The following is a 104,466-nucleotide window of genomic DNA, read 5'->3' as shown; positions in this document are numbered from 1 at the left end:
AAAGAAAGAAAGAAAGAAAGAAAGAAAGAAAGAAAGAAAGAAAGAAAAAGAAAGAAAGAAAGAAAGAAAGAAAAAAAGAAAGAAAAAACGAACTCAGGAGCCAGCTGAAGGGAGTCCCACTGACTACATTTGGGATAATTTGCAAATTAGCTAAATAATGATAGTAACACGTTATAACCCATTGACTAAAACATGAATCCATTGTACTTATTGTTATAAACAATGCACAGAAAATTTGACAATAGGATATATACATAGTCTCAGAGTTCCTCCCTAAAAATATTTATTAATTACAAAGGAAAAAATACTAACTTTACAGAGAGAAACTTAACAGACACCACCTCATTCAAATGATCAAAATTAACATCACCCGTATCTGGATAAATAAAAATCATGTCCCATCTGATAGGATACAGTGAGAGAATTCAGCACCAATTCAGTGGTATTCCTGCCAAAGAGGCATAATCTAAATTGAACCATGAGGAAATATCAGACAAACCCATATATATATATATATATATCCATCAGGATATTATATATAATAACTGACCACGGAAGTCAAGAAAAGACTGGAACTGTTGCAGACTGAAGATAAATAAGAAGACAATGACAACTAAATACAGCATGTAATCTTGACTGGATCTTTTTGCTATAGAGATACTGTCAGGACAACTGGCAAACCTTAATGAGGTCTGAGTCGTCCACGGCAATAATGTTGATTTTATTATTTTGACGATTGCGTTATGATTATGAGGGAAATACAAAACAAAGCATATGTCAGCAATTTATGCTCAAATGGGTCCAGGGCAGGGTGGACTTCTTTATAGGGTCAGAGTTCTTTATACCCAACAACTTTTTCGTAAGTTACAGATTGCTTAAAATAAAGCAAGAAACCATAATACATAAAAAATAACTGGCCCATGTTCTTCAAAAAGTGTCTATGTTACAAAAAGGCAAAGAAAATTTGATGAACTCTTTCCAGCTAATGGAGACTAATAATAACTCAAAAACTAAATACAACAAGTGATACTGGATTAGATCCTGGACCAGAAAAAAATAATAAAGGACATAACTGACACAAGTGGCAAATTTTGAATAAAATCTGAAGATTATATAATAGCATGTTAAATGTCCTGATTTTGATCATTGCGCTATGGTCATGCAGATGAAGGACATCCTTCTTTGGGAATATAAGGGGACATGGTGTTTGCCACTTAACAATAATTTTCTAAATATATAGGGAAAGAGAATGATAAAGTAAATGTAGCTAAGAAATGGGTTTACTGGAGTTCTCTGTACTATTCTTGTACCTTTTCCATAAATTTAAAAGTATTTAAAACTAAAGTTTTTCAAAATAATGTTTAAAAAACAAGATGAGGGGCGCCTGGGTGGCTCAGGTCAGTAAGCGTCTGCCTTCGGCTCAGGTCATGATCCCAGGGTCCTGGGGCCTTCGGCTCAGGTCATGATCCCAGGGTCCTGGGGCCTTCGGCTCAGGTCATGATCCCAGGGTCCTGGGATCGAGCCCCGCATCGGGCTCCCTGCTCAGCAGGAAGCCTGCTTCTCCCTCTCCCACTCCCCCTGCTTGTGTTCCCTCTCTTGCTGTGTCTCTTTCTGTGAAATAAATAAATAAAATCTTTACAAAAATAAAAAAATAAAATAAATAAAAAACAAGATGAAATCTAGAACCCAATGCACATGAATGAAAAGCACATGCACAAAAAATAATGCATATTTTGTGAGAAAGTATAACAACAAAGACATACACACCAAACACAACTCAGTGGTTCCTTATTGGGGGGGCAGGGTGGGGAGGAAAATGGGAGCGTGTGGCTAAAGAGAACAAATAAAACAATTTTTTAAAGACTGGAGTGGGGGTGTCTAGAGGAACAAAAGCCAAATTTCTGACTTCAAACTTCCGAAGAAAAGGTGGGATGAGAAAGGAGGCAAGCATGAAGAAGGGAGAGGGGAAACATCATACAAACACACGCTGTTTTGTGTTTTATCTTTATGTTTTGGCATTGTTGGAATTGTTTTGTGATATAAAATATATTCATGTATTATTTATGTAATATTTAAAACAGAGGAAAAATGGAACATCCATATAATGTTATCTAGAGAAGCTATTAAAACTGAGATAGAGGAGTGCCCTAGTGGCTCAGTCTGTTAAGCATCTGCCTTCTGCTGGGGTTATGATCCCAGGGGTCCTGGGCTCGAGCCTGGCATGGGGCTCCCCACTCCGCAGGGAGTCTGCTTCTCCCTCTCCTTTGCCCTCTCCCCTCTCGTGCCCTCCCTCAAATAAATAAAATATTTTTTTTAAAAAAACTGAGATAGAGCTACGTCCACTGATATGTAAGAATGTCATGGCCTATTTTTAAACTTTTTTTTTCAATGGCAATTTGCAGAGTAGCAGGAATAGTATAAACCATTGATGAAAAACATATAGTATGCACATGCAACATTGTAACTATCAGCTATGCTACTTATGGAGGGAGGATTAAGGAGAAGGACTTACATACATTTCAGCCTGGTTATTTTACAATGAGCTTGTGTTAACATAATTTTTAACCACATAATGCATGAATATATTCTCATTTTTGAAAAAAATCAAGTAATATAGGTATGGTTTTAAGATACATATCACTGTAGCTAAGGTAAGGAATTGTTTCTTAAGGGACAATTGGTATTTTTTTAAAGGAAATGTAAATTCCTTTTTAACAAAACACTACTTAAAACAACGATTATGTAATTATACCTCTATTAATATAGCAACAGTTTAAAATAGTGCATACGCCCAATGAGGAGGTCGTCAGTTTCCAATTCCGTTGAATGGAAGGTGAGAGTCTCACCTTGCCCGACTTTCCCACACATGCTGGACACTCCCGCAAAGTATAAGTCACAAAGTGCCCCTCCAAATCCACAAAGCCCTCCAGCTACCCAACCTGTGCACAGGAAGGTCCCTACATTGCTCCCTAGGTTTCTACCTGACAAACTCCTGCCTGAGGCTGTCAGGGCATCACCTCCACTGGAAAGTCTTACCTTTCTCCAGGCAGGAGAAGGAATCCCCAGTCCTCCTCTACCCCAGCTTCACCATTCCACCCAACCATCCGCATACCCTCCCCACCTTCACCACGTTTCCATTGTCTCATCTTCCCTCTACCTAGAGGGCTCATCACTTTGCGCAATAACTCTCGCTTGGGGGACCTGTCTTAGCGGAGGCTTAGGGTGTGGGGAAAATGCTTTAAGGCAATTTGGCACCGTATTAAGAGCAATGAAAATGTCCCTATTCTGTTGACCTAGTAAGGATCCTAATGAAATAATCCTCCCCAAAGGAGAAAACTATCTATTTGAGGATTTTGGTTTGAGCATCATTTTAATGTTGAAAAACTGGACATGCCGGAACATTTAACAATTGAATGGTAAAAGTAAATTACCAGAAACAGAATATCTCTTGACCATTGAAAATTACCTATGAGGACCATAGCACAGGGCAAATATTTAGTTGAGACGTCGAGTAGAAAATGCAAAATATAAAACTGCATGTTCACCATGACTAAAACGATGCAAATTAAATGTGCAGTGAAAAGAAGAGTGTGTTCTTCTTCTTCTTCTTCTTCTTCTTCTTCTTCTTCTTCTTCTTCTTCTTCTTCTTCTTCTTCTTTAAGAAAGAAGGTGATGAATTTAGGTTTGGACACTGGGATTCTTTTTTTTCCTTCTTTCAATTCTATTATTACTGTTCTAACTGTATGACTAGTATGCAGAGGCTGGACGCGGCGTTAAAAGGAGTCTCAACATTGTCTATACGATTTAAAAACAGAGGTATTTTCAGCAAGAGGACTGCATTTCTAATGGAGGGATTCCGGCACCTTGGCCGGCCAGTGGGGGCTGGGGGCCGGGAAAAGGACTCCGAGGGTCTTTTAGAACAAAGCCACGACCACCAAGTGCACCTGGAAGAATCGGTACGAAAAGGACCCCTCGCCCACTAGCCAGCCACTCCGCACCCGCGACTCGGGTCAAGCTGAGCAGAGCCGATTGCCCGTTGGTTGAGGGCATGTATTTCTCCAGCGATCCGTCCCTTTAGACTACCTTCTCCATTAGCAACCTGCACGTTCCCACTGAGACCAGCCGGCCTGCTGACCAAACCTTAAGGAATTGAGAGAAATTGGCAGAAAGGAGGATCACTCTCTGCGGAGACCCCGCGGCGCTTTGTTTGGGTCGCGCGCAGCCTCCCCGCTTCCGGCCCCGCCCCTTGCCACTCTCCCGCCCCTTGTCCCTGACCCCAGCTCTAGCTCCTGGGCTCCGCACACCCAGCTCACACAGCTTCTATCCCCCCTCCCCGGCCTCCTCCTTCCCACTCTCTTTCCCTTTCTGCCATCACCTCCCCGCCCCCCAACACACACACACACACACATACACTCACACCTCTCCCCCATCAGGACCTCCAGCACTGCCTTCACCACCACCATCTTCCCAAGAATTTGCAATTTTTGCCCCAGACGAACGGACTCTAAAGAAGGGGTCTCTGCGGAAAATGAGTAGGACCCAATCCCGAGGGGGCGACTTTCGTGGAGATCAGGACGCCGGCCTGAGCATCTCGGCTCCATCACTCCAGACGGCGCCGCCGTCGCTCCTAGGGAAGGGAAGGTGAAAGGCCGAGGCTGGGGAAGGGAGAGGCAGATCCCGGGAGAAGGAATGACCGAGTGTGAGGACACTAGAGATGGCGATCAGAGTGCGGCCGCCTCCATTAGGGACGTTGAGCGCTATCCGTCGTCTATCCATCCGTTTATTGGGATTTGGGGATCATCTATCAAGGCTAGGATTTCAGAGTGGAGAGCCCAATTCGCATCCCTCGATATCCCCAAGTTTGTTCTCCATGAGTGTCAGGGGGAGGTGGGAGAGAACGAGCTCAAGGAATATATCAATACATTCTTATTCTCCTAAAAAAACGTCAGGTCAGGGGCTCCAAACTGACACACATTCCGCCAACCCTACTTCTTTCGGGGAAGAGCTAGCTCTCTCAGCTGTCCGTCCAGCTCTCCCTCCATACACGTACAAGACTCAGAAACGTGTAAAGTGTGGCTCGTGATTATTTTTACACAAAGGGTGTGACATTCCGCGATTGTCCCCCAGCGGAGGCCGCAGATGTGTGCCAAGGGAAGGGAGAGAGACGAGTTCTTGGCAAAAAATTCCTTTGCACCGTTTGGTGCAGTCTGTTGAACTATATGTTTGCCTAAGAGGTATTTTACCTTGCCAGAAAGAAAATATATATATATATATTAAAAATAAAAGGAAATGGGATTAAAATCTAGAAAATAGGTAAACCCCGTTTCTCAGACACACAGGCGCACGGACGCGCATCGGGAGCTCGGGCATATTTGCTCTTTAGTCTTTGACATTGCCTCGGACTCATCTCTGGGCTCACTTCGCCGGCCCTCATTTCGTGTGGCCAAGGCCCAGAATCCGGAGGTGTCCTAGTCCCGCGGACGCGGGAACCTGCCCTCCAGAGCCTGCCAAGGCCATCCACGCGCTCGGAACTCAGGCTTCTGCGTCCAGCCTCCCCGAGATCGCAATCCCCCCGCTGCCGTCCCCACGTCCGGCCCGCCATACCAAGGACCTTGACCTCGCGCGGACCTCGTCGCCTCCTTTAGCTCTCCCTGACCTGCTTTTGAACCCGCTAATCCTGTCCGAACTCTCGCCCCGCGGCGATCCTTCGCCGCGGCCCGGCGCGCTAATTCCCACTGACCCCGCCGCCCCGCCGCCTCTCTCCACTCTCCAAGCTTTGAAGGGCGGTGAGGGCTTCCGCGAGGGCTTCGGCCTCGGAGTACGGTGCGAAGCGGTGCGAGTTAGGCTCGCCCTTGCTCCAACCCACATTCAAGCCCTCGGACCAAAACAAGCAGTCTCTGTTGCAAACCTTCTCTCCTTTTTCTTTGCTTTCTCTTGTTTCCCCTTAGTTTAATTCTTTTCTTTAAGAAACCTATCAGATACACAGAGATAAAAATTTTAGGTAACATACTGAACTGGCGAGGCTGTGGGGAAGCGGACACTTTCGCAAGAGGCTTGCAAGCAACCAAGGCGCAGAAAGGGTAAGTAAGCAGGAGTCGGACTACCGCGGACGGAGCAAGCGCCCAGCGCGAGCGAAGGCGGGAAAGGCCGGAGGAAGAACAGAGGGACAGTGTGACCTCATTCCTGTTTTTAGGTTGGGGCGGGTATGTCTAAGATAGGGCAAGAATTTGGGGCTTCTGGGATGGGGCTGAGGATCTGGAGAGACACCTGCTTGTTATTTTATAATCTTTTGTGCTGGTTAGAGGTTTTTTGTTGTTGTTGTTTTCCCCTTACAGGAATGTTTTCCTTTAAAAAAAGTTAAAACTGTTAAAAGTTAATGAAATTAGTGCACAACATACACACTTATGAACAAAAGCTCACACACACGCGCATGCAAGCGCGCACACAGCCAAGGCAAGGGGCTGCATGTTTGTTTGGGATGTTTTGTTTGTATGTTTGTTTTGCCTTTTTTTTTTTTTTTGACAACTAAACAGGAGAAATTGTGTTCCCCTTCTTGGATTTTCCTTTATTACAGAGCCACTATGGCTGCCCGAAAGCACCTCTTTAACGGGAGTTATTTTCAGAGGCCATTTTCTAGTCACCAAAACAAACCTGTGTTTAGTCACTGGCTGGTCTGTGCATCTCCGCAAACCATCAACCAGGGGGAGTGACCCCTCAAGATCAACTTCAGAGGTCCCCTGCCATGACTCCACTTTGGGTTTCACTCTCCAAGGGAAGGTTAGCCATCTCCAATAATGTAGGCTCCCCGACTGTGGGGATTTAGGTCTGTTCGGTTCAAAAATGTCCCCTAGTGCCTGGCATTCTATCCAGAAATAGTAGCAGCTCAGTAAATATTTGTTGGAGGAGGGATATTCCAAAGAGTGTGCAGCAGCTCCTAGAGAATCATTCCCAGTGGATATAAATTCTTAGCAATATGCCGGGGGCGGGGGGAAGGTAATGGGACAGGTGCCCTAACGGACTATCTGGAGGGGGCCTTGGCTAGCGGTCAGGGTGTTCCCAACATTCCAACAAAGGCCCAACAGTCGTCCAGCGTATGCTCAGATGCTCTAATCTGGACCTGCCTGACCCAGAGAGCAAGAAAGCTTTGGGTGGAGAGGTAAGGGAGTCCCCAAAACCAGGATAACTGCTGAAGGGGTACCAGGCATCATGCTTCCTCAGCTTCCCTTTCCCCAGGGTAGCCTGGAACCCACCCTCAGGTGATGCTGATGGCAAACGATCTCTTCTTGGGACAAGGTTCAAGACTAGTGTGTTAAATAAATAAATAAATGAATAAATAAATAAATAAAGACAGACTAGTGTGTTCCCTGGGTGCTGCGACTTGGGACTGGGGTGGTTGGTGACCCTGAACGTGCAGCGTGGCCCCAAGCATAGCAAAGACAAAAAGGAACCATGTCCACACGGTAAGTCACTATGGGCAAGCTCCCTGAGGCACAAAGTAGGGGAGGAACAAATGAGCAGCTGTCCTAGATGGAGGCCTTGAAACAAAACACCTCTTCAGACTTATTCTAACAACACTTAAAAGATTGTTTTCCTAGATTCATTTGAATTACAACAACCCACAAATTCAAAGGTGTGAAAGGATATAAAAGCCACCGTTGCTGGCCTCCAGGCTGCTCCCCAAAGGTAGCCTAAGGAGCCACTCCTGCTTTTTCCGGGCCAGGCCTGGTGCTAAATGCCTGGGGAAGGAGGGGGAGGGTGCCAGGACACCACCTGCGGTGGTGCCAGACACCCCTGCCTCCAGGCTGTGGGACTCAGATCCTTCTGGGGCTCACATTGCCGTTCCTTCCTTACCTGAGCCATGGACCTGGGCCTTGGGAAGGGCTGTGGGCTGGCTGGGGTTCCCCAACAGGGAAGAGAAAAATCTAGCTTGATGGCAGAGGCAAGAGTGGTTCTTTAAACACTGAACGCTCAGTAGTGTCCTTGCCATTGGTTGACTGAAAGCGAGGTTCAAGTCCAGGTTGCACAGCCCACTGTCTTCTCTGAGCTCAAGGTTTGCTTTTGAGAAATACGAGGTTGGATGAGAACAGCAGATTTGCTATCTCCAGGCCTTGGCGGTGAGATGTGTTTCTCCAGCACCCCCATCCTGACTCTACCTAGGCAGCTGGGGTTGAGGGCCCGGAATCTGGGCTCCCAACCCCCAGGTCAGACAACCTCCCCCTGTCTCTTTGGGCATGGCTAACCTCTTCGTTCTTTCATCCATCCAGAAGGAAGGGAAAGGGGGACGAACTCCTGCTACCTATGCTCTCTGGCTCTAAGCCTTAAGTGATAAAAGCTTACATTTTCTTCCCTCCAGCACCCACTGAGTGCCAGGTACCAGACAAAGTGCTCTACACAGATTAACTTACCCCTCATAACAACTCCAGGAGTTTGGTACTAACATTATCCCCGTTTAATGGATGAGGACCCTGAGGCACAGGGAGGTTAAACAACCTATTAGCAACCAGGTAGTGGTAGAACCAGGATTCTAACCCAACCTAGTTAAGAGTCAAAGCTCTGAATCTTTACTACAGAGCCTAGAATTCCTACAAGCCTCCCAGTCTTGCCATCCCCTCCTTACTGGACAGGAATGGAAAGGAAGCTTCTGGAAGGTGACCCATTAGCTTGGGACATACAGCCAGTGCATAGCCCATCCCTGAGCCTCACTATGCTCCTCCTACTGCTCCCAGAAAACTTCCTACCTCTTCTGAGCTGCCAGTGGAATACCTCGAGCCAGGGGTGTACCCATACTCTCACACGGGTAAGGTAGAAACCACCCAAATGTCTATCAATAATGAATGGATAAACAAATATGGTATAACCATACAATGGAATGTTATTCAGCCGTAAAAGGAATAAAGGACTCATATATGCTATAATACGAAAGAACCTTGAAACATCATGCTAAGCGAAAGAAGCCAGACACAAAGGTCAATTATTAGATGATTCCATTTATATGAAAAATCTAGGATAGGCAAATCCATAGAAACAAAGTAGTTGGTGGTTGCTTAGGGCTGGGGGTGGGGGCGGTGGTAGAAAGTTGGAGTGATAGCTAAAGGGTACAGGTTTCCTTTTGAGGTAATGAAAATGTCCTAAAATTCACCGTGGTGACAGTTGGACTGTACATCTGGATATAAACTCTGTATTTGAGTATATCTGTGAAAATACTGAAAACTATTGAATTGTACAGTGTGTGAACTGTATGATATTTAAGTTATATCTCAATTAAGCCGTTACTAAAACAACAAAAACAAAGCAACTCATAGTAAAGTCAGCCACAGTCAACTCAGCTTCTGCTCTTTGAGAGTCTGCACCCTCACCCTCCAGGTTTCTTCTGGTCTCTGGAGAGGCCACAGCTCCCCCTGAAGCTGTCAAGGCACCGTGTCACTCAATCTGAAAGTCCCCACCCCAGCCACCACGTAGTGCCAGCCTGGGGGAGTCCAGTGTGTGAGTTTGGGGGGAGCCCAGTTCTCAGAGTGAAGTGAGAGACAAGGGAAGAGATTTTTGCCTTAGCAGTGCCCTGGATTCCCACACTTGGGGTTGAAGCCATACAAACTAGGTATGTGACCTCGGTCCACTTCCTTCTCTGCAGAAGGGAGCAACCAAGTCCCACCCTAAGGCGTGTCCTGACTTATTCATGATAGTATTAGTGTTGCACATTTTGGGGCATTTAGCCCTGTATCTCTCACTAGAAGACAAATAACATGCCAATTGATTTAGAGAATGATCCAGATAAAATCAGAGTGTGGTAGGAGTGAGTGAATTTTGTTTGTTAAGAAAGAAGGAAACATTTTTAGAAGATATTCTCAAGTCTCAAGTTTTTTTGGTGGTTTAAACTCCGCACCTGGTGGGGATGGTAATTTCCGAAGAAAGATGAGTAAAAGTGGGTGCTTCTGCCCCGACAAGGAGAAGGCTGATGGAAAGTGGGGGAATTTGGGAGAGGGGAGGGAGAGAAAGAGCTATGGAGGCTGAGGGGCTGGGTGGGCAAGACCACACCAGGGAAGGGAGGAAACCTGGAGAACCAGAGGTGAAAGGAGGCAGAAGGAGGGTGAAGTCGCAAATCATCAGAGAAGGGGCAAGGAAGAAAATCCACAAAGCACTACCAGGGAAGAGGACTAGGAAGCCAAGAAAGCTTTGGGGGAAATCTGTCTAGAGGAAAGCAGAGGAGATCAGCAAATCAGGAATCCACCCCCACCACCACCAAGCCCCTGTCTTAGAACCTGAGGACACCCATTCCTGTGCTAGTGGCTGACTCTACCTCCCACCCTGCCAAGCCAGTCACCTCCTCTCTCACCCTTGGGTGGCCTCTCCTCAAGAGAATCCCTGAGTCCTGTGGGTGGGGGGGAGCTTTTCAGATCAGGTTGGACACCTGCGGGGGTTAGGTCCAGCTGTATCCTGGCCAGGCCTGTTCACCCTCTGTCATCCTCCTACCCTCAAATTGCCCCCACCTTCCAGACCTCTGCTGGCTTCCATCCCCCCCCCAAAGTCCTGACTGAAATAACCATTTCTCATTCCCTGGATTACTGCATACAGACCACCCAAGACCTTTGCTCCTGGCTTTCATCCAGCAGTGTCTGCTTCCCCTACCCTCAGCCCAATGCAGGGGTTCCCAGCCAGGCTTCTCCTGGAAGCCTTTCAAATATCAAGAATGCACTGGGGATCTGCTTTGAAGTCATTGGACCTGAACTGAAGCCATTTGGTCTGCAGCCCAGCACTATGATTTTTTTCTAAGTTATCCAGGTGATTTAATAGTGGCAAGTTGAGAAATCCTTTGCCTCCTCCCTTAAGCCTTCCTGGCACTGGTCCAAGGCCAGAGTCAAGGCTGCTGGCTGGGATCCCTGACTACGCAGAAGAGGGGACAAAGCAAAGCAGGGGAGTGTTGCCTTGAGAGGCAAAGTAGTGGGGCAGGAGCTGGGCCTTCTCCACCTCACCCTGCACCAGCCCATCCCAGCCCAGCTAACTTGGGTTCTCTGCCTTCCCACAGAGGCAACCTCCACCCTCTTGTTGGGCACCTCTAGGGTCCAGAGGGTCTGCTCCCTGCAGAATCCTCAGACGGCAACAATGGCATCCAGCACAGACAGGCCTCGGGCATCTTGTGTTCCTGAAATGAGTCAGTAACTGAGTGCAGTGTCTGAGCCTGCAGGCAGCTAGCTATCTAAGAGGAGCCTACACCCCGGAACTTGAGGAGCCTCACTGTGCCCGAGCACTTCTCCCACCAACCCCAGGAAAGCATGTCTCACCAAGAGAGCAGCCCTCCTTGGGTTGCAGCATTGCTACTCTTCGCAGAAATTAATACATTTTATTGTTTTTTTACAAAAATAGCAATGTTCGTTGTAAAAAAAAAAAAAACTTCCAACAGCACCCCATCTACTTTTAAAATGTCAATTCCTTCCTACCAGAGAGTGGGACATGGGGTCCCTCTCCAATGTGCCAGTACAGAAGTCTGGCTCCCAGGCACGTGGGGGTGGGGTATAGGCAGTGTCGGGGAAGGAAGTGATGCACAGATTTTTTCTGCCACCTAGGTCTTGTGCTCCCCAGCTGATTCTTCAAGGAGTGTCCTTCCCTATTCGCCAAATCCCTAGCTCCCTTCAACTGCATCAGAATTCCCTATCCCAGGAATAACAGCTGGGGCCAGAAGAATGTCACCCAGGATCTCCCAGGGACCTCTGTGTAGGACCCCAAAACCAGCAAGAAGAATGATGGACAGAAGACTCAAACAAAAAGGGGGTGAGGCAGGGCAGAGGAACCCAGACCTCCTGAGCCTCTAGGCCTCAGGGAAAGGACTGGGGAGAAGCACCAGCTGAGAGAGGGGAGCGGGGAGGTAGAGAGGCGGAGGAGAAGTGGAGGAAGGAAGCCAGCTGGGGAAGGCACCTGAAGAGGCTGCAAGCTTGGCCCAGGCACCAGAAGGAGCAGGGCTGAGCTGAGCTCAGAGGTCCAGGTCTGGAGAGCAGCCTGAAGTGCTTGCCTGAGCACCCTAGGAATACAGAACAAGGAAGAATAACCAGATACAGGATGGGGCTCCGACTTTCCAGGTTCTGAGCACCAAAGGGGATGCTGAAGCTCCTGCCAGAGCTGCAGGATCACTGTGAGTAGAGGACCCAAGGGCTTGGCTTTGAGATACAGGGAGCTCCTGGGGGAACCTGAACTCCAACTCCCACCCAACCATAGGCACACCTTGGCTCCCCTAGAACCCAGGACAGGTGACACACTTCTGATCCTAGAGGGCCTGCTGCCCAGCAGGGTGGGGGTAGGGACACTCTTTACCCATACAAGTGGTGGTGGGGGGACCTAGCTTTCAGAAGGACAGAGGCTCAACAAGTCAGTCTCACTTGCTGAGTCGCTAGAAGGCCTGGTGAAGGTGGACGGAGGGAGCCTGGAGGGTCCCCGGAGAAAGACTGGATCAAGCCCACACCAGGAGAAAAATCAGCAAGAATTAGAGATGGCAGTTAAGCAAGATGCTAAGCAAGGTGAGACTAGAGGGACGACAGTCTTCTTTCCCCAACTCAGGCCATTTTGGAGAAATCCTCTGGAGACCAATGCTAAGGAGCATCTGAAGAGGGCTGGGTTGGTGGAGCGCTTTCCTGACTGGCCGTCTCCCCTCTCCTACAGCTGAGCAGAGGACATGGACCACCATGTGGCCAGGGAGCTCCTTGTGGCAGAGCATCATGGGACTCCAGCCCAGGACAGAGCAGCTCACTGTAACCAGATCTGCTCATCCTGCAAAGCCGAAGCCCACTAATTCCCTGGGACTGGCTGAGGCCAGGACAGAGACTGATGGCAGGGATGGAACCTGGGCTGTGAGCTGTGGAGGCTCTGTGGGACCCAAAAAGGGCCAGATCAACACCTGGGGTTTGTCTGCACTGGAGCCCTGGCAGGGTCAAGCCACAGGGAAAGCAGTTTAGGCCATGGCCCTGCCCCTGTCAGCTGGAACTCCCTTCCCCTCTCCCCCATACACATCCCTCCCATTAAGGTTCCTGAATCACTTTACAAGGTTGTGTAGAAAGACACAAGATTTTCCACGTTCCTAGGATCTTGACCCGGTTGAGATGACAGTGAGACAGCGAGTGTAGACTGGCAGTGAGAGCATATGGCATAGGACACACAGGTCATCAGTTCACTGCTGAGTGAGGAATCCCAGGTCACAGTGAGTTTGTGCCAGGCGGGCTCAACACCTGGAGCTCCGCATGTCCTGCTTAGCCTGGGCCAAGGATCTCCCAGAACCAAACGGCATCCCAACATGTGAGCGTGCACACACACTCAGCAAGGCCAACTCTGCACACCCCTGCCACGTGGCCATTCCTGGCTACAGGGGCACCCAGCTTTCCTCACCCAGCAAGCTCAGGAGATAGAACTGCAGGACAAGGTCTCCAGAGAGGAAAGGATATGTGTGGGAGTCCAGTGGCGGGGCACAATCCACCTTCTGGGCTAGGCACTGGGCTGCCCAGGAGCCGGGATGGCCTGGCAGGCATCTTGGCTGGGCCAGAGCCCGGATCGGAGAGTAGATCCAGCACTGCCTCCCCCCAACGCACACACACATCCACACACGCACGGGACACACTCTCCGCCTCAGCGCTCAGAAGCCCTCAGTTCCTCACTGGATAGGCGCCGGCAGGATCTCTCGGCCAGGGCCCCATCTCCAGGCCTGGGGAGCTGAAAGAGCCCGACGCCCCCAGGACGCCAAATCCCACCCCATAAAGAGGGAACGGGAGGAAAAAATAAATAAATAAAGGGCGGGAGAAAGAGGAACGGTGGGACCTCCCAAGAATTAACCCTCCTTCCTTGCTCCCTGCGGAGCTGCCCGAAGCTAGGGGAGGGGAGGCGGCCGCAACTGCTTGGATCCTGGCTCCGCGGGATTCTGCCTCTCCCTGCAGACCCGCCCCGATCCCCCGGGAGGGTGCGGGCGCCCAGAAGCCCATCTGTGGACCTCGGAAAAGTTCCCGGACAGAGACCCGGAGTTATTGGCACTGAGAGACGTTATCTGTGGAATGAAAATTGAAAGGGGGAAAACAAAACCCGGCAGGATTCAGCAGGGGCTGTTCCAATTTTCTTTGAACAGAAACTGGGGCCGCGCCTATGGCCGGCAGAAAAGCGAGGGCTTGGGGGCCGGGAAGGTTGGAGCCTAGTTTTTACTTTCTGCTTCTTACATGAATAATAAAAATAAGTAAACTTGAAAGAGTCAGAGAGGAGAAAGACTGAAATGCAGAGCGAAGGCGACCAGCGTCCGACTGGGCAGGGGTGGAGGGCGCCCTGGCCCATGTGGGGGTCACTGAAGAGTTCTGCCGCCCCTCCCGCGCGCGCCGCCTGGGTCCTTCCAACCGAGCTCCGACCTGCGGGTTCGCACTGCCCAGGTCCTCCTGTAAGTACAAACTTCCTTCCCCCCAGAGCCCCAGGGGCCACCAACCGTCAGCACGCAGAGCTGGTCCACGCTGCTCTCCCCTCTGCACACCCTGTCCAGCACCCCCACACCGTTCTGCGCTCCCCTGCCTTACCCAAAGTACCTAGTGGCCAAGTTTCTTTCTTTACTATCTTCCTTTCTGTTAGTACTGATCAGCAGTCCTCCTCCCCTGCACCCTTTACCCTCCCCTCTTCCTACCTCTCAAACCCTTCACCAAGGCACTGTTAGTCACCCAGTTACGCAATTGGGGCGTCCAGCCCACCTCGCCTTCTGCTGGAGACATTGGGGTTGGACAGAAGCACACGCACACTGGACACACGCGAAGGCACCGACACACGCACAGTCACATAACGGCTCGCGGAGTCATGGAGGCTGCATCAGCCACACACTCAGCCGCGCCACAGCCGCTTACCCCGGCACGTCCCTGGGCCCTGCCCCCGAAGACACTCATTCAGATCCCCGGACAGACCAGAGCACCCTCGCTCACCCGAGCCTGCCGGCCGGAAAAGGAAGCAAAGTCTATAATGACGGCGCTTTATCGGAGGGGTCACCCGCCCACCCGCACACACACACCTTGTACACACATCTTCGCTGAGGTCTGTCAGTCTCTCTTCGAGCCCCTTTCTGAGTCAAACGAAGGGAACGAAGGGCCTGTCCTGTCCTGGTGCTGTCAAAGGAGAAGCTAGAGTCGGGCGAGCACCGGCTCCTTAGAAAGTGCTGGGGACCGGGACGCCTCGGAAGGCCGAGCGCTCTGCCCAGAGCCCCCCGCCGCTTGGCTTCCCAGCGCAGCCGGCTTCTAGCCGCGCTCACCTCCGCGCTTCGCTTCTCCCGCCCCAGGGCTGGGGTAGGGGGCAGCTCCACGGCGGCATCGGGTGGGTGGCACAAGGAAACGCCCACCTGCTACCCCGGTCTGAGGAGGCGGGCCCCGCGTGAGGGCCTCGGAGCCGCGGGGGAACCCGGCGTTCACTGCCTACCAGTCTCGGCCTCACTCGACCCTCTTGGTTCCTGGCCCCGGCTGTCTGTCTGCACGTGTTTTCTCGGCCCCGGCGAGTGCGGGTCACTCCGTCAGTCCCCTGGCCTCACTCAGGCTCATTGACCACATTCCAGGCCTTGCTCTCCCAGGAGCGCCAGGACCGGCCTGCGGTCGGTGTTCGTGAGTGTGGGTGGAGGTATGAGTCTGGGGGCGGGGTGGAGCACTGAACCCCAGGCCCGAGTCCCTGCCTCCAGCCCCCGACCCCGCCAAGCGCCGAGCAAGGCCAACCTCCTTTCTGCTTGGTCTCTCTAGGGTCGCCTTTCTGGAGCACTATGGTTATTGATCCCGCTGAAAGAGCCAGAGCGCGGAGCCGGCGCTTCCCCGGGGACGAAGGGAGTGGGGAGGAGAGTAGGCGAGGGTTAGGAGGGAGGGAGTTGATAAACTTTAGGGGAGGACGTAGGACAGCACCTCAGGGCCGCTCCAGGCTCCCTCTGCCGAGCTGCGTGTGGGGCTAGACTAGGGGTAGAGGAGTGGGGCCACCCTCCCACCCGCCCCGCGCAGCTACCTCCGAAGTTGCTGGGAGTCGGAGAACCACGACTCCCGCCCAATCAGCAGGGATTGGTGGAGCAGCCGGGCGGGGGCGGGGGCGGGGCCGGAGGAGGAGGAGTTGGGCGGGGGGCACGAGGGGCGGGGAGCCGCGGGCTGGGCTAGCGTAGGCTGGCCAGGCGGTGGCGAAGGCGGCGGTGGCAGCCGGCATGGGCGATGGGGGCGCCGAGCGCGACCGCGGACCCGCACGCCGGGAGGCGCGCGGCGGGCGCGGCGGGGACAGAGGCGGAGCGGAGGACTCGGGTGCTGATGCTGGCCTCCGCAGCCCAAGGGAGATTGCAGGGACCTCTGCTTCTAGCCCCGAGGGCTCCAGGGAGAGCGGCGCCGACAGCGACGGCCACCCCGGGCTCGGTGAGGCAGACCACTACCGCCGCATCCTGGTGCGAGGTAAGCGGACAGCTCGCGGCGCTGGCCCACCGGACCCCCACCCTACCCCTTCTGCTGCCTCCACCGCCCAATTCATATACTCAACCAGTCAGTCATCACTCAGTCATTCATTCAGCAAATACTATTCTGAGCGTCTATTGTGTGCTGAACCTTGAGCTGAGTGCAGGGGACAAAGCGGCGAATGGGACCAAAGAGATCCCCGTGTCACTGCCTTACAGTTCTCAGCCTCTTGGGCCGGCCGCTCACCCTAGGCCCATCCCAGCCGGTTACGGTGGCGAGGGCATAGACGCGAGTGCGGGATGCCGAGAGCCAGTCCCCGCCCCACGTCCCTAACGGCGGGTGCGGAGAAAAGCGTCACGAGCGCTCGGCGGGGTCAGGACGAGGAGGGACCAGCGTCCGGAACCACGGGAGGAAAAGGCCGGCGCTTCCCCGCCGCCTGGCCAGCCTCGTTTCCCATTCCCAGCGACGCAGACCGCACCGGCTGCTCCCGGGAGAGGGCACCGCGACACGGAGGGCGGCGTGCGCGGCGCTTGCCGGCCTGGGCTTCGCTCTTTCGGCTCCAACTTCCTCGCGGCGCCTGGGCCCAGCCGGCTCTCGGTGCGGCCTTCTCGCGGCCTGGCCTGTCGCGGCTCTCCCTTTCTCCCTCGCCCTTCGCCCTCCTCTCTTCTTTCCTGGCCTTTTCTCTCTGCCGAGCTCTCCTCAGTCCCTTTTTCGTGCCAGCGCTTCTGGAGTGCGCCCGCGTACCCAGCTCTGCCTGGCCTCCTCGCTGCGAGGCTGAGACTTCCCCGACCCCCAAAGCCAGCCTCACGCGAAGCTTTAGACTCAGCTTTCGCCGGATCCGGGCCTCGCCCAGAGAGATGGGAGGAGAAAGGGGATTCCGGGGGTCTCGCCGTTAGCCGGTCCCTGGGAGCCTGAGGTCTGGAGCGCCGGCACCCGCAGACCGAGCAACCAGGAGAGGCCACACGCGGGTAACAGCCCCCGCCCCCCCCCCCCCCCCCCCCCCCCCCCCGGCCTCCTTCTCCAACTCCCTGGCCCGGCTTCCTCCCGCTGCCCTTTTATTGCCTCTGCTTCCTGAGCGCCGTCATACAAGCCGCGAGGCTTTAGGAGTCCAACGGCCAGAGCTGATTTTCCCCGCCACCACGGCCTGGGGAAGGGTAACCAGCTTCACGCTGGCCCCAGGACACTCCAGCACCAGGATCCCAACTTTGTCTGATCTGACCTAGGCCACCCACACACAGACAGGGACAGGTTGGCCTGGTTTCGTACAGCCTCCCCCACAGCAGCTGGGTTTGGGTGGCTCTGGGAATGGGGCACAGGGCCAGTGTTGAGCATTGAGGCAGCCCAATGTAAAGTCGACTGATGACTGTCTTGGACACAGACTCAAGGACCCTGGTCTTCTGGAAACACTCCTGGTGTCAGGTGTGGTCACCTAAAGATGGGGCATTAAATGCTGTTCTGAGGGCCGGCTTGGGTCAGGCAGTTACAGGACTGTGTATGAGGATGGTCCCTACCCAGCAGCAATTCCAGCAGGTGTGTGGACCTGTTGGGCACCTGGGATTAAATTAGATCCCTTCTCGTAGACTGTAGGGTGTCCTGAATACAGGGTGTCAGCAGCTAGCTTGGAGTTCCATTGAGAAAATCTGCAGGGCTTCCAGAAATGAAGAAATCATCTCCTTAAGCCCACACTCCCAGATTAAGACTCTCAAGTCCCTGCCTGTGACACTCACCACCTCAAGCCCCATCTGTGGGTATTTGTGAGTTCTGGACAATTGTGAGTTTTATGCCCACCTATCATCCCTTCCACTCTACTAATTCTGCATGTAGAATAAATAAATTCTGTGTACAGATGGCCAGTTTAAGAACTCCCAGGTGTAGACTCAAAGAAGGTCGGAGGGACGTAGCATGGAGGCCTCCTGTGCTAGGAGCAACCCACAGCTGGACAGAGTTGGGCAACCCCCCCAACACACACACACTGTATGTGGGGCAGCTTGTGTGCATGGTCAGGAGATATACTTTTATAAATGCATGTATGCACATACAGCAATGTCATTATATTTGTACAATAAAATCGAAATACAGCATGGAGGGTGTATTTACACACCTAAAAGGAATGAAAGGTAAACAAGGCCCTCATAAATCCCTCTGCCCTTTCTCATTTAATGAAAAAGAGGTTATTTCAGGCCTGAGATACCTGGCATGTCATTTAGCCCTAATTCCTCCTAGCCAGGGTCACCTGTGTCACTCTTGGCCCCACCAGGGCTCAGGGTAGAGGCTCTGACAGATGAAAGTCCTGGCACTGGTCAAGGGAAGTCTGTAGTGCCTTGGCCTCAGGATGAATGTCCTCCAGTGTGCTTTAAGCAGAGAGTCCATTTTGCCCTTGACCTCCCAGGACACATCCTCTCAAAGTACTTTTGGAGCAAATCATAAAAAGGTGGAAGGGAGGTGTTTGCCATCGCAGACTGTTAGGTTGCTGTTGGGGTGAGAATTCTGGAAAAGAACCCCACTTCCTCTGGGTCTTTGCACTTCTTTCTATTTCTTTTCCACACTGATCTGTTGGGGGGAGTTCCAAGGCACAGCGGAATAGAAGGAAACTGTGTGTACTGGAATTAAATGAATTTGGTTTGGAATACCGGCCCTTTAAATTTGAGCCAGTTTCTTTGCCCCTCTGTGCCTCAGTTTCCTCATTATACACAGAAACCCACAGCTATCACTTTGAAAGTCAGTGCTAAAGGTCAGAGGTGATGTCTATAAAATTGCAAACACCCAGCAGTATCTCCAAAAATATTCTGTTGAATGAAAGGGGCGCGCTCTGAGGTGACCCACAAACCACTCAGGGAATGGGCCTCCTTCCTCAGAAGCTTCTCCCAGCTCAGCTCACACCCCTGTAGGGGACTTGGTGTCTTTTTGCTTTGGCAAAATGCTGCCCCTGAGTTGGGAAGTGAGCAGCCAAGGGGTTGAGAGCCGGCTGTGGAAAGGAGGATTAGTGCCACCTTGCAGACCACGAGGTGTGGCCTTCCCCAATCCCCTTGAGGAACCCTCACTCCACCAATCGCTCAAGTTTCCTGCTCCCTCTGCGAAATGCGGGTCAGGGAGCCAGGGAGGCCGACCTTGCTGCATCCCCACCTCAAAATGGAGGCCGCTTCAGGCCGCACATGGATGCAAACAACTCGGCAAGGATGACAGGCGTGTGTGCACAACAGGCATGCCCGCACAGCCCTCAGCGTACCCAGCCACGCTTCTACTGGACCAGACTGCCGCGTAGGCCACTGCACACCTCTGCGTGCGCAACCCATTGGTCAGTGAGGAGCACGGATGGGGGATCCTTTTGTTTTGTATTTGGAAAGGGTGCGCAAACCAGGAGCCCGAGGCAGATGGACAGACCGCCTCCCAGCCGTGGCTCTGACCGCACAGTGCAGACCAGATGCCATGGCCTTTTCGGTGGAGCCGGGATGCCAGCAGTTAGAAGACGTGGACCAACTTTGACCCAAAACTTCCAGCAACCTCACAATCTGTGCTCACACCCGCGCACTCAAATGCGCCTGTGTGATTCCCAGATTAATCCGGATGCAAATTCAACAGCCCTTCTGGATAGAGCCGGCAGGGTCGTCCGCTAGCATCACCCACTTTTATGAACAGTGCTCAGCGCCGCTACCTGCTCATCCCAAGTGGTCCCTTACACCTCTGGGTGTCAAAACCCCGTTCTGGCTGCATCCTCTGTCCTCAACCCAGTGTGAGCACCTTGGACCCGGTGAAACAGGATCAGGGCTGCCCCCAGAGCGCTCCCCTGCTGTGAAAACTGAGGAGTTCCCCTCCTCATTTCCACACTTCTGTTTCTGGGTGAACAACTGGCCCCCACACCACCAGTCACTGGCTGAGATGCTTTCACCTGGGAACCTGATGGATGCACCTGGTGGCTAAGGACATAAGAAAACCCAGGAAGACCAGGGCCTCTGGCTCCTTCTGGCAATTCTTGCTTTGGATGTGGGTGTGGGGAAGGGAGGCATTGAATTTAGTGGGGGCAGTGCTGGTGTGGTCCAGAAGAGGGAAACTCTGAACGCTTACAGAGGGCACAACAGCATACAACCAGGCAGGGCCCTGGCTGCCAGACTCATCCAAAGACGCTGGGCAAGGGGCCAAGGCTTCTGGGGCTTGAGCTGAGAGCGGCCTGGAGGGGAACAGACTCCCCCCTCCAGCAGCCAGATCTGGGCTCAGCTTCACTTTGAATCTGCTCACTTTCTACTTGGATTTACAGAAGCCCCTGGACATACAGCAGCTCAGCCCTGACCTTGCAGGCCCCACCCTACAAATCGCAGCAGCTCCGCAAGGGCACACCTGCCCACTTGCCCAGCGGGCATTTTGGCAAGGGCGAAGACGGGGCAGATCATTGTATCTAAATAAACACCGGATTTTGAGTCCCAGCTCTTGGGCCTTCTGTGGACCTCAGGACCCTAGCCTCCAGGAAAGTATGTTAATAGATGCAGTTACCCAGGACCAGGCCCCAGGCAGCAGCTGAAAGGTTTGAATGGTTCATGCAGGGGACCGCACTTTGGAATTTTGGTTTTATTTTAATTTTTAGTTTGGGGGCTTGTGCAGATGTATTAGGTTTCTTTTTTTATTTGCCTGGGATTGTTTTGTTTTCTGTTTACTATGTTTTTCCTTTTGCTTTGTTTTGGCAGAAGGACCCACATTCTCATTAAGGGTCTGGACTGGGTGCCATCCTTTTGGTCTTTATTTTTCCCTTTATATACATGCGCCCTCCCCCACCCTAACACCCACACGGAAGCAGCCCCCGCAACCAAATGTGTCGTCTCGTTGATGTGTCTTGCGTGCACTGTTTGCATTTTCAGGGAACTATGCAAGGCTCCTTGTGTTCTCGTGCTATTTTTGTTGTTCTGGGCCATAGCTTGGGTTCCAGTGCCTGTGGCCCCACTGCTGCGTCTCCCGCGTGTGCGCCGCAATCACGTGCAAACACACACACACACACACACACACACACACACACACACGCCTGCAGAGTCAGAGCTTCTAGGTGCTTCCCTACCTCCTCCACCTCCAAGCCCCTCTACCCTGGGCAAGGAGGCTGGGACTGTGCGTGAGTACTTGCCCTGGAGGGGAGGGAGGGGATCATGGGTGTGTTTGTCCTTGGGCTGATACAGGTCAAGGGATGGCTCCGGTTTGGGGCATTGGCCCATTGTGCACCATATGTAGGGAGAGAGAGCCTTTAGGGGTCCTGTTAGCTCTGGGCCATTTTCTCGATTACCCCTGACTGAGGTTGGGGCCATACTGGCCCCGAGATCCCTCCCTATATTTCTTTGACTTGCATGGGGGGGCCACAGGAAGCATATTAATTATTCTTCTATTTCCTGTTTGCTTAATATAAAATAAAGATTGGTTTGGGGCGCCTGGGTGAGGCAGTTGGTTAAGCATCCCACTCTTGGTTTCCACTCAGGTCGTCATCTTAGGGTCATGAGATTGAGACGAGCTTTGGGCTCCCGACTCAGTGCAGAGTCCGCCTGATACTCTGTCTCCCTCTCCCTCTCTCTAAAAATAAATAAATAAATCTTTAAAAAAATAAAAGATTGGCTTTATTCCTCATAAAGTCGGTAGCGGGTTGCACAGCAGTGTATCCCGCCGAGTTCCCTACCCCAGTTTGAGAAATTCTGATAGAGGACACCGAGGCTGAGTGGGCCTGCCTAGGAATCCCTGGGAGCTGGGTGGTCTAGGCGTCTGCTTCGTCCCCCACAGCATCCAGGAGGGGGTTTGGACGGCCTGAGGGTGCCAGGGCGGCATCGAACAATGCTGATAGAAGTGGCAGCCGCCAGACCGGATCTGGTCCACAAAGCAGATGAGTGGACATGGATGTGGGAAAGCCAGGACCTCGAACGCAGCCGGGGCTGGGGAGGGGTGGGGGGTCAGCTGTTAGGTGCTAGTTGGGGCCCACAAAGGCCTCTCGAACCATTTCTCTCTCCCACGTTCTCCTGCGATCTTGCCCTTCACTTGTTGATTCTTTACACAAACGTCAGTCAATACCTACTAAGTGCCAGGAGCTGCTAGCGCTCAGCTTCCCAAACAAGAGACTGTCTCGGCCACTGGGAAGTGCGGGGTTCCCGACCCGCCCCCACGGGGAAGCGAGGCCTGCGCTAAATTCAAGCGAGGCAGGTGCCTGGAGCCCGGGTCCTGATGCCGCGCCAGGACCACGGAAGAGGTCCCCCCGCCCGCCAAATCCACGATCTCCCCAGATGTGTTCTTAGCGCACAGTACACAGTCAATATTTGTCGAGTGAATGAAAGGAGACAAAACTGTCAACGTCGCGTATTTCATTAGGAAGAAGACTGCAACGCCCTTCCCCGGGAACAACGTTCGTTCTGAGATGACATCCTCATTTTTTGACGTTACAATACTGTTCTTTCTATGAAATGGTGATGGTGCCAGAGCACAAGATAATTGTTAAAACATAAGATTGCCAATGCCATATTTTTGGAATTTTGTGGAGCCCTGTACTTTGGGAACCACCGAAATAGAAAACTTGGAAAACCTCAAATGTTTCTTTGACTCGTAGCTGGGTCCCCCGGGCCAGCTGGGGAGGCCGCCTAGAGGCCGGTCCCGGTTGGAGCAGGAGGTCGTGCGAGGCGCAGGGCGGTGAGGTCGGTAGTGAGTCTCCCGCCCCTCTGCGGCTGTTAGCGTGAGGTTCCGCCCGCAAAGCCTGCCAGGGGGTGCGGAAGAAACAGCAATAGCTAAATCCGCGCCCCTCCTTCGCGCTCAGTTCACAGGCCTCCAGCCATCCGCTGGAGCTTAAAATCACTGGGTGACCAAAGCCTGTGTTTGCTCCATGTATTGCTCCTGCTACCGCGCACCGCGTGGACTGGTGCGGCTGCGGGCAGCCAGGGCCACGCTCGCACCGTAGACAGAAGATTGAATTTCAAAAAGCCCTCCGGGCTCAACGTAAACCAAACCAAACCAAACCCGAAGCGGTAGAAGGCTCCCCCAGATGGCCACGGTGCCCCGTTTCGGGTGTGTTCTTCCAGGAGATTTTCCCACTCTCGCGTACAAAAGTTAGGAAAAGCCGAATCCTATTACAGAAGCTGTTTTGCAACTTCCCTTTTAAACACATTTAATCCGCAGGGGTCATCTTTTCGGGTCAACCATTTCGCGCTGTTCCGCGACGGAACCGAAAGTATCCCTTCGGTTGGGGAAAGCCCGAATTCTCCCAACCTCTGGAGGGATGTCCCGGTTGTTTTTCTCTAATGGAAACACTGTGGAATAAACTCCCAAGGCACGGGTCTTTGCGCACTTGAGTGTTTCCGTGAGATAAATTCCTAGCAGTGCAATTGCTGTTTCAAAAGGTTTACACACACGACAGTTTTTAAAAACGTGTTTTGTTTAATTCGAAAATAGTAATTAGCTCCTATGATTCGAACTTCAAAACGTTGTGTTGTTGTTTTACGTTCACAGTGAAAAATCTCTCCCATCCCTACCCTCCGTCTTCCAGTTCCCACCCAGCTCCAAGGCAGCCATTTTTTTACTTTCTAGTTTCTCCTTCCAAAACAGTTTCATGCTTATGCAAATCAGGACCGCTATATTATTTTTTCTTGCTTTTATTTATTTATTTATTTACTCATATTGGTGACATCTCTGTATATTTTTCAGCACCTTGCTGTTTTTTACCAGTATATTTGGGGATGTAAAGAATTTCTTTTTAGTTTTTTCACAGATGCATAGTATTCCATTTCTATGGACTAGGTGGACCATAATGTATGTTGTATAATCCATGTCCTATTGGTGGACATTTAGCTTTTTTCTTATATGTTGCTATTATATACAATGATGCAATAAGTAAACTCCTTCTTGGTCATTTCCACGTGTGTAGGTATATGTCAGGGAAGTTCCTAAAAGCAGGTTACCCCACCCACCCCTGTCCCAGCCTCAGTAGGTAGTGATGCCTGAAAGTGCTTGTATCTCCAAATCTTGCCATCACGGTTTGTACCGTATATCCTGATAGATATTGTCAAATTGTTCTTTGCAATTTATACCCTCATATTGTCATCTTGTTCTTTGTAGTTTATAACCTCATCTTTTCCCTCCGCCCATAATGGGCATTACATATCTTTTTTATCTTTGTCAATGGTATAGGTGATAAATAGTACCTCATTGGCATTCTCATTTTATTTCATTTATTATTAGTGTAGTTAACTATCTTTTCATATTTATTGGCCAGTATATTTCTTCTGGTGTTATCTATTAACTCATTTCCTTTGACCATTTTGAATTTTCAAATATTCCTTTCCTTACTGATTTGTAGAAACTCAGCATTAAGGATAGTAGCTCATTGCTTTCAATATGTGTTGCAGTTTTTTTAAGCTTATTATTTCCTCCTAATTTGTTTCTGATGTCTTTTATTTTCTGATGTATAAAATAACTTTCCAATTACAAAACCAACCATGCTGTTTTGCTATATCATGTATAAATTGAAACTTCTTCGAGCGCTTGGGTGGCTCAGTTGGTTAAGCGACTGCCCTCAGCTCAGGCCATGATCCTGGAGTCCCAGGATCGAGTCCCACATCTGGCTCCCCACTCAGCGGGGTGTCTGCTTCTCCCTCTGACCCTACCCCCTCTCATGCTCTCTCTCTCTCTCATTCTCTGTCTCAAATAAATAAATAAATAAAATCTTTAAAAAAAAATAAATTGAAACTTCTTCATTTTTTCCCCCCATAAAGCATGTACACTCCCAGGATGTAACCTCCCAAACTTTCTCTACTAATTGAAAAATATAAATATATAAGTTATATATTACAAGAGTGGGAATTTTTTTGCAAAATTTTTTCCATTTTATAAACATTTGTCGACATCTTGCTGTCTAGAACCGATTTGTTCTTTGTAACAGCTGCATGGTATTCCATTCTGCAGATATAATTAATTTAACCAGTCCCCTATTGATGGATATTTAGGTTGGTTCTACTTTTCCACCACTACAAACAATGCATCAGTGAGCTTCTTTGTATCCCAGTTGGCACAGATGGTTTTTTAAAGTCTCATTTATGAGACAATCTGAAAAATGTGGAAACATGTAGGACTTTTTTATATTAAGGAATGACTGGTAATGATTTTGGTTGTTACAGTAGTACTGTGGTTGTTTTTTTAAAGGAGGTCTTTTTTAGAGATACATATAGAAATATTTCTGGATGAAATGATATGATGTCTGAGATTTACTTAAAATTATGAGGATAGAGAAGAAACAGGATTGTTCCTGAATCTGTAATTGTTGCAGTTGGGGGATAGGTATATCAGAGCTTATTACACTATTCTCTCCAATTTTGTATATGTTTGAAATAATAATAAAAATTTTAAAAATAATAAGCATTATTTCACATATATCATATTAAAATTGTGATAGATATTTCCAAATTTCACGCCAAAAATGTATACTCCCAGCAATTGTGTATAAAAGTGCCATTTTCCTCATCCTTCCAACCTAGGTATACTGAATCTTTTAGAGGTCTTTTCAAGTGAAAAAAATATATTATTTTTATTAGCATTTTTAATTACTAGTGAGCCTATATTCATATACTTATTCTTCATTTTAATTTCCTCTTCTGTGACTTTTTAATTCATGTGCTTAGCTATTTCTGTATTGGTTTATTATTTTCTTATAGTTGTGAATGCTATTTTTATACCAAAGAAGTAATCCCTTTTTCTGTGACATGTGTTGCAAATATGCCCAAATCTTTTTCTTTTTTAAAAATTCGCTGTGAGGTTAAAAAAAAATTTTTTTTTTTTTTTTGCTGTGAGGTTTTTTTTTCTGAACTCAAATTTAAATTGTAATCATATCTAATGGTCATTTGTCTTGGGGCTTTTAGTTCCCTGTTAGAAAGTTCTCCTCCAACCAAATATAAAACTCAATTTTGTTACATAGTCTTTGCAACAAACCAAACAAAAATGTACACAAGGTAAGATTAGGGAAAGTTTTTCCTCCCTCATGCTTCCACTCCTGAACAGTGAACAGAAGAGAGGTGTTCATCCTGCAGACTTGATCCTATGTGGGCACAAGTACACACAGACACACACACACAGACACACGCACACACACACGAGTGTAGTCTTAGTCTTACTTTTTGTTCTTTATAAAAATAGGTTTGTACATACTTGCTGTTTTTATATAGTAGTATATAAGGGACATCCATCCAGGTCAGTATAGAGAGATGTACTTCATTCTTGTTAACGTCCACATAAAAGCCAAAGGCATGACTAATACTGTGATTTTATTAACAATATTTCCAGTGATAAACATTGAACTTTTTCCTTTATTTTTCTCTTACAAACTATGCCACAGTGAGTCTGTCTTTATCAAAGTGTATCAATATTTCTCTGGAGTAGAAACCTCTATCAGATTTCTAGGACAATGGAATTATGCACTTTTTAATTTAGCTAGGCATTGTGAAATTGTCCTCTACAAATATTCTTAACAACGGAGTTTGAGAGAACCTATATTTTCCCTCATTTTTGCCAGCACATTTTCTCCAGGCTGATAGATAAAATATGGCATCTGGAAAAAGAAAAAAACGATTTCATTTGCTGTTCTAACTTTGATTTTCTCTGATTCCCTTTGAGCTTGAGTATTTTTTCATAGTTATTAGACACTTGCATTTCTACTTCTCTGAATAACCCTTTCATAAATTTGCTCAGTTTCCCACTGCTTGACTTTACTCATCTCAGTCTCTAGAGGCTGTTTGTACCAGATATTAGGACTCTGCTATGCATGTATTATGAATATTTTCTCCTAATCTGTTGTTTGTCTTTTAACTGTCTCTCATCCTGCAAAAGTTTTTATTTCTAGGTACTCAAATCTGTCATTTATTTTCCTTTTAAAAAATTGTGTATGTTTTTCTTCAATTTTCGGAGCTTATTTTTATATGAAAAATGTTCATCTATCTTGTGTTTATTTTTGCACACAGTGTGACATAAATTACTTTATTCCAAATAATGAGCTAATTGTCCAAAAGCCAGGTCTTTAATAATCCTATCTTTCCTCCCGCTAATTTGAAATGTCTTCTTTATAGAAATCCTCAAATATGCATAGATTTGCTTCCAGACTCTTGTGCCAGCATCATACCATTTAGTTGCTGTAGATTTGTAATATGTTCTGCTGGGTGGTAATACAAGCAGTTTCTCCTCTTCTTTCACATTGTTTCTTCACTATTCTTCCATTTTCAACTTTCCCAATCAACTTGATGATGAATTTTCCATAAGGCATTTTTTATAATAATCACATTGTAGATTAGGCAGGAAGGGCCTTGTCACACATAAAAATCAGCACATTACCAGCTTGTTGTGCAAAGGAACTACCCGGGTGCTAGGAGATGGGATCAGGTAGGGCTTTGCGGGAGTCTAATGGGAGAGGGACCAGGAGTGGGTAATATTTCGTCCTAGAGGTCAGGGGCATTGGCTAACCATTATCAGACAGGAATGACCACCTCTCCCAAGGCAAAGGCTCCTGGGACAGAATCACCCTCTCCCATCCCCCTAGGGCTCACCCCTCTTTGAGGAGACCAGAAAGGCAGCAAGCCTCAGGAGTCATTCCCTTTAGACTCATGCATTTTCACCCTAACGAGTCCCTACCCACAAGGAGGCCCTGGAATTAAAGCTGTCCCTCCTTCCAGGTGCTTCCCCCAAACTCTACCCAGAAAAGGAATAATTCAGGGAAGGGTGCTCTGTCCAGGGGGCTAGGTTTTGCTTCCAAGACAACCCCAAATCTTTGAGTTTTAACAAGACACAACTGTATTTCTCACTCACATTGTAAGTCCATCACAAGTGGGCACAGGCTCAGCTTGGTACTCTGAGATCCAGGCTGATGACAGTCCATTTTGACTCCTGCTTCCAGGCCATCCCAGTGAGAGGAAAGGGGTGTGGCAAATTATGAGTGTTCCTCTGAAGGTGACCTCACCTTTTCTTTTTGGCTAAAGTAAGTCATACGGTTATATCTAATCTCAAAGTGTAGAAAATTAGTGCAACCCTACCATGTGCTTGGGAGCGGTTGGAAACACGTGAACAGCATTCACGATTTATCCACTAACTTAACTTTGATGAGTGGCCTTCTCTATTATAGCTAAAATAGCAACCACGCGCACACACACACACACACACACACGCTGTGGTTATTGGGTTTCGGTTATGTGGAGAGGGTCAGTAATATCCCTTTATCTTGTTTTATAGTCCTCCCAGCATTTGTCATTACATACATATTCATTTTTAAAATTTATTATTTTTGGGGTGCCTGGGTGGCTCAGTTGGTTAAGCGACTGCCTTCGGCTCAGGTCACGATCCCGGAGTCCTGGGATCGAGTCCCACATCGGGCTCCCGGCTCAGTGGGGAGTCTGCTTCTCCCTCTGACCCTCTCCCCTCTCGTGCTGTTTCTCTCTCTCTCTCTCAAATAAATAAATAAATAAAATGTATTATTTTTCTCTGTCCACGGTACAAGATCTAAGGAAACAAAGACCTTGTTTATTTTGCTCATTTCTATATCTCCAGACCCTGGAATAGTATTTGGCACATAGTAGGTGGTCATTAAATAGATGTTGAATGGTTGAATAAGCATAGTTGTTTCATTTACATGAGTGGGATATTACTGCATAGAATAACGATTCTATAGCTTTCTTTCACTTAATGTCAGTTCATGTAGATACTTTGTCATTCTTTGAAATTGCTGCACTCTATTTTGTAGTATGATTTGTTCAGCCATTTCTCTTGTGGGGAACCTTGAGGTTGCTTTCAAAATTTCAAAATTTCAATATTTTGAACAATGCTGCAGCAAACACCCTTATATATGCTCTGGATCACATGAGTGTATGCTTTTCTGGATAAATATATACTAAAATAAAATTGCTAGGGCAAAAGTTATGTGCGTCTTTAATCTTGACAAGTGCAGCCTTAAAAGGTGGTGACAGTTTACAGTCCCACCAACACTGAATGGGAGTGTGGCATCCCCTACAGTTCATCACTGATTTATTAACCATTCATTAATGTCTTTCCAGTCCTATGGGAGATAAATGATTTTCCGTTGTGTGAATTTGCATCACCCTGATTTCTGTGAAGCTGTGCTCATTTTTCTTATGTTTATTGGTCATTTGACATCTTTTTCTGTAAATGCCCCAGATAAATTACTTGACCATTTTTTTCTACTAGACTATTTCCTTTTAAAAATCATTTATTATTGCATTATATATAACTTCTTTACCATTTCAAAAAGTTTTTTCTTAAATTTTCTTTTAATTTTACCTTGATCTCGGTCCTTTTGTCCTACAAAAGGCGTTAGCTTTAATATAGTCAGATATATCCTTTGTCTTTCCTTTACAGCTCTAGTTTTATATCTTGCTCTTCCCAAGCTCAGGATTATAAAAATTTCATCCTATATTTCCTTTTAGTATTTTTATCATTTTATAGTCTACGATTTTCTCTCTAATCCATTTGAAAATTATTGTCATTTATGATGAAAGATAGGAATTTAACTTAATTTTATTCCAAATAGATAGTTTATGGTCACCCATCTCCTTAACTCCATTTATTGACTAGACCAACCTTTTTCCATTTAGAATGCTCCCGTTATAAACTCTACCACTATGTATACGTGGGTCTTCTTGTGCACTCTTGATTCTACGGTTCAGTCATTTGAATATCATCTTCACCATTTCTGTTATATTTATGTTCTGTTTACTTAATATTTTAGCATAATACATTTTAAGATTAAAGATTGAATACCAACTTCTGCCTTATCCTAAGCACATAAAATCATAGGTTTAAATTTTTTTCTAGTAAACATTAAAATAAGTACATAACTTTCAAAATGACAAATGTTTATTTATGTACCATTTAAAATCACCTTACAAATCACAAGTGGAATGTGGAGGCATTTTGGGGAAATGCTACTGTATTTTTCACATCGATGGATTCGTCCTCATCGTGGACAAAACCTCATTGCAGCTTCATGGCATGTTTTGTTGCTGTTGTTAATGTCTTATTTTGAAATAATTTTTGACAACAAGAAGTTGTAAAAATAGTACAAAGAGGTTCTGACAGAGAGGTCCTATGTATCCATCACCCACCTTCTCCCAAAAGTGACATTTTACATATCTATAAAACATTATCAATTAGTTTTGGTTTGTTTTGAGATTTTATTTACTTATTTTTCAGAGAGAGAGAGCACATGCAGGGAGAGCGGCAGACAGAGGGAGAAGTAGACTCCCCGCTGAGCAAGGGGTCTGATGTGGGACTCGATCCGAGGACCCTGGGCTGATGACCTGAGCCGAAGGCAGACTTTAACGGACTCAGCCACCCAGGTGTCCCTCTATAAGACATTATCAAAAGCAGGAAACTGACATCAGTACAATATAATCGACTAGACTACAGACCTTCCTCGAATTTCACCCATTTTTATATGCACTCATTTTTTTGTCTTTATATATAGTTCTATGATACTTTACCACATTTATAGATCTGTATATCCACCACCACAAATCGAGAACTGTTCTGTCACCATCAAGGAACTTCCTTATGCTACCCCTTGATAGTCAAACCCTCCCTTACCTAACCTCTGGCAACCATGGATCTGTTCTCTTCTATAACTTTGTCATTGTGATCATTGTTATATAATCTTGGGGGCCGACTTTGGTAGAATTCCCTGGAGATTCAACCAAATTGTCATATCTGTCAATAGTCATTCCTTTTTATTGCTTATATCCCATGGTATAGCTCTACCCCAGTTTGCTTAACCACTTACCCATTGATGGACATTCGGCTTGTTTCCATGTGGGAGCTATTATAAATAAAGCACCTGTGAACATTCATGTACAGGTTTTGCCGTACAGGTTTTGTCATGAACCTAAGATTTTGTTTCTCTCGGATGAAGGCCTAGGAGCGTGGTCGCTGGGTTCTATGGTTAAGTGTACGTTTAACCCTTTAAGAGACCACCAGGTCATTTTCCAGAGTGGCTGCGCCATATACATTCCCACTGGCAGTGTATGAGAGATCGAGTTTCTCTGCATCCTCACCAGCCTTTGAAACTCTCAGTATTTTTTATTTTAGCTATTCTAATATGTGTCTCTTGTGGTTTTAACTTGCCTTCCCCAATGGCTAGCGATGTTAAATATCTTTTCCTATGCTTATTTTTGTGGCATGTTTTGATATCTGGCGGGCAAGTTGCCTTTCTTATACGATTCCTGCCTTCCCTGAACCTAGGAAGAGCTGACCTTGTCTGTACCCTGAGGCAGGAATGCTTGTCTCAGCTCTTCTACAAAGAGGAAAGGACGGGGGACATGTGTGATTTGACCCCAGTGGTCGGGAACCCAGGTTCAGTTGGTCTCCAGGAGGCTCACTGAGGAGATGTGAAGCTGCTATCACCACATATGACAGACACCCCCCTTCTTCCAGTCTACACCCCCCAAAACACTTTTAATAAAATCAAGGCCTTTAGGGGCACCTGGGTGGCTCAGTCGTTAAGCGTCTGCCTTCGGCTCAGGTCAGGGTCCCAGGGTCCTGGGATCGAGCCCCGCAACGGGCTCCCTGCTCCGCGGGAAGCCTGCTTCTCCCTCTCCCACTCCCCCTGCTTGTGTTCCCTCTCTCGGATCTCTCTCTGTCAAATAAATAAATAAATGAAATCTTAAAAAAAAAATCACGGCCTTTAGAGATGGAGCCACTTGGGTGTTGTGAGGAAGTTCTGAGATGGATCTTGCAACTGGAAATAATAGGACCTGAGCAAAGGGAACCCAGTCAATGGGGTTGCAAATACTACCTCCCCACCTTTTCGGAATGTAGAAGTTATCAGACAGGGAAAGCTTGAGTTGTCCCAAAAGGCCTGTGGTTCCCACCACCACCTCAAGCGCAGGGCCCATGTCCATCTGATGAGCTCTGCCCAGCCCCCTCACAAGACACACCTAGTGAGGGGAAGACCACCTCTGAGAGTGACTGTATTCCCTGACCCAGACCCAGCTTCTCCCCAGGATCAACTGAGCACTTCCAAGGGCAGGGCCAGACCTGCGAGCCAGGAGCCTACAAGGAGCTAACACATACCCTGGAGGAGGAAATGTGAGCGGGCCCTGGCAGGAGCCAGGAAGAACCATCTCATAAACCCTATGGTGGAGGATTCAGAGGGACAGGGGTCAGGGTCACCCTCTACAGCAGGGATTGTAAAAGCAGAATCCACAGTGGTGAGGCTCACAGGAGTCCCCCGACAGATGGCACATCCCAAATGCAGGTCCTTTCCTCTGCCTTCCAGGGCACTGAGGAACCTGTCCAGAAGATTCCATTTTTTTATACCCATGACCCAAGTTCTCTTCATTATAACCTATCCATTGAATCATTAAGTATTACCAAAAGATGGTATTCATAAAGTAAAGTGAGGTTGTTTATAGACTTGATGGAACACTGTCAGTGTGGCCTTGGGTGAGTTACTTAAAATGTGTTCCTTCACTTCCCTATCTGTAGAATGGGACTAATAATAATCCAGCTTCACTGAGACATCGGGAGGGTTCGAGTGCTGAAAACAGTACCTGACCCAGAGCAAACACAGCAGAGGTGTCAGCTTTTATTATGCCTAAAACATGAGCAGCCCTGCCATACGCTTCTAGAGGGTGAACATGGATCATCTCTGCCCCTATAGTTAAAGCTGATGTATATACAGAAGCCCCCCCTCCAATTCATATTTTACTTTTGCGAACATTTTGTTGTTGTTTCTCAGTTCTTTGAGTGGGAATATCCGGTGAATGTAGGCTGCAAGGTTTTCAACCTCTCTTAAGTAGGCTTCAAAATCCTGGAGACTCTATGCATGGATGGTATTGGGGTAGGACCCAGGAGGGTGGTCCTATTGCTCAGAACTAGGTACATGGGGAGTGGTAGAAATCTCCCCTCTGGGAGGCACCCCAGCAGCTTGATTGGTGGCAGTGGTCCTTGGGCTCTTTCCTGGGTATCCCAGCCCCCCAGGCTGCCCTCCCCCCCACAACTAGCTAGCCTCTTTGCGGACCCCAGGAGAGTCTGTGGACTGAGTGCTCACCCATGCGTGCACACCTGTCCACAGGGTTCAGGACCTGGCTCTGGACATCTCCTCCTTACCTAGTAAGTAAGTAAGTAAGTAAGCCTTACCTGACTGATCAGACCCAATTCTAACCCATCCTCTCCTCTGTACTTGAGGACTTGGTATATCTCTTTCCATTTGTCCTTTTACTCTGCTGAGGGAACAGAATCCAGGCTGTGTCAGAGCGAATCCTTTCTGCCCAGACTATGGCAGTGGACTTGAAATTTGTAATGAGGCCCATTCACATATATATGCCGAATAGATACAACGTACTGCATTGAGTGATTAAGGAAGCTAGGCCCAGAGAGGGTAAGCTACTTGTCAGAGGTCACAGAGCCAGACCCAGGCCCAAAGAGCTCCTCATTAGATCACACTGCCTCTTGTGAAGATGATTGTTGGTGGCCTAACTCCTTACCTAGTGAACTAACCGGCCTCTTTTCATGGCCCCTGCAGATGCCAAAGGGACCATCCGGGAGATCATCCTGCCTAAGGGTCTGGACCTGGACCGGCCCAAGAGGACCCGCACATCCTTCACGGCCGAGCAGCTCTACCACCTGGAAATGGAGTTCCAGCGCTGTCAGTACGTGGTGGGCCGGGAGCGCACCGAGCTGGCCCGCCAGCTGAACCTCTCTGAGACCCAGGTAAGCCGGTAGGGCCAGGCTGCTCCACCCCTGCCCTGCAGCCTGGGGACTTTGTGGGGTATGAGGCCTGTGGGCTGCTACAGGGAGACCCAGCTTTGGAGGTCAGACATGCGTTAGGGAAAAGCTTAGAGGAAAACCAGAGCAGTAAATATAGGGCGGACAAGAGAGCGCTGGTGTAGGCCAACAGGGGGCCTTGCTAAGGCATCAGGCACTTTGGAGTGGAATATGGGAAATGGCCAGAGAAATAGGAAGGAGGGGCGTCTAGGATGCAGGCAGTGATCAGGGGGATGTTGGTGCAGGAGGGACCCTGCAGTAAAGGATGGGGAGGGGTTGGCTTGCCAGGAGCAAAGATTCCAGGGAAGAGAAGAAACATTACAGAATTGGGTTGAGGACTTCTCATTTCCCCATTCTGGGCCTTTCCCCACCCTCCATACATTCCCTCCATACATACCCTTGATCCCACTGTGCCTCAGAAGTTCTTGCTGGAGGGAAGGAGTCTGAACACCCCCTTTGCCCAGGAAGGGCTTAGCATTTTAACAACAATAATCTTAACCCAGGGCGCCTGGGTGGCTCAGTTGGTTGGGCGACTGCCTTCGGCTCAGGTCATGATCCTGGAGTCCCGGGATCGAGTCCCGCATCGGGCTCCCTGCTCGGCGGGGAGTCTGCTTCTCCCTCTGACCCTATCCCCTCTCGTGCGCTCTCTCTCTCTCATTCTCTCTCTCAAATAAATAAATAAAATCTTAAAAAAAATAAATAAATAAGCTTAACCCAAAGGAAAATCATTTGCACTCTGTGTGAATGGAGGCATTTCCAGCTGGTAGCAGAGATGCAGGATAACAATAGTGATAATTAGACCACCTAGTACTCAGTGTGCCCAGGAGCTGCTCTGAGGGCTCCGCATATGGTAATTCACCAATGCCTCCCAGCAACTCAGTGATGTAGCTCCCTGTATTATCCCATTTTACAGAGGAGGAGAGGGAGGTTATGCCCAAGGTCATACAGCTAATAAGCTCCAGAGCTAGGACTTGGGCAAGCAGTCTGGCATCTTCATGCTACCTATAAACCGGCAGCCATCCTGGAGCTTTTAAAGACTGACTCGGGGACCCTTAGTTGAGCAAGAGCTCTGGTAGGTTAATGTCCTATATGAGGGAGCTCAGTCACTAAGTGTATGACAACGACCAAAGCAGGACTTACAGCGGGAAGAGGCGAAGGAGAGGAGGGAGGAGGCAGATAGTCTGGAAGGGGGCGCTTCCTGGGGAAGGCGCGGGTGGATACGGGAGGCCCCGCGGTGCCTGGCACCCCTGCAGCGACGTCAGCTGTGGCTGAGGTCCTGCGGGCCTGGGCCATCTCCGCCTGGACCTCTTTTCCTGCTGCTGCCAGTTGCTGAGTCCCCAGAGCAACCCTGCAGATAGCCGGGGGCCAGCAGAGGCCCTCGCTGCAGCTAGGCTCGGTCCGGAGGCTGGAAAGCCGGGCTCTGCCAGACAGAGGGCTGCAGTGGCTGGGCCAGGCCAGAGCTCCTAGGGGGAAAGTCAGGCCTAGAGTCACCCCTCGATACCTGCCCCTCCCTATCCTAACTGCCCTCTGCCTGGCCTAGTTTTGCCCGCACACTCTACCCTAAAGCTCTGCTCTCCAAGGGCACCTCAGATGCCCAGGCTCCTTCTCGGTCGTCATCCTTCCCCTGCCCTGCCTCCTAGACACCCTACGTGTACCTGCCCTTGATGGTCAAGGCCAAACCCCTCCTCTTCCAGGAAGACTTCCATAAGACCTCATTCCAAGAGACCCTTCCACATGGCTTGGTAAAGTGTGTGTGTATATGTGCGCGCGCGCGCGCGTGTGCGTGTGTGTGTGTGTGTGTGCGTGTGTGTGTGTGTGTGTGTGTGTGTGTGTGTGGCGTGATGGGCCCCAGCTAGCACCCACTTCCCAAGGACAAGAATGTGTTTGAAAGCCACATCTCCTTTTCAGGTCTCCTTGGGGAGCTTAGCACACAACTGGGCAAACAGAGACCCCTCCGTGAATCCTCAACTTACTGACTCTTGCTTACCCCGTCCTTTCTCTCTCCCCAGCCCCAGGTCTTGCAGATAGTATAAGGCACAGTTAACCTTTACGGAGACCTTCCTCTGTACCAGGCTCTAAGTACTTGACGTGGCCTAAATCATGTAGTCCTCACCAAGACCTTGTGGGAGGGGAGTGAGGTTTTTCTTCCGACCACACTTCTGACACCCAGTGTGTGGTGTTTCCCAACACCAACAGCAACCAATTCTCCCATTCTCTCTCACCAGCTGGGTGTCAAACTAGTCAATGCAGTTCTGATGCCAACTCCTGCAGTGAGCACAGATGATGCAGTGTAAGGCTCAGTCCCACAGGACAGTCTCCCATCAGGTGCCAGGTGCAAGTCCCCGGGGGCCACCTGTACTTCTGACTGGCCAGCTCTAAAATCGGGGGCTCCCACGTCTCCCTCCTCAGGTTTGGCAATGTGTTGGAATGACTCGCAGAACTCAGGAAAACACTTTCCTTTCATTTACAGGTTTATTATAAAGGATAGAACTCAGAAATAGCCCAGTTTGGTGGCAGGGGAGATAGAGCCAGATGGAAGAGATGCATAGAGCAAGATGCTGGGGTGGGGGTGTTCGAGGAGCTTCTATACCGTTTCTGGGTGTGCCACCCCCCTAGGTCACGTGCTCATCAACCCAGAAGCTCTCTGAATCCTACTGTTGAAGAGTTTTTATAAGCCAGCCCCATCCCCTCCCAGGAGGGCAGGGGTGGGGGCTCCAAACCTCTAATCACAGGTTGTAGTCTTTCTGGGACCAGTGCTCCTGAAACTGTGCAAGGCCCACTGAGTCACCTTGTTAGCATCAACTAATGTGTGGCTTAAAGGGGCCTGTTATCAATGACAAAAGACACTCCTATCACTCAAGGAATTCCAAGGGTTTTAGGGGCTCTGTATCAAGAACCAGGGACAAAGGTCAAATACGTACACTTTTTAAATACCAGAATAGGCCTTTATTATTTCTGCTTTTAAAGAGAGGGAAACTGAGGCACAAAGCAATTAAATAACATGCTCAAAATTTAAGGCAGGCATATTTGGGGCACCTGGTTGGCTCAGTCAGTGGAGAACGCAACTCTTGATCTCGGGGTCATAAGTTCAATGCCCACACTGGGTATAGAGACTATTTAAAAATAAAATATTTTAGGGTGCCTGGGTGGCTCAGATGGTTGGGCGTCTGCCTTCGGCTCAGGTCATGATCCCAGAGTCCTGGGATTGAGTCCCGCATCGGGCTCCTTGCTCAGCAGGGAGTCTGCTTCTCCCTCTCCCTCTGCTTCTCCCCCTGCTTGTTCTCTCTCTGTCTCTCTTGCAAGTGAATAAAAAAAAAATAAATAAATAAATAAATAAAATAAAATAAAAAATATTTTAGGGGCAACTGGGTGGCTCAGTTCGTTAGCATCGGCTCTTGATCTCATCTCAGGTCTTGACCTCAGGGTCATGAGTTTAAGCCCAGCGTGGAGCCTACTTAAGAAAAAAAAAATCTTTAAAAAAAATAAAAATCAAGCAGGCACATTCATTAGCTCATCTAATCTATAAAAAGATGGTTTTATGGGTAATACTATCCCCATTTCGGGAAACTCAGAGAGGTTAGTAACTTGCCCTAGGATATATAGCTAAAATTCGGTGGAATTCTCTGTATATTCACGCATACCTCTGTTCAAAATTATTACTGAATGCCTACTATGTACCAGGAGATACACAGTATCTTCTGAGGTCTTTGAGGAGATGAACGACAGTGGGCTGAGGTGTGAATGACGGGGAAGAGTCAGCCAGAGGAAGAGCCGGAAGAAGAGGGGTCAAGACTCAGGGTAACTGTGAAGACCTGGAGGTGAGAACTAGCATAGAATGTTCTGGAAGTGTCCGAAGGCCAGTGTGGCTAGAGTTGGAGGGTAATGGGGAAGGTAGGTGGGGCAGAGCAGATAGTGTCTAGAGGCCACGGCGAGGTGTTGAGGGGAGGACTGCTGGCATTTTACAGAGGTCACTCTGACATCTGGAGAATGGGGACGAGAGAACGAGGTGGGGCCACTGCCGTGTTGTCTCAGACTCTGAGTGATAGTGGAGGAAAGAAGTGAACTGATCTGAGACGTATTCTAATTTGGAGAACCTGTTAGGACTTGTTCATCATGAATTATGTGCACAGGGCAAGGGAGAGAAGTGGCTGGGGCTGGAACAGGTGTATGGTGAAAAATGGTCACTGATGCCACGTCAACAGGTTGAGAAAGCTGGGGAGGAGCAGGACAGTGGGAGAAGAATCTAGAGTTTTGTTCTGGATCAGTTCAGTTTGAGATCCAAGGGGAGATGTCAGGAAGAGTTTTCTCTGGGGGTTGGTGTCTCTCTGCTTTACCTAAGGGTCTTGGTGTGGGCTCTTCTGGGGGAAAGGATAAGAGACTCCTTCAAGTGTGCGCAAATGACAGATGGACTCCAAAGGGACAAAACAGGAGGCACAGTCTGGTGGAAATCCAAGAACAGGAATCATGGTATAGCCAGGCCTAGTAGAGAGCGGAAGCTGAAGGTCATTTTGGACCCGAGGACTTCAGTGCCACGTGCAGCCCTCCCCTCTGGCGCTCCCCTGACTATGCCCCCCCTGCTCTCCAAGCAATTGCCTCTGTCCACTTCTCTTCCTCCTGCCAACCAGCATCTTTACCCCCTTTCTGGATATCAGGAGGGTCCTAATTCAGGCAGAGAGAATGTGGGCTCACTCAGGGCCCATTCTCATTCCCTATCTCTTCCTTAACCTCTGTGTGCCCAGTTCAGTTGTCTGCACTTTGAATGAGAACCCCCTTACAGGACCTGGTGGGCAGAACAGTGAAGCCTTCCCTCCCCACCACCTACAGAGTTCTGCAGGCTGCAGTGTTCTTCAGAGGTAGGGACAGCGAACCAGGCAGAACACAACTGACCTCTGGCCCTGGCCTTGCCGAGACCCCACGGCTAGAGAGCAGGAAGGGGTCTCAGAACCATCAGAATCACCCCCACCCCCCGTCCCGCTAGAGTGGCATGTGCTCTCCCCCACATCAAAGAACTAGGGCAGCCCCACAGCCCAGTTCTCCCTGGGCTTAGGAACCCCCGACACACCTTGTCGCCACGCTTTGCTTCACGGAGAATGTGTAGCACTTGGTTAAACCCGTGTTTCTCAAAGTATGGTCTGCAGACCACCTTTATGGAGAACCCCTGAGGTTCTCATTAAAATACAGATCCCTGACTCAGATGCCATGCTCGGCCCACAGTTTCCAAGTCAGAATTTCTAGGGAAGACCTGACAACCTGTGTTTTTCAGCTGATGTGGTACCACCCTACTGGAAAGACTTCAGCGTCTGCCAGACATTTTACTAAATCCACTAGTATTAGCTCATTGAGTTATCACAGCAAATTTATGAGGAAGCATTATTACAATCCCATTTTACAGATAAAGAAACAGAGGCACAGAGAGTTTAAGTAACTTGCCCCATGCCGTTCTCACTAATCAAGGAGGGAACTGGAATTGAATCCAGGTCTGCCTGACCCCAGGATCTTCTTCACTATCTTGTTTGCTGCTTCTACCAAAACATTTACTGTCTTGTAACACTTGCTGACCTGTCCACCTCCCCCACTGCTGGTGTCTGAGAACCAAATGGGTGCAGATAAAGTTTTAGGTATTCCTGTTTTCTCAGCACCTGGCAATGCTGACAGGGACGGGATGCTTGCTGTTTATGTGTTGTATGAATGAATGACTAGAGGCAGAGCAGGAAACAAGAAACATGGCTGTGGAGAAAGGGAAGGCGGGAGGCTGGCTCCAGGACTCCCCTCACTCGGCTGACCTGGGGGACTTTTTCAAGGCCGGGGCCCCAGGCTCTAGGCTGAAAACAAACTGCCAAGTCCCAATACTGACTTGTTCACCACTTAGCTTGGATAAGAGCAGCTCTGGCTCTTCGACAATTACCTCAGCCCCATACCCATCACCTCTGCCCCAGATGACTTCGTCCAGAACAGCAGGGTAGGTGGTACCTTCCAGGTTACAAAAACCAGGGCCATCCCAGATACGCAAGTACCGTTCATAGGAATGTGCCCACAGTCTCAGGAAGCAGCCTCTTGAAGATTAATGCCATTTCCAAATCCACAGTGAGGCTTGGGTTGTAACACAACCATGAGCCCACAGAGGGGGATAGATGATCTCGCAGAAAACACCTCCCTAGTCTTGGCAGCCAGCTGGAAACCATGCCCCTCCCCTGGTATGTGGCTCCCAGTGTGGCCCAGCAAGGGATGAGGGCGTGAAGGCGCCAAGCACTCACTGAGCTCCAGAGGAGCCAGGAGAGGGAGGACGCAAGATGGCAGCCTGCAGGGAGACCGACCGCAGCAGGGCACCAAGAAGGCAAGGGGGGGCCAGCGCCCCAGGAAGTATGCTTCTGCACAGGACCCGGGCCTATCCAGTATGCAACCGAATTGGGCCTTAAAGGACCTGTACCCAGACTGAACCCTGAGAGAGGGTGGCCCCTGTGGTGGAATCGAAAGCTTCCTGGAAGAAAGCGGGGGGGGTGGTGAGCCCAGAGGCTCTGAGCCTGTCTCTTACTTGTTTGCTGAGCCTTATAAATTTGCCCTTTAGGCACCATGGGACTGATGATAGGAAGTACACGGGCAGGGTGACTCTCCCCCACCTTTGCAGCTCCAGGACCTTCTACCACAGTTCACACGTTAGAATCATACCCAGAAATATTTTAAAAATATGGACGCCTAGGCCCCACCCCGTAGAGATTTTGATCTAGTGAGCTGGGATGGGGCATGGGCATCAGGCTTTAGAAGAAAATGACTCCAGATAATCTCAAAGTGCAGCCCAGATTGACAACCCCCGATGGGGCCCATAAGGGACCGAGAAATGGGCATGCCAGACCCTAGCCCCTGCCTCCCTTACCCGCCTCCCCAGGAGACTCCCCCACCCAGGGCCAGCCCACATGTCCCTCTCCCTGCTGCCCCTGCGGGACAAGACCCCCTGTAAAATCTTTGTCAGTCCTTATGGATCATATTCTTTTTTTTTCTTCAAGATTTTATTTATTTATTTATCTATCTATCTATCTATCTATCTATCTATCTATCTATCTATCTATTTATTTATTTATGAGAGACAGAGAAGAGAGAGAGAGAGGCAGAGGGAGAAGCAGACTCCCAAGGAGCGGGGAGCCCGATGCGGGACTCGGTCCCAAGACCCTGGGATCATGACCTGAGCCAAAGGCAGCCACTTAACCGACTGAGCCCCCCAGGTGCACTATGGATCACATTCTTGTTACTGCCACTCCCTTTGTTGCTGGGAGTGGGTCAGTGCCACCCTCCCCCTAGACCCTCAGCTTCCCCAGGACAGGAATCCTGACTTCTGGGTCTGTCCTTCCCCTGGAGTTCAGAGCCAGGAGCTCACAGGAGGGTGGGCCAGGCACCATGCGGAGCCAACTACATGGACTTCCTTACCTGATCCCTGCAACCGTCCAGGTTTTTTTGTCCCCATTTTTGAGATGAGAAACTGAGGCTGGCGTGGTCTTGGGCTGGTGCCTAGGGCCTACAAGGGTGGCTGCTAACAGGGCCGAGAAGCCAGGGGGCTTCCCAGCAGGGGAGAGGAATCCAGCGACACACAGAGCCACTTCCCCCGAGGGTCTGGTGGGACGCGTTCCTGGAGTTCTCCAGGGAGTGACAAACTTAGAAAGGTTTTCTTCTTTCCAGTCACCTCCTTCAACCATATTTGGTCGAGTGCCCGTTGGCCTTCCCTTACTGGTACCTCCTTCAAACGTCACCTCTTCAGAGAGGCTGTTTGCCCCCCAGGAGTAAGCTAGTCCCCTCTGCTCCCTCTCCCCGCTTTTTTCCAAACTAGTGTCTCTCCAGGTGGTGTTCTCGGGCTGGTATCCCCCGCAGATTGCTATCTGTCCAGGACCGCTTAAGTGCAGAAATGGAGAGTACGTGTAATTCGTTTTAACTGTATTTGACAAAAACATTGGTCTGTGACAGACTGGAAACTTTAAAAAGTGGTTCCTCAGCACGAATAATTTGAGAGACACTGCTTGAAGCCCTTCTTGCCCCTTGCCAGTCGCGACTGTTCTCATTTGCCCTCTTCATCCGGCCCCCCCCCAACGCTGTCCCCTCCACGCCAAAGATTTGCTCTGCTTTCCTCACTGCTGATTCCCCACGTCGAGGGCAGCACCCAGCAGGTAGTAGGCACTCAGCACACATCCGCTGAACGAATGATTGAGCGAATGAATGAATCAATCAATCTCAAGTAGATCCCATTACCTTCTGGTTACCTTCCGTCATTGAAACTCAATCCAGTCCAATTTAAAACACCAAACTCATGTCTGTTTCAAATCTCTTCCTCCCCTTCCCCACTCAGAACAGGGCTGACTCACTGTTGAGGGCGCTGGAGGGGTGGTTGCTCCTAGGAGGTGGGGTCCTGAGGCATCGCCCTAGGGAGCCCTCATCCTCACCCAGGCAGCCCTCCCACTCCTGCCTCCTCGTCCTTGTCTCCGGGCTCCTTCACAGGAGCCACAGGAGTGGCTGGCCTGCCTTACACTGTCCCAAAGCTGGAGGCCACCAGCAAGCCTTCCCTGTCCTTTATCTTTGTGTGCCCTGCACTCTGCGGCACCCGCCTTGTCCTGCGGGCACACACTGTCCCAGCCAGCTGCCAGCCTCCTGAAACCTCCAGGCCAGAAGCAAGCCCAGCCTCTGTACTCCTGGGACACAAATCTGGGCGCAGTAGTGCTGGGTTTGACAAGTGTTCCAGCTGGGGAGTGACGTCAGACTCTCCTCTCAGGCCTTTCTAGTCCTTACACATGATTCTTCCAGAGCCTGCTCCCGGCCCTCCGTGAAGGGGGCACCCTCTCCTTCTCACAGTGGGGAGGAAGTCCCGGCACCAGGAGGGCTGACCACTGAGCTTCCCTCCCAGCCTCCGGTTTCTTCTATAGACCAGGACAGGGCTTGGAGCACCAGGTGCTGGGTGGTGGTAGAGGCTGGTCCTGCCTCCTCTCATAGACCTGGGAAAAGAGGCTCTCTCTGCCCTTTTGTTGGTGGCTTCACTTAAGATGTGGAGGACTTGGCACCTCTTTGTCCAGGTTTGAGAGTGTGGCCCTTGGAAGCCCCCCTCAACATCCTGCCGTATGCTGTCACACGTGGTGTCACGTTAAGAAACTTGGCAGCCTTTGTAGGGCATGAGGTGAGAGGTGGCTGCTGAAAGGTTCAAACAGATGGGGACAGAAAGCTCACTTCAGAGGCAGTGTGGGGGTCAAGACCAGGAGCCGTAGGATGGTCCTCGCACCGGGCAGGGGCGGCTGCCCGAGGCCCCATGCTTTAGAGGGCTTTGGCCCTTTTCGGGCCATGCCCCTCTCTATGGGGTGAGCACTCCGCGAGGCCGAGGGTGCTGTCCACCAGGAGTCTGTGTCTGCCTTCTAGATCACACCCCATGTCCATGAGCTGGAGGGCAGGGTCCCTTATTGGCTCACCCAGAGCAGGCTGGTGTGGGAAGGCCTTAATGACGCTCTGAATGCTCTTCTTCCCCCTTTCGCTCCACCCTTGCTCCCCCACTCCCCACTCCCTTACCCTCCATGTCCTCCCTCTCCTTTTCTCCTCCCATCTACCCCCACTTTGCTTTGCCCTGCCTGACACCCCGCCCCACCCTCTGCCCCAAGGTGAAGGTCTGGTTCCAGAACCGCCGCACCAAGCAGAAGAAAGACCAGAGCAGAGACCTGGAGAAGCGGGCGTCGTCCTCGGCCTCCGAGGCCTTTGCCACCTCCAACATCCTGCGGCTGCTGGAGCAGGGCCGCCTGCTGTCCGTGCCCAGGGCCCCCAGCCTTCTGGCGCTGACCCCTGGCCCGCTGGGCCCGCCTGCCGGCCACAGGGGCACCTCACCGGGTGACCCCAGGAACTCCTCTCCGTGCCTCAACCCAGTGACCTCGGCCTCGGCCTCCCCGCCGCTGCCACCCCCGCGGCCAGCCCTTCGCTTTTCCGCTGCCGCGCTCCTGGACCTGCCTGCCTGCTATGAACTCGGCTCCTCGGCCTTCGAGCCCTACAGCAGGAGACCAGGCAGCCCTGGCGGTGGCAAGAAAGCCAACGTGTAAGCCTCCACCCCCGTGACACTGAGTCCCCAAGCACCGCACGCCCCCGCCTGCCCTGCCCCGTGGACCGCCCGGAGCCGGCTCGCGGAGCGCAGGGACCAGCGCACGCCGGCCCGGCCGCCCCCCAGCTCAGAGACTGTCCACCGCAAGGCCTTGGTCCCACAGCTTGTGTGTGTGAGTGCAGTGTGCGTGTGTGTGCCGCTCACGGAAATAAAAGGAAAACAATGACAAGAAGGGAAACAAGAGTCCCCACAGCACCACCACGGCTCTCAACCCCCTCTCTCCTCCTCACTGGGAAGGAGGACGCGCTGAGCCTGGGGCGCTCTCCCGGGGCCGGGCGGAAACGAGAGCCAAGCACGTTCACAGTTGCGGGGTGGGGATCGGGGTTCCACACGTGTGGGGGCTGACAGGCACCTGACTCCTACTCCCAATTAGAGCTTCCGCCTGCGCGTTGCAAAGCCCGTGGTGGCAACATTGATGCTTTTGTTGGTTAAACATTGCTCTTTGCAAGCTCCTCTTTGAAACAAAAATATTCCAGAGGTAGAAATGTTAAATCCTTCAAGAGGGGTAAACAATGAAAGGTCAGATCAGGATCCAGAGAGCCAGAGCGGGTAAATCCAGGCAAGATCCCACACGCCTTAGAAAGCACACCGGTCGCGATCACCACCCCACGAAGCACTTTTTAAAAAGTGTTCTGTTTTTGTCTTTTTGTTCAAGTAAGATGCTTGTATTTAACTTTTTGTTGGGCCACGACTGTGGATTTATAGCAGGTTGCAAAGAAACTGTAGAGAAATGCTTGTACCCTCCACCCAGTGTCCCCCTTGCATTTTCCAACACCAAAGCAGAAAGTGGACATGGGTACCGTGTGTGCATGGTTCCCTGTCATTTTATCACCCATGTGAGATCTGTGCACCCGCCACACTGCAGTCAAGGTGCAGTTCTGCCAGTTACCACAAAACTCTCCCCTTCATCGTCACCCCCCCCCCCCCCCCCCCCCCGAGACTTCTTTGAAAGAATGGAAATCCTGAAAGTGGGACCGGGGACCGGAAATGGGTCCTTAGGCCAGAGGTTGGAGGTGAGGTTTCAACTCTCTGGGGAAGAAAAGACAAGCACGTCCACTCCAGTCTGCTCCGGGAAAGACATATTTGGTTTCAGACTGGCTGTCCTGAGTCACCCAGACAGGGCTTCCCCATACAGTTGTGCTTCCTCCCCTCCCTCTGTGCTGGCAGTGTCATTTGGCAAGGTGCTTGGAAATGCCCGGACATCCTGAGTCTGGAATGAAACATGGGGATGACCTGGGCAGACCTTGGCTTCAGTGGGTCGAGCCACACCTAGTGCCCACCTTGCCTTGTCCAGCAGACCTGTGCCCCATGACTCCTTTAGCCACTTGACACAAGGAGGGTTCCTCCATTTATACTTTCTGCTCCGAGCTGAAAACTGCCAGGGCAGACCTGCTGCATGACACCCTAGAGGTAAAATATAAAAAGGTAAGACAGGGTCCTAGGATTGGATGGAGGGAGACCTGCCCTGGTTCCCGGGAAGCTCTCAGTATTATGAGATCGAAAGGCTTAAAGAGACCCAAGTATAATGGAGGAGACATAAGCTCAGCTCTCTGGGGGCTCAGAGTCTAGGGGCAGTGACAAGAGACAATGCTCCAAAAGGGCATGACAAAGGGAAGACACCAGATGTGTGGTGAATCCAGAGTGCTGGAGGATGCAGGGAAGGCTTCCTGTGGGAGGTGGCCCTGAAGCTGGCAGAAGAATGATCCTCTATAGATATTCAAAAAAAGATGATGATGGAATGGTGCGGGGGAAGAAGTAGCCAGGTATGATCAGGGCAAGGGGTGCAGGGTGAGGGCAGGTCAGGGGAGACAGTGAGGAAGCGACAGTGAAGAGAGGGCAGCCTGCCAGAAAGTGCATGTGGTACAGAGACCAGGAAGAGATGTGGTCTGGAGCAAGGGGCTGTGAGAGCACCTGAAGTTCTAGGGGGAAGAGCTGAGTTCATACCGGCTGCAAGCTGGGGGCAAACGAAAAGCCAAATTCAGAGGTTAGAGGGCCAGCCTTACCCCTGCACACCTCTCCTCCCCTCTGCTGCTGCGGCACGTGGCTTAGGGCCCCTCCCAGATCTGGAAGAGCTCCAGGACACGGTTTCCATGTTTATAGTCAACAGGGAGGAGGGGAGTGGCGAGGGGAGGGGTGGCCACCGAGGCGGTCTGATCAGCTCCCTCCAGCTCCGGCCTGGCCTGAAGAGTTTGCGCTAGCCACCAGCAGGCTCAGGTCCTCAGCTCCCAGCCTGCCGCCTTGCCATGGCCACAAGGGTAGACAGTAGGCCCAGGGGGCTCCCCGGCAGTGGCTGTGACCTAGGCACAGCCCGGGAACACATGCAAGCGGTCACCCGAAACTACATCACCCACCCCCGTGTCAGTGAGTACAGTCCCCGCAGTGGGTGAGGGTGGGGGCTGCTGGGTGGCTCGGCTTCTTAGGCTCAGGGAAAGAGGAGGCTCTGAGGCTGAGGAAGATCTAGGGGGCTCTTGGTCCAGCAGAGTGAGGCAATGGACTGCCCAGACAAGGGGCCACCTCTGCAGATGGGGGGATGGGGTCCCTAGCCCAGGCTATCCCAAAGGAGAAGGCAGGGGAGTTCCTTGCGGGAACCTCTCGGTCATCACCCTTACCCAGCCCTGAGACCCCAAGTCCAGAGAGAGCTCCCCACTGCCCCAAGGGTGTGTGTTTGTGATACATGCTCTGTGTGAATGTGTGTGTGTGTTGGGGGTGTGTGTGCGTGTGCGCCAGAACACTCAGCACGAGGAAATGTATGATCAGGTGTTCTCAGGGAATGCGTGCGGCAAGGTGGACCATGTATGCATTCTCAGGATGGGGACAGACACGCCACTGTGTCATGTCAATGGGTACATGTCATGTGTGCCTTTGGGGGAAGGTGTCTGTGTGTATAACCCAGGGGAAGGAGCGTGCCTGGTTATGTGCGTGCTTCCACCTTCACTTGGGTGAGGATAGGTGTAAATATGCGTGTGACAGCTTGCAAGTGTATATGATCAGAGGGAGGAAATGTGTAACGTACCTCAGGGTGAGCGTGTGGTTCCGTGCACGCGCATGCGTGCTCATGGGGAGAATGTGGGTATGTGGTCAGGTGATGTCATATGTCTGTGTCTGTACAGCTGGGGGCAGGGGGAGTGCCTGGCACGGGGAGAATTCAGAATTCAGAGGGGGCCATCCTGAGGTGTGTCCAGATATCTGGGGCACAGAAACCAGTAAGGCTCTGAGGACCAAAGGGAGTACCCCCTCCATCTCTCCTTGCCAAGGTCATTCTCCAATTCTCGAATTCTCAGGCAGCCCAGCTCACTGGACTAAACCGGCCTGGCCAGCACCGGCCAAGCAGAGCCAGAGGCTCCTAACAGGGCATGTGTGGAGAGAAGCTGGCCTAGCACAGCCACCCCGCCCTCCCCCTTCGTTCGGTTGTTACCCAGACCGTAGGGGGAGGAGCCACCTGACGGGGCAGCCCAGAGAGCCGGGTCTGCATTGAATGGGGCTGGCATCCGCCCAGAACGGACCTAGTGCAAAGTGGGCAGGCCCGGGGTGCAGAGGAACAGAGCAGGGGGTGTGAGGCACCTCCAGAGGCCTGAGGCAGGCACTGAGGGGTGGAGCACATTCCAGCTGAGGAGGAACTGAATGGGACCAGATTTAGCAAGGAGGCCCTGCAGGCCCTTGCGATGGAGGCATGGGGGAAGCGCTGAGGCCCAGATCCTCCCCTGGGGCAAAGCAGGGGTCATGAAGGCCCAGAAATACCCTGTGACTGGGCCCCCACTTGGGCCCAGAGCCCAGGCCTGGTGGAGATCTGAGCCCACCCTGGCAGGCTCTTCCCCCCCACCCCCTGCCGAGTGCCCTCCCCAGGACCCTGCCAGGTACCACCTCACCCCAGGGCCCCCTCCAGCCGGTTGCCTCCAGCCAGCACCTTATTTAGAGTCAACAAGCCCTGGTACAGGGAAACACCCAGGAGATGTGACCCAGGCTGGAACCCAGGGGTGGCAGCGCCCTCATGTCTGCCTCTGTGTCACCTCATGGGGCCCTCACCCTTGGTGAATGTGTCACACCCAACAGCTGACCCCGAGACAAGGTTCCGCAGAGGGGGAGCCCCTCCACCCCTGACTCTTCTCCGCACCTGCATTAAAGATGTTCCTGCAGTGACAAAGGCTACCGCCTTTGCTGCACACCAGTGCCCTCATAGGGTCCCCCCAGGGGCCAGCCTCCCCAACCCAGGAGCAGATCGGATTCCTCAGTGTGCTTCGGCACCCACAGCTTTCTCTGGTTCCCACCCCCTCCCTCCTCTGGGGGCCCTGAGGGGTTTCCTCCCTGAGGGGTGAGGATGGGGGTGGTGGGAGAGTGTGCAAAACTAGAGCTGCGCCCTCAGGTCAGGAGAGGCAGGACTCCTGTGTCTCTCTCTGCCTGTCTCCCCCAGCCTGGCCTCCAACTGGAGGACTCTATGGACTCTACGGATTTCTGGGCAGGAGAACTTTAAGCAGAGACAGAAAGCCTAGGAGGAGAGCTGGGGGACCAGAGGGCAGGGATGGGGCAACGGGCTGCCAGCCCCCCCAGGGCTTCCTCAGCCGTGGGTGGGGTGAGTCCAACAGAAGTTCTCCTGGAGGAGGAGGTGGACCAACAGGCCTGAGGCCTTAAGGGTGATTTCACTGCAGTGGCTGAGGGAATAAGCCAGAAAGGGGGGGGCAGGGTAGAATAGCATGGGGGTGAATCCCAGCAATATCTGCCCTGGTTAAGGGACCCGGCTGCCTCCCTCAGAGCTAGAGCTCTTTCCCCATGGGAAGGACATGGCATGGCGCTTTAACTGTTGTGTGGGGCAGAAGGTGCTTGGGGGGGTTGGGGAGGCAGTAGGGGGAGGGGGGCAGGGTGCAGCGGGAGCAAAGGTTGGACCGACAGGCTGTCAGCCGGGCTGGAGGGGCAGAGCCAGGTCAGATCACCCAGGGGCTGGAATGCCAAACCCCCAGCTTTGCTGCCTGCCTTGGTTTCCACCACCGAAAGGCCAGAGAGTTCCACCCAGCAGGTCTTGGGCTGATTCTAAGAAGCCTCGGCCCTCCCTCCCCTAATCCGTCAGGAGGGGATCAGGGAGGAGGTGGGGGACCTGCTGGCCCCTGGCTTGCCCCCACCTCTGCCTCACGCCTGGGCGGCCTGCACAGTCCTCTCCCAGGACGCTGCAGGTGTGGCTGGGCAGGCCCTAATTAGTGGGCTTCCAGGAGCCCCGCTGAGCCTTTGACAGGGGAAGGCAGCGGGGAGATGGGGGCAGGGAGGGGCGCCAGGCCTGCAGCCCTAAGTGCAACCCTGAGTGTCAGCTAGGACAATGGAGAAGGGGAGGGGGCAGAGCAGAGGGAGGGAGTGTCTGCAAAGTCTCAGGAAGGCCTATTGAGGGAGTGCCCCTCAGAGGTCTTCTGGGCCAGCCGCCTGCCTCCAGCATGACCCTGCCCCCCTTCACCTCACCAGGGTTGACCAGTAGGTCCCAAGGCTGGGGGAGTGCCACAGGATGCTGACTGACTTGTGGTGTGCCCCAGGAGAAATCAGCCAACTTCTGGGCCTCAGTTGGCCACTGCATGCGATGGACACAATCAGTTGGGGGTGGGTACACACAAAAAGCCTGGCTTCCCGACAAGGACACCTTTGTTGCTCAGCCACCACCTTGGCTGTGTCCAAACTGGACAGCCTTGAAGAAAAGATGTTCTCTAGTCTTACTGGGGAGACACAGAGCTCTGGTCTGAGTGGGGGAGACATAATCCAGCTCATTAAGGACCACAGCCTGGGGAAGACACCTCTAGGGTGCCCGCCTGGGGGCTGTGGGACTTCAGAGGGGAGCAGAGTCAGGGGGCTGCAGGACTCAGTCAAGGGCAGGGCGTTGAAGGATATGAAAAGCCAGATGCTGAACAGAAACAGCCAGAGTGGATTATCTGCAGTGAAGGGCCCAGGCTATGGAGTGACGGACTCATTTAGAAAGCCCAAGAGAGAGAGCCAGGCCTGTGCCTCTGGAAACCCAGAAAGCCGACTTACGGCTGAGGCTGGTGGGATGGGCTGGGGGCTCACAGACCGAGGGCCCTGCCGCAGGCAGCATTCCTCCTGGCCTCTGGGCTGCCCCCAGCTGCTCACCACTGCTCCCCCCACCTCAGGTGCCCTCCCCAAGGTAGCGCTGTGGGGATTTCCACAGGTTTCCCAGAAAGAAGCTGTGAAATGGGGGAAGCCCGCTGTGAAGAAAGGGAGGAAGGTGAAAGACTTGACTGACTCTGAGGCAGAATTGGAAAGAGTTCCCTGGGGCTTTGTGGACCTTGAGCCCCATTCCCTACCCCCCCCCCAGCCCTTTTGGCCAGTCTGGTATTTTCTCTATAGGGCCAGCAAGAGGCCAGCTCTTCCCAGGGCTTTTTAAAATGAGGCTCTGTTCCACTGTGCCTGGTCCCTTGGGGTGGCCTAGAGAGAAGCCAGAGTGGAGAACGCCAGGAGAGGGTGGAAGGTGAGCAAAGGAAGTCAGCAGTGGAGCGAACTTGCCAGAAAGTGGGCTGTGAAGGGCAGCAGCTGTGCAAGGACTGGGGCTGAGGGAATGGTTTTTGAGATGGGAGATACCAGGGGCGCCTGGGTGGCTCGGTGGTTAAGGGTCTGCCTTCGGCTCAGGTCATGATCCCAGGGTCCTGGGATCGAGCCCCCACATGGGGCTCCCTGCTCGGTGGGGGAGCCTGCTTCTCCCTCTCCCACTCCCCCTGCTTGTGTTCCCTCTCTCACTGTGTCTCTCTCTATCAAATAACTAAAATCTTAAAAAACAAAACAAGATGGGAGCCACCAGAGCTTGCTTGATGGGAGGGCCAACAGAGGGGGCCGCTGGCTCTCTGCCCCAGACAGCAGTCATCTCTGGGGACGGACCCCGGGGCAGGAAAGGTTGGCCTAAGAGGGAAGGTTGGATAGATACCTCCTCCCGTCCTCTGAAGGAAGCTGAAGGAGTTCCCTGCTCCAGGTCCAAGCCCAAAAGGACGAGTCTTCTCGTGCTCCTTGTTCTTGAGTTTTCCTAGCCGTCCGTAAGCTCAGAAGAGCCTTGTAAACATCCCCACAAGGATCGCCTTGCCCAGTCGGTCTTCCTAGCCCAAGGCCCAGGAAAAGGAACATAGATCGGATGAGGGGTTTGACCACTGAGCCCCAGAATGGGGAAGACGTGAGCTGGGGGCGTTTGGTTTTTCTTCGTGTGGGGTGACTTGGCACCAGGCTTGCACGGAAGCATGAGGGCAAGTGGCTGAGATCCCAGCCCCAGCTCTGCCACAAGCATGCTGGGTGATCCTGGGCTAGCTTTTTCACCCCCATTCTCCTCCGCTTTTGAAAAGAGGGTTAGACCACTCTCCCCTCTGATGTTCTTCCAACCTGAGTGATCCGGTGACCTTACAGACACTCTGACCATCCTGCCTTGTCAGGGCGCCTCATCTCAGCTGTCCCACTGGTGCTTCCCAGGGACCCCAGGAAGAGCTGTATATCCCAGGGTCATGGTCTCCCAGCTAGCCTCCAGCAGAACCAAGATAGGCTTCCTGTCTGCCAGTCCATGGCTTTCCTGTTGGGGTTCCCCAACACTGGAGTTAGAGGCTGTCTGTAAGCTGAGCTCATTTCTCCATTTGTGGGTCTCTCCAGCGACTAGGACTAGGGCATTCTTCTCCCTCCTTCCTTGTCACTCTTTCCCCTCCCCCCACAGGCACTACAGGGAGCCCAGGTTGTCCAGGATCCCCCTTGGCAAGGCCTCATGACAAGGCAGGGACCCTGGCTGGTTTTTCTCACCAGTGCCTGCCCCCCCCCCCGACAGGCGCACATGCTCACAGACACAGTGCTCAGTCAGTGTCGAGTGACCGCGGAGGGCCACAGAGGGAGGGCAGTTCTCTCCTCATCTCTAGCTGGGGGCCAGAAGCTTTTGGAAAATGTTGTGGGTCTGAGAGGAGGGAGTGGGTAAGATGCGGGCTGAGGCCAGAGGGGAAGAGGGGAAACAGCCTCAAGATAAGAAAGACTTCTTCGTGGCTGAGGGGGAGGAGAGGACTCTGAGGGGCCTCTGCCCTCACCCTGGCCCTCCTCCAGCCTCCTGCAGGTGTCCAAGCCAGCAGGGGGCCCTGCGGGCAGGGGCATGACCCTTACAGCAATGGTGGCTGGCCCTGTCACAGCTAATGACCCTGACAGCCCAGACTGGGAAGGGGGTGGGGGTGGTGCTTACAGGGAGGGAAAGCAGAGGATGCCTCTGTGTGCGTGTGCGTGTGCGTGTGCGGGCGCGTGCGTGTGTGTCTGGGTGTGTGTCTGGGTGTGAGACCCTCACCTACCTCCACCCCTCCCCCAGCCTACAGGACTGTGTGCAGCGTCAATGGGCCCCTGGTGGTGCTGGACCAGGTCAAGGTAAGATTTCCACTTCCTCCCAGAGCTCCCCAGCCCCTGTGCAGGATTTCTTCTAAATTGCCCTGTTCCTAGCTGTCTCCCAAGGGCCCACCCATCCCTTGTAATTCCGTCACCCATCCCCACGTTCTTCCTCCCCAGCTGTCTCCCCAGCCACCCCCGGTTTCCCTTCCTGCATTTTCAGTGCCCCCCCCCACTCCCGCTCTGGGCCTTCAGGGACCCACACCTACCACCAAGGACCTGGGGGATCTAGGCTATTGTGCCTCTTCATCAGTGGGATGGTTGTATTGAACTTGCTTACACGGCTGGACTCTTCCATCAGCTGCTTCTTTTCAAAGGAAGGGAAGGCAGAAGAGCAACACCAGCTAACTCTTCTCCAGAGCTCCAGGTTTTCAGAGGCTTTTGGAAAATCTCAGCCTGGGAACCAGCAGCATGGGTGGGAAGTAAAGAGGGCCTCCCAGAAAGAAATGGGACGTGGGCTCATTTGTGTCCCCTGGGGAACCGCAGGACCATGGCAGAGACTGATAGCATTTTGAGTCTGGGGTTGGGGATTCTTAAGGCATAAAGGGCCCTGCAAAAGTATGAGGTCACTCTGCTGTCCCCCTGCCACCAAACAGTTCCACCCCCCAGGCTCCCACCCCATGCCACCCATCCCAGACTGGAAAACTGATGCCACCCTGAGTCATCCCTTCCTCGACCCCAGTCCATCAGTGCCAATGACCTGTGAGCAGTCTCCCACCCCACTGCTCCCTGATTATGGCCATGGCCTCTGGGCCCCCAGACTGGGGCCCTCCTGTCCTCCATGCTGCCCCCCTGCAACCTGAACCCCTTCGCTTCCCTGCCTCAAACTCACCTAGTACTCCCAGTGCCTTCACCTTACAGGTGCCACATTCTGTGAGGGTTCGTGCTCACCTCCTCGGCCTCATGCCGAATCCCCTCCCCTCCCTACGTGGAAATCCACCCTGCCTCTGCATGGAGCTGCCATTTGATGTCTCTAGGCCTTTGCTCATATTTTCCCTCTGCCTCTCCCACTACCTTTCCCCCATACCTTCCTCTGACTCACCCCCAGGACTAGCTGAGAGGTCACTTCTAGAAGTTTCGCCCAGGCCCCTGGGCAATGAGCCCGTCCCTCCTCTCCCTCTTCTGTACTGTCCCGTTGGCAGCTCCATCAAGCCATTTGATCACCACCTGGCCACATGTCCCCTCACTGCCCCCACAATGTCCCTCCAATTGCACATTACTCCTGAGCCCCCGGAGCCCCACCCTGTACTTCTACTGAACACCCAGTCCATTGTGGGTGCTCAGTTTGTTCAGAGGAAGGGTGAGTAAATGAATGAGAGGCATGAATGACTAAATCCAACCCTTTCATTCCTGGAAACCAGATTCCGAGTTCATACAGATCTTCCCGTTTGACCCACTAGCCTCGGGGAGGCACTGGGAGGGAGCGTGATGGAGTGTTTACGCGTGTGCACGCGGGGGTCACGCAGTCTGACTCAGGCTCTCCAGCCCACCCTTCCCACTAGCTACCTGTCAATTCTAGATCGGCAGCATCAGTACTACCTGAGAACTTGTTAGAAATACGGATCCTAGGGCTCCTACCCCAGACCGACAGAATCAGAAACTCTGGGGTCGGGGGAGGATGCAAAAGTCAGTCTTTAAAAGCCCTTCAGGGGCTGTGATGCTCCCTGAAGTTTGAGAAGCATCTATTTAGGCTTGCAAACTCTAGCTTCCTCATCTAGTAAATGATCAGAGAGTTATTGTGAGGATCAAATGAGGTAAATGTATTTTTATGAGTCCTCCTTGAGAACGGTTAGCACTCGCGCTGCTTGGAATGCAGAAGTGCTAATACGCCTGATTAAACAGTTGGTGCCGTCTGCTGCCCCCTCGTGTGGTATGGAGAGTCAGTACCTTCACAGACATCCACTCTCCCAACTACTAAATGGGACTAGACTAGGAAATGAGATAGATCCTCAGACCTGTGTCTCTGTGGATTATTAGATGCATCTGTAACTCTCATAGAACAGACCAAGTGGTTGATGGAGACACCCAGAGAACCCTGAACTTGCAGAGGGAAAAAAATCAGTTCTATATAGTCTCATAAGTTCAGGAGATGGAGAAGACAGCTTTATGTACCCCTCTCCAGATTCCACACCTCCTTCCCTCTTCCCTGGTGGCTTTGGCAAAATGCCACAATTCCTCCTCTACAGCGCCACCTTCTGCCCAAGTCGAACCACACCAGCAATTACGCTTCCTGCTTCCATTTTTCTCAAATGGAAAAATGCTTGCGGGGAAGAATTTTATGCAGATTGGAAGTTCTTAGCCCAGGGAATAAGGGCCTCGAGATTGTACGCAAACCTTTGAAGCCGTGTATCCGTGTGCCTGTGCATTTTTCTAGAGGTAGTTTCCACAGTTCCATCTGATTTTTGGAGGTGTGAGTGTAGGCTGTAAAATGCTAAATGCTAAACCCCTGAGTGTAGACTGTAAAAATGGCCCCGCTAGATTATTAAACATCCACACTCCCAGCCCTGATCTCACAAACAGTCACACACAGGTTGTGCAAGCATTAAAGAGGAGTCCAGTTAGTGGACAGCCACCTGCCTGGGATATGTTAGAGAGATTTCACTAGAGCAGCGGTTTTTAAACTTGAGCACGCATGAGAATCCCCTGGAAGGATTCTTTGGGCCCCGACCCAAAGTTCTGATTCAGCAGTCTGAGGTTGAGGCCCAAGAATCTGCATTTCCGGCAAGTTCCCAGGTGCTGCTGCTGGGCTGGGGAGCACACTTGAAGATTGACTGCTCTAGAAGATCTTCTTCCAACTGCTGTGTTTTGATGCAGACCAGTCCTTATTGAGACTTGAAGATAGCACTCACCTTATCCACCTGACTCGGTTCCAAATGTCTGTGGCTACTTCCAAACTTTTAAAAGAAAAAGCTTTCAGAAGCATGTATATCAGCTCTGAAGACAATTTCCAAAGAGGGCTTCCCAAACTGCCTTGGGCATTGTCAGAAGGAAATGACTGGAGGCCAGGGCTTAGTCCTGCCAGGCTTGCTAAGAACTTTCCAGTCGGCCGAGTGCAGGAGTGTGAGTGTGGGCAGCAGCTCCTCTCTGCCTGACCCCTGGCTGGCTGAGAACTCAGCAGAATCCCCAGCGGAGGACACGGGTGGCACTGAACCATCCCCGCCCCCTGTGGTCCTCCTAGGGACCCAGGGTGGGAGTTGAGAGAATCAGGCTCTGAAATGGGGTTCCTCTGAGTATAAGCTCATTGTTGCACCCTGGAATTCTCCCCCTGCACTCCCGGTTGTAACTGGCTGTGACCACCCCTGCCCCCCACAGATAACTCACGCAGACACACACGGAAGAGCCTGGTACTCTCTTCCTAGAGGGTTCCAGACCACACCCTCCGTGACCGGGTGTGATGGTTCTGACCTGGCTCTGCCCGTTCTCCGGCGTCCGACTGCAATCTCTCTGCTATGCACAGTTCGTTTCCTCTGATTTCACTGATTTCATCTTTCAGGGACACACAGGGCGCCACCTCCTCTCCGTTCCCCTTTCCTCTGCCCTCCCTCACCCACATAAACCCACATAAAAAAGGAGGACTTTATCAGCCGGCTGCCTGGTTTTTATCGGGCCCTGGCCTGCGCTCTGTCGGGCACTTTTCCTCCCGAGGCCCACCGGACAAGGAGGCCGGCGGCTGCCTCGGAGAGAGAGACGGGCCCGCAGAGCGGCCGCGGAAAGCCAAGGACTTGCAGTCAACGTCGGTCCCGGGGGCCTCCCAGCCCTGGCTCTTGGGCGCCCTCTTGTGGTTAACGAGCCAAAGACCATTAGACTTGAGCTGCCGCGCAGACCTCAGCGCCTTCCTCCCGGGCCGGCCCTGCTCGCCCAGCAGCCCAGCTCCGAGGGATGGTTTGGGGGAGAACGAGGGCGCTTTCCTGGCCTCCGAGGAGGGGCCTGAGCCGAGCTTCCTCCAGTGACCGTCAGAGCTGCAAACGCTCTGGTCTCAAGTTCCACCCTCCCACGCCCGCAGGGGTGCGCTGGGGGAGTGTCCCCCCTCCTCACCCCCCGTTAGGAAATTGAGCCATCCCACACACACCCCCAGACCCTTAACGTCACTATGTTAGGTAGAGTGGGGTATTTAATATAGTAAGGATGGTGATAACCAGTCGCACTGTACTTGAACATCCCAAATTACATTTTAATTACCAAAAAACAAAAATAAAAAACATGTTCCTTGTAACTAGTGAAAGAAAAGACAAGTTAACTGTTTGTCCCTAACTTCTTTATTCCCAGCCTCTTGAGATAACCAAGGTAAAGATCCTGCTATAAAGAGGCAAATAAGGTGCATGTTGGAGGTTTACACTGGTGTCAGTCTCTTAAAAACATGATTCCCTCATGTCGGTAGCATTCTTCTTGATAGCAGTGCGGTAGCCTGGACGTTCTGCGATGGATTCGGTGGTTCCGTTACTGGCAGACATTCGGTGTGTTTCCAGGCTTTGCTATTGCAAATAGTACAGCAAAATGTACCCCTTTCATACTGGGGACTTTATTGCTATAAGGTAGATCCCCCAAAATGAAATTGCTGCTTCAAGGTGTATATTGATTTTAAAATAGATTTTAAATAGATACTGATGATTTGGGGGCAACACTGCTAGCCCAGCAATGTTGTGGGGATTCACATTCCCGTCAGCCATGTGTTAGAGGACCCACCTTCCAGCATCCTTGCCAGCCCCAAACATGTTCTCTCCTGGGATTTTGCCTATCTAATCAATGAGAATAATACTACCTTGTTTTTTATTTACATTTGAGTATCTTTTTGTGTGTTTGGATTTCACTTTCTCCTCTGTGAAATCTTCCTACAAATTGAGGTGTACATTTTGAGTTGTGGGAGCTCTTTGTTTATTGTTCACATTTTTTTATTAAGACTTTATTTATTTGAGAGAGAGAAAGATACCGAGAGAGAGCATGAGCAGGGGGAGAGGGAGAAGCAGGCTCCCGCTGAGCAGAGAACCCCGAGGTGGGGCTCGATCCCAGGACTCTGGGACCGTGACCTGGGCCGAAGGCAAACGCGTAACTGCTTAACTGACTGAGCCACCCAGACACCCCTACAATCAAATATCTCTATTTTTGCATTTATGGCTTCTGGATTTCTTATCTTACAGACATCTCTCTTGCCCAGCTTTTCTAGAAAAGCTAAGAAAAGGAAAGAAGAAAGGCTCTTGTAGTATTTTGTTCATCTTAGCTTTATATGTAAAGGTTTTATATGCCTGGAACGTATGTGTGTTTATGATGTGGGTATCTTCTAAGTAGATACCTGGTTATCTTAGCGCCATTTATTCAATAAATTCTGTTTTTCCCTGTGAAGTAATGTGCCACATTTGTTCTACAACAGTCTCCTAAAATCTGGGATTTGTTTCTGGACTCTGATCTGCCCCACTGATCCATCTGTCTGCCCCACACCAACACTTAACCGTTTGACTTCAGTAGCTTTAAAGCATGTTTTCATGTCTGCTAAGGCAAGTCCTCCATGCTGATCTTTTCCATAACTATTTTTGGATATTGTCAGACACTTATATGAATTTTAAAATGATTTTATTAAATTCCAGAAGAAACAAGAATCCATTGGGAATGCATTTAATTTATATACTTTGGAAAAGGATTGATATTTTTATGATAGTAAGTCATTCTGTCTTGGACAACAGTATTCTCCATTTGTTCAGGGCTTGTTCGATGTCCTTCAGTAAGGTTTTATTATTCTCTTGTGCCTCTCTTGTCAAATTTATTTCCAGATATTGTATGGGTTTGGGCCCTATTGTGGATGGATCCATTTTTCTCCATTTCCTCGTCCGTTTATGGCTGGAATAGAAAAAAAGAGATTCTTTTTTTTTTTTAACTGAAACATATTGACACACAATGGTACAAGAGATTGATTTTTGTGTATCCTGTATACAGCTGCCAACTTCTCTTATTAATTCTGGGGGTTTTGTTTTTGTTTTTGTTTTGTTTTTTGGCTAGAGCCTCTTGGGTTTTTCTAGATATACAATATCATCAATGAAGGGAATTCTGTCTCTTTTTCCATTGGTACACTTTAATTTTACTTGTGATTTTAAAGCAATTTCAAAAAAATAAAAATAGTACCAGGAACATATACCCAGTTGTTAACATTTTACCCCATTTGTTCCGTCTTTTGCTCTGCGTGTATGTGTGTACATAACTTTTTCCTAGATCTTTTAAGGGTAAGCTATCCCCCAAAACTCCAGTGTTTATTTCCAAAGAATAAGGATATTCTCTTACATAACAACAGTAGTTACTGACTTCTGATACTTACACCGATACATTTATCTGACCGACCACCTATATTCCAGTTTACCAGCTGCCCTAATAAAGTCTTTTATAGCATTTTCTCCCCTCCAGCAGAGGATCCAGCCTGGGGTCAGGTTCTGCCTTTAGTGGTCACATCTCTGTAGCCTCCTTTAATCTAGAACATTTCCACAGCCTTTCTTCTCTGACATTTCTGAAGAATACAGTCTCCTCTCCTCCTCTCCCACTACTTTTTTTTTTTTTAAAGAAAGCTTTCTCCACTTATGTTTATTAGTATACTTATTCATTTCTCTTTTTGGGGTCTTATTGTATAAACTATAATTTCCAAAACAATATTAAGTAACAACGGCAATACAGTCATCTCTGTGCGTTACTGATTTTCTTAGAATAAAAGTGGGTTTAGCGTTTCACCATTGGGAAGCTTGTTGATGTTGGTTTGGTAAATAGTGTTCAAGTCGTTGCCTTCCATTCCCGTCTTACATAGGATTGTATTAGAAACACTGCTGAATGTTCTCAAAAGCCTTTTGGGTTTCTATTTACATAATCCTGTAGGGTTTCTCTTTTAATTTGTGTTTACAAAAAAACTCCCTATTATTACAAATTATATTGTGAAATGTTGACAAATTCCCAGAGGTTGATTTATCTAGGCTTGCATTCTTTTGATGAATCCTATTTGGTCATATCTGTTTGTTTACTTAATACACTGATTGGACTGGCTAATAGTTTATTTATAATTTCTGTGTCTACATTTATAAGAGAAATTGGTCTACGTTTTTTGGAGGGTCCTATCTTTTTTTTTTTTTGAAGATTTTCTTTATTTATTTGACAGAGAGAGTGTGAGAGCACAAGCAAGGGGAGTGGCAGGTAGAGGGAGAGGGAGAAGCAGGCTCTTCGCTGAGCAGGAAGCCCAATGTGGGGCTCAATCCCAGCACCCTGAGATCGTGACCTGAGCCAAAGACAGCCACTTAACCGACTGAGCCCCTCAGGTGCCCTGGAGGGTCCTATCTTTACTACATTTGAGGTTTGGGAAGTTTTCTATTTTATAGTTTCCTTGCCTTCTAATGTTTCTTTCTGTTCATCATATTACGTTGGCTGGTTCTTCCAATGTAATGCTGAATAGAAGGATGATAGCAGGCATTGTTGTTTTGCTCCTAATTTTTTAACAATTTTTAACAAATTTTTAACAATTTAACAGAGAGAGAAAGAGAGCAGAGTGAGCAAGAGAGAACACGAGTGGGGGGAGAGAGGCAGAGGGAGAGGGAGAAGCAGACTCCCCGCTGAGCAGGGAGCCCGATGCGGGGCTCCATCCCAGGACCCTGAGATCATGACCTGAGCCGAAGGCAGATGCTTAACCAATTGAGCCACCCAGGTGCCCCTGTTTTGCTCCTAATTTTAAAGGGATTGTTTTACATCAGAGTATGTTTTCGCAGTTTTTCTGAGGATGCTTTTTGGAGTTAAGGAATTTCCCTTTTATTCTGTTTTCAAAGAGTAGTTTTGTTCTTTAACCAGGGATATCATGATTCTTTAATCATCAAAGTTTTTGTTTTAATCATGGATAGTTTTTTAAACCTTTTTCTGGAATGTTAAGATGAACAAAGTTTTTTTTATCCTGCAATTCATTAATAAGGTAAATTAATTACATTATCAGATTTCTATTATTAGACTAACCTTGAATTACCGGGTCTTTTTAATTTTCATTTGTGTATGTGTGTCTTTTTTATTTTTTGTTTTTTGACTTTTTTCTTTTATCATTTGGTTTGTAACTCGACCTTTTTTATACTTTGCTGGATTTGGTTTGTTAGTATTTTACATAGGTCTTTTGCATATATATTCATAAGCGAGATTGCCTATGATTTTCCCTTCATTATCTTATTTTGTATCAAGGTTATCCTTGCCTCATAAAATTAATTAAAGACATCCCTTTCCATCAGTCTTTTGAAAAGCTCAAGTATTTTCAAATTATTTGTTCTTTGATTGTCAGAACTCACTTGTAAGACTATCTGGGACTGGTGTTTTCTTTATGGAAAGATTTTACACTATTTATGTAATATCTTAAAGTTTGTAGGACTATTCCGGCTTTCTATTTGGTTTTTGATTGGTTTTGGTTTGAGTTGTATTCTTCTAAGACTTTATTCATTTCATCTAAGTTCTGAACTATATTGCATACAATTGTTCATAATTCCTTTTTATTACTTTTTAATATTAGTGTAGCTAGTTTTGACTTTTTTACTCCAACAATTATTTATGTCTTTGCTCTTAATCAGTTTTATTTTATCAGTCTATTTTATTAGGCTTTTCAAAGAACCAATTTGGCTTAATCTTCTTTGTTATATGTTTATTCTCCGTGTTAATGATTTCTGACCTTTTATTATTTCTTCTACTATATTGGACTTTTAAAAAAAGTTTTTCTTTTAATTCCGGTTAGTTAACATATAGCACTGTATTAGTTTCAGGCGTACAATATAGTTCCATACGCCACCCGGTGCTCATCACAAGTGCCCTCCTTAATTCCCATCACCTACTTCCCCCCATCCCCCTATCCTACTTTATTGGGGGTTTTATTGCTGTTCTTTTTTCTAACTTTTCATGTTGCATACTCTTAAACTTACTCAGTTTTTTTCTTTTCTAATATAAGCATTTAAAGCTTAAATGTGGGGCGCCTGGTGGCACAGGCGGTTAAGCATCTGACTTTTCATCTCAGGTCGTGATCTCAGGGTCGTGAGATCAAGCCCCACATCGGGCTCTACACTCAGTGTGAAGTCTGCTTGAGAGTCTCTCTCCCTCTCCCTCTGCCCCTCCCCCTGCTCTAGCTCTCTCTCTCTCTAAAATAAATAAATAATTTAAAAAAAAGAAAAAGAAATTTTAAATGCATCCATATATGTCGATACATAGGTTTTCATTATTGCTTGGTGCTAAATATTTTTTTTAAAGATTTTATTTATTTATTTGAGAGAGAGAATGAGAGATAGAGAGCATGAGAGGGGGGAGGGTCAGAGGGAGAAGCAGACTCCCTGCTGAGCAGGGAGCCCGGTGTGGGACTCGATCCCGGGACTCCAGGATCATGACCTGAGCTGAAGGCAGTCGCTTAACCAACTGAGCCACCCAGGCGCCCGGTGCTAAATATTTTCTAATTCTATGGTCTTCTGTATTAGGTTTTTTAAATTTCCAAATACATGAAGTTTGTCTAACCATCTTTTTGTTTTTGATTTCTAACTTGTTTTGATTATGGTCAGAAAACATGGTACAGCCTGATTGATTCTACAAGGCGCTCTCCTTTCTCATTGTTTTCTATTTCATTTTTCATGTCAGTTCTGATTCCCTCTAATGCTCAAGGAGTAATTTAGAGGAGTACTTTAACTCAGAATATGAGGAACACGTGGGCAGGGATGTCATCTTTTTACCATTTATTTTTATTAGATTCCGATTCTCACTTACTCCCTGAAGTAACTCAATCACTAGGGAAGCAAGTGAGGGAACCTGAAGGATGCAATGCATTCTTTCCAGTACCGCCCCTGGAACAAGGTGCAGGTTGCAGGGCTTAGGTCTCTGGGGACTGACAAGAGCTGAAGCCAGCGTCAGTGGGGAGGGTCTGCTCTCCTGCCCAGCCCTCCTGGCCCAGCTCATAGCCTCTTCTGGAAGTGGGGAAAAACTGGGACCCTGGTTCCCGGAGCATGCACAGACTGCAGGGCTAGGGGATTCCCTTGGGGCAGACCTCCACCTGCCCAACCTGCTACCTGTGGTCCTAGAGGACAGTCTAACTGTCTTTTTTAAATTGAGTTATAACTTACATATCATAAACTTCCTTCTTTTAAAGCACACAGTTCAGTGGTTTTTAGTATATACACAGAGTTGTGCAGCCATCACCACTATTTGATTCCAGAACATTTTTATCACCTCCAAAAGAACCCCTTGTACCTGTTAGTTGTCACTCCCAATCGTCCCTCCTTCCAGCCCCCGGCAAGCTCTAACCTTTCTGTCTTTATGGATCAGACTATTTCAGATACTTTGTATCAATAGAATCATATACTCCGTGACCTGTTGCGTCTGGCTTCTTTCACCTACTTAGCATGTTTCCAAGGTTCATCCGTGTTTTGCATGGATCAGTATTTCATTCCTTTATAAGGCTGATAATATTCCATGGTATAGATATACCATCTTTTATTTCTCCGTTCACTGTTTGTGGACATTTGGGTTGTTTCCACCTTGGGGCTATTATGAATAAGGCTACTACTTGTATATGAACATTCATATACATTCATATGCAAGTTTTTGTGTGGTCACATGTTTTCATTTCTGTTGCGCCAGTGGAATTGCTGGGTCATATGGTGTCTCTATGTTTAACCCTTTGAGAGAGCGTCAGAGTGTTTTTCAAAGTGGCCCCACCATTTTAAGTTCCCACCAGCAGTGTTTGAGGGGTCTGATTTCTCCACACCTTCAACTACACTCGTTATCTGTCCTTCGGACTCCAGCCATATTCATGAGTGGGACGTGGTATCTCATTGTGGTTGTGATCTGCATTTCTTTAATGGTGAATGATGTTGAGCATCTTATGCGCTTATTGGTCTTTTGAATATCTCCTTTGGAGAAATATCAATTTAGATCCTTTGCCCATTTTTAAAATTACAGTATTTGTATTTTTATTGTTGAGTTTTAAGAGTTCTTTATATATTCCTGATATTAGCCTGGTTCTTTTCAAACGGATAAGAAGAGATACTACACTTGCTTATAGCCAAAAGAGAAGTGATTGCCTGATTCTTTTTATTCCTGAAGCTGTGAGGACAACACATGAATCAATCCCAGCCCCATGGCTAGGGAAAGACTGCCACTGGTACGAGGGGACACCCGGCAGCCCAGGAGAGCACTGTGCCCGTGTGTTCACCATTACTCCACAGGGGCAGGGACAACTGTGCTGTCCATGGGACCTAAACAGCCATAGTAATGATTACATTTTATTGAGCTGTTACAGGTCCTGGGCACCAGCTAATGATTTCACATAGATCACTTTCTCCCCATACAAGCCCTATGAAGTAGGTATTATTATTATTCTCATTTGAAAGATGAGGAAAGTAATGCTCAGAGACATTAAGTAATTTCCACATGGTCACACAGTTTCTAAGCATCAGAGCTTCAGGTCTAACCCTGGTCTTCCAACTCCAAAGTCAGTGCTCCTGCCCATCCAGGTGTACAGCCTCCCAAACAGAATCCAAATGTCCCACCTCCGGCCCCTCAAGTTCACTTCTACTAGTGCCTGGTCACAAAAGGGGAGACAGAAGCTTGAGAATGGGTCAAGGAGGGTTGGGGGAGACAGGGACTTCACCTCTGGTCTCACCGCTGCTCTGGGCTGCTCTCCCCTCCTGCCAGTTTGCGCAGTATGCTGAGATCGTCAACTTCACCCTTCCCGATGGCACTCAGAGAAGCGGGCAGGTGCTGGAGGTGTCTGGGACCAAGGCAATTGTTCAGGTAAGTGGTGTCAGGGCGATGTTGGCTGGCAGAATAAATGAACGAGCCCACAAAGTTCCTATCTTATAGGCTCCGAAGGCAGGAAACGTCCTATTTTCCCAAGAGCGTCTTGCCCAGAGCTGGGCACAAAGGGAGCCTGGAATGGAAGGCCCCATTCTCCCCAGCAAGACCCTTATTAGAGTAACTAACCTCTTGTCCCATAGGTGTTTGAAGGAACCTCTGGGATCGATGCCCAGAAGACCACCTGTGAATTCACAGGGGACATCCTACGGACTCCAGTGTCAGAAGACATGCTGGGTGAGGATGGGGGAGGAGAGGCGGGGGGGGGTGCACCTCTGTCCTCCCAGCCCAGCTTCCCTGACCGCACACTTAGCACACTGCATTGTCCTTGCCTCTTTGCCTGTCTGCCTCCCCCGTGAGTTCTTTGAGGTCAGAGATTGTGTCTTCTCTCTCTGACCCCCCAACCCCAGCTCAGGGCCGGACATACAGATGTTCCATAAACGAGGAAGGCGGGTTCAATCAACTGGGGGCACAGTAGGTAGTCCTCTATTTGGGGTTAGGCTGAAACAGAGTGCACATCCCCCAATTTTCTCCCAAGATCTGTCACACCTGGCCCTCTCCTCCTTCCAGCCCTAAAACCCTCCATTAGAGTCATTTCCTGGGCCAAGGCCTCACCTGTAAAGATTTCCAGGAGAGGAGGGACGATCCCCATGGAGACAGTCCCTGTAGCCAGCTCTTGGGGGGCAACTGAGGGCTGAGGGAAGAGGGGCGTGAGGGGTGGGTGGGAGCTGCTGGTGGTGTGGAGGGTGAGCAGCAGTGAGGGAGACCCAGGGCTGGCCCTAAGCGTCCCCCAACAGCCTCCCCCACCTTCAGGTCGGGTCTTCAACGGCTCTGGCAAGCCCATTGACAAGGGGCCGGTGGTCATGGCAGAGGACTTCCTGGATATCAATGGTGAGTGACCAGGGAAAGGCTCCGGACAGCTTTCGGGACCCAGCCCCCGATCACTTTCCCCACCCCCAGCCACCGCCTCTGCCATCTTGCCCTTGGAAGTTCTGCCCCAGACACAGGCCAGGGGCAATGGGCCAGGGCCCACCCGCAGGCTGCTCAGACTACCACGCAGATCGCGTGTGCGACAAGAACTGCAGAGGCCTCTCTGTCCCCAAATCTGCCACAGAGCCTGAAAAACTGCCATCGGCACTTCATGTCCTGTTCCTCTCAAAGCCATCATCAGGTGCAAAGTTCCATGGGTGCCCCAAGACCCTCACTCTCCCGCCTTCCAGTGCCCTGTCCCCGCCCCTCCGAGCCGCCTGGGGTGGCTTGCAGCAGTAGACACAGCTCCTTCCCGGTGGGAGGCCATCCTGAGTCCTCCAGTCCTGTCAGTTCTGAGGACCAGATGGAGGCCCACAGATGGAGGCCCACAGAGGCCCACAGCTGCCCCAAACAACTCAGCAAGTCAGGGGCAGAGCAAAGGATACACATCCCCTCAGATAGGAGCTCTCCAGGCTGCCCTCTGTTCCTTGGAGCCCCGCACGACACCTGCTCAGCCTCGGGGGCCTCAGCCTGAGCTCCCACCTGCCTGCCGCTTCTGCTGGGCCAGGCAGCACTGTCCAAGGGAGCACTGGATCATGGTTATTAGATACAAATTAATTCAAGTGGAATACACGTTCATGTCATGTGCCCACCAGCCGCATGTGACTAGGGCTACTGGACCGGGCAGGGTAGTTAGAGCACATTTTCATCATCACAGAGAATTCTGCTCCACAGTGCTGCTCTGGAGTTGGGGGCAGGGTTGGGGGAGGGCAGGGACAGACTTGAGCCCTTGAGCATGGGTCCATGATCGCCCTCTCCCAGGCCAGCCCATCAACCCCCATGACCGCATCTACCCGGAGGAGATGATTCAGACGGGCATCTCTCCCATCGATGTCATGAACAGCATTGCCCGTGGTCAGAAGATCCCCATCTTCTCAGCAGCCGGGCTCCCCCACAATGAGGTGAGGCCTGCAGGGTCCTGCAGACATGACCAAGAGGAGCGCACAGGGCAGAGGCCAGGGCTGGTGGGCCAGTGAGGTGGGTCTCCTGAATCAAACAGGCAGGGACCAGCCACGCTGGGGTCACCGCTGTCCAGACTGGTAGCTGTCCTCTGGCAGCTCATGGGCTCAGGGCCGCAGAAGACCTCCTCAGTGTCCCCAAGCAGGTCTTCAAGCCTTCACCCTGAGGAAGGCTGTAGGACCTGGGGCAGCCCTTTCATCTTTCTGGCCTAGGATCTCATCCCCCCGCCCCCCGCAACCAAAGGCCTTGGCAGGAGGAAGGACTGGAAGTTGCTCCATCCATCATCCTCCATGGTGCTCAGTGGGCTGGGCTCTGGGTTCTGGTTCTGACACCCTTCCTTCTAATCCACTCCACCCCAGATTGCCGCCCAGATCTGCCGCCAGGCTGGGCTGGTGAAGAAGTCCAAGGCTGTGCTGGATTATCATGACGACAACTTTGCCATTGTCTTTGCGGCCATGGGGGTAAGAGAAACTAGGCAGATTGGCAAATTCTGGAAGCTGTGGGCAGGCAGCCTTGTCTCTCTTGGACCCTGGCTCTGCCTGATATGATGAGGGAGGCATAATCCTTCTCCCTGAGAAGCTGTCAGTGTCCAGGCCTGTCTGGTGGGAGAGGCAAGAGCAGGACCGCGGGGGAGGGGGGCTCAGTGACTAGGTACGGTGTGTCCCCCAGTGCGTCCCAAGGGCATGGCAGCCCCCATGAGCCCGAGGGTGGCCTGGAGGAGGGAGAAGCCAGGGAATTTGGGAAGACGGCTTCAGGGAGGGGATACCACGGGGCCCTCAGGGGGCCCAAGGAGGGGTTTAGCAGGGAAGCAGCTGGTTAAGTGAGGGGTCAGGATGCAACAAGCAGAGCATAACCTGAAGAAATCTGAACTTCTCTTTGGGGGCCTGGGGAGTGCAAACCCAGCCCCTGCCTTTTCAAGTGCTGGGTCCTCCTAGGGACTGTCAGTCAATAGGCTCTACTGAGACGAGATGGGAGGGGCCGGGGCCCCTGCCCTTAGGCTGCAGAGACCCCCCCACACTCCAGCCCTCCCTGCTGTGTGTCCAGGTGAACATGGAGACAGCCAGGTTCTTCAAGTCTGACTTCGAGCAGAACGGTACCATGGGGAATGTCTGCCTCTTCCTGAACTTGGCCAACGACCCCACGTGAGCCATCCCCTGGTACCCAGACTGCCTTCAGGCAGCGGTCCCTGTCCCCTCTCAACACCCAGAGTACCAGAGCTCGGGAGTATCCCAGAACCATAGCCATGGGCCAGAGTTGGGAAAACAACCCCTTGTTGTGCAGATGAGGAAACTGAGGCTGGGTAAGGGATAGCCCAGGGAGAGATGGAGGGGACGAGACCACAAGCCCGCCTGCCACCTGCAGCCCCTCCGTTCTTCCCATGTGCATCCAGCCACTGTCCCCAGTCAGACCTCCCTACCCTTGAGTCACTTCCCCAAAGCCACCTCTAAAACTTAAACCACGTATTTACAAAAACTGCTGTTTTATTTTTTAATTTTCTTACTTGAATAGAGTTGACACACAACGTTACGTTAGTTTCAGGTGTACAAGGTAGTGATTCAGTTTCTCTGTAGGTCAGTGCTATGCTCACCACAAATGTACCTACCATCTGTCACCAAGTAACACTTACCATACCACTGACCCTATTCCCTGTGCTGCTCCCTGACTGGGAGCCTATGACTCCGCCCTTTGCCCCCCATTTTGCCCATCTCCCCACCCCTTCCCTCTGGCAGCCATCAGTTTATTCTCTGTATGTATAGGTCTGATTCTGCTTTTCATTTATTCATTTGGAAAAACTGCTATTTCTAAAGTTCAGGAAATGGGAGTTTCAATCTGTGGGTCAGGGGGATGAAAAAAAACTTCTAATAAAACGGTCCTGGGTACTGAAGGGGCTCCAAAAACGAAGTAACGGAATTCTGGAGGCCAAGATGACATCACCAGAGAAAAGACCCACAGGACAGAGCTTAAGGACTGAGAGAGCCTGGAGCCAGAGGAAGGGACTCGGGAGAGCTCAGAGTGGAAGGGGGCTGCCAGGCGGGCAGGGCAAGCCTATGGAATGTGCACACTAGCTGTGCTCTGGAGCAATGAGGGGAACCTTCTGGAAGGCATCCAGAGTGCTCTACCTCAGCCGAGTGTGGCGAGGAGGAAGCTGGGGAAGAGAAGGGCAGCAGGAGGGAGGAGTGTCAGACGTGGTGAACTGCCCACCCGCAGGAACCACAGCCGTCAGGGGGCCTGGGAGCTGGGGCTCATCCCACCCACCCCCCCTGCTGCTATGCGCAGTTCACTATCCACTCAGCATTTGGGGCTAGAACAGAGCACAGGCCTAGGCCTCTGGGCTCTCTAAACACAGGCTGTCCCTCCAGGATCGAGCGGATCATCACCCCGCGCCTGGCACTGACCACTGCTGAATTTCTCGCCTACCAGTGTGAGAAGCACGTGCTGGTCATACTGACCGACATGAGTTCCTACGCAGAGGCCTTGCGGGAGGTGAGGCAGCTGATGAAGGGTGTCGGGGTCATGCCAGCCTCTCTGTAGTCTTTCCACCCCGAAACTCACCCATCCAAGCCTGCCGCCACTCACTCCATTTCTCAGTCACCGAACCTCGCGCTCAGCCTCTTGCCCCACTTCTTACCCCAGCGACACCGCCATTGCAGGTCTCAGCCGCCAGAGAGGAGGTGCCGGGCCGTCGAGGCTTCCCAGGATACATGTACACAGACCTGGCCACCATCTATGAGCGGGCAGGCCGCGTGGAGGGCCGGGGAGGGTCCATCACTCAGATCCCCCTCCTCACCATGCCCAATGACGGTGGGTCTCTTCGCTGCCCACTACCCTCTGCTACCCCCTGCCCTCCCTTCCCACCGGGATGCTTAAAGGGCCCATGGTTTTGTGCATAGATGTGCCGTAGCTCTGTTTCTTCATCACGGGATTCACTGTTTTTTCCTTGCCTCCACATACCCCATCACTCCCATGAGAGCCATAGAGCCCAGGCGGCCCTGAGCGGGTGGAGACGTGGGCTCCGTCTACACTGACACCAGTGCATTTCCTTGCAGATATCACCCACCCAATCCCAGACCTGACGGGCTTCATCACAGAGGGACAGATCTACGTGGACAGACAGCTTCATAACAGACAAGTACGGTCCCCTCCCTACGACTTAGTGCTCTCCTCATCACCCCCAGAGACACTAACAGATGTCCCTTCACCTGCTGTGCTTCAGTTCTCTGTGAATTAGGAGGGGCCGGGCGAGGCTAACTCCAAAGAGGAGACGACCCAGGAAGACTGTGTGGTCACAGACACAGGACAGGTCTGGCTAGAATCCAGACCACCTGACTGTGGGAACCTTGTGAAAATCATCTCATCCTTCTGATGCTAGGTTTCCTCATCTATAAAACAGAATAGTATTTATCACTCAGTGGAGTGCATTGTGGAGGATACAATCATTTGGCACATAGAGAGCATCCAGCAGACAGTAGATAATAAATACCACTTCCCTTTGCTTTCCAGTAATTTGCTCTGGTGAACAAAACAGTGGGTAACTGACACAAGTAGGTGGTGAATAATGTGCCAACAGGTTAGAAAATGTGTCTGTCCCATCTGAGGTCAAAGGCAATCCTGTGACTTTTACCTCTTTGCTCAGTAGGTTCCTTCTTTACAGCTATTAACTATTAAGCTTCAACCTGGTTTCTGGCCAAATAATTAAAGGTTTTAAAATAGTGACTTTCATTACCTAATGTCACGTCATGTCCCCCCCTCCCTCCTCCTGTCTAGGAGCACACATGTAGACACCTCCATACCCGAGCTCTAGAATTTGTGGGCGATAAAGGAGGGCAGGGCATGACCAGCCCACCTCTCTGTGGGAGGAGTGAGGAGCAGTCTCTTGAGAACCCCAGGGGGAGGAGAGACAAGTAGGGGGAGGAAAGAAAGTCAAGTCTGGACCCTGCCTTCTGCCACTCCCTTCTTCTGCTTGCCCAGATCTACCCCCCCATCAATGTGCTCCCTTCCCTGTCGCGGCTGATGAAGTCTGCCATTGGGGAGGGCATGACAAGAAAGGACCATGGAGACGTCTCCAACCAACTGGTAAGGAGAGAGCCCAGGGACTGGCGGGTAAGCTAATTTCAGAAGCTAGAGGTTTGAGCCCTACCTGGACCACGAGCTTTTCTCTGGGAAATCCCTCCCCTTTTGGGGTCCCCACACAGTCAAATTGGGGGCCACTGAGCTCCTGTGATCCGCCTGCGGTGACCGCTAGGACCGTCCCCCCTTCACCCAGTATGCTTGCTACGCAATCGGGAAGGACGTGCAGGCCATGAAAGCAGTGGTGGGGGAGGAGGCGCTCACTTCGGAGGACCTGCTCTATCTGGAATTTCTGCAGAAGTTCGAGAGGAACTTCATCAACCAGGGTGAGGCGCGCTGGGGGCGCTCAGGCAGTAACCCCCTTACCCGGCCACATATACGTGCACACGCTCCTAACACTCCTGCCCCGTCCCTAGGCCCCTACGAGAACCGCTCCGTGTTCGAGTCTTTGGACCTGGGCTGGAAGCTGTTGCGCATCTTCCCCAAGGAGATGCTGAAGCGCATCCCGCACAGCGTGCTCGATGAGTTCTACTCCCGCGAGGGGGCGCCGCAGGACCCCGCGGCCGACACTGCGCTCTAGCCCCGCCCACAGCCGGACCCCGGAGCTCGTCCCGGAAGCCCCTGTTCTACCCCGGTTCTACACATGCCTCCGTGTTTTCCAAGGTCCCACACACCTGAACCAACCGCTTGAGGGCCCACTGTCAGCTACCCACCCCAACCCCCCCCCACCCCGCCTCGAGGCGGGAGGCGGGGTGGGGATGGGGCTCCCACGCTTCATCCCTCTCCCTGGATTCCCGCACTGGGAAAGAACAAAAGGTTGTTACGCCTGTATTAAGCACATGAGAATCACCTAGCGAACTTTACAAAATACCAAGGCCCAGGCTCCAAACCAGATCAATTAATCTGAAGTTGGAGGCGAATTCCTCTGCATTGGTATTTTTTCCCCAGGGACAGCTGGAGTTGCAACCCCTAGTTTAGAGGCTGCAAGATAACCCAGGTAAAGATAATGAGGGTGCACTTGAAGAGGTCCTGAGACACTCCAACCCCAACATACACGTAGGGTTTTGTTGTCATTCTTAGGACCCTAATACCTCAGAAGCAACAGCCCACAGAATCCCCCAACTGCCAGGAAATCCTCAAGCTTTGTCCCTGCAAAGCATTATCACTTTATCTTAATTTGAAGCCAGGTGTTAAGGCCCCACTTGGGACAGATACCCAGAATTTGCTAGTTTTTAAAGTGCTCAGGAGGGGTGCTGACTCCTTCAGACCCCTGCGGTTGGGAGGTGAGTGGACTACCAGAGGAGGTTTCCCTGGAATGAAGGAGAACTGCTTTGGGTGGAGAATCTGCATTTTTGTCCCTCCCCGTGGGTCACTGTGGTCTTGGGAGACTCTCCCCCCTCCTTAGATTTCTCTGGGGGAAATACCAGGAATGATGGGGCCCAGAGGGGAGAAGGTAGTTAGAAGTGAGTGGTGTGGTCTATACCTAGAGTTGACCCCTGGGGCCTCAGTAAACCTCTGATAAGCTTGGGGTCATTCCCCCTGAGAAGGGATGGAATGTGGATGGTTCACTCAACACTGAATCAGCCCACATTGATTGCTTGACTACCATATATTGTAAAAATTTAAAAGGAAAACATTGATGACAAATATATGTAAAGGGTTACTGTTAATAAGTTTTACAAATCCAATAAGAAACACTTTGAAGACCCTCAAAGAACAATGTGAAGAAACAGATAATTCCCAGAAGAGAAAAACACTGATATTTAATTGTTTAACTTTTGGTAGTCATCAAGGAGTCAAATTAGAACATTTCCACTACCAAATTATTAGCAAATGTTTATTTAAAATCACAATATTCAGCGCTGGTGGTGATGGTTCCAGTAGGTCCTCTTTTAACAATAGAAAATTCTAGATAGCTGGCCTGGTCTTACTGCTGCAATCCCCTCCCTCCTTGTGAAGTAGGTGGTATTATTCCCAGTTTGCTAATGCAGAAACTAAGACACAGAGGTCAAGGAACTCGCCCAAAGTCCCACGGCTGATGTGCAGGGTACCTGCTTCACTGCAGGTAGAAGTGTAATGAATATAAAACCTTGCTGGTGGGCAGTTTGTAAACACATACTAACAATTAAAAAATGTTCGTTCCCTTTCACTTAGTAATTCTACTTCCAGGAAATCCATCCTAAGAAAACGGCCAAGATGAATCATTTTGTTTTCTGCCGCACATGTCAAATGATAGTGTATGTTCATTATGACGCTGGGCTACAGTGGCGTCATAACGTACGTTTAGTATATGGCATGACAATGGATGCTAGTTCATAATAAAACGCTAAATGAAAAGGAGTAGAAAAAATGTAGGATATGTATATACATATCGTAATGGACCGTGATTTCTGCGGTTGGTGGAATTGTGATTTTTAATTTCCTCGTCCCTTTCTCTGTTTTAACAATCAGCACTTAATAATTTTATCATCAGAAACAAAACCCAAGTGTCTTGCAGTTTGTGTGTGTGGCCGATGCCGTTTACAGGCCGAGGGGGCCAAGGCTCACCGGGTGACGGCGGGGTTAGCGGCGGCAGGATCTCCGGGAGGCGCCAGGCCGGCCCCTGGAGACTGGGGCGGCCGGTTACTAAGCCGGGGAAGTGGCGCGGCCCGCGGAGGAGCTGCCCTGGCCGCAGCCCCAGTTCGAGCGTCCGCCGGCGGGCAGGGCCTGGGGAGGGTGGGGGAGCAGCCCCCGCACACAAGTGTCGCCATGCAGCCGGCGGAGAAAGCCTCCTACAAGGTCACCTGGGGTGAAGCGGCGTCCCAGCAGGCCAGGTGGGCCGGGGATGAGGTGGCCGGGCTGCGGGGGGCCTCCCTGGAGGGGCAGGGCCGGGAGCGGGCGGGAGCCCTTGGGCGGCGCGAGGAGCCGGGAGAACCGGGCTGGGGTGCTGGCTCGCTTCCGGAGAGGTGTCCGGGGACGGTGGCTTCCTCATTGCCCTGCCGACCAGCGAGCCCCGGCCTGGCCTCCCGAAGCGCCTTGGTGCTCAGTGACAGCCCTCGCCCTCACGCACGCCCCTCTGCAGGGCCAACGGCCCAGACCCAGACTCCACTTTCTTGCTCACCTGCCCACTCCCGACCCACGCTAACCCCGACGATGAGTGGGACCAGAGTGCCATTGGGAGCTACTACGAGCTGTTCGCGGCCGCACTGGGCAACCTGGAATGGCTGCGTTTCTGTCTGAGTCGGGACCGTGACAAAATTCCGGCAGATGACAAGGTAAGGCCTTGGAGCTTGGGGGCAAGAAATGAAGTCCTCTGTATGCACAGAAAGTTCCTCACATAGTGGTTCTCTGGACAAGATCTGCCTATGGAACATCCACAGATATGCTTTTCTGTGTAGATAGTCACCTTCTAGGAGCAGACTCTGCTCTGTAGGTTAGGTTGGGGACCCTGGGGCCCCAATCCTGCTCAGTCTCCTCCTACCCTCCTCCCGCCCCCACAGGGCTTCACCGCCATCCACTTTGCAGCCCAGAGTGGCAAGCTTACGTGCCTGCAGGTCTTGGTAGAGGAGTACAAGTTTCCCGTGGACCTGCCCACCAACAATGGCCAGACACCCCTGCACCTGGTCATCCACGGGGACAACAAGACCATGACCCTCCCCTGCATTCACTATCTACTTAAGCAAGGGGCGGCCCTCAACACGTGAGTCCAGCCTGTGTCCAGAAAGTGTCTTGGAACCTGGGCAGATAGGAACCCCACTTCCAAGTAGACAGATCCATGCAGGACAGGCAGAGGGCTGTAGGGTGACAAGGATTGGGTCCCACATAAAGCAGTCAGTGAGCCCACATGGTGTAGTAAGGAGATCAGGCTCTGGGAGAGGACAGACCTAGTTCACATCCCAGCTTTGCCATCTGCTAGCAAACAGCAAGACCTCCAACAAGTTACTCAGCCCTTAGCCTCAGTGCTCTGGTTACCAAGCTTGTCAGTACACTGGAGTCCCGTATGTAGCTTCAGAAATACCAGTGCCTGTGTTCCAGTCAAAGGCTGAAATTGGTATGGGGTGCCCTCTGAGCTTTAGAAGGCCTAAAAGATTCCAAGGTGTTTCTAATTTGCAGCAAATTTTGGGAATTATTTCCTGAGTGTCTTCAACTGAAATGTGGGAGGATGACATGAGACTATTGTGGTAACGGAGTAAACGCATGGAAATGCCCCGACGGCCTATGGGAGACTGCACTCGCTCATATTTACAGAGCCCTGTGTGCTCGGCGCCAAGCCTGAGTCGAATACAGCAGTGAAGACAGGGAAATTGTCCCAGCCCTCATGAAGCTGATAAACTAGTGCAGGAGCAGACAGTGAACTAGCAAACCAATAAATGAACGAAACGACCGTGTAGTAAGTAGTTTCAAAGGAAATAAACAGGGCAATGAGGTGATGAGTAAAAGGGGTAGGGCAGAGGATCTATTTTGGAAGGGGAAGTCACCTCTAAGGAAATAACATTTAGATTGCAGCCCGAAAACTGAGAGCAAGGCAGCCATGAAAAGAGCCGGGGAAAAGAGTCCCAGGCAGAGGGAACATCGTGTGCAAAGATCACAAGTTGGGAAGGAGTGGGGCAAAGTCGGAAGATGAGGGTGGGGAAGGGGCAGGGCCCAGGTCCCGCGGGCCTTGTGCGCCACGGCCAGGCAGGGGAGGGGGCAGGAGGGCTGGCTGGCTTAAGAGCCAATAAGGTTAGTGCCCTCTGAGCTCCAGCCAACCCAGCTCTTCTTCCAGCAGATCTTTACTGTGGCACACCCATATAGTCAGGCTCCCACCATTCATTTAGTCCAAACCCTCCTTCTATGGTTGAGGAAATTGAAGCTCGGAGAGGAGAAGGGACATACCAGAGTCACCCAGTGGGCTAGTGGCAGAGCAGGTCCGGAACCTGGTTTGCCCACCTCTCTGATGGGCAAATGGCCATCCTTTCTGCCCTCTTCCCGGCTGGCGGGGCCCTCTACAGTCAGACATGCAATGGCTCCACACCCCTCCACCTGGCAGCCTGCAAGGGCCTGCTGAGCTGCGTGAAGGTGCTGGTGCAAAATGGCGCCAATGTCCACGCCCGAGATGCCATGGGCTGCAAGCCCATCGACTACTGCAAAATACGGAACCACCGCGACTGTGCCCGGTGAGGGTGTGAGAACCACCCACAGCCTGCCACCCCTTCCCTCCCTCCCAGCCCTTTCCTTGGGGCCCTCACCTGAGGCTGAGCCTTTACCAGGAGGGTCTGGGCTGGGAGATAAGTCTGCAGAAGAGACCCCCGGCCCCCCAGGATATTATTCCCAGGGCTTTCCACAGGGCCTCACCCCTGTGGGTATAGCACTGCCCTTCCTTGCCCTGAGGCCTTGGATCCTCAGCAGGGGGTGCTGATCAGACTATCACTTTCTTCTCTCACCTCAAGGGTAGTGGGAGGGGCCTTGGGCAGTGGGGAATGGCGTCTCTGGTGGCTCCTCCTACCCTCATCCGGGCCCTCAGCAGCAGCCGGTCTTCCCAGCCCAGGGTGAGGCTCTGTCACTGACGGGTGACATACCCCCACCTTGGCGTCAGGTTCTTGAAGGATGCCATGTGGAAACGGGACAAGAAGGACTTTGCTCGTGAGATGGGGAAACTGAAGAGGCTCAAGGACGAGCTGGCCTTCATGGAACAAGACTACCTCACCGAGTATCAAGTAAGGGGGAGGGGGGGCAGGGGCGCCAGGCAGCCACCGCTATCCAAGCAGGTGAGCAAGGGAGGGCATGACTCATACGCAGAAGAGTGGCTGGTAGCAGTCCCACCCAGAAAAAGCCTCCCTCTCCCCATCCTCTGAAATTCCACCCTTAAGAGCCACTCCCCTAGGTCAAAAGTCTCATTTTGTGTTAGAGAGTACATACAGCTTAAATTGGCAAGAAATACAGCACGCCTCCTAGCGCATTGCCTCCTTCTGGATGAGGAGGAAAATCTCTAGCGAGCTCCAGGCCCTGCCTACATTGGGATTCACACTGGTTAAAAAGATCCATCGTTGGGCGCCTGGGTGGCTCAGATGGTTAAGAGTCTGCCTTCGGCTCAGGTCATGATCCCAGAGTCCTGGGATCGAGTCCCGCATCGGGCTCCCTGCTCCTTGGGAGCCTGCTTCTCCCTCTGCCTCTCTCTCACTCTCTCTCTCTCTCTGTGTCTCTCATGAATAAATAAATAAAATCTTAAAAAAAAAAAAAAAGATCCATTGTTGGGGCGCCTGCGTGGCTCAGTCTGTTAAGTGTCTTAACTTCGGCTCAGGTCATTATCCTGGGTCCTGGGATGGAGCCCCGTATCGGGCCCCCACATCGGGCTCCCCACTCGGTGGGAAATCTGCTTCTCCCTCTCCCCCTCCCCCTGCTCATGCTCTCTCTCTCTCAAATAAATAAAATCTTAAAAAAAGAAGAGAAAGACCCATCCTTTGGGGCGTGTAGCTGGCTCAGTTGGTGGAGTACATGACTCTTGATTTCAGGGTTGAGAGTTCAAGCCCCGTGTTGGTTAAAAATAGTCTTTAAAAAAAAAAAATCCATCCTTTCCAACAGACACTGAGCATTTCTTCTCTGCTAGGCACCTGCTGGACCCTGCGGCTCCAAAGACAAATGAGATGTGGTCCCCTCACTCAAGGAGCTTAGGATCTAGAATGGGAGGTGGGTTATATTCCCAGAGAGAAGGAAGGGTCCAGGAGGATGCCAGAGAGATAATGCTTAAGAGGACCTTTAAAGATGGGCAGCAGTTGGCTGTATGAAGAAGGGAAGGGCTGACCAGGCAGAAGGAACAGGGAGCCCTGTGGAGAGGCACAGAGGTACAGGAGAACGTGGTATACGCCGAGAAGCACAAAGTCAGTACAGCTAGGGGAACAGATGAGAGGTGGAGATTGCCAAGCGAGAGATTTGGAAGGGGCTCAGACCTATGATGGACCTTGGCTGGGGAAGAATGGGGAAGTAAAGCATCTCAAGCAGGTGTAAGGATATAGGATGCAAGAGCCAGAAAACCCAGAGAGAAGATGCTGGGAATCCTAAGTGGATCCAGAAGTGGGGAGGGCCTCAGGGCTGGCAAAATCCAATACTCCGGCTTGGTTCCAGCTGCATTTCTCTCCAGTTTTCTCAGCGCTGTCCTCTTCTGGTGTGTCACCCAATCCTCAGAGCCCCTTGTGTCCAGAGGAGGCAAAGCTCATCCATTCCCGTGTCTCTAAACTTTCCCAGAAGCCCCTTGCAGATCTCCCCTTATCTCTTATTGGCCTCAGTTGGATCCTATGTCCATTCTTGTGCCGATCCCTACAGCTAAAGGAAAGCCATGTGCTGACTGACCTGGGTCTGGGGCAAGGCTGATGGAATTATTATGATTGGCTTAGCCTAATCAGAGCCTACCTCCTGAGCTGGGTCAATCTCTGTACCACCTGATGGCTTAGCAACGGTCCGGGGGGTGAGACACTGAAACAAGGGGGTGGACAAGGGGCAGTTCTGTGGCAAGCTGAAGGTTCAATTCTAGTGGAGGCAAAAACAGAGAGGTAGACCGAGTCATGACCACCCAGCCCAGAGAGCCAGCCAACTATATCCAACATACGAGGCCCACCACTTCCAGAAGCCAATCCAGACTGGCTCCCCCCAGTTCCAGGCCTTCCAAACCTTTCTGCTTTCTTCTTCCAGTGTCAAGGATTTGCCTTTCCTCCCCCATCAAACCAGAGATTCTCTCAGAGCAGGACATATCTCCACATCAGACGAGGGACTTCTCTGGAGGTGGAGGCTTGTCTCCCCCATGAGACTTGAGGTTTTCCATACGGCAGGGACTGGAGACCTCACTTAGGGCAGAGGCCTTATCAGGTTGGAGGTCGGAGAGGTTCTACCTGCGCCATCAGCCCAAGGGCTCCCTTCGGGCAATAGTTATCTCCAGGTCAGAACAAGGGCTCCCATAAGACAGGAGTTTCTCTCATCAGACTTAGGCCTCCTGGGGCAGAACTGTATCTAGCCAGTGATACCTGAGGTTTCCAAGGGCTATAGCCACAAGGCCTCCCTCCACAGGAGGAGGGAGGAGGGGCAGCCCTCCATGACTATCTTGTACCCTCTGATGTTGCAGAAACAGCACCAAATTCTGAGAGAAGCTGATTTCAAGAAGTGGCTCCATCGCAAGCAGCTGCTCCAAGGCCAATCCCTGATCCGCAATGCCAAGCAAGCGCCTTGTGCCCCACCCCAGGCGATTGCCATCCCCAAGATCCTCAAGCACCAGGGGCCTCGAAAGAGCTTCTACCCCTCCCCAGAGGCACGCCTGCGGCAGACATCAACGCCCAAGCTGCAGTCCTTGGGGACACCCACATCCATCTACATGCAGCCCATGGTCAGGCGGCCCAAGTCGTGGAATGTTAGCAACAATCCTGCCAGATCGCCCACCACCCAGATCGGCTACCCACAGGGCATCCGCCTAGGTGTGCATCCAGACCCCAGCCCAGAGCATGACTTCCACAGCTTCCTTAAGGTGAGGTCTGACCGGCACGGCGGTGCACAGCTGTGCACGGTGGCCGGCAACCGGGTGGCACCTGTGCCCCAGCTGCCTTTCAAGGTGGTAGTCCAAGAGCTGTACCCTTCGGTGCGGCCATGCAGGATGAAAGTGCCCCAGGGCTTTTGCCCTGTCAGCATGAGGCACGTGCCCCGGAAGTGGCTCTTGGGTGACGACAACTTCTGGACTGACACTCTGGCCATGAACCTGCGTGAGACATTTGATGAAGCCTTCCTGGCAGCTGTGCAAGCCCATCAAGGGCTCCCCACTCTGCCCTCCCCCAAAAGCCCCCCCATAAACTTATTTTGGTAGGCTGTCAACCTGAGGCAGCCCAGTGAAGGCTGAGGTGTGGGGATTCACGTTGGGGTTGGAAGAGAGGGAGAGGAGTACTCACAGGCTTCCCACTTCCCACTCCCAAGCTTGAAGATCAGAGCCCCTTCTAACAAAAGACTAGGTCCCAGGTGTCCCCTCTTCACAAAGAAATTTCTTGGACTCCCCAAGAGGTTTAAGCTAGGGCAGAGGCCTCAGAGTGGGCATCAGTCTATCCTGGGCCCTTGCATCATAAAATGGACACTTTGGGTCCCTACTACCTCTCCTCCCCCCCGCCCCAGCCCACCAGGAACTAGGCTTCCAGGATAGGGAACCACAGGAAAATGCTGCCTCTTGTTCAGATCAAGTCCTTCAAGGTCTCTGTAGTTCAGGGAGGCACAAGCAGCATATCTTGGGGGGAGGGAGGGAGGACCCATGGCTTCAGTTTGCAACTATACAAGCACTTGCACTTCCTCCAGGAAGCTATCCTGGATCCCCTGTTATCCCCTGGACACATCGCTACAAATCATTCATTAAACAAATGTTTATTGAGTGCTTTCTATGTACCGGGCACCAAGCCAGGCACTATTAATACAAAAACTGAAGGACAGTCCCTGCCCTCAAGGAGCTTACAGTCTAGTGGGGAGATAGACCAGTAAGCCTAGAGTGATTTGTGTGGTGTGCTGGGGGAAGAGGGGACAAAGCTCAGAGGAAGTGAAATCTAAGCTGAGAACTGACAAGAGAAGGTACCCAGATGGGCAGAAGAAAGGAGAATCAAAGTGGCATCTCTGAATACAGGAGGCGGGGACACAGGGTGCAAGGTGGCAAGTGATGAGGCCAGAGAGGCGAGCAGGAACCAGACATCACAAGTTTCACAAGCCATGCTAAGGGGTCTGGTCTTTATCCTGAGGGCAGTAAGGAGCCATGGAAGGTTGTAGGCCAGGAAGTGACTTGATGAGCTATACACTTTAGACAACTCTGGCTGTGGGACATCGAAGGAGAAGGAGGCTGTCACAATAATCCAGGTGTAAGTTGATGACAGTGGGTGTGGCTCAAATCAAGAGATGTTAGGAAGGTAAACTTAACAGTTTTTAGAGATTGGATGAGGGGGAGGGGCAGAAAGAGAAAGCAGGACTAGAAAGCAGGTTTCTGGTCTGGCTCCTGAGGGGTCTTGGGGCCACGGCAGGTACCCAAAAGAGGCAGGTTTGCAAAGGACAGCAGCAAGTGCCCTCTGGGCCGTGAGAGTTGTCTGTGCACCCAAAGGCGAGAGGAACTATGGTTCAGAAGATCAGGAGGGATGCTGGGGCTGGAGGTCAACTCTCAGTTCCTTGGCAAAGAGTCCTTGAAGCCATCAGCTTGGATGGGCTCCTCCAGGGAGCCCACAACAGAACCCTGAGAAACCCCATTGTGCGTGGGGCAAATGGAGAAGCCTGCACAGGAAACTGAAAGGAATAGCAGAGGCAGGAGGAAGACCAGCCACAGGAGTGCCAGGGAAGTGCAATTCAAGAAGCTGGGGGTGAGCAGCCCTGTCAGACGCTGCAGAGATCCAGTATAAGATATGAAAGGGTCTGCTGGATTTAGCACGAGAAGGCCACTGGCAACCCCTAGGAGAGAAGCCATGTCATCGGGGTGAGGAACAGAGAACGAGACAGCAAGGGAGAGCTGAGCCGGCTGCTGACGCAGCAGTGAGGATACTGGCCTCCTGTGTCCTCACCTTGTCTTCCCTCGTCTGCATAGGATAAAAAGGCCTGGCCATCTCATTCCCAGCAGGAAGAACCCAAAATGTGTTACTCCTCTCAGCGAAAGGGAAAGGCTGGGATTTTTAAGAGAACAGGAAATGCTGCAGTCAAGGGAATGAAGGGCTGTGGTGGGACTTGGGGCAAGATATAGAGACTTTGAAGCACAGGGGCTTCCCTGGCTTAAAGGTACTGCATGTGCACTGTCCATCAACGCACGTGCCAGTCTCGATCCGAGGTACAGGACATGGCAGGAACGGCTCTCGTGGGGGCTTCACTCCCGTATGTACTGCTGAGTACTTGCAAGGCACTGTAGTTGGAGTGCAAAGTCAGCAAATGCTGGTCTGTGCCAGGATCTGGCCCACCTTCTTAGAAGACTGAGGTCAGCTCCCCGGGAGCCAAGAGCACTCAGAAGAGAGGGCCAGCCCTCGTGTGCTCTTAGAGCGACAAACCGTTTCTCCCCTCAGTCCCGTTTCTTAAAAAATAGGCTGTAATCCAGTCTGCCTGGAAGCGAGTTTCTATTTTCTTTCCTCTTGGGCCCAAGATAGAATTCAGCCAGAAACCGCTCCTTTTCCCCAGGGGAAAGCTTACAAATAGGATATTGCAGATGTTCCAAAAATCCCACCCAGTCCCAAACCGTCCCTCCACGGCCCCCAGCGTCACAGCCATGGCGCCTTGGGGAAAGAAGAGATGGAAGAAAAGGGAGGGGCGCGAGAACGGCTGCCTCCACCCCCAACCCCCCTGACCCGGCTCAGCTCCCCACCTCTGCCCACTTCCCAGGAAGGGCCGTGAGAGCAGTCCCGCTGGGAGGGCAAGACCCAAACCCAGAAAAGAAGCCCCTGGAGCAGAAAGTCCAGTCCAGTCCAGGGCAGAAGGTCAACAGGAAGAAAGGGAGATGAACTTTCAGGATATTAAGGCAAACAGTGCCACCTAGAGTCTTTATTCAAATGGGAATCAGCACTTGGGACAGAAATCACAGTTCAACAGCAAAAACTATTTCTCCTGGAAGTGCCAAGCCATGGCCCCTCCCCACGGCCATCTGCCCAGAGAACTTATCCCTGTCTGCTCTCCAGCTTCATAGCCCCTGCCCCGCCTGCCCCGGCTGAGCCAGAACCTCCTGACCCACCACGGAAGTGGGTAGGAGGGTCAGAGGGAGCTCAGCTCCCGCCTAACCAGGTGGCCCATGGCCTCCTGGCTAAGCAGGCTCTGCCATCCTCCTGGTGCCCTCTGAGGTCACAGCCTCTAGCAGCGTCAGATCTGAGCCAAGCTGAGCCCTTCGAGGAAGGTGGGGATGAGGGCTTCAGGGAGAGTCAAGGGAACAAGGGCCAGGGCGGGGGGAAGGTGCCTCCCAGGCTCATGGCCCCCACCTAGTGCAGAGGCCCAGGGGCCCGACTCTCCTGATTTTGTCCCCACATCCCCTCCCCAAGGGGTTCAGTATATCTTCTGACGACTGGGTAGAACGGCCTCTTTGATGAAGGAGAAGACAATCAGGATCCCTAAGCGTTTGCCCCGCTTGCCTTTGGTGAAGTAATTGGAGACCACGTCATCTGTGGAGACACAGGCAGGGGGATGAGTGTGTGTGTCTACATGTGAACACGGCTCTCCCCACCTAGAGCCCAAATGCCTCCATCACAAGGCTGGGCTCGGGCTCCCCACACAACCCAGGCCTTCCTGAGGCAATCCCACCGTGACCCCTGACAAGCCCCTTCTCACCTCCTGGCTGCATGGTGGAGGGCAGGACGTTTTCCCCAGCCGACAGTGACACAAAGAACGCAAACGGGATTATCCACAGACAGAAAGTGAAATAGGCCAGGACCTGGCAACGAGAGACACTGAGAGAGGGTGCCCCGGAAGTGCCACGGGTGGGCCCCACACGGCCACCATGCATCTTACAGAGGCGGTCAAGAATGCACAGAAGGCCCCACACCTGATCTCTGAAGGAGGCCAGGGACCAGGAAGCAGAGGCAGGGCAACCTCAGACATGGAGAAAATTCAGTGGGGAAAGGTGGAGGCTGAGGATGACCGAGTGTGACCACAATCCCCAAATTCTGGGCACTAGGACAAAAAACTCCTCTGAACTAAAGGAAGCAGATGGAGGGTAAAACCACGACTGACCCATCTTTCCCCCAAAAGTGACCTTGTTCTGCCCAGGGGTCGGAACTAGAACAGCAGGTTGTGGAGAACCCAAGAGGAAAAAAGCTTGGCAGGCTGCTGGGAGGAGCCGGGCTTCAGGGCTGCAACCTGCCAGCCCCATGAGGTCTGCATCAGACAAGGCCACCCCAGTGCCCTGTCCTGACCTCAGGGTGTTAGGCTGTGATCTTGGGAGAACCAAAGGACTCCCTGGGGGAGAGCAGTGACCTCCCCGCCTCAGCTAAAGAGACCCCTGCTCCTCACCCCACACCACTTTCTAAACTCAATACTATTTTTTTAAATGCGTTATCCCTCAGCAGACTATTTCAAACCCCAGCTAAGTTCACAAAGCAAATCATACAAGTCCCCTTTACTTCCTCTGTCCCTGCTAATAGTTCGATGTACTGAACACTTCTTACCTCTGAGAAAGGATAATATTCCTCTGCAAAAAACTGAAATGCTAGGTAATGATTCACCACCACTAGCCCTGTTGAGGAAATGAAGAGTCAGTTTGGGGGGAAGAATATAAAGCTGGACTTTTAACCTTCAAAGGCCCCTGGGAGTTGGGAGTCCTGAGTCTTAGTCCTGATTTTACACCCAACTCAGAGTATGGCTATAAGCCAAGTACACTACCCTCCAGAACTCAGTTCTCCATCTGTGAAAATGCAGAAGGCATTTATGAGCAAAATTAGAAGGCAGATAAGAAAGCTCTTTGAATGGTATAAAAATGAGACTTATTATGTAACCCAAAGCACCGTGACCATTAACCTGCTTTTAAGTGGATGTGAGTCTCAAAAGAGTGCCCTCCCATGGGCAGTGGACACAGAAGTCACAGGGCAGATAACATACTCCCAAGAGATTCCACTCTGAACTGGGCAGCTGGGAGAGGGCCTCAAATAAAGAGGCTCTCACTCCTCAGGAATAAAAGGGCACAGTTTGGGGCGCCTGGGTGGCTCAGTCGCTAAGCGTTTGCCTTCGGCTCAGGTCATGGTCCCAGGGTCCTGGGATCGAGCCCCGCATCAGGCTCCCTGCTCAGTGGGAAGTCTGCTTCTCCCTCTCCCACTCCCCCTGCTTGTGTTCCCTCTCTAGCTGTCTCTCTCCCTCTCTCTGTCAAATAAATAAAATCTTTAAAAAAATAAAAGGGCACAGTTTGCTAGATGCTTTGGGGTGCAGTTTTAGGGTTCCTCCAAATTCTGGGGGAGAGGGTCCTTTTCTCATTCTGCCCCAGGGTAGGGCTCACTGGTCTAAACTGGTATGTTCTGGACTGACACCCACCTCCTTAGGGTGCAGCCACATTTATGGAGGAGAGAGACAACTTGCAGATCCTGGGGATGGGCTGCTCGGAGACAGGCATCCCTGCCTGTTCTCCCGGTGCGGTGAAGGGCAGGCACCAGAACAAAGCCCCCACTCAAACTGAACACCCCGCACGCCCACCTCAGAGCCAAATGCCACGTCTTGTTTCTCTTTCCTTCTCTCTTGCCTTTCCCCTTCCGAGGCAGAGCTCTGCCGCGCCTAGCCACACTCTAGGACTGGGGAAACTGGAAGACAGATGGTGCCTGATGCCCACAGATCTTCAGGAAAAGTCTCTCAGGCATCTCAAGGGCAGGTTGGGGGAATGACAAAGGGAAGCCAGGAGGCTTCTGGGAGGCTTGGTCTACTGGGAGGGTGGGGGGTGGGGAGGGTTCTACCCCCTGGGAAGATGCAGAAGGGGTCTAGTCTCCAGGGAAGGACTCCCCACACCAAGCCCCACCAAACACATCCTCTGGCAGAATCACACCAAGGCACTCAGGGAAGAGGCCAGTCCTAGCTTTAACTGGGTGCCCTCCTTGTGGGTATTATTCTCTTTCCAGATTCTCCCACAGAAATAGAAAAGTAGCTCCAAGAAACTCCCAATTACATCTCATATCCTGCCCAAAGACTAGATGACCAGTAATGGTTAATGGGAGAAAAAACAATCCTGGTAACCAAACACTTCCCAGAATCTTTTCTGGGGCTATCTATAACCGCCTACTGTGTGTCACCTGAGTCCATCATCAAGAACCCAAGGCCAGAGAGGAGAAATGACTCCCAGGATCAGAAAGTAGTGCCAGCTTAAAGGCAGAATGGTCAGGGTCTTCCAAACACATTTGTTTACCCCAACGCCGGCACCTGCAGGGGGACCCACAGCCCCATGAAGCTTGTGTTAATCAAGACTGGGCCAGACGACTAGACAGGGAGCTACCTGCCTGCCAGGGTAGGGCTTTGGGCTTTTTCTGGCCAAGTGGTTTCTTAGAGCCCGTAACTACACAGAGAACCCACCTTTTGTCCCTTCTCAAATTCACCACCCTGGGAAAGCCCTCCCTAAGTATCCCACCCCCACTTCCCCCATCCCCCCAAATACTAATCACTAGAGCCAAGAAGACTCTAGGCTCCTCAAGTTTAAGAAGTCCATGTTCCCAACCAGCCTGGCCTCCTGGAGGACCCTAGTGGTTTGCCACTTTTCTCTATATCCCCATAGTGCCCCCGACTGAGCCGGGCACATGCAACCACCTCGATGGCCTCCCCAGCTCTGCCCCCTCTCACCGCACGAAAGGATGAAGTTAGGCGAGGTCAGCATGATGAAGGGGAAGGTCTGGAGGAGGCCAAAGTAGACGAGGTTGGTGAAGAGGCCCACGCCAATCATGAAAGTGGGGAAACGCTCAAACACGTAGAGGCCGATCAGCACAGCTGTGGAGAACTGAAACGAGAGGTACACAGTGCAGGGAGCCTCTTCCAGGCAGCCTTCTTGGTCTCACTAACCCCCAGCCTGCTCTGGGCAACACTAGGTTCATGCTTCCATCTCTCCCTGTTTCACAGTCCTCCGCAGCCTGTCTCTCAGCTCCCAAAGGGCAGCATCTTTTAATGCCATTCTCAAAAATTTTTGACAGCAACCCACAGTAAACATTTTAAGATCAAAGTTCAAATTTCAATTCTATTGTATTCTATTCTGTTTTTTGAAAATGCTGATCATGACCTACTGAACTGATGACACAACCCAATAATGAATGAGACCTACAACCTGAAAAACACTGTTCTGAAGGATTTATAGTTGTCAGCACTTAACAAATGGCAGTTGGTAGAATGAAGGTCTAATTCCTGTACCAAAACCCTCAGGCCAGGCCTCTGAACCCAGAGCTGACTGCTATGGTCTCATCTCCACTAGAACCCTCTACCCCAAGCCATGCCCAGAGTGGCTGCTGACACCACGTGACTTGAGAGGCACTGGACTTCTCTCATCCAAATGGTCCCAATTCCCACCCTTTCCCACAGCTGGCAGGAATCTACCCGCCAGCAGGCATTCCTGGAGCTTTGACATCAATGGCAAGGATTGTGTCTTCAGGAACAGAAGCCTTCCATGAGACCTCAGAAGGGCAGGGCCTGGGCCAGGGAAGGCGTCTCCCTCTTAGGACAAGTCACTTGATCCAATCAGAAAGAGGGCAATGAGTACTCTAACTCAAGTACTCAAAACTGTTCTTAGGTAGGTTCTTCAGAGTTCTTCGTGGGGGCTAGAGACAATGGGAAACAACCAAGCAAAGGCCAAGCCATGGTCCTGTCAACACAGAGTGTGCACTCAGCTGTCACCCTAAGGAACTGAGAACAGGGTCTGCAGTGAAGCGCTGCTACTTGGGGAAGGGGCGAGGGAACACCTGGACCCAGACAGCAGACTCAGGAGACAAGGTGCAGGTGAAGGAGGTAGGGGTGGCACCCTCAGGAAACAGCAGGGACAGAGATCTCATCATCCATGCAAAACTCTCCCCACTTCCTCCTTTGAGGCAGGGCAAAAGAGGGGAAAATCCTGGGGAAAACTGCCACTTACCCAGATCATGTATTTTATGATCCTGCTGGTGGCCACTGTATATTCTTCTATCAGTTCTGCCAGGTAATAGAGTCCAGCCGCTGGGGGGGTTGGGAAGAGGGAGCAAGCAGGGAGAACATTAGCCAGAGTCACTCCCACCATCCTGGTCCTTCTCTCTCTGCAGCTGGGTCCCCATCAACCCCTCATGGACTCCCTCACTAAGGAACAAACCAAACAACCCACGTGGGGTCCTCCCAAGTCTGAAGAAGCAAAACTTTGTCCGAGCAACTAAAAAAAGATTTCATAAAACTGAATGGAAACCTGTATCTGATGCCTCAGCACAATGCTAACCTCTGGTCCATAAAGGGGCATTTCATTCACTCATTCACTAAATATCTGTTGGGCACCTGGTTTGGGCCAAGTGCCGCTCTGAGTGAAGAGAGAACAGGATAAGACAGGCAAGGTCCCTTCCCCGACCCAGCGCGGGTAAGCGGGGGTATAGGGAGAGGCGTCAGACGAGCCCAGTGTGACAAGCGCTACTTCATAGAAAGTACAGGGCACCACCAAACCCCCTAAGGAGAGCCTCCCGGAAGAGGTGAGATCTCAGCAGAGAGCAAGAGTAGGAACTAGCCAGAAGGGAAAAGCGTTTCAAACTCCGAGAGAGTAGGCAGTGCGAAGGGGCAGGGATAAGTGTCCGGGAAAAGTTCAGCGCGACAGGCCCGCGAGGGTGGGCACGGCAGCGGTTGGCGGTGCGCGAGCCCGGGCAAGGGGCACTTGAGTCAGCCACTCCCAGGCGGTGCCGGGGCGGATTTAGTGACAGCGGGAGGGACCCGCGGTCCCACGGGCCTGCTGGGGGTCAGCAAGAGGGAGCAGGATCCAGAGGGACAAGAAAGGGGAGGGATGCGAAGGCCGGGAGCACCGGACAGGAGTCTCCCGTGATGCGACCGCCTTCGTGATGCGACCCCCGGCCAGCACAGATGCCGGGACAGGAGCCCGCGCGGACCCGGGTCGCGCACTCTCACCGACGGCCAGCGTGATGAAGGCCACCTGGATGAAGAGCGAAAGCCAGCTCAGCACGTACATGAACCACATGGCGCCCCAGCCCCGCCCGCCCCCCGACCGCCGGGACGGGCCTGCGCGCTTCGGCTCCGGCGACACGGAGCCGCCGCCACCGTCACCGCGTCCCCGCCCTGCGGACGGACGGACGGCCGTGCGCCGCCGCCGAGAGGAGCCCGGCCGGAGTGCCGCCCCCAGCCGAATCCGGACGAGCGCCTCCCGCCGGCGCGGAGGACCAGCCGGCCGCGGCCGCGTCCGGCACCCCGCTGGCGGAGCTCCCGCCACCCGGGGCTGCACCCAGTGGAGGGCCGGCGACGCAGCCCGGAGAGGCAGGACGGTGCCCGGGGGCGGGGACGCGGCGCCAGCAGGGGGGACAGCCTTCGGTGCACTCCCGGGGCGCTCCCGCGCCAGCGTGGAGGGGTCCGGGGCGCGAGAGGGCCGCCTGACTGCTCCCCAGCAAGCACCGGCCAGAAGCGTTCAGACGGGTCGCCCATGGGGCTTGTCTTGCCACCGCGGCTGACCCGAACAAAACTGTTGCGTGCCCAGCGCGGGCCAGGCACTGTGCTAAAGGCTACGCTGTATTTCCGTGATGGCAGTTGACTGTAAATCATTTCAGGATGGGGAAGCTGGGGCCAAGGAAGGTTACCTTGCCTCGGGTCATACATCTAGGAAGCGGCACAGGCAGGAGTTGGGGCGCCTTTAATCAGTCATCCTCAGGCGTAACTCTCCCTTTAGGCTGAGTTCCTTGAGGGTACCTTCTGCACCTTTGTATCGCCTGCACATCGCCAGTGGCGGGCACGCAGGGCGCCCACTGGGCGCTGAATGCATTTACTCTACCGCGGAAGACTTACTGAGGGGCGAAAGGCGCAGGGCAGCCCTTGTTGAGAAGTTCCCCATCTGGTGGCCAAGACAGGCATGCAAAATAAAGTGTCTGCACGGGCCTGGGCTGTGCTACTCATCTCGGGATAATCTTTACATGCATAAAAACGAATACATATTCCTCAAAGATTAAACATAGAACTACCATATAGAGTGCATCGATTCCACTCCTGAGTAGATACCCCCCAAAGATTGGACAGGTGATAGGAGTGTCTTCCGCAGGGCTCCCAATCCCTTGGAATTTCCAGGTAAGAGGAGCATTTTTGGTCTAAAGAGGCGACTCTGGGTGGGCTCCTGGATAGATCAGGATGGGGGCTGGTCACCAGAAAGACCAAGCCCTGATGAGAAGCTTGGAACTTTCAGTCCCATCCCCTATCCTCCACAGAGGGGAGAGGGCTGGAGATTGAGCTAATAATCATGACTGTGGGATGAAGTCTCCATAAAAATCTCTAAACTATGGGTTCAGAAGTTGGTGGATGCATCCACATGCTTGGAGGGTGGCCCACCCCAACTCCACAGGGACAGAAGCTCATGGGCTCAGGAGCCTTCCAGACCTCGCCCTAAGTGCCCCTTGATCTGGTTGTTCATCTGTACCTTTATAATATCCTTTGTAATAAACTGGTAAGTGTAAGTAAATATTTCCAAGTTTTGTCAGCCAATTATCTTGTAGTTATTATTTCCAAGTTTTGTCTAGCCAATTACCCAACCTGAGGAGGGAGGTTGGGAACCCCCCACGTTGTAGCCAAGTTGGACAGAAGCGTAGGCACCCTGGCAACCCATGACTGTAACTGGCATCTGAAGTGAGAGCAGTCTTGTGGGACCGAATCCTTAAACATGGGGAGTCTGACACTGACTCCAGGTAGTTACTCTCAGAATTGAATAAAATTACAGAACACCAAGTTGGTGTCAAGAGAGTTGGAAAATTGGTTGACGCACACATTTGGGGTCAGAAGGGTCATTAAGTAGAGAAACATTTTCCTTTACTACCACAATGACAAGGTATGAATGAATGTAGATGATATTTCAAAATACTGTTAATCATGGGAGAGAGATACAGATACTGCTAACAAGTACCAGAAGTTTGTTGCCTCTATTTACAGTGGAGGGAAATGTTCAAGAGAGGTTAGTGCAAATAAAGATGGAACATTTCTTTCCTTCCAATTTTCCAGGGTTCTGGAGTATATCTCCCTGAATTCTCTGTCTGCTGACTTCTAAGGGGTCCCAAACCCCTGCTTAAGAATTCCTGAGGCGGGGGGGAAGAATTCCTGAGGAATATGTATAAGGAGCCACGGGAGCTTCGAGGACTATGGGCTTATCTATAAGCCTCCTCACTGCTGCACTGGGAGAAACTGAAACCAGCCTGAAAGTTCACTAATAGGAAACTGGATAAGTGCCTTTGGAAACATCATAGAGCAGAGCTGTAAAAACAAATGAGGACAGAATAAGTCATGGGGGTAAAAAGTATAGCACAGAGGGCGCCTGGGTGGCTCAGTTGGTTAAGCGACTGCCTTCGGCTCAGGTCATGATCCTGGAGTCCCGGGATGGAGTCCCGCATCGGGCTCCCTGCTCAGCAGGGAGTCTGCTTCTCCCTCTGACCCTCCCTCCTCTCATGTGCTCTCTCTCTCTCATTCTCTCTCTCAAATAAATAAATAAAATCTTTAAAAAAATAAAAAAATAAAAAGTACAGCACAGGGAATATAGTCAGTGATATTGTTAAAGTGTTGTGTGGTGACGGATGGGAGCTACACTGTGGTGAGCAGTGCATAACATAGACACTTGCTGAATCACTGTGTTGTACACCTGAAACTGATGTAGCATTGTGGGTCAACCATACTTTAATTGAAGAAAAGAATAAAAACAAACACACAAAACTGAGGATGTTCCATATAAGAAGATTCCCCTTTTGAAAAAAGTAAAAGGCTGGGAAGAAAGAACTAGGTATTCTTTATAGAGGTATTCCTTTATATAGACTATCTCTGGAAGGATACATTCTAAAATGGTGACATTGCTTTCTTCCTAGGAAGAGAGGGTAGGGTTCAAGAGTAAGAGAGAGCCTTTCTACTGTATGTCTTTTTATATTCTTAACACATTGAACTACATAAATATATGTAAACATATTACCCATTCATAAGTTAAGTTTAAATTTAAAATATTCATAGTATGCTGGATCTGCTGGGATGGCTCAAATTTCTTGTTATTACCCCATCCCTTTGTGAGGAAAGCCACTGTGTAGTAAGTTGGCCAACCTCGGATCATGTGGCCTGGCTGTCGGGGAGTTTGAATTTGAGACACGGACGCATCAGTGAGTAGAGGAACAATAAAATCTCAATTGTTCTTACTTTTTCCTAGACATTGTCCTCCTGGGGAGGGAGGAGAATGTAAAAGTATTCCCCCACTCTTCCCAGAACTGTAGAGAAGCGAAACTTGGGGGCCAAAATGGTTAAGCGCATTGAGATGACCCGATGAAGGATTGTTGCTGCAGGGCTGGACATTTTCACTTCCCCACAGTCTTGGGGCCAAAACTGGCCCCAGGAACGAAGGCTGAGCACTGGTGTTTCCTCCCACAGCAGGCAAGAGAAGCCATGGTTTCCTGAGAGCCGTGAAAAGCAAGCCAGGAGGCCCTGGCTCCCATCTGCTCCTCCTGACCCAACAGCAATGGACAGGGCTCAGGGAGGCTCTCTGGGACCCATGCTTAGGCAGGGGGTCACAGGGGAGAGCAAACCCAGCCTCCCCGGAAGGAGGGTTGGGAGGGAGCAGGAGGGCTCCTCACCCTCAATTCAAGGGACTCAAGGGTGAAAGGGTTTGTAGATTCCGAAGTCTGTTGACCTACATACTGACAGTAAGTATATACACTTATCCCAATGTTACACGTAACTCTTTAACTTTTCCTAATTCACACACTCATGTGTTACCATTTGAGGCTGGCGTGTGTGGGGACCAATTCCCATACATCTCATGAGGATGTTCTAGGGGAAAGTAGCTCTTTCACCGTCAGATGGATCTCTTCCTCAAAACACTAACTGCTAGCATTTATAGTGTTCTCAGTGTGTGCCAGACACTGTCCTAAGTGATTTGTATGTATAAACCCATTTAAGGTTCATTGCTAGCACAGGAGATAGTGTTATTATGATGTCCATTTCACAGATAAGAAATTGAGGCACAGAGAAGCTGAATACCTTGTCTAGGGTCACATAGCTAGTACTTGGAAGAGCCAGGGTTTGAATCTGGGCATTCTGGCTCCAGAGCCACATGGTTTTTCTGGTCTCTTAAAAGTCACTTGCCTTTGTTGTGAGAGTGATTCCACCTGTCTTGTCATCACCTGCCATTTGGCCAGTGGACTTGATCCTGTTTTATCTCCCCAAAGGCTGCCTGATCCTCTGGCTCTCCCTCTTTTCCCTCCACCTTTATCCTTAGAGGAGCTGATGAATACACCTAGGGTTCTCGTCACCTCTGGTCCCTTCCTGCATCTTCACTAACTCCCCTTCTCACATTCTCACAGACTTACACCTTCACTGAGCCCACGGCCAGGGGCAGGAATTTAGTTGGTTCTGTGGTCCCAGTGACCCACACAGCTGGGGCCTGCACATCCCTAGGGGCTGGGAAAGGTAGATGGGTGTGGAATGAAAAGGCGGGGGAGTGCAGAAGTGTGCATTTCAAGTCCTGGGGCCCGGCTGTGTTGGCTGCCGCCCTCTAGTGGCGGCCAGAGGAGCTGCAGAGGACCAAAGCCAGGGCCGGTTCCAACACCTATTGAAGGAGTTTTGAGAGACCATGGGAGCCCCACCATCAGTGTTAGAGTGTGGGCCAGGAGGCAGGCGGGAGAGGGGACACACACGGACACGGACACACACACATACTAGTGGTGAAGACAAAGTCCACATCAGCATCTGGGCCTCCGCAGCCCCTGCCTGGCCTGGCTGCAAACAGTGACAGTTGTGAGAGAGACATGGTGAAGTCAGAGACAGAGAAAGGCAGGCCTGGAGACCCAGGCCCCTCTTCCCTCATCATCCTCTCCTCCCCCTGGGGAGTGCTTGCCTCTCCCTGCCAGTGCCCCAGCCCCAGGGGAAGCACAGCTAGCCCCTACCCCACTCTACCCTTATACACACGATGTCACCGCAAGATGACCCCTCTCAAAAGTGCCCACATCCTAGGGGAAACTTCTCCTCTGATGGTCCGTGTAATCAGCAGCTTTACTGTTGGGCACCTCACCTTTCTGGTCTTGGTCTTGCTGCAACCTGCCAGAGCAAAATTTGGTAAAAGACAAACCACAAACAATGAAAAGCAGTGACCACAACTATGTTCACGTCATCTATTTGTCCCCGTAGTCTAGGCCTCCTGACCCTGTTTCTCTGCTCTGCCTCTGCCTCCGCCACCCCAAACAGCTGCCCTGGTGTTCCTGGCACCCCTGTCACATGCCTGGAGCCCCAAACTCAAGTGGCTGAGTTAAAGAGCTTTCTAATGACAAGTCCTCAGAGGGCTCTATTAATTGCATCGCATTAAGCTACTAGGCCTGCGAGGACCACGTGGGGGGCGGGGGTGAGGGTGTGAGGCTGGGGAATAACAGGAAAGAACAAGGTGGGGGAGGGGAGCAGTCTGGGACTTTGCACACATCACATGAGACCCTTGCTGACCTCTCTCTCTCTCTCTTTCACACCCCCCCCCCCCACACACACAGCAGAGCCCCTGAGCGGAGTTGTGGGGAAGCAGTCAGCTAATGGAAGTCCAAGGAGAGGAGGCAGCCCATCAGCCAGAACAGCAGAGAGCCATTCATCTTTGCTTCTGTCTTTAGCATAACACAGATCATTGGATTCATGGCTGGAATGTCTCTCTGTCTTTATTCAAGCAGCTCTGAGTGGTCTCTGATGACAGGAATTGCTGATTAGAAGAAAAGAGACCACTCTCTCTGATAGGCTAGCTCCCCTCCTGGGTTGGGGGGGGAGATGAGATTAATTTATCACAGGACTAAGATATTTCAGGACCAGGAGGTGGCTAGTTCTACTGTCCATTTCATAAAGCAGGCCAAATATTAGCCTATGTTTGAATATCTTAGCAACTCACTACCCCCCATCTGGAAGGAGATTTTTCCTTCTACTGCGCAGGTTGGTCCCATTTTCTCCCCTGGGGCTGCCCAGAAAAAGTCTCTATATCTAATATAATATTGTTATTAGTGGCTAATGCTTGTTGAACATGTCTTTGTGCCAGGCACTGAGCTATGTCCTTTACACACTCTCTTGTTTAACCCTCACAAAAATTCTATAAAGTAGGTTATTATTTTTAGACCCATTTTACAGGGGAGGAAGCGGAGGCACAGCGAAGTGAATAAATTGATCATGTTCACACTGCTGGTCAGCCCCGGGCTGGGTGCCCAACCCTGCAGGTATACCCAGGACATGGGATTTTCAGTGCTACCCAGGAAAGTCCTGGGCCAACTGGGATGAGTTGGTAACCCCAGTGCCTAGTCTCCCCGGCACTAGCTCCCCACCTGCTGAACCACTGAGATACTGTCGAGCAGAACACCGTGCACGGCTAACCGGTGCCAGGGGAGCACTCCAGCTATGTGGACGATAGAGCCAGGATCATCACAATGCCGGCCACCAGGACCAGAAATCCAAATACTGCCCGCTGCGTCTAGGTGTTGGAATCACCGAAGAAAACACAACACGGTCAACCGCCCGATGGAACAATGCTTTACTCCCACAGAAAAGAAACAGAAGATCAGCTTCAGCAGCAGGCATCAGTCCCTCATGGCCAGCAGGGGGCCCCCAGCAATGGGTGCAGCCAGCAGGGCGTCGGGCCTCTGCGCACCGGCCTTGTACCGGCGCCGAAGGCCCCACCGCGTCCTTGGACTTTGAAATACAGAACGCTGTGCGTGTGCCTGAGGGCTGTCCAGGTACTGCTTAGGCAGAACAGAGGCACACCTTGAGCCTGAACCAGGGAAAGACATTCCCACAGGGGGCGGTAAGCCCAGCACAGCTGTGTGGCCTCGTTGTCTCCTGGTGAGGAAGTGGTCTGGGCCCGAGGCTTGTTCTCAGGCCCGGCCCAGGAGCGCGCCTTTCCCAACAGACGCCTGGCCTCAGCATACCCACTCTTCAGACACTTCACACGCACACACTCCCCGCACGGCCTCTCCTTCCAGCCGGACTCATGGGGAACACTCTCCTCCGCTTTTATAAACTTTTCATCACCTCCCCTGTGCCCCTGCGGTGGTCTGGATGGGGCCCTTACAATAAAGGGGACGGGCCGTGTGTAGGCAGGCTGAGGGACTGCAGCCGGATCTCCTCCTTGCCTTTCCCCCTCCTGCCACAACCTCTGGTTTGTTTAGGGCAGCGAGGGTGCCCTGCTTTTTGAAAAAACCAAACCCAGACTCCCTGTTACTGTCCTCAGGAGTGGGCGGGGGCAGGAGGAGGAGGTGAGATGCATATCAACTCCAACAACAGGTAAGGGTAGCGTCCCTCTGGGGAGCCCTCCTTGCCTCCTGGCTCACACAGTTGAGAGAGAGAAAGAGAGAGAGTCGGAGGTTCCTTCTCTTTCTGTGGTTTCTTGCCTCAGATGCAGACTCCAGCCTTGCCCATTACACCCAGCCCCATCTCTCCAACCGGCAAACTCCTACTCATTCTTCAAGACCCAGCTTAACTATTTCCTGAGACCTGTGAGAATGTGCACCCAGCACCCAGCACGGGGCCTAGCACACAGAGGGGCTGATGGTGGGCAAAACCACCCCACCTACAGCCATATTTCTGCTGGGTGATACTGTACCCCTTGGAGAGGGAGAGCCTTAACCCAAGCGAGCCAAGCTGATTCTTGTCACCTAAGCTAGCCGAACACATTCTCTTTCCCAGAACTGGAAAGGTGCCCGAGAGAGAAAGAGCACAGGAGACCATGGGTTGATGAGAGTCCTGAGTACTCACACCTACCTCTTCCTCCCAGCTAGAGCTGCCCCGCCCAGGCCACCCAGCCTGCCTTTGTTCTTCCTTCCCTTCCTTCCAGCCCCTACCCAGGAAGGACAGCCCCCTGGAGCCTTCCTGGCCCTCCCTCCAATCCCCACATAAGACACTCTGTGTCATGGCACTGGAACCCTAAAGAATCCTGCTCATCCTGGCCCCTGCCCTGCACAGACTCTCCTACCCACCACTCTTACTTCACTCACAGTGCTCTTCCTCACCCTTCTCTCGGCCTCGCTCATCAATTCCTACCAGGCTTTCAAGACCTGGGCAGCACTCCTCCTCCAGGAAGCCTTCCTGAGTGCTCTAGCCCATTCGAACCCCTTTCTCCTCTGACCTCCTGTTTGTACTGAGTCCACGGTCCTCCTCAGATTCATCTCCTGCCTCCTCGTGATTTCTGGGCTTCTTAGTGAACTTCCCAGGAGGTGACGCCTTCCTTGCCTGCCCAGCTAATCTGTGAGACCCGTGTCTGCCCACCTGCAGCCTGGCTCAACCCCGGGGCCAGGCACGTGGAGATGCTCAGAAGCGATGCCCTGGTTGCTGTTGGAGCCCCTTTCCCTCACCTCTGCACCTCAGATTTTCAGGGAGGGGCCCAGCCTTGGGAGAGTCCTAAGGGGTTGGGTTACATAGGAGCAGGTTCCCTCTCGCCCAGAGACACAACTCTGGCCTGGTGCATGGAAAGGATATGTTGGGGAGGGGAACAAGATTACCTCTTAATTTCCTCCCAAATCTGAAATCTTTGAGCCCAACACACCAGACGAACTGCTGTCCCAGCCCTCCTGCCTGCCTTCCCTCACCCCCAGGCTCCATAGCCCTTCCGGGTGGGCAGCGCAGGTGGTGAGAGCCTGAAGCCACAGCCGGAGGTCAGTAAGAGGCCAGAATCCCTCGTGGGACTGGTCTTAGGGCCACTGCCTCTGGCTCGCTGTGTGGCAGCAGGGGTGGGGGTGGGGTAGGCGGTGACATGTAGACAAAGCTAAGTGCAAATCCTTGCCAGTCAACAGCAGCAGAATCACATTTCCCAAGCACTGTGAGTCTCCCTGCCACCCTGCCTACAGCCTTGACAGAGTGGAGCAGGCAGCTTCTCCCCAGAGCCTCGGGGCCGGGCCAGGCTAGGGAGCAGGGTGGTGCAGACCTCAGAGGCTGATAGGTGACAAACCTCAGGACACCTCAGCCACTCGTGCCCAGAAAGGCACATACACAGAGAGGCTCCCACACAGCCAGCATAGGCAGGGACCACAGAGGGGCCCACAGGCAGACATATAGGCACAGAGGCACATGGGACCCACTCAGAGACACGTGAACAATCAGGAAGGTACCAGTCGGACCTAGATATCAAGTAGACTCAGGTACAAGTAGACACACAGACGCAGGTTGTCATGCCTGATGTCATGTCATCCTGAGACACCCAAGTCGGTCTTCCACAGGGGAAGGAAGCCTTTGGCTGGTTTGTCAAGGCAGTAACAGAGTTTCCCACCCACTCCCCACCCACCTTCCTTTCCTTTCATTCACCTGCCTTCTCCCGGAGGCCGCCTGAGGGGCATCCAGCTCAGCTTCCCCTCCTGAGCCAATGAGGCTCTCTGTCCCAGGGCTGTGGGGTTAAGGAAGGAGAAGGCAAAGTCTGGAGCCGGCTTTTGGCCTCTTTGCTGGAGCCTGGGGCCTGCCCTGCTTGTGGAGAGCCCGTTTAGTCCCAGAGTTCAAGTGCACACACCAAGTAGGCATGAAGTAGATATACAAAGGACGCTGAAGGAACGACCCATGCTAAATGGACACGAGCAGGCACGCGCGTGCCCATGGACACACGAGTCCTGCGCCGCAAAGGAGCACGTGAGCACCTGCCGCACGCACACGGCCACGGGCACAGGCAGAGGTGGGCACGCTCACGTGTCTCACTTGGCCCTGCTCCCCAGAGCCCAGGGGGAAGGGTTATCACGCATGTTCCCCCCGCCCCGCCCCGGTCCAGCAAGCCTCCAGCAGGACTCCACTCAGCCCTCCTGGTGCTAACTCAGCCTGACACGCCGGCGGCACGTGGGGCTCCCCGTGGAAGCTGTGGCAAGCCCACCCCCATTGTGGTGGCTGCGAACCGGCTCTGTGTTGGGCCTTGGGTCACCGCTCGGTCAGCCATGGCTGATACCTTCTTCCCACTTGTCTCAGAAAAGGCACTGCTGTCCCCTCTGCTTAGGCCTCAGCTGGCCACTGAACCACACATGCCTGGCCACGTGGGACCGGCTGGGTCAGTGGGCCCCTCTGACTGTGGCCCCCACCCCACTCACTCCTGATGGGGAACAGAGAGAGCTCGGCAAACAGGATCAGCCCGGGGTGGGCATTTGCCCAAGGGGTGTGGTGTGATAATAAGGGTATGAGGAAGACCCAAGCCCAGATATCTCTGTTACGGTGTCTGAAATGCCACCATCGGAAATTGGGTCCTCTAGGTCAATCCCTGCTCCCCCACAGGCTTTCTGTTAGAGCGCACATCCCCTAATGGGGGGAGGGGGGTCCTGAAAGGTGGGAAGAAGAAACACTACTCACTTGAATATCACGATCGATCCTTACGTATAACCGTCAGGGCTCTAAGCTTGATACTGTGGTGCTCTCAACACCCCATTTCCAGGGATTTTTCAGTGGATGGTTTTTAGAGTAGAAGCGGCTGCCCTAGCTTACTACCACCACTCTTCATCTCTGGGATATTAGGGTTCGGGGAAAGGTGGAGGGGCGTTTCCTCAGCCATCTGGGATCCTCGGTGGGTGCTAGTTTATCTGACTTTCTTCCCAGTGGGGCTTGAGGGTAGAGAGTGGGGCAGTGCCTGGGCCTTAAGAAAGCTCCAGACCTGGCTTCCTCTATGGAGGTGCCCACCTAGCTCCCACTTTTCATCCTTCCAGAGCCTAACTTATATCCTTTCACAGTTTTGCCAGGGTCCAAGCTTCCTTCCAGTTTGGGACTAGAATAGCTCTCACTCTCTGAGCCATCCTCAAAGGCTTGACTCCTCCAGGGAGGCACCTCAACTGCTGATCTGGCCGCAGTTTTGCAACGGGTGGCTATGTCCTTGCCCCATCTGCCCCACTCGGGGGATTGCGGAGCTCAGGGAAGATGTGGGCCTTACCACGCCGCTCCTACCTTTCTTTCCCCAATGCCCCAGCTGGGGGTTCATGACTGCACAAACCCCATCTGTCCAACAACTCCAGTGCCCTCCTTTGATAGAGTCCATCACTCAGGGAGAGGCAGAATGCTAGGGAAGGCCCACAGAGGCTTTGGGCAACACCTCTGAGGCCAGCTCTGACCCCGGCTCTGGGTCTAGAGAGCTGAAACCCACCTTGCCCTTCCTCCTTTGGAAGAAAAGGCTAGGGCAGGCCAACACCTTACTGACCCAGAATCTGGGAGAGAATTCTGGGCTGCCACAGGGAAGGAGGGGTGGAGGAGTTCTAGCTCTGTCTTCCCACCTGGCAAGGCATGGCAAGAGAATGACCTGAGGCTGCTGGTGGTTCCAGCCCAGGGGGAAACAAAGCCCAAGCCTGAGGGCTTAGGGTGAAGCCCCTGGAAGAACTGAAAAGTCCATCATTTAAAAGCCAGTGGATTGGGGCCCCTGGCTGGCTCAGTCGGTACAGCATACGACTCTTGATCTCAGGGTTGTGAGTTCAAGCCCCATGTTGGGTGTAGAGATTACTTAAAAATAAATAAAAATTAAAGCCAGTGGATTATTAAAGAAAAAAAAAGAGGGAAATTTTGAATTGAACAAGAATGGAAATTATATTTCCAGCTGGGTTATCCTTAAAGTCTGCCCATGGGATTATTGAATTGGCATAGGCCCTCCAGGACCATGAAGTGGGTGATCCTAAAGACCTATGTTCTTTTTCCAGAGTTTTCCAAATTGGAATCACGAGAAAATTTGTGTGTGTTGGGTGAGAGAGTGTGCAGGCGGGTAAAGAGAAGGCTCCCTCTGTGCAAATAACCTTGTTTATTGAGCCATTAAACAGGATCAAACAGGTGTCTCTCCCTCGGGGCTTTTTGGAGGCTTAATGTCCTGATGGGCAGCAGGACTCCCTGACATAGGGCAGGTAGTTGGATGGTAGAGGACTCAGTGTTCCCAAGGATCACAGGAACCCTTTGTCCTGGAATTACCAGTTAACATCTCCTGAGGAAACAGCATTTGGGAAACACCACTGAATTGCTCTGTGGGTAACACCTCAATCTGTTATTTGCCGTCACATGTCAATCCTGCTCTCCTAAATTATGGGAAGACAATTCTAAAGAACTGAAAACTGAATATTTCTCCTCCTAAGAAACACTTGAGTCATATAATCTGTCTTGGATCATTGGGGTGACCCCCTCAGACTTGCTCTAGGACTCCTCTCCAGAAGGGATTTTTTTTTTTAAGGGTGACCAACTCAACCCATTTTTGCAACTGAAAGTCTTGCATCCCAGGAACTCCTTCAGTCCTGAGCAAACCAGACCACCAGTCTCACTGCTTCTCCACAAGTATTTCTACATATTTCAACAGCAGAGGTTGGCTCCAAGGAGCTCAAGGAGCTCTGTGAGCCCTGGTGAGGAGCTCTGTGAACCCAGCAGGGCACCTTTCAAGGGGACTGTTTCAACTGATTAGGCTACTGGCAAGCCTTTCCTCTTTCTTCTGTCTAGCCTCCTGCCCTGTGGGTCACACTGCCCGGGTCTCCTGGGCCAGTGAAGAAGGGGAGGAACGTTGCCTGGCCCTCACAAGACACTCTGTGTCATGGCACTGGAACCCCAAAGAATCCTGCTCATCCTGGCCCCTGCCCTGCACAGACTCTCCTACCCACCACTCTTACTTCACTCACAGTGCTCTTCCTCACCCTTCTCTCGGCCTCTCTCATCAGTTCCGACCAGGCTTTCAAGACCCGGGCAGGGCCCCTCCTCCAGGAAGCCTTCCTGAGTGCTCTAGCCCATTCGAACCCCTTTCTCCTCTGACCTCCTGTTTGTACTGAGTCCACGGTCCTCCTCAGATTCATCTCCTGCCTCCTCGTGATTTCTGGGCTTCTTAGTGAACTTCCCAGGAGGTGACGCCTTCCTTGCCTGCCCAGCTAATCTGTGAGACCCGTGTCTGCCCACCTGCAGCCTGGCTCAACCCCGGGGCCAGGCACGTGGAGATGCTCAGAAGCGGTGCCCTGGTTGCTGCTGGAGCCCCTTTCCCTCACCTCTGCACCTCAGATTTTCAGGGAGGGGCCCAGCCTTGGGAGAGTCCTAAGGGGTCGGGTTACATAGGAGCAGGTTCCCTCTAGCCCAGAGACACAACTCTGGCCTGGCCCATGGAAAGGATACTTTGGGGAGGGGGTTGCAGACCCTCAGGATTCTGGGAGGTGGGAGCTTGGGCTGCAAGGGGAGTCTTTGGGGCACCTGGTAGGGAGGGGCAGTGCCGGTCAGGACAGCTTCCTGCCCTTCAGCAAGTTTCGCAGCCTCTGTTTTCCTCACTTCTCTTCCTCTACCTGACTCCAGGGACTGTCCCTTCTCTTGCATGGGCTCTTCCTGGAGGCCGTGACCCAGTCCAAGGCTTGAGCTGCTTACCATACGCCCAAAGGCAGACACTCGGTGCCTGCTAAGGGGGCCCTAGCCAGGCTCACCTCCAGGAGACAAAGCCCCAGAGGTGTCTGTCCTGAACTCCTACCTCCTTCCAGGAGCCCTGCTGGCAGAGGCCTGTCTGATCCTGGGACTGCCCTTGCACTTGTCTCATCCTTGGGTAGCAGCCAGGGCTGGAACAGGTGGGGACTTGCCCTGAGAGAGGACCCTGCCCAGCCTCTACGGGCAGTTGTCTGCTGCAGTCTCTGTCCGCCAGAAGTCTGATCAGAAAGGGAGGCCCTAGTCGAGACAGGTGCCAGTCTGGCAGAGGTCCGTTTACCTCTTCTCCCTCCTGAGGTCCTGACCCCCGCAGGCTCGGGAGGTTGGACTCTCGTCAGCCCCTCTCCCAGCAGACAGTTCCTCCCAGCCTGGGGAGGGATACTCAGCCACAAGGGCTTGAGGGTGGGTGCCAAAACATGGCGTTTCTTCTGATTTTCCAGGTTCTTCTGTGAGACTCAAGGGTTTGCAGATAAGGAGCCACAACTTTAGAACTTTTTGGCCATTATATCGATTTTTGTATGTGTGAAATATTTCACTAGAAAGAAATACACTACATCTACAGGGTGGAACCCTGCTCAGCAATGGGAAGGAGCTCTCAAGATGTACCACAACCGGGATGGACCCCCAGGGAACTGCATTAGGTGAAAAAAGCTTCCGTGTAGATCACATTCTCGAAATGACAGGATTTTGGGAATGAAGAACGCATCATTGGTTGGCAGGGGTCAGACCAGCCCTGAGGTCAGATGCTCCCAGAACAGGCCTCCTCTGGAAGAGGTCCCTCCACTGGGCAGAGGGGCTGCTTTCTCTCCCGGCTTCCATTATTACCAGTACCTTCCTCTCTGCCTCCAAGAGAGAGAAAAGCTCCGGCTGCTATTGCCCGGCTGCTCTCAGTGGCTCCTGACATACTAAGCCTTGACCAACCTGCGTAACCCACCCTACCCTGAACCCTTTACCCTTCTCTCCCAGGACTTAGAGTGTCCGTAGCTCAGAAAGTCCTGTGTCCAGGGCTCCAGCTAGGTGCAAAAGAACAATTCCTGATAAAGGAATGGGACAGGCTGGGAGTGGAAGCTTGTGAGACTTATCCCCCTGGCTGTGTCACAGATTTCCTAGAGAAGGGTCAACCTCCCAGCCCACCCTCTGCACACACTTATTTCTGTGTTTCTTGCTGTACCTCAGTGACAGGGTAGGTAAAAGTTGGTGCAGGGTCAGATGATGGAATTTGGAATTCTATGATTTCTTTGAGCATCAGTGGCCTAACCCATCATGACCAAAAGCATGTACCAGGTGCCCCTAATCCACTGGGAATTGGGGCAGTCTTGTAGAGTGGAAAAGCTTTAGAGTCAGAAAGAACTGGGTTCAAATCCCAGCTTGGCCTTCTATGAGGCCCTTGACCTGGGGGCATGTTGGTGTGTATAAGATGGGCTTGCAGTCTAGCCCATGGGCATTGTGTAGTTAGGTGACATGAAGCTCCCCCCCCCCCCCCCCCCCCCCCCCCCCCTCAATCCTGGAGGTAGCAGCCTGGAGGGAGAGTCCAGGAGCCCAGCAGGAAGGAAACATAAAACCCTCTGAACCTGACAAGCAGATAGGTTCTAAAAACCGCAAGAGATAGAGACTGGTTGGAGGCCCAAACAGGGAGACTGGGCATCCTGGCAGCTGCCGTGGCCGCCCCTCCTGGCACTGCTTCCTGCCGTGTAATCCTGGCCCTCAGATGCAAACGTGGGAGCCACAAGGAGGCTGAGTGTTAGGTCTAGACTGAACCCTGGAATGACTGAGCTCACCTGTACATGATTCGATTAGGAGCAGAGGATTGAGATAGAAATTCAGCTCAGCTGTAGGAAAACAGTTGGAGGTTTGCACCCCTGAGTTTGTGATCTATAAAAGAGTGGACCCACGACACAGGTGGATGTTTTCATATATGCACTTGTACACTGATACACCCGGAGCAAGGACGTCTCACACACATAAAACATATGTGCCCAGTGTGTGCTGGTAAACGTTTAACAGCCAACTTTCTGGAAGACAACAACCACCTGATTTAGAGCAGTTACTGGTTTCTGTGTTGTAAATATTCCTACCATGGCAATTTTGAGCTGCAGTGCGATGTCACCTAGTGAAAGTTAGAAAGATGTGCACAGCTTGTTCTTTGTGAGCTAGGGCGAGCCTGTTCCAGCATCACACTGTCACGTTACGTTTACACATCTGTGCATCTGCTCACAGTTGCCTAAACATCCAGGATTGCTTAGGTTCCTTGAAGAACTGAAATTCTAATTCCAGTTCTGTATATACACTAGGCACAGAGAAATGCATAAAGATATTATCTCAAATACATGTGCTTGTAAACACATCAGTCACTTAGAAACCTGTACAAGTTCAAATATATAAATAAGCATATCCACATCTACATATGGATACACATAAGCCAAAACATGCAAGGAAACCGCACATAGATACTCCCACACTCAGAAAGGGGGATAAACCAACCTAATTTTCTGGGGTCGCTGCACTGGCCTAAGACCGCACACTTTCAGATCAAGGGGCAGGAGACTAGGCGATCAGACTTTTTATATTTATCGTCAGCCGTCTGTACTTGTTTCTGCAATCTGTCCACCACACCCCTCCTCGCCTCTCCTGGCTGATTCCTGGCTGTCCTGCAGGTCTGGAAGAGCCCTTCTCTTGCCTTCCAGCTACCAGCTCGGGAGTCCCACCTCCACCTTTAGTAAGGCAGCTCCTTACCCCTCTCCTTTCACTGTGGGAAAGTCAGCTCCAGCTTCTGTCTCTGCCCTCATCCCAGATCCATAGAGGGAGAGGTCAGCACGACCCCCGACTTGGATCCCTCCTCCTGATTTCTGCTATGCCCTATCCCTCATCACTTCCTTGTTCATTTCATTCTTGCCTGTGCCATTGCCCCAGCCTTCTGAATGTCTCCCTGCTCCAGGCTCTTCCCTCCCATTTGTCCTGCTATAAGGAACCTCCCAGATTAATAATCCTAAGCACAGTGCTGAGGTCACCCTTGTGCTGGCAACTTCCCAATTTAGGACA

The 104,466-nt window shown here is 51.6% G+C and overlaps 4 protein-coding genes across 6 annotated transcripts; 3 read left to right on the top strand and 1 right to left on the bottom strand.

The window, feature by feature from the left end:
* Nucleotides 1–16,118: 16,118 nt before the first annotated feature.
* Nucleotides 16,119–44,425, top strand: VAX2 (ventral anterior homeobox 2). The gene is made up of 3 exons (XM_025867653.2): nt 16,119–16,397; nt 33,907–34,094; nt 43,769–44,425. Exons 1-3 carry the CDS (start codon nt 16,160–16,162, stop codon nt 44,195–44,197), a joined length of 855 nt encoding a protein of 284 aa, XP_025723438.1. The 5' UTR covers nt 16,119–16,159; the 3' UTR covers nt 44,198–44,425.
* A 1,971-nt stretch (nt 44,426–46,396) lies between these two features.
* ATP6V1B1 (ATPase H+ transporting V1 subunit B1) lies at nt 46,397–71,426 on the top strand. The gene is made up of 14 exons (XM_025868449.2): nt 46,397–46,617; nt 52,553–52,608; nt 64,282–64,380; nt 64,584–64,677; nt 65,254–65,331; nt 66,232–66,371; nt 66,789–66,890; nt 67,474–67,571; nt 68,790–68,913; nt 69,081–69,231; nt 69,477–69,559; nt 70,399–70,503; nt 70,694–70,823; nt 70,914–71,426. Exons 1-14 carry the CDS (start codon nt 46,500–46,502, stop codon nt 71,075–71,077), a joined length of 1,542 nt encoding a protein of 513 aa, XP_025724234.1. The 5' UTR covers nt 46,397–46,499; the 3' UTR covers nt 71,078–71,426.
* Nucleotides 71,427–73,196: 1,770 nt separating this feature from the next.
* On the top strand, nt 73,197–79,297 carry ANKRD53 (ankyrin repeat domain 53). The gene is made up of 6 exons (XM_025868450.2): nt 73,197–73,310; nt 73,559–73,751; nt 73,977–74,176; nt 75,468–75,632; nt 76,052–76,172; nt 78,569–79,297. The coding sequence occupies exons 1-6, from the start codon at nt 73,246–73,248 to the stop codon at nt 79,295–79,297; spliced, it is 1,473 nt and encodes a 490-aa protein (XP_025724235.1). The 5' UTR covers nt 73,197–73,245.
* A 2,634-nt stretch (nt 79,298–81,931) lies between these two features.
* TEX261 (testis expressed 261) lies at nt 81,932–88,868 on the bottom strand. Of its 3 annotated transcripts, XM_025868452.2 has the most exons (7): nt 88,677–88,868; nt 87,997–88,021; nt 86,996–87,075; nt 85,723–85,876; nt 83,580–83,647; nt 82,744–82,846; nt 81,932–82,577 (listed from the first exon to the last, which is right to left on the bottom strand). In XM_025868452.2, the coding sequence occupies exons 1-7, from the start codon at nt 88,689–88,691 to the stop codon at nt 82,462–82,464; spliced, it is 561 nt and encodes a 186-aa protein (XP_025724237.1). In that variant the 5' UTR covers nt 88,692–88,868; the 3' UTR covers nt 81,932–82,461. The 3 variants fall into 3 exon arrangements, with proteins under 3 accessions (XP_025724237.1, XP_025724238.1, XP_025724236.1); XM_025868453.2 differs by lacking the exon at nt 87,997–88,021; XM_025868451.2 differs by lacking the exon at nt 88,677–88,868 and having other exon boundaries at nt 87,997–88,179.
* Between the last annotated feature and the right edge of the window lie 15,598 nt (nt 88,869–104,466).

The sequence above is a fragment of the Callorhinus ursinus genome, unplaced genomic scaffold (assembly GCF_003265705.2).
Source record: "Callorhinus ursinus isolate GAN/ISIS: 27379988/994484 unplaced genomic scaffold, GSC_fseal_2.0 scaffold10, whole genome shotgun sequence".
Lineage (NCBI taxonomy): Eukaryota > Metazoa > Chordata > Mammalia > Carnivora > Otariidae > Callorhinus > Callorhinus ursinus.
Note: the sequence above shows the minus strand (reverse complement) of the source record. Positions and strands in the feature narration are given on the sequence as shown.

Excerpts from the sequence above, each read along its gene's own strand:
- TEX261 (XM_025868451.2), bottom strand. The coding sequence starts at position 88,066 with ATGTGGTTCATGTACGTGCTGAGCTGGCTTTCGCTCTTCATCCAGGTG. Across the intron at positions 87,076-87,996 it reads CTTCATCACGCTGGCCGTCG|CGGCTGGACTCTATTACCTG; the intron begins GTGAGAGTGCGC and ends CAACCCCCCCAG. Across the intron at positions 85,877-86,995 it reads TCATAAAATACATGATCTGG|TTCTCCACAGCTGTGCTGAT; the intron begins GTAAGTGGCAGT and ends CTCTCGTTTCAG.
- ATP6V1B1 (XM_025868449.2), top strand. The coding sequence starts at position 46,500 with ATGGCCACAAGGGTAGACAGTAGGCCCAGGGGGCTCCCCGGCAGTGGC. Across the intron at positions 65,332-66,231 it reads GGACTTCCTGGATATCAATG|GCCAGCCCATCAACCCCCAT; the intron begins GTGAGTGACCAG and ends GCCCTCTCCCAG. Across the intron at positions 69,232-69,476 it reads CCTCACCATGCCCAATGACG|ATATCACCCACCCAATCCCA; the intron begins GTGGGTCTCTTC and ends ATTTCCTTGCAG.
- ANKRD53 (XM_025868450.2), top strand. The coding sequence starts at position 73,246 with ATGCAGCCGGCGGAGAAAGCCTCCTACAAGGTCACCTGGGGTGAAGCG. Across the intron at positions 74,177-75,467 it reads CAAGGGGCGGCCCTCAACAC|TCAGACATGCAATGGCTCCA; the intron begins GTGAGTCCAGCC and ends GGCCCTCTACAG. Across the intron at positions 75,633-76,051 it reads AACCACCGCGACTGTGCCCG|GTTCTTGAAGGATGCCATGT; the intron begins GTGAGGGTGTGA and ends CCTTGGCGTCAG.
- VAX2 (XM_025867653.2), top strand. The coding sequence starts at position 16,160 with ATGGGCGATGGGGGCGCCGAGCGCGACCGCGGACCCGCACGCCGGGAG. Across the intron at positions 16,398-33,906 it reads CCGCCGCATCCTGGTGCGAG|ATGCCAAAGGGACCATCCGG; the intron begins GTAAGCGGACAG and ends TGGCCCCTGCAG. Across the intron at positions 34,095-43,768 it reads TGAACCTCTCTGAGACCCAG|GTGAAGGTCTGGTTCCAGAA; the intron begins GTAAGCCGGTAG and ends CTCTGCCCCAAG.